Source organism: Parasteatoda tepidariorum, chromosome 8, assembly GCF_982258835.1.
Source record: "Parasteatoda tepidariorum strain Cologne lab strain chromosome 8, Ptep-v5.0, whole genome shotgun sequence".
Classification (NCBI taxonomy): domain Eukaryota; kingdom Metazoa; phylum Arthropoda; class Arachnida; order Araneae; family Theridiidae; genus Parasteatoda; species Parasteatoda tepidariorum.
Window position 1 is genome coordinate 52,132,034 of NC_141762.1, and position 144,179 is coordinate 52,276,212.

The following is a 144,179-nucleotide window of genomic DNA, read 5'->3' on the forward strand; positions in this document are numbered from 1 at the left end:
TCATCCGACCAATCAGTGACATTGATAAACTTTCATAGTGTCTACGAATCATCCAATTTCTTGGAGACATTCCTTCAAGTTCAAGAACTTAAACCGTGTAAACACAGGGCTAAAGAGAATAGAAGGGCTAGTTCACTCCGCTCTTAGAGCTGAAGCTACGATTTCCCTCCTCATGAGGTCACTGTGTCCACAGATCTCGGAAGATCTCACGCAAAGATATTATGATAACTTTGCATCTTTCTCTTTGTAAAAATAAGTTAGACTTTTTCTGGTTATTAGCTTTCAAACTTTACGTGATTAACACATTATTTCCATTCATAAACATAGTTTAAAAAAACTTTCTTGGCCATTATATTAAAAAAATACCATTTTAAACTTATAAAAATATTTTACTAGTTGGCGAAAATGACACTATAAATACTTTATTTTAAAAAGTTCAGTTTTAACTTCAATTATTAAGAAAAATGAGAGAATATATCGACACTTTTTTATCTACATATTCTTTTATAACAATAAGTTGAGTTCAATTTAGAATCCCCGATTTTAAAATATGCCGTTAATAGCAATTTGTTCATACTTAATCATTAGGAAACATCAACCTTAAACGCTAATTACTGAAACAAAATAATAATTTAGTTTCATAATGACATTAGTAATTTTACAATTGCTTATTGATATTTAAATTTAAGATATAATTTATAGATATTTAAATTCAAGAGAATATAATTTTTAAAAGAATCATAAATATTTAGAATAACTACATTAAAAAAATAAGTTATGAAATTAGGAGAATTTCAACTTTACACTATATATTTTCTTTATACTTTTTACTTACGTTTTAATTTTCCTTGACTTCATTCATTTTTTAATTTTTTTCACATGCCTTTCTTTTTGAAGTAATGAGGCGGTTTCTATTTAGATAACGAATTTTTATAAAAGTTCTTAACGATAGAAAAAACGTATTGCTGTTTTATACTAACTGTGTCATTTCGGAATGCATTATTTACATAGTTGTTCATTTACTTTAGGGAACACGCGGAAATATATTTTTTCCTTTTGTTTTTCTATCAGAATTTTTGCAAGTTGCAATCGCGCAAACTGGCATTTCGCTAATAGTTTTAAAATTTCGTAAATTCACGGCAAAAACTGAGGAAAGTCATTATAGTAAATAACAAATGTCTTAGAATATGTCACAAAAAGAAATGCTCCAATATTAGTTAGAGCTAGTAAGGCCAAACGCTCCGTTCTTGAAGTAAAAGTGCGAGCTTTGCGCCAAAGTGACATCACTAGAGAAAATCGGAGGATTGGCGCGGCGAGAGTTACTTCAAAGGAGTGAACCAGCCCTTCTATTCTCTTTAGCCCTGGTGTAAACAGGCCTTTATATTTATTGTAAAGTGATTTATAAACAAAGAGGAATACAGAATTGTTGCAAGCAAATGTAACAGCTGAGATAGTTTTGTGGATGTCACATTTGAAAATAAAGTCTCTTGTGCATTTTCCAAACATAAAAAAAGGATAGGTGACAGTGAAATTGACTTATCAACATTTGTCATAAACCTCCAATTGCTTTAAGATCAAATTGAAAAGCGCTTTGAACAATTTAATATCATCGAGATTTTGATCACCTTTTATGTAAATCCTTTTACTAACCAAATAAACGTAATCGTAATAGCAACAACATACATTTCAGAATTTCTTCAAGTAAGGTGAGAAGAAGTGGAGATAGACATTTTGGATCCGCAGAATGACATTGTCCTCAAAACTATTATATCAGATGAGGAATTCTGGAATATAGTTGGCAAAAATAAATTCCATTCTTAAAAAGAGCAGCATATAAAATAGTCGTTTTTTGGTTCACATACTTGTGTGAATCATTGCTTTCGGCAGTAAATATCATAAAATCAAAATGTAGATCCCGACTTACAGATGAACACCTTAATGATTGCTTGTGAGCAGGAATTTCATCATATTCTCCCAATTATGAAGCGCTGGCCAGTGAAATGCAATGCCAAAGATCACATTGACTATATCTAATATATATAATTCTCTTACGTGGCTCCCAAATTTTGGCTGCATTTCTTTTCCGCCGGTGGCAACAGTTTTCATTTTTAAAGAAGTACTTTGTACAACTAAATAAGATTCTTTTCACAACACTTAAATATTTACTTTATTTTCTTAATATATACAGAGAACAGTCGGCAAAGAATTCTGTTAGGTTAAAAAACATTTCGCTAAAAAAATAACGAATTCTAAAAGAAATAAAAATAAACATCTTAAAAAATAAAAATGCTGTTGCCAGCCATGGAATTTTTTGAAAGTTAACTTAGCAACATAAATCAAAATGACATTGTAGCGCAACTAGATCAAAATCATGATACTTGAGCGCTTGACGTAACAAATCCTTCAATTCTATAAGTGTTGTATCGCCAAATGCCCAGATAATATTGAAATGTACAGGTTTAGAATTTTCTACGGTGAAAAGTTATCGGAACTTCAGTATTCAAAAGCTAGACGTTAAGAACGTATCCAATGAACGAGCAAAGGGAGCATTGGATTGCGAAGCGATCCGAAATGAACTGCGAAAGCAGTTCCGGGGGTTGGCGAGCGCCAGCGAGCAGGGGGCGAAGCCTCCTAGTTTTATATATTTTATGAATAATTTTAATACTTCGCATGTTTTAAATAGTAGTAGTTTAATTATGTCGCACTAGAGCTGCACAATGGGCTATTGGTGACGGTCTGGGAAACATTCCTGAGTATGATCCGAAGACATGCCATCTCAATTTTGATCCTCTGCAGAGGGGATGGCGCCTCCGCTTCGGTAACCCGACGACCTGCACGCGAAGTCGAGCACTTTACAATGGAACAGTTTAACGAGGACCAATACCGCACACCCTCGGTCTCTACGCAGGCTGATCCAAGTGGTCACCCACCCGCACACTGACCGTAGCCAATGATGCTTGACTTCGGTGATCTACCGGGAACAGTGTCTTAACGATCAGTCCACTGCGGGACTCGTATGTTTTTAAAGCAATTTAGTGATCATTTATTTTACACAAGAATATTAATACTAATTATATTCCTATGTTAAATTAATTTTTAAAATTAAATTTTTTTGTGCATTATAAGTAGTGCGTATTATTACCTATGTCCATCAACTATGAATTTATGGTGAAGAAAATAAATGGTGCCAGCCATTCAACCGACATTCTGGTACATAATGAAGGTTATTGATCTGGAAGTAAAACTGACAGGCAATGCATCCGGCAATTTAGTTTAAATAGCTTTAAAGTTACAATTTGGAAAAATATTTGACTACAGAAGCAGAAATTGTTTCAATTAGATTTGAAATATAAAGTTACTTTATTTTGAAATCTACTTCCTTGCGGTTGAGAATGTATTCTAAGTGGCTAGCTGTCCTCAAATTTAAATTTAATTTAAAGGCAAAGTATATTTGCAAGATCAACATTTGATTCACAACGATACAGAATTTTGATAGACAGCTTTATAGTAAGTTTTCCTGTTTGAGTCATTCCAAAACTTCTTCGGCAAATTACGATGTCTATCACAAACCTAACTCAAGATTAGATCAAAGGTCAATTACAAAAATCAAATCAGCTGTAAGCAACCTATTGAACTTTAAATTTGTACTGAAGAACAGCAACAAAATTCAGAAGTAAACGAAACGCTGGACACTTTACCTAATTAATAAACTCCAGAGAAAAACAAATTAACTTTCATAAGACATCACTTCAATATAGATACTATTTCACTATGCTGTCTTTTATATCCAATTTATTTAGTTTTAAATTTTAGGAGCTTACTACATATCAAGAGTGAATATTTAATAGATTAGAAAAATAATTAATAGCCGGGTGAGTTTAATTTTTTTTTTATTTCTTATTTTTTACTTCATAGCGCATTCTGTGATCTCAAATCTTAAAAATAAAATAAAGGACTTATGCAAGGCAAAATTTCTCCCAAAAGAGGGTTTTAAGCTACAAATTGTTTTGAAATTATAAATTGTTTCAATGAATATCAAACTGTAAAGAAAGGGGAACTGTAAAGAAATAATGTGTTTGTTATGGAAACATGTAGGACATTGTGACATGGCAGAGTTAAAGTGCAACAGTCACCATTTACTAAACGGGAAATCTTCGGGTGGTGAGGATCGAACTCTCGAGCTCTTGGACATGGGCTCAACGACCTGCCAACGACCTATGTGCAGGTCTTAAAACAGCTACTCTTGGCCCCTGAAACCAATTCCTTTTCAGCCAACAGCCATCAAGATAAAAAGCGGAGAGATTGGAAACAGTTGGATTGGAATTGGCTATCCGTTGAATGGCTGAGAGGGATGTTCTTGCATCAAATTTCGCCTCATTAAATTATTACTTATTTGAGAAGATAGTAACGGAAAGACATTTCATTAATTAAAAAGGAAAAGGTTCATTTAGATATGATAAAATGGAATTTTAAGTGTTGTTTTATACCCAAAAAAACTGGATATTACGAAAAGAAAACCCTTTGAAAATATTTTATGAAAATAGTTGTTAGAGAAAATAATAAAAAGCTTCCATGTTCAATGGGAGGGAAGTGCTCGAATACGTCATTGCTGTTTACTAACAGTTGTATGCATAAGTCATTTTATGCCATTAACTTCTCTATTTCGTATGATCTCATCATCAAAACAATTTTTATGAGATGAATAAAAAAGCTAAACTTTTATAAAAATTATCCTGAAGCCTAAATGTAACGAAAACTTAATAAGAAGAGAAAAGAAACTTTATTTAAAATGGCAAAGAATAATTTTAAAATGACCTGCATTCATTTGTGTATTTGCGTCTGTTGTCTTAACAATATTTTTGGCATGAAATATTGAATTACTATCAACTCTTTTTAATCCAGAAATCAGGATTTTAGTTTTTTTTTTTTTTTTTTTTTGCTTTAACAGGTTTTGTTCAACTCTTTTATTGTAAGAAAATTATTAAAAATCTTGGTATATGAGGACATTTATTGTTCAATGGTGGTAGATATAAGGTATATATAAAAAGAAAATATTGTCACATCAATTGACAATTCTAAAAGCATTTCCTGTGAACTATTCTAGGGCCATAGTCATTATATTCTGCTCTTGTAATGCATATATCTTTGAAAGTTGAGAGCGATCCTAGGATTGAGCCTCCGAGCCACACGGCATACCTTCGATCGGCGGGAGCCCACACTTTCACTTTGCTGGAACACAATTCTTGCATTTCTCGGCGGAGGCGATTTGGCAAACCGGGAAACATTGTGTTGCCTCCAGACAATACGACATTCTTTAAAATATCCCTTCTAATGTCTACATCACATTTCATCACGGAATTGTACAATGAATCCTAAAGTTTGAAATTACAAAATTTTCAAATGGTTGAAATAAAATGTTAAGTTTACTGTTGTTGCAGTTGTTATAGTTCATTTACGTCGCACTAGAGCTGCACAATGGGCTACTGGGGACGGTCTGAGAAACATCCTTGAGGATGATCCGAATACATGCCATCACAATTTTGAACCTCTGCGGAGGGGATGGCACCCCTACTTCGGTAGCCCGACGACTTGCATGTAAAGTCGAGTACTTTACGGTAGAACTGTTTAACGAGGACCAATACAGCACACCTTCGGTCCCTACGCAGACTAATCCAAGTGGTCACCCACCCACACACTGACCGCAGCCAGTGATGATTGACTTCGATGATCTGCTGCAGTGTTTCCCAAACTTATGACTTTTGTGTACCCTTTCTAAATTTTTCGTAACGCTATGTACCACTAATAAAAAAAAATAATGTATTTTTTTTTTTGGTACAAAGTTTTGTTAATAAGTTCATTTGCATCAGTGAGAAGGATTATATTGTTTTTACTGTGATAACAGTTATAGGAATAAAAATTATATTTCATAAAAATAATCAAAATAAGTGGAATTTAGTACAAACCTTTACTATAAAAAATTTAACACATGTTAAAAATCACAACTGGTTGCTGACACCACTAATTATTAACTGTTAACTCTGCAAAAAAATAGAAAATAGAAAAATACGTAATCGTAAATTTTGATGGCTAGCTTTGTTTTTAAATAAAATTGCTTGAAAATTTTGTTTGTTGCAAGATATTTCGCATAAGAAAGCGTACCCCCGCTAAACTGTTCCCGTATCCATGGGGGTACGCGTACCATACTTTGGGAAACACTGATCTGCTGGGAACCATGTCTTAACGATCAGTCCACTGCGGGACGCGTATTGACAAAACATATCGTAGATTGTAAAAGGGTTGGCGAAAATTCTAGCGGTGTTGAAGGAGCGTCTCGCAAATCGCCAAACAGCTGTGTGCTTATGTTTTTGTTTTGTTTTTGGTATCAAGTATCTATCATTCACCAAGTTACATATGGGTGTGACATTTCAGAGTTTCAAATAAGCTGATCTTAATTAGATTCTACTGCATTAAATGAAATATAAAGCGTATTTTTTTGTTATAGCTCCGACATAATCGTTTGTATTTGTTAACATAATTGAGTTTATTAGCGTTTTTTAGAAGGTCGTAATAAAACTAAGATAAAAAAATTGTATATTATTACCACCATAGCCCCTTCTGTATTTTATAACTTTCATTAAATACATTTCGTGTAGTGAACTTCTTTACCTAGTCATCCACAAATTAATATTAATAATTTCATAATAACCTCTAATCCTTAATAATGAAATGATTATTACAATAAAGTTTGTTTACTTAAAAGATTAAAAAAAATTTATTGATCAGCAGGGACTTTGTTACTAATTCTATATTCATTAATTAAACTTAATGGTTCTGCTCGATAACCATTTACAATTTTTTTTAAATTTTATTTAATTTTCAGTTATTATGGAATTCCTTAAATATTTTTTCGACGTAGAGATTATTTAGCAATAATGCGAAAAGCTGAAATTTATAAATGTATAATATTTATAAATGTTTAAAAGAATTTTTAGCAGCTATTTTGTACTAATTATTTTTGTTGAAATGTTCATTATACACAGTTTTGTAAAAATAATTTTATAAAAAAAATGCATTTTGCTCCGGAAAAAAAATTACTTGAATTTGTCAATAGAAATTCCCTAATTGTTGCAGCAAGAACTTTTAAATTTCTAATCAAACTTTCCTTTATTATAATTTTGTGCAAATAATTATTATTATTAATAATATAAATGACTATTAAAAGGAATTAATTGAAAATGTTCAATTTTAATAAATTAACTGTTTTCGCAATCAGATTAATAACTTTTTTCATAATTTACAAATGGAAAAAAAGTTGACAGTTTAAAAGTGAAAAGAAAAATAAAGTTGAGATTAAATTTATAAAGTAAGCATAACTTGAAGGAGGTTGAAGTAAGGGCATTGAAATCAAAATTTCAAAAGAAAAAAAAAATCACGTTTTAGTGTACAGTGAGCAATAAACGAAAAATCTAAAACTAACTTTTGATCTAATGATCAGATGTTTACGTTCTAGGACTCAAAATTTAGATTTAGAATTTCCTTAATTCCCTACCACCATTGTAGATATTTACTTTTCACCTAACTTGTAAAATTATAAAGTTTAGAATTCCTTACAAAATCACTCAGGCGAAGTGATTGTGTTTTATTTAAATATTATTTAGAAAGAATTTTTCTAAAAGTATTTCTTTTAAAGTTTTTATCAAACTTTTGCTTTTTATTTATCTATAGTTATTGAAAGTTAAGTTGATGTTTTTTAAGTTGAAATGAATGCCGCCCTGCTCTGCATATTTCAAATATTATTTCTAAAGAGATGTATAACTTAACATTAAACACCCAGGACCTTACAATTGTAAATCAAACAATCACTACATTTATTTATTAAAAAACAATCTTATGACCTGATAATAAATTGATCTAAATCTTAAATGTGAGTTTTATAACATATAATTTATTTAAACTCAGCACATACATCTAACCTCTGTTGACGCCAATGTCTCAATTTTAAAATATAGTTTTTCTTTTATAAATTTTCTGATATTTTCATATGAAGGATAGTATTAAGTTCGAGAATTAAAAATTTGTGCCCAAAAAAGTTGTTAAAAATTATAACTATTATTAATATTTGACTACAGAAAGTTTTTAATTGAAGGTTGAAATTTTTTTTAATTATGTTATTTTTTTTAATTATGCTATTTTTTAATTATGTTATTTTTTAATTATGTTATTTTTTAATAATATTTTTAATTACCAAACTCATATAACAGTATTTAGGAATCAATAAATTTATGTTACGTATGATAGTTGCAGAATAACCTGCAAACAATATATGTAAATAAAATATATTTTTAAAATTGTGCATTTTCTATTACATAATTGCATTTATTATTCTTATATTGAAAAGGTATCAAGTTATCTATGACCTCCATAATGAATGAAGTATTTACCGACTTTTATATATATTAAGGAATTGAATCAATTTTTCAAGTTTAAGATCTCATCTCATTGCAAAAAAAAAAGTTATTTAATAAAATTATGCAAAAAAAAGTAATTTAATATATATTTTTTTTATAAAGAATGCTTCTAGTAATGAAACAAACTCTTTCAAACTTTATTTTAAAAATATTGATTATTTCGTTTACAAAAAACTATTACTTTAAAGCGTGATAACATTTTTGAATACTTAATTTTTTTTCTAGTAAATAATATGTCTTTGTTAATTTCTAAAAAAAGAATCTTTATAAAAAAGCTTACATTATTCTTTTATAGAGAATATTGATTTAATAGAAAATATCACTAAAATAAAACAGGTTATGTTTTCTTACAATAAAAGTTAAATAGAATTAATTCTTCAAAATAGCGTTTCAATAAAACATAGCATTAAAATGTTATGTTATTTTTTGTGATTGGTTCAGTAGTAGTAAATTATTTTTATTTCTTCGCAAACACAATTCTTGTAAAAAAATTGAATCTGTTATATCAAAAAACTAGATCGTTTTATAAAATATAAATTATAGCGTTTAATAAAATATGAATACAGTGTATTTGTAAAGTGATCCTGATAATAAAAAGGTTATTTTCTTTTTTAATTCTCTTTTAAAAAGAATTAATTAGTTATTTTTATTCATTATGGCTAGACGAGGAGGAGAAAAAGAATATCGAATTACACTGTTTAGGTTAATGTAATTTCGTTCTCCCACCACATTTACGCGTAATCCATCGCTAATTCCACCTGCAATCGCCGCGTTTACAATCTACGGTATGTTTTGTCAATACGCCTGCGGGACATGTTAAGTTTATACTTAGCGTTTTATTTCATCCACAAAATATAATACTTTTCATCCTGTCGCGGACGAAAAGTATTATATTTTGAGCCGCGATGGCTCAGGGATTTGTGCGTTTGACTTCCAATGAGGTAAACCGGGTTCGAATCCCAGCGATGGCTGGTCGATACAAATTTCGCATCCGGGTTGCACCGACCGCAGTGCTGACGTGAAACTTCCTAAGTGGTAGACGGAACTTGGATTAGAGTCCCATTGCCGTCAGGCAAACCGTGAAAGGTTCTCGTGATCTTCTTCTCCATGTAACGCAAATGCCGGTAAGTTCCATCGAAAAGTCCTCCACTAAGGCAAATTTCTCCCAATACTTGATCCAGGAGTTTCCTTGTCTTCTGGATTGGATTCAAAATTACAAGGAAACGGAGTTGAGCATTAGCAGTCGTAAACCAAAAAAAGGGGTCGGCTGTTTAACTACGGTTATAAAATAATCATAATAATACTACTACTACTAATAATAATAATGGAGGTGATTCATTGACAGCTATCGTCCTCTCTCTCTCTCTCTTTAGATGGGCATTGCCAGTAACAATATAAATTTTGTGATGTGATCATCAAAAATTTTGTACTGCATGTATTTCTCGTTTTGAAAAAAAAAAAATTTAATTACATATCTACATAATATTAGTAGCGTATTTATTTTTATACTATTAAAAGTAACCTAATTGCTTCTTTAACTTTATATTCAATCTATTTTTCATTTTAAAAAATTTAGCTAGTGATTACAATGTTACAAACAATATGTTTAAAAATCTTACATGGAAACCAGGATCCTCAAGATTGAGAAGCGAGGGCGTAAATAAAACTTCGGGACAACGAAATCTTTCAGATCCGATTCTCAGCACTTGACCATCTGGCAGTGTGTATCTCTTTTCAAAAGCAGACACATCTTTGGTACAAGATTTTTTATCTTCTATAAAGTCTTCACTTGCAAAGCATAAAGATTCTTTTATATCTCTTACTATTTCTGATTCGGCTACATAAAGAAGTATATTGAACTAATATAATTTATAAAGCATATACAGTGTGACAATTATTGAAATAAAGCTGTCATAACTTAGAGCGTTTTGCGTGATGAAGTTCAAACTCTTCGTATTTGGTCCCAGGGCATGATGCAACTTTTTGTTGTCGACCATTTGCAAGTGGAAATGTCACGGTAGAGTGTGCTTGAGCGTATATCGCTTGGAAGGGCCTATTATGTGAGGAATAACAACCAGTTTGCTGCTCGAAGGAAGTTTATGACCGAGTACAAGCTGATGAAAACCTTTCCACTAATCAGGAATTTGATTCGCAAGTTTGATAGAACTGGTAGTGCATGTGATGACAGTGCTAGCAAAGTCGGTCGAGAAACAAGCGGGAAAACATCGCGATGACACTCGCTGTGTTTCAAATCAGTCCAAGAAAATCGATCAGACGAGCTGCACAACAAGCGGGAAACGACCAGGAGACCTTGCGACATTGTTGCTAAAGACTTGCATGCCATCAGCCATTAAGCCCCATGGCGATGAAAGAGCGAATGTATTTCACCACAGCTATGGTCGAGAGAATTGACGAACAGAAATTTGATGTGAATATGTTTTGGTTTAGCGATGAAGCCCCCTTTCACTTGGATGGGTTGGTCAATAAGCAAAATTGGCTCATTTGGGGGACTGAGAATCCGTATTTCTCGATTAAAAAGTCTTTTCCCTTGACGGGTGACTGTATGGTGTGTAATGTCCAATCGTGAAATAATTAGGGTGATAATCGTTGACCGCATGGTAACTACTAAGCGATACGTGACGGTTTTATTAAATGATTTCATCCCCTTTACACCAAGTGCCCCCAATTTCGACAAGATGTAGTTCATGCAAGACTGAGTTCGACCCAATCGGACTAAGAGAGTGTTTGATATCCTGGGGGAGCACTTTGGGGTCCGCATTCTGACTCTGGTGTAACTAAAGACCACTGGAAAAAGATTCGCTTGGAGCCCTATTCTCCGGATCTGAACACATGAGACTTAGTTTTGAGGGGCTATATAAAAGATAATGTGTACTGAAATAACCCATAAGATCATATTGCTGAGCTGAAAACTGCCATTCAGGAGGTCGTCGACAGCATCGATGTTCCGACACTTCAGCGGGTCAGTCAGAATTTAGCCATTCGTCTGCGTTACATCAGCCAATGATGGCAAGCATATTAAACATGTCACAACTTAAATGCGAATATTTGTAGCTGAACCGTGGTGACTCAGGGGATAGAGCATTCGCCATCCAATGAGGTGAACCAGGTTCAAATCCCAACGATGGCTGGTCGATACGAATTCCTCTCCCGGCTCGCACCGACCACAGTGCTGATGTAAAATATCGTTAGTATTTTTCGGATCATTCGTTAGAGTCCCCTTGCCGTCAGAACATTTTTTGTGGTTTTCCTCTCCATAAAGCGCAAATGCGAGCTAGTTCCATCAAAACCACGAAGGTAAATTTCACCCAATACTTGATTTAGAAGTTCCCTTGTCTTCTGGATTGGGATTAAAATTACAAGGCTACGGAATTGAACATTAGTAATCGTAAACCCGAAAATTGGGCCGGCTGTTAAATGACGGTTATAAAATATATGTAGCAGCGTTTACATGTTGAATAAAGTTTGTGCACTCAGTAGTTTTTGAATAATTTACTTTTTATTTCGCATAGTTTAATAATTGTTGCCCTGTAGTTGTGTTTGAATATGGCCACTCATGCCTTTCAATTAAAAGAATTTTGAGAATATTAGGTTAATTTAAACAACTCTATACCATTCTATATTACTGTTTTTAAAAATGGGGTTTGGCTGTGTCTTCGACCTCATTTCTCTCAGTGCATAACAATCATAAGTTATATTTCAAATATAGCACCTACTTGGTGTGGTTCCTTCCCTCACCATTGTTTTGAATGTTTCATGCTCATTCACCGATAAAGTGCTCTTAAATCTGCCTATTATTGAACATTTTATTTTAGTATTATTATCATTGTTGTACCGCTGGGCTTGGCGAGTTGATGACGTAATGATTTTATGTATAGAAATAAAAGATTTGAGTGCTATCCCTGTATATTGTATACCTCTGAAGATAAAATCATTCTTTTTTTGGCAATTTTTTGAGAATGTATTAATTAATGGAGTAATTTTTTGTTTCTACAAAAAATGGAGCTGCAAAATAAAAAAAAATTTCAAAAATAATAAAACTAGTATTTTGCATGACATAAATTTTAAATATAGATTTCTAATTGTGTATATTTACAAAATAGGAATGAAAAAAATCAAAATATTGCTGAGAACTTTGTAAAAGAAGCATTAAATAGAAATACAGATGTATGTAATAATCGATGCATTAAGCAAAAGAAATGCATTGCGTTCCGTAAAAAAGAAAAAAAAACTTTATTCTCTCGCTCAAGCTTATGAACAGGCTTTTTTTTCGACTGGAGATTATTTGACGGAACGAAGAACCATTGGAGAAAATTGTAAAAATCTTTTTATATTAATTTTAAATAAATATTAATATTAGTGCCAGTTACGACTTTAGTACAGTAAGGTCTGAGAAGCCTAGGTCTGGGGCCCCCACATTCCTGGGTGCCGTCCAAAGTTTACAAATAATTAATTTTGTGTTTTTCCTTAAAAATTACCTATTACAGTTTTAAATTAACAAAAATTGAAAAAAATATATGCTGAAATTTACTAATACATCGTAATTTACTTCTGTTATAAATAATTTAAAAGCACTCTGTAATAAAATAACATGTAAATTTAGTATAAAGTAACGACCAAGGGGGCCCTAACAGTTTTGTGCCTAGAGCCTGCCTTGTGCTAGAATTTTAACAGGAAAGAGATGTTTGAATTTACTTTTTTCCATTCAGCTCTTTTTTATTAATTACACAAATAAATATTATGTGATCTAAAATATACCCCCAAATATTATGTGATCTAAGCTGATCTATAAAAAATTTTTATCTCTTTTTTTTTTTACCTGATGTTGTAAAATAGTATCCTCTTTCTGTTAATAGTTGGGCCAAATAATCGGTCAGTGTTCTACCAGCATATTCCATTCGAGAAACAGCATGATGGATTGCGTAACCTTCATAGATTGGTACAGCGTGGCTAATGCCATCTCCTGAATCAAGGACCACACCTGTAGTTTGCCCGCTCGTATATAGGGCTAAAACTGCTTGAATCGCTACGAAAACTCCACGACATTTAAATTTTTCAAACAGTATCTATAAATATAATACAATAAATCTGATATATGATACTAATACAGTATTTTTATGCAAAAAGAAAAAAATTTATATTTTGAAATGCTTATTTAACAATGCATTCAATTGAGTTATTCTGTTGCAAAATTCGTTAAACCCAAACTTATTTTACTGGAAGAGAAAATATCTTTTGTCATAGATTTGATTGAAAGACTTTATTAGCGAATATATTGAACAGCTAAGAGACAAATTCAAGTAATTTAGCAATCAAAATAAAGCAAAGTTAATCTAATTGAAGTACCAAAATAGTTTTTGTTATAGACTTGAGAGGCAAATCTTATTAGCGCTTAATGGCTTATGCAACTGAAAAACTCAAATAAAGAGCTGTGTAGATGAAGATTTTAAGTGACATTTTAGTAAATTTGAGTAAATTACATATAAAGTTTACAAAGGCATAAAATATCTTCTGTTATAGTTTTGAATGAAAGATCTGAATAGTGCTTAACGGCTTTTACAACTGAAAGACTCAAAGATCTGACTGGATGAAGGTTCTATGCATTTTAGTAAATTTGAGTAAATTAGCCTTAAAGTTTACTTTTGTTTTGACAATAGGAAATAAAGATTATAATTTGCATTTATCTGTCATCTGTAAGCTTCCACTTGACCCAAACGACAGAGTATTCCGATAACGGCAAATTCAGAGGGGTAATAAAAGACATCAAAAGGATCCAAAATTACCATAGAACGTGGGATCGCATATCCCATTGAAAGGTTCACAATCACGAAAGACGCACGCTAAAATCACGCTTCGGCACACACCATGACCACATCATTTTTAACGGGAATAATTTTTATGCCGTTATAGAATGTGCTTTGATGTCAGAGGGCACAACTTTAAATATATCTTGTAATAATTCATCAAATAAATATTTTAGCATCTTTTATGAATATATTTCAGTTTGATACCAGAACTGCATGGATTTTCCACGATATCCGCCCTCTCAATGTAGTTTAGGACCCCATGTGTAAGGATAAAATTTCATCTTCTTGAAAGTTTTATCACCCTCCGAATTTGTCAGCTAATTTTTGAAACATCCTGTATAATTCCCTAACATGTTAGTGTAAATTGCTCGTGTCATGGAGATTTTATTTGCTGTCAACAGTCTTTTTAATGTTAAGGCCTGGTTTCTTAGGACAGGACGCCGTTAGATGGAAATCAGCGCTAACCTCTGATTGGTCCATTTGTAAGTTTGATAGTATACGTCATCGAACGCTCATCTTGAACTACAATTGCCGTCCAACTCAACTGCAGTTGGATTACAACGTGACGTTAACCACAGAAGCAATGGCGGACAGCATCCAACAGCACATTGAAATCAGCCAAGATTTTGATTTTGACATTAAACATAGCTTCTTCATTAAACATAGCACTCTTCATTTAGCTCAGCTATAATATGTTTTTTCTTGGACAAAGTCATTATTTGTTCTCCAAAACACTGGTCGACAATAACAAAATCAATACAAATTCAAAATAAATATTTGTTTCCGTTATTAACGCATGCGCAATGAGAGATAATGTCTGCGTTGGACCGACTGCTCACGCTGAGCTAACAAAAAAGTATTTTTTTGGTGTCAGCTCTACATCAACTTTCCGCTGACGCTCAGATAAGGCGCTAGTTCTAAGAAACCAGGCCTTTACTCGTCAAGTATCAGTTGCATAATGTAATTGGAACATTCTTACATTTTGAAAGCTTTCGATAATCACCTAGTAACTTCATTCATCGAGATCTGTGAAATGTAAAGTCCCGCAGTGGACTGATCGTTAAGACACGGTTCCCCTCAGATCAGCGAAGTCAAGCATCACTGGCTGCGGTCAGTGTGTGCGTGGGTGACCACTTGGATCCGACTGTGCTTAGGGACCGAGGATGTGCGGTATTGGTCCTTGTTAAACTGTTCTACCGTAAAGTGCTCGACTTCGCGTGCAGGTCGTCGGGCTACCGAAGGTGTGCCATCCGTTCTGCTGAGGATCAAAATTGTGATGGCATGTCTTTGGATCATCCTCAGGGATGTTTTCCAGACCATCGCCAATAGCCCATTGTGCAGCTCTAGCGTGACGTAAATGAACTACAACAAGAACAAATGTAAGGACCATACGTCGTATAGTTAAATAAGGGCCATTTTCACCGCATGTAGTTCACGCGCCTCCAGTCACGGTGGAGGAAATATGAGAACCTGATTGGTGAAGTATATTTTCAGGCGAAAAACTCACCAATCAGGCTCTTTTTTTTCGCTGTACGGCAGTGTTTCTCAAACTTATGACTTTTGTGTACCCTTTCTAAATTTCTCATAACGCTTTGCACCACTAAAAAAATGAATGTATTTTTACTGTAAAATTTTTTTTACAAAAGTTAATTCACAACTAGCTGTTAACACCACTAATTATTAACTGTTAACTCTGAAAAAAAGAGCCAATAGAAAAATACGCAGTAGTAAATTTTCATGGCTAGCTTTGTTCTCAAATAAAAATTTTTGAAATTTTCGTTTGTTGCAAGATACTCCCATTAAACTATTTTAGTTTGGGGGTACGCTCACCACATTTTGGGAAACATTGCTCTACGGTAATTAGAGGCACGGCAGCTGCGGGTAATGAAAATGCTTCCTAGGATTTTTTTTCTTATGAATCAATGTTGTATAAATAGGACTAAAATCTTTCCCCGAGAAAAAATAATCTTATCCCGAGAATTATGTCTTTTCCAAAATTGTTCCATTGAATTCTTTTCAGCTAAACTTTTTGATAATCATTTTAAAAATTTTACCTCAAGCATTTTCTCTCGATTTCGAAGTGGATTCTTCGGTGCTTCTGATACAATGACAGCTTGTTCTTGAGGATCTGTTTCTAAAAGATGGTTAAAAGTGTGATCCCATATCGTCTCCAAATCCCTCCAACTGTGCACAATCCCCTGACGTATAGGATAGGATAAATGCAGCATACCTCTTCTTGCCTGTGCCGATCCTCCAATATACATGTTTCGATATTTCAGTCCTACCACCACTGGCTAGATGATAAAGAGAAAAGAAAAAAACTGACGTAAGACTATGATTGTAAATGTATTAAAATCAAGAAATATCCTGACAATACTTAAATTAACAAAATTTAATATCAAAAAGTCCATTTTAATTTAAAATCTTACTTATATTGCGCTATATTGTATTTTATATGTATTCATTGTAGCGTGATATGAGATGATTAACCTGCATAATGTTGCGAGAGATTATTTTCGTTCGAGTTTCAGACAAGAAATATCGAGGCAAATTTTTGACAAAAAAAACAAGCCATGCAATATTTTGCCCGCTCTTATTCATCCCATAATACTTTTTTTAATATCAGCTAAATTCTTTTACAACGTTTACATGTCATCTGTATCAAGTTACCAAATCTCGAAGTCATATTTTTTAAGTTAATTAATTTCATTTTTTTCCTCACTCATAATCATGACTTAATTACAAGAATTGTTTTCTTTTAATTTGGATTATTGGATTAGTGGATTGGTTAGTATGGATTAAAATACAGACAAGGTATGTTTTTTTTCATTTCTTGCTAATTAATATAAAGTTTAAAATTGTAAAGACGATAGCAAGATATTTTAGTTTTAAAACTTATTTTAACCACTTAATTATGAAGATCTTATTTTTTTCAAATAAAGTGGAAAAAATATTTTTATACTCTTTTTTTTGTGGAATAAAACTCTTAAGGCACAAAAATAACATAATTTTTCAAGTACAATAAATTTATGTTTCATAAAAAAAATTTTAAAAAATTTGAAAATTTAGAAAAAAATTATTAATAATAATTAAGAAAGTAAATAAGTTGATGAACTTTATCATCAAAAGAAAAAGAAATAAGTCTCTATAATATTCCCAAAAAACTTATTTAGGAAATAAAGAATAATTGAATATATTAGCTAGAATTTGCTTCCATGTTTACCCGAATAATTTATAGTGCCACTAACCTGACGAAAAGAGGTACATATGTTCACTTCTGTTCTCAACAGAATGTTTTCACCAAAAAAAGTAGTATTTATTATCGATCCAATAAAAGAACGAATTTACTTTTATCTAGGCATATTTGGTATCTTTGAAATATTTTAAAACCAAATAATCGAATAAAATGATAAAGCGACATTGGGTTAAAGCATAATTTTTCAAAAGTAATGCTTATTCATTAATAATTAGAACAAAGTTTATAAAATTAACTAAAAATTTGGAAAGTGATTTAAAGCAATTTTTGTGGATTCCTTACTATGTATTTTGGTCTTCCTACTACTGATGGAAACTCAACTGAGGGAGTCGATTCTCCTGCAAATCCAGCTTTGCAAAATCCGGTACCATTATCAATCACAACAACACTGAAAAGATTTTTTAAAAAGTGATTAGCAATTACTGAAAACTTAAACTAGTATCTACTTTTTACAAGAAATAAAACAGTCGTTTGTTTTAAATCACGCCAGATAAATTGAAACAAACTTATTTTAGCTTAAGGATACTCTAGTGACGAAAAAATGGTTATAATATGGTGTGTTTTTTTTCAGCAATCCATGCAATATATCAAAATTCTGAAAAAGATCCTTTATTAAAAAATTGATTAAGTAAAAAAGTAATTTTTTCCAAAGTGTTACAAATTAAAATGGCGACTGTATACTTTCTTATTGATTAAGTCAATAAAAATGTATGCAGTCTCCTTTCATTTTAAACATCAGCATCCGTTATTTTTAGGTTGAGCTGTGCCGGACTGTGTAGAGGTCAGGGAACTGGCCTTTCATCGGAAAGGTTCTGGATTCGAATCCCGGGCAAGACATTGATGTTCTTTCATTCTCTGTACTCTCTGTCCTTACTGTGGGAGCAACGTTGGCCCACTTAATAAGGTGCCCCTGAAGAAGTGGCCAACAAATCTGCCCTGTAAAATGCCTGAATTGACGAAATGTTAACGCAGGTGGGCAGTGTGGAATCGGAAGAAGAAAAAAAATTAGAATTAAAAGCAATTTTATTTGTATTGATTATAAATGCAAAGATAATGTAAGAATATTTTTATGTACTAATATGTGTAAAAATAACTCATGTCTTTAACAAAAAATGTTTTTAGGAAAAACGTCAGAAATTTGTTAATAAAAAAATTAAATAAAAATGTCCAATAAATGTTAATAATTCTGTATATTTTCTGTAAATAATGCGACTTTAAATACATTTAAAATTAAAAGTCGATCGATGAGAGTTTTTTCGAGTAATAAATCCGACCGAAATAAATATAGCTTCGATAAATACGTTTTTTAAGTTTTCTGAAAAAACGTTTCGTGAGATGCTGTGCAATAATTCAAAATTTGAGAGCTTCCAGCTCTGATTGAGTTTTTGTTGATCTTAAGATTTAGGATATTTGAAGAACAGAGAGAGAGAGAGAGAGAAAGAGATCATGATCTCTAGCCTGATCCCTTAAATCAGGGAAAATATCTAAACTTTTAAATTAAATGAAACAACTCACCTCATTATTGGAGCTAAACTCTGCAATCCCTGAATGCCTAAACTGTCTTCAGAAAATAAATTTTGATGAGTTAAAAAAAAATAGTTTTAATATAACTGAAGTGAAAACTGATTCTAGCTGTATTTATTACATCACTTTAATAAGAAATAATGCATATCTCAACAATACCATTTTGACGTCATTGTTCGAATTTATTTCAATAATATACTAATTAACTCATGTACTTCATTATATTTTAGTTTTTAATAGAGGGAAGGAGTTAATCTCGCGATTATTTCCAAAACATTGTTAAGTAAACGTTCATATTTTAAAAAAAATAAGTAAATAAAAAATAATGATAACAATAATTTTTATTTTATGTCTTTAGCAATAAATGAAATAGAATTTTTAAAAACTACGTTTTCAAGTAATCACAATTTTAAAAAGTTTGTTTTTGCAAGTTCTTGAAAAGGAAAAAAATAATTCTGTTTCTGTCAGACTTCTAGAACAGGAAATGTAGGGCTCAGCACTTTCGGAAGAAGTGGAAGGTATTTGCGGTGGTAAAAGTTTTTTTAAAAAAGTAGCGTTATAAAAAGAAAAACACTAATTTTTTGTGTTAAGTCTGACAAAAATTAAACTACTTTCTCCTCTTCAAATAGTGTACTTAAAAAAGGTCGTTTTTTTTAAAATTTATTTTATATATTTATTTTCTGCTTTTTAGTGTCCTGTCAGTAAATGGTGAAAGTTACGATATGCAATTAAATGGCAAGAAATTTTGTTGCCACATTTAAGAAATAATTGAAACTTAGAATGGCATTAGGTATCATCACATAGCTCCCGTTGATAATTAATATTCTAATTTGTCAGAAAGTGATGGAAATTTGAATTGATGACAAATTCCTTTGGTAATAATATGGTAATAACTTTGTTTAGCAGATTTCAGGAAACGATTGAATTTTTTACTGTCATCCAGTACAGTGCTCTAATTAAAATTTAAAGCTTCCAGATTTATTTAATTATAGATCAAACATGGCTATAATTATAGATTTAGCGAAATTTTGATTCCTTTTGACTGGAAATGATTAAGATTTTGATAAATCTATAATTATTCCCATTTATGGTATTAGGTCAATACATTCTGCTTTAAATAAAGAAAGGATAGAAACTTGTGTTGATTGAAACAGTGCTGCAGATAACTTTTAAATACTCTAGCTAATTAGACAATGGTCAAAATTTTGATTCACGATTAATTTCTTTCATTAATATCATGTTGAAACATTTTGCGTGTGGTGGTCAGGAAATGATTGAAATTGATATTGTCATTCATGTTTTTGTGAAATAGAAATTGCGACAGTTCTTGTATAGCCTTGTCAAATCAAGTAATAATATTAATAATTCAAATACGCTATTATTTTGATCTTGTTCTAGTTATGTACAATAAAAACCAGTTTTTGCAGAAAGTTCTACGAAAACAAAAAAGAAAAGAGCAGTTGTTTCATATAGAGCATTTAACTTTGCGACAAAAGCTAAAATATTTTATATTTAAGTGAAATAAAGACATGTATTTTCTATCAACTGTGGAATGAAAAGAAGAAAAAAATTACACCTCTGCTGTTATTCAAAGCTTTTATTCCCTGATACCACAAATAAGTTATATTCTTTCTAAAAAATATTATTCCTTTCTGCAAGCTGAAGAAAAGATTAATAATTGTCTTTTCGTTCCAGAAGAACAAAACTGCCTTGCAAACGAGAAAAAATTGATTTTTATTCTTTGTTATCTGATTTGCTTTTCGGTATAAAAATGTCATTATTTTCGATACAATGACATCCCCTCATTATTTGATGTATTACAAGCTATTCACGCCTCAAAAAGTCCTCACGGAATTTTTCGGGTCGAAATATTTATTTTGAGATGTCTCTATCAGAAATGTTAGTACTGATAGTCCTTCATCTTAGGTGGAAAAATGTTTTCATACTAAATAGTGACTATGATAGTAAGTAAAAAATTTAGATTAGATTCATTATAGATTAGATTAAATTAAGTAATAAATTTTATTTGTTGTATTTCAAGCTGTTCACACCTCAAATAGACTTCACGGAATCTTTTGGTTAGAAATATTAATTTTGATGTGTTTCTATCAGAATTGTTAATGCTAATAGTCCTTCATCTTAGGTAGAAAAACATTTTAATTATCAATGGCGATTGCAAGAGTAAATAATAAATTTAGATTTCTAAAATAAAATTTCGTTGACTTTATTAATAGTAGTTGTACAAGGCAAAATCATCGGTTACCACTGGCCACAGGTGCGAGTAAATATAACAAGTGAGAATTCAAAAACTATCTACGAGTCGCCACTCGATAACCACTTTTTTCGTCGCAAATGCTTCCTATTTGCAATTGATTATTACTTTTGACAAAAATGGAATTGCTATGAATATTTTATAATGACTTTATATGTATGTTTTATGATATATATATACATATATGATATATATATATATATATATATATATATATATATATATATATATATATATATATATATATATATATATATATATATATATATATATATATATATATATATATATTTTATATGACTAATAAGATTCAACTCCGTAGCCTTGTAATTTCGAACCCAATCTGGAGGGCAAAGGAACTTCTGGATCAAGTATTGAGAGAAATGTGCATTACCAGCATTTGTGTAACATGGAGAGGAAAATCACGAAAACATCCCACGGTTAGTTGACGGCAAAGAGACTCTAACCCATGATCCGTCAAACACTGAGGATATTTTATGTCAGCACTGTGGTCGGGGCGAGCCGGGAGCAGAATTCGTTGTAACCAACCATCGCTAAGGTTTGAACCCGGGAAAACTTATTGGGAGGTAACTGCTCTATCCCCCGTGCCACGACGGTTCCTCAATGAGCAATTGACGACGGTCTGGGAAACATCCTTAAGTTTGATCCAAAGACATAGCATATCAATTCTCATTCTCAGCAGAGGGAATGGCATCGGCGCATTGGTAGCTCAACGACCTTAGTGCGTACTAGTCGAGCACTTAACTGTAAAATAGTTTTAAAAAGCTGACATCGTGCACTCTCCATCCCTTCGCAGTCTGGTCAAAGTTGTCACCCAAACTGAGGAAAAATTAAATACTTGAAAGTTAAATTGAGAAAAGACTAAATACCTTCCGAAATTCAATGAATTCTTTTAAAGAAATGTAGAGTTGAAAATATTTAAAACCATAATAATTTACCGCAGAATTGCATAGGCGTTCTTACTAGGCTTATTTACCACTCATCTCGTCTCAGTTTTCTTAGACAATCAAGCAGGTTTTTAATCCAAAAGTAATTGGTCAGATTTTGACAATTTTTTTCCTTTCTTAATATTTTTATATGCTTTTTAAACAGATGTAAGCACTTAATCGTTTAAAATACACAGTACAATATTTTCATTAATAACTAACGATCATAAGATAATACGATTATTAAATATAAAACAATAAAAATTTTAAATTTCTGAGTGATGGCTTTTGATGTCCTATCAGAGGAGACGACGTAGTGCAAAAGGCTAAATATTAATCTGCGATATCTATTATTTTCCTTTTTATTCCCTTTCATTTTAACAAGGTTTCGAAAAATTCTACATTAAGGGCGATGATTATGGAACACCCTGTACATAAAAGTAGAAATTATGGACCCCCTGACTGTTTTTTTGTAAGCAGAAACGAAACTACTGTTAGTTTTTCCTTTACTTTAGTGCGTTGATGAGTAAAATGCAAAAAGTTTGTATGTAATTTTTTCGATGGCTGATCAAGTGCAAATGAGAGGAAAATAATTGTGAATTATTAAAACAAATTTTACCGCCTCTCCGTTTACAACGCATTTAAAGCCAAAAATGGCAATTCGTTATTAAATTCGGAATATGATTACGAAGATCAAATTTTTTATTTAATTATATTAAATTTTTTATCATTTGCATTTTGTGCGACTTAATCTTGAAACTTTATATGCAAATTTGAAAACTTTCGAAAGGCATTACTTTTCATGTGCTTGCCTCAAAAATCATTTTTAAAAATAAAAAAAAATTTAAAAAAATTTTAAATTTTTTTTTCTAACTTTGTCAATTTATACAATCTTTGTCACCAAATCTTTATTTATTTAGCTCAAATTCTAATTTGATTTCAAAAATTTTAAAAATTGTCAAACTTTTTAGACATTTATTTATGAAATTTTTTGTGCAATAATGCAAAAACATAAAATAACAATAATATAAAGAGAGAGGTTTGAATTACCAGGCCAGTATCAGAGAAAAGGTATATTTTGTATCATCCTGTAACAAAGCAAGTGCGAAGTAATTTAGAACCTGTGCAAGTTTTCTTATTATGCTCAATATCTACAGTTGAGTCAATTGTATAAAATAAAAATAAGCATACATATTTTCACGTGGAATTATCTTTAGATTCATAATTGTGTTCTAACAATTCTTAACAACAATTATAAGTTATTCCTCGTGATCTAGCCGGACCAAGTCCACGAACTCAAGAATTTCTGAAAAATCTCAAACGAGAAGAGGTCTAAAATTTATGTTATCCCTATCGAGACCTGCACAGCTCCGGAGATAGTCCGGAGAGGCCTTCACAGAGTTATAATTGTTATACATCGAAAAAATATTTTGCCCCTTATCAAATGAATGTCAATTAATGTGTCCACTTGCGCACCTATTAATGGTGAACTGGATGACTCTATCAGTCTTGATGATGATGGTACCAGAACTTGCTTGCCTGTTATATCAGAGGATGATGATGACTCTATCTGTCTTGGTAATGGCACTGAGTCTTGCTTTTTATACCAGATGATGTTGATGACTCTGTTAGCCTTGATGGTAAAGGAATTTCAGCTTGAATGTTATACCATATGATGACTCTTTCAGCCTTGATGGTAATGGCACTGGAGCTTGCCTCTTATACCAGATGTTAATGTTAATTCTTTGATGGATAGGGCTTTGGAGTTTGCTTGTTATACCAAATGTTGATGATGACTCAATCTACCTTGATAGTAAGGGATCTGAAGCTTGCCTTTATTCCAGATGATGATTCTATCAGTCTTGATGGTAAAGGCATGAGAGCTTGACTGTTATACGTAGGATGAATCAACGGAATTTTCCGTAATTGTCGGTCTGATAGCTTTATTTTATAACAGATATCAGAGTATTTAATTACGATGAAGCATCAGCGAAGCCTTTCTATGACAAGAGGTCAGCAATATCTTAACAATTCTTGATTCACGGTAATAGTTCCAAATCGACCACTCTTCATTCTAACCCATCCGAAACGTATTTCCTAAATTGCGGATTCCTTCCACACTTTGTTTCTTATCCTCGCACATTTCTATAAATTTTGTCACGTATATTTATGATAACCACGCATATTTCAACTTATATTATGTTTGCTCTTGTGCACAAATTTTTTTTATCCTAAATCTGCCCTGTAAAAGATGCAAGAAATGAAGAAATGTTTTTTATTTATACATGCTTTTTTATTTACTTTATTGAAAAATAACTGCTTCATTTTAACACCTGGATTTTAAAATATTTTTACTCCTTAGATGCCTAAATTTTTGCACATCTATCACTATTACTCAGTGTTATTTGACGTAATTTATCACTGAAACTTTCTATCGTCTTTTTAGAGAACAGAGCTATTAGTTTTTTTTTAATATAAACCATAAAAAATTATAATCATGATACATATTTTATTTAGCACTGAATAAAACTACCACCAAAAGTTTTTCAATGGCAATAGCATTGGAAAAACAATAAGGAAGTAAATATAGAAAGTGATCCATAATAAGTATCTATTCACCCAGGTCAGCTGAACAAAGGTGTCAATGTGTGTTAATTATACTTTTCAAAAAAGATCCGAAACGAATCACTTGACATTATTGACAGATAGAAAACAAAATTATCGTCATATGCGAAAACGCAAACTATGAATTATCCCAAGAACAGTGCAATCGATTGTAACCTGATGGCGAAACTTGAATTCTATTGTCCCCAATATAAAAAAAACACGAAAATGAAACACTTTTTAGCTTTTAATACGGATAATCGTGACTTTGTTTCATGAAAAACATCTTTAATCAATTGGTAAGTTTCACGCAAATAAGATGATTGTCACAGATTAGTATGGTATAAGTTTGCTGTATTGTCTTTCGAGAGTCTTTGAAATTTCAGAAGACACAATTAAACTTTGTTAAAAATATTAACTTTAAGTAAACTAATTTTAAGTTCATTTCGCTGTATTTGAATACTTGTGTTAGAAATATATCGCTCAAAAATTTGAATTGCAACAATAAACGTTCTAGGATAAAAATTCGAAGTAAATATCAAAATCATTTGAACATTTGCAATACGCCAATCCTATAAAACAGATAAAATCTTTTCAATTTATCATTAGCTTGATTATAATTTAATTAATATTGAGAGATTAGAATACTTTTTCGATTTGTAATGCCTAACTAACCTATTACAACAACTTCGTATAAAAACTTGTAAGTTTTTTTTCTCCCGAAAACGTAAAAACTGATAGTATAACTATTTTAAAGATTTTATCTTAGCACCCTTGTTTATTATGATGGATCTCTTTTCTCTATATATAAAAGCGAAAGTCTGTCGATGTAGTTTAAAGTTTAGTGCTAGTAAAGTTTAGTGCACCATAGTTCAAATGCTGAAGAGTTGGGAACAAATGTAAGTTATCAATGAATATTTGATGTGTAATGTAATGTAAGTTATCAAAATTTAAAGAAATACAATATTTAATCCAGACGTGCCAACTTTTAATTCCTTCCATTATCATTTTTCCCAGTGGTATTAAAATGGAATTAAAACTTCAATTTTAAGCAAACAAATACGTTGTATTTGAAAAAAATTAAGTTGACAACTATGATAGTAACGCATATTAATATATAAGCTTAATTTTTTTAAGAATAGTGGTGATAAAAATCATTTAAAAATTAAATTTATAAAAGAAAAAATAGTATATATTTACTACCACTTTAAATATGAAAATAAAATCTCCCGCAAAATGCGGGAGAGTTGGCAGGTATGTTTAATCGCAATAAATCATTAGCTTAAATATGCTTATTCGCATTTCTTCATTTGAAGTACTAGACGTTAAAAATTATTAAACTCTAGTACTAAAACTTTTCTCTTGTCAAATATTAAACAATACTCGAAATTCTTTTCTTTTTTTTTACATCTTTTTAAGAAAATTTTTTAATTCTCTAACTGTTTTTTAGTTCTCTAATCACAATCCTTTCGATGAAAAATAATCAAAATGTTACAAGTTTTTTGAGGTGGAATAAAATAATCCAAGTTTTTAATGAAGAAAAGATGGACACTTACAGTGACTATCTATATTAAACGTAAACTTATATGCTTTTCTACACTCATTTAAGGACTTAAACAGTTAAGTCTAAATGTTAAGAAAATTTTAACAGCAAGAAATATTTCATTTTAGCTTAAAAAAGTTAAATAAATTTGATTATCAGATCAAAAGTTCATTTTAATTTCCTCATAAAAGTGTCGTACGAATGTACAGAGAGATTTTAACTTTCAAATAGCTAAGCAAATACTCAAAAAAAGTGAAAACTATTCCAGTTCCTTCTTTCAAAGCAGTTTAATATAAAACGGTCCGTGTTCTTATGCACTCGAATCTCAACGTTAACGTGCACTTAGTACTTTTCCTTTCTAAAACTGATTTAAAAGGTGGAATTTAGCTACTGAGATATTGTAAGCAGTCTCATTAAATATGAAAATTCATGTTCAAAAATTTTCAGCTAAATAAGTGGAATTAATTATGAACGCATTATTGTTTTGAAATTATTCATTTACACGTTATTGATTCGACAACTGTTGTTCCTTTTATATTCTTTGTAATTGTGATTTTTTGTTCTTCAGTTACCGCATCTGTAGTGAAATCGTTAAATAGCAATGGAATACTTGTCATCAGTTTTGAAGTGGAAGAAATGGACACTTATCAATGGCCAGTAAGGTTTGGAGTAAATCCCCCTTTGGACGGCTTTATCGCCATAGTAGGATCACCAAATACTGCAAACTATACGTCACAAATAGTTCAATCATTGAAAGTAAGTAATCTCTGCAAAACAATGTTTGACTTAAAAAGCAATGTGCACGGTCAATTTTAAACCTTTAGATCTTCAAACTTAAGTAAAGTAAGTAAGATTTTTAAATTAAATAATCGAAATGCCAAATATTTTTAGAACTTTAGATTAATGAGTTTTTAAGTTGTACGCATGAACGAATAATTTTAAGAATGATACAAGGTGTTGCAACCCCAACGCATTTTTTTCTGGACAAGGGGAAGCTCTTTTGAAACACTCAACCCTTTAAGAGGCAGGAAAGCCACAATTTTAAGCAAGAAGAACTATAAATATTGTAGTCATTGTAAACACATCCAAAATGGAGCGACACGCTTTATTGTACGAAATACAATTTTTCTAAAAAATGCTTCTTCTTTTTACGTGTTCGCGCATTAGAGGGGAAACTCTATTTATAATTCTCTATATTTTTTATGCCTAAAAAGAAAGAGTTCAAGATAGATATGATTGAACGACCTTGCCTAATTATTCAGGGCTCTATCGTTTAACAGCCATAGTAAAAGCGCCGTTTAATTAAGTCACTCACAGTGGGCCAGCATCCAAGGTTTCGCGGCCAAAATTAGTATTTCGATAAAATTTGCTTCAAAATTTGGGGGTTTTTATGTGCAGGTAAATTGAATTCATAGTTGAAATTTTGAAATACACTAAAAATACCAAAAAACAAACAAAATGGCGGCTGAAATATGGCGAGCAAAAATAAAGTAAAAATAATATAGCACGTTTAAATAATTAAATATAGCAATGAAAATAGAATAATTTTCGTAATTTTATATTAAAGATGAAAAGCAAATTATATTTCCGAAGTAATATTACAAAATAGCGTTAATTAATTACAAAATAAAGCGAAAACATGAAAAAAAAACATAATTTTTGTTTTTCGGTATATTTAGTTCATCTTTGCAATATGGGCAAAATGGGGCAGGTTTTTTCGAAAGAAGAAACATCAAAGAAGACAACAAAAAAAAGTATAGCTAATTACCTCGTGGAACTTTTTGGAGATAAGTTTCGAAAGTGATTCAAACATTGTAAAATGTCAAATGATAAGATATAAACTATAAGTTTGTCAAGAGTATTACCTAATCCAACAAATTGAAAAATTGTACTGTAATTTCAGACTAATTACTCTGATAAAAATGCAACAGTAAGGTGAAATTCCTATACATATTTCCGAAATATAAATTTAAGAGTTACATTTAAAAAAAAATGTTTTTAACATATTTTTCACTACATTGTACTCTCGTTGGTACAAAAAGTAAATTATAATGTTTGGAATGATTATGAATACTTAATTTGGGCGATATTAGAACTGCCTAGACATATTTTAATTGAAAATTTAATTTTGACTTTTGGCCAAAGATCATGGTCTTCTGGCCCACTGTGCACTGGTCAGACAATGTAACAATGTCTGAGCTTGTATCCCACTCTCTCTCTCTCTCTAAACTTCCCCGTCAGACCAGCAGAAAACCCAGAAAACTTTCATCCCCGGAAAATTTGACATGCATCTTCCCATCTTTTATTTGATCTTCAAAGTCTTCGAATTTTGATTTGATCTTCAAAAAGAATATGAGTAAGTTATAATTAATTTTCATATTTTGAATTAATGTGTTTTTATCTTAACGATTGCATCATATAAAAAAAACTACCAAAGAACTTTAATGTATACCTTACCAGCTTACGTTCTTAAAGAGAATTTCAACAACACAAAAAATCATACATTAACATAATAATTAGTTATGTAATTAATTATTACAAATTAATTAATTATTATAAATTAATTAATTATCATGAATTAATTAATTGTTATAAATTAATTAATTACTATAAATTAATTAATTATTATATATTAATTAATTATTATATATTAACCAACATTAACACATGCTTTATATATTACCGCTATATTGAATCGATATTTTTATTTATCCCATTGCAAAGAATAAAATATTTACTACTCAGACTCTTACTGTAATTAATATTTGATTTTCCTGAAATCGAATATTAATTATAGTAAGAGTTGAGAGGTAATTATTTTTCCTTTTTGCAAGGAGAGAAATAGAAATATCGAGTCAATATGGCGTTAATATATAAAGCATGTCATTACTTCATCAACCTCAGTTACTTTAGTTGTAACCAAAATTGGCTCAGGATATAATCGCCAACCAAAAAATCACCACGAACATAAATTATTTAATTTTAATTTTGTTGAGGAAAATATTTCTTTTAATCTAAAATACTCATAATTGAATCTTTTAATTAAATCTTTTATAAGCTTTTAGATGTTATTACCAAAATTATCTTTTTCACCTAAGTTGTTGTATGTGCCTGCTCCATGACAAGAGCATGCGAAAAAAGACAAAGTTTAATTATTTTTCGGTGTAATTGTTAAACAAACTTTTTTAAAAATAAAAATGTGTTCGAGTCACCAAAAAGACTTAAACACTTGCCGTTTTTTTTTCTTTCTTTCAAGCGAATGTATTTTCATAGAAAGAAATGAAGGGACGACTGCTCCATAACATAGAGAGTTCTCTCTCCAAAGAACTAAGTTTTGCAAGAAAAGAAATGTTTTCTCAGTCATCAAATATTCAATTATTGTCAAAGTTAATCTTCCTTTCAAACGGTAAAGTTGTAAGCTTACTCTTAAATCTTCATTGCAGTTTAATTACCAAGTATTTCTGCATTCTTTTGAAAGAGCTGCAGAGAAATGTCAAAATAGCCATACTAAAAAATAGGCAATGTCACTTTAATCCGATAAATATATTTTTTAAATTATTTTTCAGAAGAAATCAATGGTCAACTCTTCACAGTTATGGATTTTTGGATTAAATGGTTTGGTAAATTTGGGGAATCTTCTAGATGATTTTGAAGAAGGAGATCAAGTTCTTATTGTCGGAAATAACATCTTCAACAGCTCTGAATTTTTACATCCTGATCTAAATGTGCTATCAGCTAGTATCAAATTTACTTTATATTTAGTTTTTCTAACTTTATAATTTTTTTCGAAGCTTTTATCGTCAAGAAAAATTAAATCATAATTTGAGTATAATTGGGTATAATACGAAAAAAAAACAACTACTTCGATTTAGTATTAGGAACAACATATGACGCAATGCTAAACGAATGGAATTTAGTTGTTGTTTATTTAGTTATTGTTATTAGTAGTTGCTGTTATTTGTTTTAGTTGTTGTTGTTTATTTAGTTGTATTTAGTTTCAATAACTTTTCTTTATAATGCAATAAAATCTGGCGAGCAGCTATTTAAACGATCAAACACTTCGTTTGTTTATTTGTGGATTGAAGTTAGGCTCGCAGAAAATGCCGTTCATGGGTTAAATTTAGTAGGAACAACACAACCTGTGACGTAGGCTATATTATACCCAATTGTCAAGAAAATTAAATATCGTCAAGAAAAATTAAATCATAGTTTGAGTATCTCAAGAAAAATTACAGAAAATTACAGAATTATACAGAAAAATTAAATATCGTCAAGAAAAATTAAACCATAGTTTGAGTATAATTGTCAAGAAAAATTAAATATCGTCAAGAAAAATTAAATCATAGTTTGAGTATAATCGTCAAGAAAAATTAAATATCGTCAAGAGAAATTAAAAAGTTTGACTAGAAGCAAATCTCTACTTTTAATATTACCACTTAAGTACGAAGGCCATTAATGTGAACATTATCTAACTATTATGCAGATTAATAAGAGTGATCCATTCGAATGCAATACTTCTATCATTAAAATGCTAGTTCCTCTCACTCTATCATTGAGAACAGTATTGTTGCTGTTGTTCCTGCAAGGATCTCATTTTCACTTTAAGGAGTATTTAGTAGATAATGTTCAAATTAACGAGTGTTTCATGAGTAATGTGCAAATTATCAAGGTAATTTGCTAAATAATTTCCTGCACTTTAACGAACCTAGTTAATCTGCACATTGCTTAGATAATCTGTAGAATATATAATTTCTAAACGACAGCGTTAACCTCTGTGCTGAATAGCTGTAAAGAATAGTCAAGATTTTAAAACGGGCAAATTATTGATTTTTTTTTTTCTTTTTTTTCTTTTTTTTTCTTTTTTTTGAATTAGCAAACATACTGGAAAAAAATCTCTATTTCGGTGATATTTCTCTGTTCCGTGTCTAAATAGTTTCCTGATTCTGTTCTTAATGTTAAATTGCTTGAAATCCTTTTCCATTCTTAATAAAAATCTATTCTTAATCTTAATTTCTGGAATTTGAATGGCAACTACTTTTCTATTATTAATCACGATTGAGTGGTCAAATTTAGTTCTGGGATATAATGACCAATCTCATTAAATACTTAATTTCGTGCTAAAAAATTTTCAGTGAAATAAGTGGAATTAATCATTAATATGCTATTGTTGTACAATTATTCATCAATACGTTATTGCATTTCTGTGCAATCATCGCATGTGTAAGTTTCATACTGCAGCAATGATAGTTTAATATCAAAAGGCTCGTATCTAAAAGTTTTCGTGACTTCTCGTTATATTCTCAGTGTTAGAGTTCTCGCAGTGCTTTTTCGTTCTTAATTATAACCAATTCTTAATCTTCATTTCTGGTGTCTGAATGGCAACTACTTTTCCATTCCACAATTATGATTCATATTATAATACAGCCATAGTTTTAATATTTATAGGCAGTAACCCAGAATTTAATATATATTGTACAACGGTGCATCATTTGTAATTTTAAATGAACACAAAATTAGTGAACTAGCATGCAATTCTATTTAAATTATCGTTCCCAGAATTCTAAAATGTAATATTGTACGAACTGTGCTTGATTGTAATTTTAAAAGTACACAGAATTGCCGAGACAGCTTAGAATATCTATTTAAATTATCTTTTAAGCATGAAACATCACATGATTTTTATTAAATATTGACATAGTTTTAAATAGTTGAATTTATATCTATTAAGCTTATATCTATAAATTTATAGTTGAATCTATTAAGTACTCATGCTTAAAGCATTATGTATTACTCATTTTTTTAGGTTTTGCAACTGTGGTCGTTACATTCTATAGGTAACGGAAACATAACGTTTCAACTGAAAATTTTAAATGAAAGTTTTGAAAACTGCACATTAGAGGAAGAACCACTATTTGATAAACCTTTTACGAATTTTGGTGGAAGAATTCTTAAAGTATCTGCCTTAGGAGTAAGATGATGATTAAATTTTAGCATTTCCTTCAATTGTATACTATAAAAATAAGCCTTTATTATTTGGTAGTTGAGCTACTAAGAGAAAATTTTGAATATGCTTTACAAACAACGTAAATTAATATAATATCGGTAATTTGTTTGCGTGTTTATAAAATAAATTGGGTAACAACAAAACGCATTTCAAGTGTTTTTTTCTTTCCAATTTCAAACTCTTTTTTAAAAAAGATTGTAAATGAACTGTTTAATGTTATTTTAAATGAAAAAGACATAGCTCGATGTTTTTTCATCTTTTTTTTATTCTCGCAAAATTTTAATACCTTTTTTGATGTTTTTTGAATGAAGTTTTTCAATTCAAGAGGAAACATATAATTTAAACTCTCTATAGTAGCCACGATTCAAGCAGGTACTTATCCATTTGGAGCTAAATATCGATTCATAAGGTTGATAAAGAAAAAAAAATAAGTTCAACTGGTTTTTTTATTTATTTAATTTTAAATAAAATAACAGAATTTAACTGCAACGGTGAAATTGATAAGTACCTTCAAAAATTTTTAATTCTGATTTAAAACTTAAGACTTGATGACACATTGAAATTCGGCAATGAAGAGTCTTTTGACAACATATCACAAAGACAGAATTGTTAAGGCACTAAGCTATCAGGAGTCCTATCCTTAGGGATAATTTGAAGACCACCCAATTTCAAATCTATTAGTACCATTTTACCTGCAAAGTAAAGGAAGCCGGTGCGCCATAATGACGTTGATCTCGAAATTGCGAGGCCTTGATTTCCATGTCCCTTCTAGCCCAATAACTGCTTGTTGAGGAAGTGCTCTGCTTTTTTTTCTTAAACAAAAAGCAAAAAATTGTGAGCATGAAGGATTTTACGAAGCTTTGGATCTTTTCTGAATTTATTTAAATTATTTATTTGTTATGGTCTGTAACATTTTTAATTCAACTTAAGCAAACTAACTCATGAATCTGAGATGTTACCAAAAGTGATTTTTGAAGCTTACGACTCTTCAGAAAGATACTCATTAATTGTTTCATAATCTTTTTACTCTATATTCTTCAAATGCATACTGTTGGAGATCTTAATTTTTATTTAACTCTTTCCCTTAAAAAATTGTGAATTACACAAAATGAATTCAAAATCAAAATTTAATTCAAAATTTTTGAATTTTTTAGAAATTGTTTCTTTATAAATATACTTAATATTTTTCATACAAATCTATCAAAATTTTTATTAAAAAAAAGCTGAATTAATTTTGAAAATAAAGCATTAGCCTTTAATGTACTAAAAAAAATTTAATAAACTACAAAAAATTACATGTAAAACAAATAAATCATGTTAATAAATGCTTCAAACTTTTTGAATTTCATCAAAGTACTTGGCACAAGTGCAATCCAAAATGTGAAACTACTGTAACCATATGAGTAAGTATTTCAGAATTGAAGGTGGTACAGAGGGTACACATAATATTTTTCATTAAAAAAGAAAAAAGAGAGAGTACTAGAGAGAATTGAAATTTTTTTCGAGAATTTAAAATTAAATAAAATAAATCAAACTTACATCGCTTTTCCCAGAGCATACAACGGTCTTCGGAGAGCATTTTTCAATAAAAAAAAAAAAATTCCTGACACATATTGCTAATTTGTTATTTAAAAAGTACGTACACGTCATGCCTTCAATCGGTAGTATATTTTAAAGAAGGTATTATAAAATCCTTATGTTTTATAACAAAAAATGACAAATTATTTAATGTCTGTAAATAATAACCTAAAAAGACAAAATACCTATCAATTGCTATTGAATAGCTTGGGACGATGCAGTGATGGGGCCACATTTTAAATAAAATTTTTCCTTAGTATTGTTTCCAAATAGAAGCAATCTACAAATATCCAGTAATCCACAAGTTTCCTGCTGCAGGATGTCAGCGCAATGGGCAAAATATTTAATTGTCAACGTGGAAAAATTAGTAATTTTTTCATCGAAAACACTTGTTTGAAAATATTTCTTAATTATATTGATCTAAGTCCTTCTATTGATGTAGGATCTACATAATGCTAGTACCAAATTTGCTTATGTTTCATATGTGCTTAGATATATTGTACCACATTGTTTTATGTTGTACCATAAATGTTTATGTTTCAGAGCCCTCCCATAAAAGAGCCACCATTACCTGGAAAAAGAAAATGGAGAGGATACATATTTAGAGTCATTAATATTCTTGGGGATATGTTCAATTTCACGTAAGATATTTAATACATGATAACTTTAAATTACCTATCTAATTTTGACCTGCATATTAAATTAATCAGATCAATTAAATTATGTTGCTTGTACCATGCGCAAGAAGAAGAAGAAAAGAACAAAAAAAAGCAGATCACCATGAATAACTTTTGATCTCATGATTGGATCTTCACGCTCCAGGACTCAATTTGATTGATTCAAGGAAGGACTTCATATATGCTAAATAATTAAAGCAGATGCTATTTTAAGTTACAAAATCAGGCACAAAAAGACACTTCGTGCCTGATGTCAGACCCCCAAAATATAGTAGGTAGCCGCAATCTAGGAAATGTGGTCACCATAATTTGGGCAGCAGAGCGTTCCAAAGTTTTGGACCTCTTAATGTTACTTTTTGCATATTTTGCTATATATTGAGAACTTTTTAAGTGAAGTTGAAAAAATTTGCTCGCAATTATAAAGTTCGTTTATCCAAAGATAATCCCATTCTAAAAATAGTTGGTAAATATTTACTTTTCTTTTATTATTTTTTCATTATATTCGGAAAGCTTTAGAATTGTACGGTATGCAATTTTCTACGTTATCTTAAAGGCAAAATGCAACATTTGAGCGAAATCGATCGAATAGTTCCTGAGAAAACGAATTTTAAAAAAAGTCGTAAGTTCAAACACCGAAGGTCACCCTTTCCGAACATTAAAATTGATTCCTTGTAAAAATACAACTGTTTTTCTTTTTTTGCGTATTGTACATGTAAGTTGAAGAGAAAAACATATTATACATAAAAAATGGTTAAAAAGTAATTGAAAATAATTGAGCGCCTGTGCGCACTTGCTAATTTTTAAATTTTGTTCTATTTTTATTCATTACTTCATTTACTTTTTTGCGTAGTTATGTAGTAAAGGAGGCTGATAATCGTGATTATGGTATGCAGCAAGAAGATGGTACATGGACTGGGATGATTAGAGAGCTTATTAGAAAGGTTGTGAAATTCATCCTGTTCATTCAAAAATATTTATATTTAATTTCCTCTTTTATACCGTTTATATTTAATTTCTTCCTTTACACTGCTTATATTTAAATTCTTCTTTTACACTGATGAAATATTAACACAATTTAAAAACTGAATAAAAATTAAATAAAAATAAAGCAGTGTCTTTATATTTAAAAAGAATCCTTTTTAAAGCATCTGAATCCACCAGTAGACAGTTTCAGAACACGGAAAGAAGTGAGACTACTGACGCTACAGCTCAGGTAGCTTTCGAATTTTGGAAACCTCGTCAGGGTCCCGAAGAGAAAAATTTGTAATTTTTTAAAACTAAATTTTTTATTAATTTAATAATATAATAATGTAATTTCAATTATATTCTCTTTAATTTCGTTTGTGATTCGTCAGGTTTTGATAGCGTTTTTTTTATCCCTTAGACATTAATTTGTGACCTCTACTGCAGCGGTTCCCAATTTAGCCTGACGGCACGGGGATTCTAACCAGTGATCCGTCTACCACTGAGAATATTTCTCGTCGGAATTGTGGCCGGTGCGAGCCGGATGCGGAATTCGTATCGACCAGCCATCGCTGAGATTCGAACCCAGTGCACCTCATTGGAAGGCGAACGCTCTATCCCCTGAGCCATCAAGGCTCAAAACACCCTATATGGGCAGTAAATTTTCAAAATTTAAAAATTTTGATTAAATATTGCTATACTCGTTGACGCAATCAAAATGTTTTTAAACGCACATTCATTTTTTAACAAATTAAATATGCTAAATATAAAAATGCAATATATTGTTTTTATGTACAGACAGTGGATATAGGAACAGGAGACATTTCCTGGACTCTACAGAGGAATCTAGCTGTCGATCTTACCCATCCAATATTTCCTGAAACCGTCAGTTTTATATACAGAGCACCTGCCTTCTACAGCAGAGCATGGATTCTTTTCCAAGACATAGATTTTAGAGTAAGTTAATTGAAAATATCGAATTGTAGGAAAATCAAAGAGCTTAATTGAAGAAAGTTCTAAATGATAAAAAAATATCTTAATCAGATTTGTTCTTAGGAAAAGATCTGAGTCTATCTCTTAGACTTCATTCAACATTGTTTTATTTTGCCAAGTCATTAAGTCTTGGAGATCCCGGTGAATGTTGTGGAAGAAGGTCCGAAGTGTATTTGGCAACAGATAAATTGACGGTAAATCTATAGGTAGCTTATTAAAACACTATGAGTACAACCGGTAAGGCCCGAACAGTTCAAATGAGTGTTAAGAATTCATAGATATTTCCAACTGGAAACTTCAGGACTAGAAATGAAAACAAGCCTTAATTTTAATTGGCCACAGTGCTGACGTAAAAATACACTCAATGATAGACGGACCATGGGTTAGAATCCCCTTGATATCTGGCTAACCATGGGAGATTTTAGCAGTTTTCCTCTCCTTGTAACACCAGATGTAAGTTAGTTCCAACAAAAAGTTATCTACGTTAATTGGTCCCAATGTTTTATTCAGAAGTTTTCTTGTCTTCTGTGTTGGGTTCAAAATACAAGGCTACAGTGTTGAACATTGATAGCCGTAAACTCAGAATTCCCTCAGCTGTTCAAAGCTGGTTATAAAAATCTATAAAACAGAGAGCTTCTGGATCAGGCATCGAGACAAACTACCATTGTGGAGGACTTTTTGATTTAACCAACCGGAATATCTGTTACTTGGAGAGGAAAACCACATAAACCTCACACGGTTAGGCTAACAGTAAGGAGAGTCTAACCCAAACTATATTTAACTATACTAACCCAGGATATTTTACGTCACTCTGTGGTGGGCAAACCGGGAGCAGAGTTCGTATCAACAAAGCATCGCTGAAATTCGAGATAGTGTCATCTCTTCGGTCGGCGACTTTTTTAGTGAAACTAATCACCATTTGCGCTACATAAAAAGAAAAATCTCCCACGGTTATCTCATTCAAAAGAGGTCCAAAATCTGTCTACCAAGGTGAGGTTATTTTATGAAAGCTATATCTCACGGCATTCACTAATTGCCTTTTCTATACAAATTCTAGCCTTGAACATTACATTTTATTCTGCATTTTCACATTCTCTAGACTGACTGAACAAAAAATGGATTCAAGGATATTTTTAAATTTTTTAAAAAAAAATTTAAAAAATTCATCTATCTTTTTATATGAAAAAAAAAGAGCCAAACAAATAAATCAACGTCTTAGTGAATATATAAGCTGAATGTTTTTATTTTCACCATAGGTCTGGATCAGCTTGTCCACAGTGATGATTGCAGGATCTTGTGCATACTGTTTCATACTTTATTTTGAGGCTACATACAAAAATAAGCAGAATCGATACCTAGATAAAAATGAAATATTCGTGAATGCAGCTATTCGTAGCATCAGCTCTTTGTACAGATCACTTCTTGGTCAAGGTAAGTATACGAGCACTTTTATCCAATCTTTAAACTTAGTTAATAGTTTTACTATCTAGCCAAAAAAAAAGAGTAATTTAAAACTTATATTTGATATTTCCTCGTCACGAATAACTATTTAGTTCAGAATATTAGTAATACAATCCTAAAAAGAGCATGGTGATTATTTTTTATTAACCACGCATAAGCTGCTAGTTCATAGACATGAAAACACTAATATAAAAACACAAACGAAGTAAAGAAAGAATAAAAAATAAGGAAAAAAGAATTTTAAAGAAAAGAAGAAATTATTAAGAAAATTAATTAAATTTGAAAATTGAGCAATGGAAATATATAATCTCGTCAGCAGCTCACACTATTATATCCGCAAAAATAGCGCTTTCTTATATTTTATTTATAACTGACATTGAACAGCCGACCTAATTTTGAGTTTACGATTACCAATGTTCATCTCCGTAGCCTTGTAATTTTGAACCCAATCCAGAAGGCAAGGAAACTCCTCGATCAAGTATTGAGAGAAAATTGTCTTCTTGGAAGACTTTTTGATGGAACTAACCCTCATTTGCGTTATATGGAGAGGAAAACCACGTCTTCCTTGTTTTTGAACTTCAATTTATTTGTATCTTTAGTACTTTCGATATACAAATGTATAAAATGTTTGTTTCTTAATTTTAGCTATAACGCGTATGCCTCAGACAACAGCAGCTAGAACTATTCTTGGGACGTGGCTTATGGGAGCGTTGATACTTAGTGCCCTCTATGGAGGAAGTTTAACTTCAAGATTAAGCTTGCATAAAAGTCCAAGTCCAGCAGACAACCTACTGTCTCTCGTTAAACGATATCCCAATGCCTTATTGGCGCTAAGAAATAATTCTCAGGTTCATTCATATTTTAAGGTAATTTATCATGACTAGAGCATATTTTTTACTGGATAAATAGTTTCATTAAAAGTACTCGAATTGAATCACATGTAGCAGCTCAGTTAATAGCAAATACGAATTTAAATATTAATAACGCTGGGGAACAATTTTGTTTTTCTATTGCATAAGAGTTTTTAACGGATCTTGGATATTTCCGTGTAGCATATTTTAAAACAGCAATAGGAGAGCATATCTTAAAGCATATTTTAAAACAACAATCTCTCCAAGCTACAGTTTTATTTAAATTACATTTTTAATAATTTTTCTTTTTTTTTGTTTGAAATATGCAAGGTTAAAAATGTTATATATAACAGGGAGTCGCATAAATATTACGACAAACTTCTAAGGCAGTTAGGGCTCATCATCAGTATTAAAATTGCATAGGAGCTCCATGACCGGAAATTTCCACATGCGCTACCAGGTATGCTTCCCTATTAGGAACTGTTTCCTTGTGTGCTTCTGAACAGGGCACAATAGAGAGGCTGTCCTGTCCGCGTACAATGATATTTGCAGACAGGAGTTCCTATGCAATTTCAATCCTGATGTTGAGCTTTAACTCACCTAGAATACACTATCTACCAATAACGATTTGGACACCTATGCAAATGACTATATCTGCGGTCCTGAGATATGTCACGTCCTCCGCCGGTTTATATCGTGTATGGAACATACATCGGCATTAGTCCCATGCAAGATGCCTACTGCACTATTTTGGATCACAATGTGCTTCCTACGTTGTGGCAGTCTTACGGGGTGGACCCCTGTTACTTCCAGGACCACAATGCCAGCTGTCATGTTGCGAGGGTCACCAAGGCTTGCCAATGGTGAGAATGGGGTTAATCGAATGGACTGGCCTACCCAGACCTGAGAGCCCAGACCTGAACCCTATCGAGAACCTCTGGGACGAGTTGGATTGCCGAATTAAGAAGTGTACTACCCGTCCAAAATCGGTGAAGGAGCTTACATGTCTTCTCCAAGCCGAGTGGAAAAAAATACCACTAGCCGTCACACAAGGACTTGTGGAAAGCATGCCCCGGAGGGTTCACGTTGTAATTGCCTCTCGTGGAGGCTCTACCAACTATTGATTATAAATAAAATTGGTTTTTCTTTTCAATCACACGTGTCCAAATACTTGTTGTTAGGGGACCCCTGTTATATATAAATATAACGTTTTCAAACTTGTATATTTCAACAAAAAATAGACAAAAAAATATCATTTTAAAAATTTATATAGCTTTAGGAGCAAAACTAATTTCAGATTATATTTGAAATTCCCGGTACTTGCATAAGACAATATCAATTATTTACATAAACGGAAGAACAAAGCATTTGTTACCTAGTGTTTTCAATTATAAAAAGCAAACCATTCTATAAGGGTAAAATGTAATAGACAGAAATGAGTGTAATAAATAGAAATGATTAATGATAAAAACAAAGACATATTATCTTACTTTAAACTTAGATTAAAAGAGACGATTAATTTTAAAAACGGTTAATATTATTACCAAACATTTTATAGTAGAAACAAAAACAATCAGGGGTTTATAAATTAGTTAAAATGTTTCTTTTTGATCTTAGTGGAGAAAAAAAAAACGAAATTTATTATTCTGATACGTTTTAATTCGTATTTTGGATTGTATTTACATCGTAGGTAAAAGACTCAATGTCACAAATGTTAAATTTTTAAAACGTACCAGTTGAATGATTTTTGTACATGCTTTTTAAAATTTTGCACTGGCTTAATTTCGTAAAAAGAAAAATGTACGCAATGGAATGATAATTGAAAAATAATTGAAAATCTGTGAATAATATAAATAATAATTTTTCATTAAAATTGCACAGGAAAATTAGAAAACATGTATCGGACTTGTAAAAAATATTGAAAAAATAGGTTTTAAAAAGTTTTCAATTGGATTTGAAACCGAATGCTGCAATAATGTGTATTTATGTAATAGGATGTTTTGTGTTTTTCGATAGGGATCCGATTATTGGCGTAAACTGTGGCTAAAAAATATGAAGGATAATGTTATCCCAGGAAAGTACCATATAGAAGATACTATGAAGAGAGTTCATGAACACGATGAAAGGACACCGATATATGCATGGATAGCAGACAGGTAAAAACTACTCTGAACAGCCAAAACATTACTCTATATCATGAGGTGACAACTTGCCTTAGGCAAGGATGCTACAGTTTTTTATAAAAATCTGGAGACCGTAAGTTGTACAAAATGTCTAAGCAGTGGTCGTATTTTTTTCCGACAGGAGGGTGTTTCTGAACTGCCCTTCTGTGACACCCCAAATGTGTCTTATTGGATTAAGATCCGATGATGCTTGGTCAAAAGAGGCACACAAGTGAGATGTCCTATATCCAACCACTGAACTGCGTGTCCCTTTTCTTTGATGACGCTTGGACGCTTAACATTTTAACTTCTACAGCTGATTTCATCGCCATTTATCCATTTTGCTTCATCTACGACGGCAGATCGTTAACAATTTACCAGTCGTGCAGTTTCAGAGATATCTGTACTGATAGTATTCGAGCCATTACGATCTGTTCTCAATCAAATTCGCTTGAATCAATAGGCTTTCTCACCACTCACAAAATAATTGTAAGAAAGATTCCTTAACTTCTCCAGTAGTAGTTAAATCACGTGCCCTCTACGTCACACAAACGCAGGGCCGTAACTACACCGGGGCAGCCGGGGCACCGCCCCGTGGCCCCAACGGTCAAGGGGGCCTCATATGAAGAGACCACATCATGTTTTTTTTTTTCAAAATAAAGCACTCTAATTATATATATGTAGGAAAGAAATTGTGTTAAGATAGTGTTGATGAAAATTTTCTTTTTTTGTAATTGCGTACCTACTATAACATAAAGGGAAGGGTAAAAAACGGTAAAACACCTTTTCACAAATTATTTCCCTTTCTTAAAAGAACAAACACGCTTTGCAGAGAAGGGGAAAGGCCACAGCTGCATGTAGTTGATTGCGTCAGACCCAGTGGCAGAGGGCCCCTCTAAAATTTAGATGATGGGGCAAACGATGCGTTTCACCCCTCCTGAAATTTAGACACTCACAAAAATAAAGTCAAGTAAAATCAGTAATTTAAAAAAAAAGATTTTTTTCAATTTTGAAGCTATTTTTGAAATAGAAAACTTTATATTCCTCTAACATTTATGTGCCTTGCCTCTTCTTATATTTAGTTATTCGCCAAGACGAAGTCTAGTAAAATAGGTAATTTTAGAGGGGAAAAAAAGCTATTCTTTTTCAGCTTTGAAGATTATACATCAAGTTATTCTGTTATGGGCGATTAATATGTTTTTTGACTTTTGAAAAAGTAAAGTAAAAGTAGAAAAAGTATTTTATTTCCAACTTTTACTCTATTTTCTACCGAAATAGTAATGAGGGGTCGAACATAGTTTTTCGCCCCTTCTGAAATTTCAATGTGCTCAAAAATAATAAAAATTGGTAACTAAAAAAAAATATGTCATCTTTGAATCTATTTTCCAAATAGAAAGCTTTATTTTCTTCTGAAATAAAGGTAAGGGGGCGAAAAATTTGCTTCTCATTTTCTGAAATTTAGACATAATAGAATAAAATCAAGTAAAGTTGAAAATTTTTGAAGAAAAAACTTGTTTTGTTTCATAACTTCGACGATATTTTCCAAATAAAAAACTTCATTTTCCTCTTAAATTATAGTAAGGGGATATAAAACTTTAATTTCTTCTGATATAAAGTAAGGGGGTCTAAAAAAAATTTTGTATTTTCAGAAATTTAGACATTTAAAATAATAAAGTCCAGTAAAATTGTTTTTTTTTTTTAAAAAAAAAACACTTTGAAGCTATTTTTCAAAAAGAAAATTTTATTTCCTTCTTAAAGTGAGGGGGTGAAGAATATACTTCACCCCTTCTGAATTTCAGACATTCGCAAGAATAAAGTCGAGTGAAATTTATATTTAACTCTTATTTTCGACTTTAAAGCTATTTTCCAAATCGAAAACTTTAGCCTCCCCTTCTGAAAATTTGACATTCGCTATAATAAAGTAAAACAGAATTGAGAATTTCAGAAAAAGAAATTACTTTTTTTCCCAATTTGATAGCTATTTTTCAAATTGAAATAGAAATCCCCCCCCCCCAAGAAAAATGCTTCGGTTTTGTTTCAATTTTTTTCTACATATTACAACTTTTAATTTATTAAAAAAATTTAAAACAAAAGCACGAAAAGAGAAGAGGAGCACATCATAAAAAAACATAACAAGTGTTTAGAAAACTAAAATAAGCACCACTGTTTTGCATCCTGAAAAATGCATTCTACACTGAGACTAATAGATATATTTGAAAGCATCTTTTGACTGTGGGTGGTATGAAGGTGTTTAAACCTTCATACCCCCCCCCCCCACAGAGTTGACCCACAGTTATTTGACTCCTCAAAAAATAGCCATCTCCTTTTACACCATGGGAAAATGACCTTTTCCGTCTTAAAATTGCCTTAATCATTTTTATGACCCTGGGCTCTTTTGTGCTTTTATAAAATGTCATATATTTACAGTACCATCTATATGTCCCTTAAGTTGTCTTAAACTAGAAATTATCTAGATGTTCTAGGAAAACGGATGTAAGCTTTTAAGGGATCCAAGGGGATGACTCTTGTTAACATTTACTTAGGTCATTTTGTCAAGAGATTTTTTCTGAGACAAACGTAAAACGTTGCAGTTAAATTCCAGTTTTTAACTCATTTAATTGCGTCATTTAAATTAACCATTTTTAATTGAGATATAAATTTTCTGTTACCTTTTGTTTTGTTCAATTTTTGAAATTAAAATTTAACTTTAATTAAGAGTTTTTAAAATTATTTGCAACTTCATTTTTTCAAACATAAATCGTGATATCAATAATTCCCATTCTTAATAAAAAATTTCTTTGGAAAACAAGAAAACCAAATGTAAATTTATTTATAAGGAGGTAAGTAGTAAATGTTTGCATTAACTCATTTAATACATTTAAATTTTATATTTATATACTGTTAGAATTATTTTATAAGAATGGTAACATAAAAATTGCTTTTTTTTATGTTCGTATATAAAATTTAATTTGTATAGTACTTTAATTGATAATTTTACTGTTTATTGTGTGCATGGATTTTGTTCTGATTTTATATTTTTTGAATTATTAAGACCTTTAAATTTTTTAAATTGGAACTTCGAATTTTTAGGGTGTTTAACAACTTTGTTTTCATTAAAAAATGAAATGCCATCTTTATTTTACATAAAAAAAAAATCATATTTAATTTAATAAAAAAGCTATGAACATCAGCTTAGAAATCCGTAGCAATTAAAATTCATTGCCATGACAAACCATTAAAAAGAATTTTTTTTTAATTAGCAAATATGCTTTGATTTTTTATCATTTTTCTTTCATTAAAAAAAAAAAAAAAAAAAAAAAAAAGCTATTACTCTCTGTCATAATTTTGCCACATATCGTTGGTTCAAAACTAAAACGACACTTCTGCACGATCTTCTCATGTTATTTGAATGAGAAGTGAGTGCAGAAATGTCGTTTTAGTTTTGAACCATCGATATGATTACAAGGCGTCATGAATACATAGGCCAAATATTCAAGAACGAATTCTTTTCAAAATATAGCTATATTTTCTAGGGACCTGTCCATATTGGAGTAAAGCAACTTTGTTTTTTGTTAATCGATGAATATAGAGAAAAAATTTCTGTTTATTTTTTCAATTAGGACTTTCTAAAATGTGGATATATGTGCCGATAGTAAAAAAAGTCTATAATTTCCTTCAGTTTCCATAACAAGATCAAAAACTTTTAGATTTGAAATTAAATAATTTTAATTATTATAATGATTTTGTCTTGAAAAGACCTTCCTAACGGTATAGTAACCGGATTCATCTGGTTTATAAAATTGGTATTTTATGATTAGCATTATCTTGCTACTGTGGGCATGGGGGACAAGAGGAGACAACATGAATAGTCTTTTTCCCCCCTAGTCATTTCCTCGGTGAGATGCCGTAAATTGGTAACATTTACGTGCAGTGAACCAAAAACGTATCATCCTGAATAACTTTTAATTTAATGATCGGATCTTCACGTTCTAGGACTCCATCTTAATAATTCGAGGGTGTGACTTCAAATATGCAAATTAATTAGTGCATGATATTTTATTTTAAGTTACGCAATCAGACACAAAAACATACTTTCCCTGAATAAACATTACTTTTGCTCAACAGATTCGATTTTCTAACCCCCGTAATATAGGTAGCTGTAATCTGGGAAATATGGTCCCAATAGTTGGGTCGGGTGAGCTATCCAAAGTTTGGACCCCCAAATGTTAAGGGAATTGAAAAATTTTTGCTCACTATTAGAAAATTCTTTTATCTAAAGATAATTCCATGCAAAAAATAACTTTTAGTAAATATTTAGTATTTTTTTATTTAATAATAGTCTGATGTTGTTGATCATTTACGTTGCACTAGTGCTACACAACAGGCTATTGGCGACGGTCTGGGAAACATCCCTTGAGGTTTGATCCTCTGCAGAGGGGTTTGGCACCCCCGCTTCGGTAGCCTGGTGACCTGCACGCGAAGTCGAGCATTTTATGGTAGAACAGTTTAACGAGGACCAATACCGCACACCCTCGGTCCCTACGCAGACTGATCCAAGTGGTCACACACCCGCACACTGACCGCAGCCAGTGAGGTTTGACTTCGGTGATCTACTGGGAACCGTGTCTTAACGATCAGTCCACTACGGGACAATAACAGTCTGAAAACTTTTGAATCGCAAAGCATATATATATATATATATATATATATATATATATATATATATATATATATATATATATATATATATATATATATATATATATATATATATATATATATATATATATATATTTTAATCATTTTAAAGTATCTAATTCCACATGGAAAATACAAAATTAGAGCGAAATTGGTTGATTAGTTCTTGAGAAATTGAGTTTTATAAGTACGACTTTTTTAAAATTTAATTTCCCAGGATCAATCGATTTCGCTGAAATTTTGTATTTTGCCATGTGGAAAACTTAAAATGTTTTGTTATCCAATTTATATGCGAACAAATAACTTGTTTTCATAAACATATTCGTTAACATAATACATAAATAGCTAAAATGACGATTAGAGATGGAGTAGTGAAAGTTTTTGAAAGGGCCTCCGCCAAAAATTTTTGCCCCAGGGCCCCGAGAGGTGAAATTACGGCACTGCACAAACGACTTCATTGAAAAATGCTGAGTAACTAATAATGGTTTGGCTCATCAGTGTATAAACTAATACTGCAACTTCAAGTCATTTACGTATGTCACTTAATTTTGTAAGCGAAGAAAATGAACCACCTTGAATTACTTTTGGTCTAGCCAGTTACCAATGCAGAACAACAGGATTTTTCTACTTAATAAGCTCCTCCGAGGTAAACTAATTCTTAAATTATCTATATTATATAAAACGCTAATGCGTACGTATGTATGTATCAATAAAACCGATGATATTTCTTTTCTCGCGCTGGCAACAGTTTTAATTTTTAATTGATATGCTTCGGCGCGCAAGAGCACGTAGTGAGCAACCAGATAACAATAACCAGAGTGAGCATTATCAGGTTGTTCAATTCAGATTCATGCACTAAAAACATGACAATATTTAATTTAAACTCAATTAGGAATTAATTAATTGAAGTGAGAATGCTTTAAAAGGCCGCTGTTTAATTGATATTTTTCTACTGGGAGCTACCTAAACGTCTAAAAAACGTTTAAGTGTTTGTATTGAATGCACTGAATTTTTTTATATTTCGCGTTTATTTATGCATTGAATTTTCACGCTTTAAAATGCAGAATATTAGTGAAGCAATATTTGATAATTTATTTTGCTAATATGTTTCTTATTTAGCTAATGTTTTGATTTTTTCACCATGTACGATCTAAATAGCTAATATACTTTTTTAAAAGCCAATAAGAACATTGGTAGAATTCTTCTACATAAGTACAATACTATGTCTTTGATGATAAAATACTATGTCTTTGATGATAAAATACTATGTCTTTGATGATAATATATTATGTCTTTGTGCTGGAACATTGTGTTCATTGGCGAGCGAGCGCAGCGAGCCATGGTTCACGGCGTGAACAACATAGGATTGCGTAGCAATTCTCGGGGGTTGGCGAGCTTTAGCGAGCAGGGGGCGGAGCCTCCTAGTTTTAATTAAACTGCGTAATTTACTATTTAATTCGGATACGGTTACGAATTAGCAAGCAGCTTACTTTTTTTAAAGCACTTGAATTTGGGAATTCCTTAAATGTATTCCTATAATGTTAAGCATTTTTAAATGGTTTAATACATCGCTATGTGTTTTAATCATTATGCACGATACAGTAATGAATTGATTAATGTAGTGTTACGGCATAGTAATATGTATAAGCCACAGCAGTGCAATAAAATGTTCACCTTCTGTTAGGTCTGACAAATTCTAGGCTGCTCAAATATTACGGAAGTACATAAGGTGGAGAGGAATCTCTTCTCACGTTAGTATCCCGTATGTAGATCTGCGTAAGTCGCTTTGAGAACTAAGGTTATTTAATGGTAACAATGAAGCGCAGAGCTTGCTTGCGGAATTGCTTAATAAATCTCTCGATTAAAAGTTATTAGAAAAAAAATCTCTTGTGAACGAAAAAACATTTTGGAAATAAAATTCCTTTAAAATAACTTCTAAAGAAAAACAAAAGTATAACGAGACTTTTATTCAACGTAAATTCAACAGATATTCCATTGCAGATCTATGTTGGTGAAACAAATGCATAAGTACTCGGATGATAGCGTCATATGCGATTTGTACGTTGCAAAAGATGGGATAGTCCGATCTGACTGGTCCATTGCTCTGGTTAAAAACAGTCCCTTTTTAAGGCAATTTAATGACAAGTAAGTCTGGCTTAATATATTACTAAATTATGCAAAATGATTAATATAGCAGATTTTCAAAAGGAGAAAGTTAACTAAAGATTCTGTATTCGAGAAAAAATTTCGGTGTTAATGCAATGTGAAACTCTTCTTAACTATCATTAACACCCTAAAGCTAAATTCCAATTCTCTATTTGCTCGGACTAAAGAAGTTTTAATTAATCGAAAATGATATTCATTTTAAATAGACACCTCAAAAGAAGTGTTGATTCAATCGAAATCAGATTAAATGTCGAAACAGAATAATACTACTTGTATAGTCCAAACATAAAAGCCATCATAAATGGTGGTTTTTCTTTCTTCCCACTAAATTCAGTAGGAGTACCAAACTACAGTTCAGCAGCATCACACCAATCCGACCCGTTGTAGTAAGTCTATCATGTCAGGTGTCTGACCCATACAGTTTTGATTATATTTCAAAATTTTTAACTTTGGTAAATATTGCAAAATAATAATCATTCGAGACACACAATAACTTATATGCGTAAAGAAACTGAATATTTTAATTGTAATAAATGATATAAGACTTTTCCTAAAATTTGATAATTAACTTTACGAAAATTTGACAGTAATAAAGATTTCGAACTTTTAATTTTGATAATTTAGATTCATTTTTAATCAGTTTGTTATTTCATTACAATATTTTCTTGTTAGTAATCTATAATTTATTTTTTTAAAATTATTTCAATATTATAACTGTAAAATTTTCTTTTTATTTTCATAAAAGTTACACTCACTAAAATCTCATTGAAAATACTTACTTTTTCTATTTCGTGCACCATTTTCAGTACTTGGTCTAGCACTCAACTAGGACTGGGCCATATAAGAAATTTTATATCGTGATGCATCGTCAGTTTTGCATCGCGATATAGTATTTCTTGTAAGGCGCAGAAAGTCGGATTTCTATCAAAACTTCATACTCAGATTGATTTTAATCAATTTATGAATTTGAGGTATATATTTTGCTTAAGAAAGATATTAATGTTATATTTTCTAAAAATGATCGCGCAAATAGCGAAAGATTTCTTAGTTTAAAAATAAACAATAAAAAAAAAAAATTGAAATTTATCAATATAAAAAGAAAATTTAAAAAATAAGTTCGTTAAAAATTATTTGTATGCTTAAAACAAAGTGCTAAATAAATTAAACAAAAAAAACGTTTAAAACACTATTTTTTATTATTATTATTTCACATAAATAATAAAGTTAAATTGAATAATTACCGAATTCTGAAAGAAAAAACAAAGTAAGGTTTAATTTCTTAAAAATAAAAACAAAAGAATTATGATATTCGATAATATATTCAACTGACAATATTGAAAGAAAATTAAAAAACACGATTATACTCTTTAATAAAACGAAGTGCTAAATGATTTTAAAAAAAGAAGTCGCAATCGCAAACATTACTAATTTTTTTGAATAAACAAAGTTGATTGACTTATGCCCAAATCCAAAAGAGGAAAAATCAGTTTTGTTATAATTTAATTTATAAAAATGAAAACAACTAAAGATTTATAAATTTAAAATCAGTAATAAAAACCCATTAAATTATTATTTTATCCAAAAAGTTTTTAATAAATTAAAATAAACGAAAAAAAAACCTAACAAATTTAATTGCTTTTTAATTTAATTCTTTATGGGCACCTTAAATTAGATTTCCGTTCGTAATAAATTCAATAATGTAAAATAATACTTAAACAAATAATATCAAAATTAATTTTCACATTTAAAAATAAAAAAAGAAAGTTTTGTTTCAAAAAAAAATTATTTACCTAATTAATTAATTGGTTTTATTGAAATTACATACATTTGCTGACTTGTGTGCTCAATATAGGCTTATAAGTCATTGTCAAGTAGAAAATACAGATAGAACAATTCAGAGAAAGACATCACAAAGAATACATCCAGGGTTACGGCGGGATTCGAACCCGCTACCTCCACGCTTAACAGAGCGTTTGGACCGGCGATACCGCTCGGCCAGGGAGGCCCCCTAATTAATTAAGAAACACTTCTTTATATATTCTTTTCAATAATAGATTACGTTCAGTACAAGGTAACGACGGCGATCACAAAGTCAGTCCCACTGAAAATAATCTACAAGAAACGATATCAAGTCGCGACAAAGGAGAAAAAAAAACTAAGAGGTGCGGAAGCGAACATGCGAGATCACGATACTTCTCAAAACTGATTCTGATTCTACCGCTCACCAATCAAGACCGTTTCAATATAACGATACGTACATCGTCTTCCCAGCGCGAGTTGGGAGAGATCCTTGCGAGTAATATTTCGCAGGTTCTTTTTCAGATTTTTCAATGTGAAATGATTTCACCATAAACCTTTCTTGGCATAAACGATTTTATTTAGATGCATTCTTATGCCACGGCACAAACATGAAGTATATAGAAAATAATAGTAATTAATCACATAATCAATGAAACTTCGCGCTCCATCATAGAACATTCCAGTCTTCTCACACCAAGCTAGAGAACAGCCTCCCGCTTCTTCTTTTTCCTTAAGTTTTTGTCCGTATCTCGCAGCGCCATCTATTGTCGACGATTCTTATAAGTCCCCCCAAAGGAAGCACATTCGTCACCTTAGAGACAATGCTGCTGAGAGAGAGAGAGAAAACCTGAAAAATACAATAAACAAGAAAACAGCAACACAGCTTCTATTCAGGTGATGAAATTCAAGTGAGAGCTCCAAAATATGCAGCTCCCAAAAATCATAAATATATATATATATATATATAAGTATATAAAAAAAAACTATATTCCTTATGATAAATAAAAACATAAATATAAACAATTCAAAATATTACAAAAAAAATTATTTATTTTTTTTCCTTTTACACGTTATCAATGTAAAAAAAAACACTTTTTTTTCTTCTTTTAAACAACCCTGACATTTAAATTTTGTTCCGAGTTTAAGACAAATATATATATATGATTTCTTTAGGAATTAACTGTTAACCTTGATAATGCGTCGGCATTTCCATGTGAACTGCCCTTACGGTATGTTAAAGTCATATTGTAGCGTTGTAATGCTAAGGCCCACCGAGAGAGTTTAGCCCCATGAAGGGTACTTCGGGTCAGGTAAGTAAGGGGATTATGGTCTGATACAATTTGTACCTTGGCACCGAAAATCCAAGTATCAAACTTTTTCAACGCTTCGATGACACAAAACGCTTCCCTCTCAATGGTTGACCATCGTTGTTGGCAAGGATTTAGTTTTTTGCTAAAAAATGCGATGGGCATCTCTTTTCCTTGTTCATTATTTTGAGCTAAACATGCTCCAATTGCAAACGCAGACGCATCAGTATAGAGTTGAAAGGGTTTATCGATGTCTGGAGTATGTAGTGATGGCATTTTAATCAGCTCTTCTTTAAGTTTGTTGAAGGATGCTTCTGCTTTCGAGTCCCATGAAATATTATTCGGAACATTCTTTTTAGTAAGGTTCGTTAAAGGTAGAACTATTTCAGAAAAATTTTGGATATATTCTCTATAATAGCTCACCAGCCCTAATAGACTTCTAACTTCCTTTTTGGTGGTAGGCTTAGACAAATTTTGGATGACTTCTACTTTTTCAGGATCTGGAGAGTGAGTGCCAGAACCTATTATATGGCCTAAGAACTTCACGTGACTCTTTCCGAAATCACACTTTTCTAGATTTGCGGTTAGACCAATACTTCGCAGAGTTTGAACCACCTGGTCGATGTGGTAGAGATGTTCATCCCAGGATCTAGAAAATATCGCCACATCATCAATATATGAGCGACAGTAGCGTCTATGGCGAGCTAGTACTTTATCCATGGATTTCTGAAAGGTACTTCCAGCATTCTTTAAACCGAACGGAAGGACCTTCCACTGGTAATGGCCAGCATGAGTGACAAATGCTGTATATGATTTGGCGCTTTCCTTCATCGGGATTTGCCAGTACCCTTTCGTTAAATCGATTACTGTTATAAAGTGGGCTTTGCCTATTTCAAAAAGTAGGTCTTTTGCGATCTTCATTGGATATGCGTCAGGAACTGTGAAGCTATTCAGAAGTCTAAAGTCAATGCACAGTCTAACGCTACCATCCTTTTTTGCAACGCATACCACAGGATGTGCCCATTCACTGTCACTGGGCTCTATTAGATCCCATTCTAGTAATTCTTTAACTTGGCGATCAACTTCGTCTTGTAGCGAAATGGGGACACGATAGGGTTTTAATCTCTTCGGACTGCAGTCTGCTGTAACTTTTATGTCATGACCATCGACATGGGCTTGACCTGGTTTGCTACTAAAAACATCGGTGTATGATTTTAACACATTGAATAGTTCCTTTCGCTGGTAATATTTTAGGTCACCTTTCATATTTTGCAAGTGGGTCCATAAGTCTTCAGTAGATTTGTCCATAAGATCCGCTGGTGCATAGTGGATATCTCCAAAGTCTTCATCTTGGTCGAAAATGATACCAATATGATCCACTCGAACAATGTAAGGCCTTAATTTATTTATGTGGAGTTCCTTTATACTCCCGTTTTCCATTTCGACTTTGGCAGAGTGAGGTCTGGTAAGTTCGATTACAGTAGCTGGTCCTTGCCAAGTACTGAGCAATTTGTGAGATGACGATGGGATTAGCACGAGGACTTTGTCCCCAACATTCAAAGTCTTATCCTTAGACCGTAAGTTGTATCTTGATGTGTATCCGTCTTGAGAGATTTTGGAGTTTTCAGCTGCAATGTCATGAGCTTTTCTTATTTTTCCGATAAGATCATGTAGGTAAGTTTCAATTGAGCGGGATGCAGTGACTGGAACGCTACGTTCGCCTGTACAGATCTCTTTCAATAAGGATAAAGGTCCCGGTGGCAGTCTTCCATACACCATCTGGAAGGGAGACAAACCAGTGGTGCTATGTGGCACTTCCCTGTAGGCAAACAGAAGATAGGGAAGGTGTAGGTCCCAATTTCTTCCATGTTCCTGGATATTTTTATTCATCATTTCTTTTAAAGTCCTATTCCATCGTTCGACAGCACCCATACTCTCGGGGTGTCCGAGAGTGGAAAATCTGGGACATACGCCAAGTAAGTCTTCAAAAGATCGGGTGAGTTTGGCTGTGAAATTAGTTCCCTGATCGGAACAAATCATTTTCGGAAATCCGGTTTGAGAAAAAATCTTCATCAGGACGTTGCATGTGGTCTTTGCACTTATTTCTCTAACAGGGATGGCTTCTGCCCATCTAGTGCATAAATCAATTGCACATATCACAAACCGATGACCTCTTCTGGATGGTGGTTCTAACGGTCCAATGCAATCAACACTCCATACTTCAAAGGGTGTTTCTGGTCTGACGATAGGTTGGATTGGAATTCTATCTTTATATGTGATTGTTCGCTTCAATTGACATTCCTTGCAGCTTTCACAGAACTTCTTAACGTCTTGTTTGATAGTAGGCCAGAAGAATGAATATTTAATTCGTTGAGTTGTCTTTTTCTCACCGAGGTGACCAGCAAGAGGAATTTCATGAGCCATTCTCAGAACTTCTGTTCTTCTCTCTAAGGGTAACACAACTTGTTTGATGTTTTCGCCACAAATATTCTCCGAGTGAAGTAGAATTTCGTTTTGAACTGTATAAGCATTTTTGTTCCTTTTCGCCCATTCAAAGCATTTTTCTAGACTCTCATCTTGTTCTTGAAGAGTCTTAAAATCCAATTTAGTGTCATTTTCCATTCTTGCATTCTTAATGTCTTTTTGTGAAATTTGGGTAATGACAGCACAATTTGAAGTATTTTCTTTCGATGGTGATGGTTCGTCGCTAGAGTCTTCCCCCTCTGAAAAGGTATTCCATTGAAGATTACTGTGACAAAGCTCAATATTTTCACACAGTATCTCATAAGCTGAAGAACTTAGCAGCAAATCGGTTACCAGCTTCTTTGAAACAGCACAGGTGATAGGTACACTACCATGAAGTTCGTCATTTATTTTCATTTGGAAAATTTTCAGTGGAGTGACTTCGCTTTCTCCGAAAGCAGAAGATATCTCTATTTTACTTTCTCCTTCACAAGGTATGTCGGCGACTAACTTCTCGCGGACTACCGATATCTGGGCTCCTGTGTCTACAATGCCATTTAGAACCACGTTTCCGCATTTAACTCTGACGAGTTTTAAATCATCTATGTTTCCAGATATATCCACGGATTTTGAGACAGGAATAGAAATCTTGGCAGTTAGCACTTCTGGTTTTTCTTTTTCTTAAGGGAGTGGTGACGATTGGATTAAATTGTTTTGGGCAGTTGTAGGAGTGTTTCTAGGTTGCCGATTTTTAAGGCAAAATCTGGATGTATGGCCTTCTCTTCCACAAGTATAACAAGATAGTTTGGAAAACGACCTCTGTAGTTCATCACTCTTACGGGGTGTATATGTGCTTGATGGGCCCTGTTTGTAGAATGATTTGTTTCTTGAATTTCTTTCTGAAGGTGGAGAACGAGGTCGCCACTTTTCATTAGTTTTGTCTTTTGAGGGAATTCCGGTTGTTTTCCTCGAATCATTACGTACACTGTCATATTCGTCAAGCTTATCCGCTAATTTGGTTGGAGAAACGAAATTTGCCCACTCATCAAGAAGGTGGTCTCTTACTTCATGAGGTATCTTTTTCTTAAGTTGATCAGTGATAATGAGATTTTTTAAACTAGCAAAGTCTTTTATTTCAAGTCCATCAATCCACTCTTCGAAATAATTCGTGATTTCATAACAAAAATCCCTCCACGATTTTTCAGTGCTTTTCTGGTGCATCACAAACTTTTTTCTAAAACTTTCAGGATTCAATTTAAATCTCTTTAATAAGATGGTCTTAATGTATTCGTAGTCTTCAAATTTTTCTTCAGATTCTCTACCAATTAGTTGAATGATTTCAGAAGGCAATAAAGTTAATAAACATGACACCCAGTCTTTAGAATCAATCCCTGTTCTTTTAGCCTGTCTTTCAAATAAAGATAAATAAATCACGATATCATCATCCCTTAACTTGAATTTAGGAATGAGCTTAATTAAGTCAACGCTATGTTGTCCGTTTCCATTGGGCGATGAAGTTTGAGTTAGTTGAGTACGGGATTCAATTTCAAGTTTTTTCAACTCAAATTCCATTTGTTCTCTTTTCTGCTGAGCTTCGATTTCGTCCTTCCTTCGCTGTTCCTCAATTTCTTCCTTCCTTCGCTGTTCCTCAATTTCTTCCTTCCTTTTCCTCTCTTCCACAATTGAGAAAAACATTTCTCTGGCAAACGCTTCATCATATGTGTTATTTTGTTTTTTAGTGTTATAATTTTCATACTTGGATCCACATCAATTTCTAATTCGGTGGCCAACGTTATCAAATCCTCCTTTTTACCCTTTCCCAAAAATGCCATGGCTTAAATTTAATAATTCTCAATCATAAAAAAAAAAAATTTAACGGAAAAAATTGACTACTTCCTAATTAATATTCCAATAATTTCTTAAAAGAAACACATAAATGAACATCATTCACAAATCTATAGAAAATGTCTATTTTTGACAACCTCACAACGAAATTAACAACCTCAAAATACTGAGAATACTTTGTAATATTCAGTTATCGATTTGTTATATAATAAACCTTATATAACAAACCTTAACACTTATGAACATTTTAAATCAATACTTTGTGTACACTAGATATAATATATACTTTCCTACAAGTTCACAAATTCAAAACATAAAAATTATTTTAACCAAAATAATTATTCTTAGAACAAAAATCAAATTCTACGTGAGAATGAAAACTTTAACTGAATATTTTAAATCATTAAATGCGATAAGAAATTTATAAATAACTTTCGTATAAATTTCTCATTAAAATGTACGAAAACAAAATATATCATACGTATAAAAAAAATTCAACAATGATACAATTCAATATCAAAATAATCAAATAGAATAAAACAAACTCAGTTTTGTATTTTTTTTCTTATTAAAAGACACTTGCCTCTTCTTTCAGAAATAAAAAAAACATTTTATGCAAAAATAAAAGAATCAAAACAATGGTTTTAGAATGAGACTTCCAAGGTTGGTTGACGCCAAATTATATTCCGTTATTTGATACAACCTATGCTTTTTTTTTGTTTGGTTTAATAAATCTTATTTGATATAAATAATAGATCATTCAGCATTCTTTATTTTTCGAAATACGATTGCAACATTATATTTTATGCTGCTTCCAATAATTTCCCAAACAGAATTTAAAAACCACAATAAATTCAATTTTATCAAATAAAATTTTCAATTACGATACCACGCTATACGTTATGCACTGGCGTGCTTCCAACAATTTCCAAAACAGAACTTAAAAATCACAATAAAATCAATATAATGAAATAAAATTTTCAATTATTTGGGACGAAAATCAAAACAACAAGAACAACCAAATTCTTTTTAGAAATATGCTATCTGCGTACTCTGGCGAGTAAAAGAATTCACTTTAGAACACTGGCGTGTTCGTACTCTGACGAGTAAACTAAATTAATGTTCCATGTCGGAACACAAACATTTAATTTCCATTTTGTATAATTTTCGCCCAAATAATTATAATTACTTATTTATGGGAGCATACATTTACAAATATAAAGTGAGCTCTCACCTGGTTTTTGGTTCTGCATCATCTTCGGCGGCTGCGCCAGTAATATTTCGCAGGTTCTTTTTCAGATTTTTCAATGTGAAATGATTTCACCATAAACCTTTCTTGGCATAAACGATTTTATTTAGATGCATTCTTATGCCACGGCACAAACATGAAGTATATAGAAAATAATAGTAATTAATCACATAATCAATGAAACTTCGCGCTCCATCATAGAACATTCCAGTCTTCTCACACCAAGCTAGAGAACAGCCTCCCGCTTCTTTTTTTTCCTTAAGTTTTTGTCCGTATCTCGCAGCGCCATCTATTGTCGACGATTCTTATATTGCGTGTCTTGTATCGCTATATCGTTCGTCTTCTTTACTCGACGGCTTAAATCAGATTTCTGATGCATTGCCTGGAACGAAAGTCGCTGTATCGGCCTGCCGATACAGGCGTTAGATCGATATGACGCGATATATCGATTTATAGCCCAGTCCTACTCAAGACTTACCCCTTTATTATTGTAAATAGGTACTTTCTCTAGCTGAATTCCATTTTTTTATTCGCGCAGGTTCCCTCAAGATTTCTTTTGATTGGAAAAAGCGTTATGCCATTTTATTTGTGTCATGTAGAAGCAGTCTATTTCAGAATTCTTTTTAACATTGTATAACAGCCTACCCTATTTCACATTATAAGCACCCTACAAACGAAAATAATTTTCAATTCCTTTATTTTAGAATTATTCGAATGGAGCGATTTGGATTACTGCAAAAATGGTATAAAGACCATTGGGAATCTGCACAAGGAGATTGTCGTCCCAGCGATGGACTGAATCCTACAGGACTCAATTCTATTTCTCTCACTGACACTCAATCTAACTTCGTTGTTCTTGCACTCGGGTGGTGTACAAGTTTCCTGCTCCTTCTTATAGAGCGAATCGTCTACCAATGGGAAAATCATATCACAAGGAACGTTTTGCCCGTCATAAGATTCTAGGACTTAGTCACAGTATTATCAATATGAAATGCTATTATTAGCTAAACCAGCCGATTAGTGGATTATAATTAACCAGTTTTAAACTTATTGCATTATTAAAAAAAATTTAAAAAATGATGAGTATGAAATAAACAAATAAGTTAAAGAAATCTAATTTAAAGGAAACTCTTTTTGAGCATGCAAGTGACGATTATGTAATATAGTCAAATACTAAGTGTCATTGATTCTAGATTCTATGTCACCGTCTTGTTTTGTACTGTCATCATAGCTACGTCTAAGGGCGGATGAGAGAAAAATTAGGACACATATCGCAAAGGCTTCAAGAACACGAATACATTCAAACAAAATTAGTTTCACTTACAGTTTCAGAATGCACAGCTAACTATTACCAAGTAACATTTTTTTTTAAAAAAGAAACAAATAACTATGCTTGAATAAATAAATAACATAAATAAATAACATAAATAAATAAAAGAAATAAATAACTAAGCTTGCTATCGGAAAATTACTTGTTTTATGTGGGAATATGGTTTAAATTTATTATATGCAGCAGAAACACTGTAATCTTAAGTAAATATGCTGTTTAAAATATTTCTCTAACACATAGGATTGCAGTAAGTGGTTTAAAAAGGCGCTGAACCCTCTTCTACGGAATCGACCCCGTCGACGAAATGATCTTGCGAATAAATTGATCCTGTTGAAGAAATAACCATGCCGATGAAAACACCCTGCCAACGAATCGATCCTTCAGACGAAATGACCATCTCGTCGACGAAATGACTTATCATCAAAATGATCGGTCGACGAAGCAACCATGTCGAGGAAATGGCTTGTCGACGAAAGGACAGAAGAATAATGCAGGGATATTGATTTTATGAATGCATTAAATTTATTTTATGGCAAAAAATGACGCTACAAAAAATAAATAGAATTTTAAAACAAAATATCTTTTGTCGTCGACTGCCGTAGGTTAGGATTTTAAACTTTTATTAACAAACACAATTTTTTCAAAAATGTCAGAACTGATATTAGTGCACCTTTCACCAAAGAAACAACTTTTCGTCGGTGACCTTTTTATGCTGGACATAGCTCGAAATGCGTGTTTAAGAAAATATACTTATTAGCCATGCAATTTTCTTAAAAATGCATTTTGAACTGGAGTCCAATTTCAAAAACACGCATTTTAGGCGAGTCCACTTTACTTAACTATTCACTTCGTCCAGCATGTCCAGAATAAGAAAACTCACCGAAGTTTTATATATATATATATAAATATAATACCCAGATTGGGATTGCTCTCGCGTCATCCAGGTTAGGACGGACTGAAATTCACTTATAATTACTTTTTCCGGCCGTCATAGTACTGATTGACACATCGAAGTGCCATTCAAGGGGTTTTGTGAAGTAAATTTTGAAAAAAAGTTTTTGGGTTAACCAGTTCATTAAATTAAATGTCAAAACTAGTTAAATCGCGATATGGAAGAAATTGAAGATGAACTGACTCGTATGACTCAAGCGGACGACGTCACTCGCTTACTTAATACAGATTGTTACAATAATCACAATATTTAACTGTCCAAAATAGTATCTTACGGATCTGCACTATTATTTCTACAGAAAACGGATTAAACTAGGTATTTTAGACTTATTTATTGTTGTAAATAATCTGCTGTCTTACAATCACAATGAAAAACTTATTATCGCGTTAATTCATTTAATAAGAAAAGAATATTCCATAAGCACCTAGCTCTCGCCATTTGAGAAGAGGTGAAATAATAGTTTGATCAAATTCACTTGCCTATTTGCGATCAATCTTTTCAAATTGGCACTTAGTATGTGAAAATTCGATTATCAAAACAATAAATTTTCTGATCGATTTTTTTCTTCTTCTTCTTTGGATACATATGTTAACATACATAGTCATTTCAGTTTATAGTCACAGTTACAACTAAGATATATTTATGAAACTATCATAATATATAACATAATTATGTTATTTAAAAAATGAAAAAAAAAATGGTCATCACAATGGAAAAGGAATTTAAAAAAATAATAATCTAAATGATTAAACACATGACAAAAACCTAAAAAATTGCATTGCATAAATGCAGGTTGAGCAGTTTAACTTATTAAGCAGTTTCTGTATGCCAACAACTGAGTATATTATTTTTTATTGCAAGAAACTTCCTTGAGTAACACCAATAAAACAGAAATTTCTGTCACTGACTCAGTTAAGACATTATTGGTCACCAGTTAGCCACAGGTAAACAATTTAACAAGCAAAAATGCTAATTTTCAAAAAATTACTAATTTGTATGGGTGGGACTCAAATAACTTAATCATTTACTTACAAAATAAATAAGTAAGGCAATGCAAAACCAGGACAATAGATTTAAATTTCTTAAACTAAGATTTATTTGTATATGTTAAAATATGCAACAATTATCAAAAACATTTCTTGAATAATAAAAGATACAACAGCAGGGCACTTAGGAATACCAAGGCACATAATATTTGTAATTTACACAAATATTTTAACTAAATAATGAACCCTTTTTTTTCAATAGTATTTAAGCATCAAACGAAATAATCATATCTTAAGTTAATAAATTTGGACTTAAAACTTTTTCTTTACTTTAAATTTTTTTTTTTCAAATACAAGAAATTGCACATAATACAGAAAAGTAGAATATGGTAATATTTAAGTAAATAGCAGTTCATCTGTAATTAGAGTAAATAAAATACACCTGCTAACAGAAAAGGGTGAGTCAAACATACTTAGAAAAATATGAAAGAAAATTAAAATGTTAAGTGTATTATCAACAAGCATAACCATATAAATACAATACACTCACAAAAAACTTAACTATTTAAGTTAATAATATCTAAATTATTATTTAAATTTAAAATCTTATTGACATATGTTTTATATAAAATCTTATTAACACATATTTCATAGTTTGATCACATTTTGTTTTGATTTTCAAACATAGCAAACAACACATAGCAAATGATTTTCAACACATAGCAAATATTTTCTGTATTTTTAAAGCAGCAATACAATTGATTGTTTTTAATTTAAAAAAAAATTAATATTTTCAAAATAAGTGTGTTTAAAAATAAATTTTGTTTATCCTCAAAATAATGATAAATAAGTCTGAACAATTCCTGCAGTTACAAAAATATTTGCAAGGATTAATTAATAGCATTATTTTGGAAGTGTAAAATGATATTTAAAGGATTAAATACTAATGCTATCATAAATGAATGTTTATAATGCAAAATAAAATTTACTGAGAAAAGTATGATATATTCATCTCATTACAAAACATTTAGTATTATTTTTCCAAAAGGCAATTATTATTTTCAAAACAGGCACTTCATATTAATTTTTATCAATAAAATTGAGATAAGCTCACCATTAAAAGTCAAATATTGCATATAAATTATTTAATTTCAACATTAATAATCATCATAACTGATTGTGCAAATTTAATCCCTTGATACCCAGTTTACTTAATACTTTAAATTATCTACAGCTTTAATTATTTTGGTAAAAATGATTGTGTGTATGCCATCAGAAGTCTAAATACCACAATAATTTTATTACTAGTAACTTAAAAAACTATTAAACATAATAGAATTTTTTTTTTAAATAATTCCTGTTAAAATTTAAAATAAAATAAAATTGAGTACTGATGAAGAAATAATAATAATAAATTCATTTATTTTAAAATAAATGAAATCATTTTTAAATTTTAGAATTACTTCTGAAAACTGAATGCTGGAATAAATGGTATTGTAAGTCAAAAAGGATGCAAGAATTGCATGAGGAAAGTATTCCAGATGAAAGAGAATACTATTAGTTTTTTTTTTAAAAAAAAACATAAATAAAAAGGTTAAAAATGGGGAAAAAATTAACAAGTAACAAAGTTTGACTTTTTCACGTTTAGGTGCTACAGACTTTTTTATATTTAAGCAAAATTTTATTGCTTCAACTTTAAGCTAATATTTCAACCTAGTAACCAAAAAATTTTTGATTTCAAAGTATAAAAATGTAACAAATGCCCAAAATTTAGTAAAATCAGAAACCCCTTTGCAAGGCTCGCAGTAATCGTCACATTTAAGGTTTGATCTGGAAGTTTCCTAAACTTCATTTATAAAATTTTACCTAACTCTTACAGTCTCATTTAAACTAAACCCAAAAAATAAACCAAAGTCCAGATTTCCTAGAAACTGACCAAGCAGCTATTTAACATTCCATTTCTTTTAATCCACTGAAGTACATAAAATTTTATCACGATTATTAGTTTTTAATTATTATTATGACAATTAAAAGATATTATCAATAAATCTACATCAAAATTATAGTTTAAAAAAAAAACATTGTGAAGTTCTATTAATATATTTACGCTTCTAAGTGCAAAAATAGTTTAATTGAACTACATATTTTAACGAATAAAATATATTTTAACTGTCAAAATTTTATTTCCCAAGATCAGATTGGTTTCTGAAATCAGAAACATTTCACTAGACTAGTGACTTATCATTTACCAAGATAATCTAATACAATCTCCGAAACAAACAATACAATATAGTAAACAACTGTAAAAAGCATTTTGAGGAATATTCACTGCACAATCTAAAGGAACATGCACTTTTTCCTCCCAATATGCTATGATGCCTCCCAATATGAATACAAGAAAATGTGAAAGTCTGTTAGAGAAAATAATGAAGATTAAGAAGCCAGTTAGCTTTTAGGAATTAGTCTGCAAACACACAATCAGTAGTTAACAAAGTTAAAATAAAATAATTCCAGTATTAGTTTACTAAAGTGACATAAAAACATTAGAGGCAACTTAAAACATATTGATTAACATGAAATATAAATATCTTTTACAACAATTTATATCACATATATATCAACACACTTAGCAAATTACTTAATTAAGCCTTTCTCTCTCTCTCTCTCAATATATATATATTCATTTCTATATTTAAAGTGGTAGTAAAAATGTATGCTTTCTATATATTCCTTGCATTTATAAACTTTTAGACCACCACATTCAGAGTATGTTTCTGCCTAAAATTGTAAATTAAACCATTGGGGAAAATCATCCTCGAAAGAATTAAAAGTTGGCAGGTATATATATATATATATATATATATATATATATATATATATATATATATATATATATATATATATATATATATATATATATATATATATATATATATATATATATATATTACTGATATCAACACTTTCCTTTGATCACTTGTCATTAAGTGTACAACAGTACCGGGATGAGTTTACCATAACTCTCCAGATATTTGATTCGTTAACAAGAGACTCTTTAACAAAGAAGTAAAAATGTTTAAACAACTATTGACTTGATATATTTGCTAAACTGATAAAATCAAAATTACAACTTAAACCAAAATTACAGTTATTTTTTCCAAATAATATATAATATAAAAAAACAATGATATCATTTTATAAGTTATAAGGATAGTTTTCTTTCTTATATAGAAATCTCTGAACTATAACCTTCAAGTTTATTCTAACTTTAATATTATTTCTATTATTTATGTTTTTTAAGTTTCTCATGTGTCATTTCATTGGTCACCAAAATTTGGCAACCATTTTCACAAAGGTAAAGAAATTTTTCTACTATCACCATTATTGGAAATCAATATTATTGCACGTTAATTTAAAGGTTTATTAATGGTTTAAGGCAATTGATTCGGTTATACATGCACAGAAAGAGACAAATCACTCTTTAAAAAACCATCTTAGACTGATGTTTAAGACAATTACGCAACTGACTTAAAAACCTTTTTCATCAAGAAATGCAATTAGGTAAATTAATTCCTTTTAAATAGTATAATTATTTTTACATAGATTAATTCATATTCAGACAACACATTTTCTTTACATTTCGAATTTTTAAAACTTTTTGATTTACTCTTGATATTCTACGTGTAAGAGTAGTAAACAAAATTAACTAACTGAATGAATGTTTTAACTTGTTTGTTAAAAAATTCCTTCCAACAACTTTGCAAAAGATAAACATTGTAAGATTTTGAATATAAAATGGTAAAATAGTATTACAAAAACTAACCAACAATTAATCAATAAACCATTAAGATACAACTTAATATTATTCAATATAAGCTCTTGCATAAAATTCAATTACTTTTATTAACAAAACATAACAGATCATTAATGCATATTTTTTATAATTTTTTTTTAAATAGAAACATTCTATGCGGAATGTTTCCGCTTCATGTGCCTTTTTAAAGCTGAATTTCTGCAGAAATGAATGCCACATTGTTCACAGGAGTAAGGCTTTTCACCAGTATGTGAATAATAGTGTTCCTTAAGTTCACCAGATTGTGTAAATCGTCTATTGCATATCTCACACTCAAATGGCTTATCGCCAGTATGTATTCGAATATGAGTGGTTAAATTACTTTTACGCTTAAATCCTTTATTACAAACCTTACAGTAAAAGGATTTTTCTTCCGAATGCACAAGCAAATGTTCTTGCAATCCCCAGCTTCGGGAAAAGCTCTTGTCACATAATGTGCATGTGTAAGGTTTCTTTCCAGTGTGCATAAATGAATGACGTTGTAACAACTCTTTTGAGTGGAAATTTTTATTGCACAATTCACAAATGTAAGGTTTAACATTAGAATGAGTGTAGGAGTGTTCTTTAAGACCACTTCTTTGTCCAAATCTTCGATTACAGACAGGGCAAATGAAAGGTTTTTCTCCAGTATGAGTACGATAATGATCTTTTAAGACACTACTTCTCTTAAACCCTTTATTACACATTTCACAGAAGTAAAGCAAATCTTCAGTGTGTAACAATGTATGTCTTCTTAAGTAAATCTGTAGTCTGAAACTTTTAGAGCACAATTCACATTTGTATGGTTTAGCTGAGTCATGAATACTTACATGTCTCCTAAGGTTAGATTGGTGTTTAAATCCTGAATCACAAATCTTGCAAATATAAGGTCTCACTTCAGCATGTACACGACAATGCCTAACAAACTCACTTTTGCGAACAAACGTTTTATGACAAATTTCACATGAAAATCTTTGCTGCAGCTTATTTTCTATATTTGTTTTACTTTCAATAATTACTTTTTTATCAGTGTGTGATTTGGCATGCAATTTTAGATGATGTTTTAAGCGAAAGTTCTTATTGCAAATTTTGCAACGGAACGGATACTTTTCTGCGTGAATTGCGATGTGACATCTTAGATTGCTTTTGTCCTTAAATTCTTTATTACACACTTCACAACTGTAAATACTCTTATTATCCTCATTGTGTAATAAATAATGCCTGGTAAATGCATTTTTCTTTTCAAAATTTTTATGGCATATATCACAGTTAAATAATTTTTTCATTGAATCAATAGTTATTTCAGATTTATCACACTTTGCTAAGTTAGAATGATCATTAGTCATTGATATAAAATCATATACTTTATTTTCCATACCACAAATGGTTTTTACATGATTTACAGGAGTTTTTAAAATAGATGTAACTTCAGAGTTATAAAAAATATCATCTTTCTCAAGTTTGACCATATCAAAAGATGAACCAAAACTATTTTGTTCATAAAAAGGAGAAAAAGACGGAGCAATGATCAATTGTTTATTAGAATCGGTATGGATGGAATCTGAACTGGAACCGATAATAGCGGCCATAATTAAATTATCTGAATGATATATTTAGGAAAAGATGTATGTGATAATCGAATAGTGTACTTTAAATTTCAAAAATAAACTAGAAAAATATTTCTGTCTCAAAGTTTAAGAGTTAAAAAACAAAATATTTGCGGTATAAATAAGAGAATAAGAAGAATCGCAGCACCGTGTATTAAACAGAAAGATAATTATAGCCATTTTTATAAAAATATTTGGCAGTACAACAAATTTTTATGGGATAAAAATATTACAGGATGATTAAAAAACATTCTTAAAGTGAAAAAAAATTAATAGTAATAATGAAACTAAATAAAAAGTTAAAACACAGAACTATTTCTGAGTAGGAAATAATTGTTTGTTTATATTTTACACCAACAGGGTCACTACAAAAACCCTGTTGCCAAACATTAACAACTAAAAGGTCGATGGAAAAATAGGATTTAGAAGGTCTCGAATCTTTGATATGAGAATTATTGACTAGTCAGTTAAGTAACATACCATTCAAGGCTAGGATTTATTTTGTGTTCATTTTATTTTTAGAACTCTCCATTCTTAAGAAATTGAATAAACTTTTCCAACGTTTTCCATGGTAATATACGTTTATTAGAACAAATTTACGATCAAAACAGAACAAACTTTTGCGACTGAATATTCAATTGTATCATTTTGTACTCTCACTAACAAACGTGGCTCTTCGTTGTATTCGTAAACGTAAATATTTGTGTTCTTATGTCGTTTGGAATTTAATATTTTTACTAGGTGAAAAACTAAATATTTTTATTGCCTTAAATAATCAGTCTCACAATTCTGTATCTCTTAGTCTTCTGAATCTGTAATTATATGGTTGTTTTTAATAATAAAAAGAAACAATCTAGTTATTCGCTTATAAGAATTTAGTTTCGTTATTAGAATATGCTAATCTGAAAGTTATACTAAAATAATTTCCTTTGCATCTTTAAGTTATATATTTTTTATTTCAAAAAATGCATTGTTATTTATTTCATTGTATAGTACTTGAAAATAAATTATATGATTGTTAATTATTATTGACGTAAGAAAAAACTTTAAGAAAAAACTCATTGATTTAAAACAGCGAACATAATTTGTAATGCATACATAGATTTGAAACATAAATGGGTAAAACTGCCATATTAATGTGTGTACTACATTTCATTACATGACAGTAGTAGTCATCAAAACTTTTTTGAGAGTCATACTTTAGTAGAGAATTGTGACTGAATACTGTGCTAACATTTTCTTGTAATCATAAATGTTCCATGAGCACACCTTTAAGTGGAAATTTATGTTTAGAGGATATTTCAGTATCGTGATCTGTTGCTCCAACTACAATCGTCAAGGTGCCTAATAAATTTTGAACTTGCAAATTTTTATAAAAGAAGCATGTAGATGTTTGCCTGGGAGTGGCTAGGAGTCGTACCTTTCGAGTTGATTCCTTTCTGTGATGATTTTTTTTTTAGTTTCTCATGGGCCACTGCTCGGAAGTTGCAAAGGCTTGGCGATTGTTATGCAACGGATCAAGATACGGAATTCTCCCCCCTATTTCTAAGAAACTTATTCTGGTGCACTTTATGCCAAGGCGGCTCCTTTATAATTGCCCAATAAGCATGTTTTTTCTGCAATTTTACAAAGTAAAAGCATATTTTCCACTCTACATCTGAAAAGACTTAACATCAGGTGCTTATTAAAAAAGAAGGCATCCAGAAAACTGCTACTATGATGTTATGTTATCTTGACAGGGGAGTTTCTAATCGCTCATTTAAATTATCACTTTTTGCTACAATTTTGTGCCCATTTCATTGTAAATCCAAATTATTTTTCTAGTGTTTTTTCGGCAGTCTGCTCCATGCATTTTAACGAGATATTTTAAATCCGATATTTCAGTGCAATATAATTGCAACATGAGAAATTTGAAAAATGGAAGGAATCATGAAATTTTTAGCTGCTCATTGTTTGTAATCTAGTTTTAATTTTTTTGTAATATAGGTGATTTTTTTAGAAAAAAAAGAAAGCATTGTAATTAAAATTCATAAAACTTTTAGTAATTCAAGAAATAGAAAGAATATCTGAAGTATAATACTAAATAAATATTAAATCTTATTTTGTACTATAATGCTTTTATTTTAATTTTGGGTTTTTGTTTAAACCCTATGAATTTTCTTCAAAATATTTCATTTTAACATTCTGTAAGCATAACAGTTTTGTTTTCTTTTTTTGTTAGGATTTATTTTAAAAGGAACTTTTGTATTACGTTAGATGTTAGAAAAAAAGAACATTTATCACCCTAATATTTATATGTGTATTTTTTACATACAGTACAGAACCCGTTATCCGGAAAACCAAAAAACCGGAACGATATTCGATAAATTTTCCCGCCATTTTTTTAAAAAAAAATTATTTTTTTTTACTCATAAGATTTTAGGATTTTTCATTCATTTTTTGAAAGAGGTTTACCATACCATCATTTTGGAAATAATCATTAGTGTACTACTTCATCGTTTTTTCTTCTTTTTAAGATTATTTCTAAATATTTTTTTTTAGTTGGGTTTAACAGTAAAAAAACGGCTTTTTGTAGCGATTCAGAAAACCGGAAAAATCAGTTATCCGGAATAGCGATGGTCCTGGTCATTCCGGATAATCAGTTCCTACTGTATATATAAATTTTTGATAAAAAGGAAGAAAAAAATTTTTAAAAAGTATCAGTTTTTTCATTTTGAAATTAATTTTACTAATTAAGAGTATTTATTTTTCTGTAAATAAATTAAAATTAATTGATGAAAAAATATTTAATGCTTAGAACACTAATGTTTACATAAAAATTATCATATTTACCGTCAATATGTCTTAATACGCGTGTGGCCTTTCGTTACTCTACTTGCTGTGCAGGGTTGGCAAGTTTTTGACACATGACAATTTTTACCGGTTTATACCATGGTTTTTACTGTCATGTCAAAAACCCATAGTTTTGGTAAAACTGTATTTTTATTTGAGTTTAACTGCTTATAATTTAAATTAATCCATTTTTGGGCAATAAAATTAGAAAAAAAATTAGAATTATAAGATATTTAAGAACAGATTCTTGCATTTTCCTAACATGATTATATCAAAACATACTATTTGAAGTAAAATATTAGGATACTAAACAAAATTTCAAACATTTCCAAGCATCATTTTGTTTGGCATATTACATTACTGAAGAATGTCAAGTCATTCTTGACTTAGAGTTTGTTACAAGTTTTGAAAGTTTTGTTTAGCTTATTTCTAATATTTAGGAAATGCCAAATTAGCAAAGCAAAATTCTTTTTAGTTCTTGAATTTATTAATAGTTTCAAGCTTTTTTGTTTGTTTATTTCTAACAATTAAGAAGTGCAAAATTTTGAATCCTTTGCAAATCAAACTATAATGATAAAAGTAAAGTATCACTATTTTCAATAAGTATATTACAGTAGGGAACCGATTATCCGGAATGATCGGGACCATCGCTATTCCGGATAACTGATATTTCCGGTTTTCTGAATCGCTACAAAAAGCCGTTTTTTTAGTGTTGAACCCAACAAAAAAAAAAAATTTTCGGAAATAATCTTAAAAAGAAGAAAAAACGATGAAGGAATACACTAATGATTATTTCCAAAATGATGGTAAGGTAAACATCTTTCAAAAAAGAAAGAAAAATCCTAAAATCTTATGAGGAAAAAAACATTTTTTTTAAAAATGGCAGGAAAATTTATCGAATTTCGTTCCGGTTTACTGATTTCCGGATAATGGGTTCTGTACCGTACAATATTTCTATATGAATGTATATCCTTCTATAAGAATACATGTATATAGTTGCAAAATCAATAATAATCATTTACAACATTCATTTATAAAGGCAATTTTGTGAAAATAATATATTGTCCGCTATATGCCATAAATTAAAGAAAACAGTAGGTTTTTGACGGTTTTTACCACTGTCATGTCAAAAACCAGTTTTTAACCACAAAAACCCAACCCTGCTGCTGTGTAAATGGCTTTTCACTCAAAAAGGTTGTGCGTCCCTGATCTTATCATGAAAAACTTATAGGATTTCATCTAAAAATTATTACATATAAAGACAATGTGTGGGAATGAAGCACTTTCTGATTTATAATGCTATTGAAAGTAAAAACATAACACAAATTTCTTATATAGCATTAGTTCTACAACTGCCAAAGAGATCGAAGGTTTTAAAATAGCAAATAATCTTGCAAAATCATAATATTTTTTACCAGAAATATGTTCAGTTGGGATAAACTTATAGTAGTGATAATAAAAAAAAATTTTTTCGAAAAACAAGGAATATTTTTAAAATATGAATTTAGAGTGCTTCAAATGTAAGTTTCGAAATACTTGACTGTTCTAATTATAACAAATGAATAAAGAAAACTTCAATTTTTAGGTTTCAAATTCCTCTTTTGTTTACATTTTGATTATCATTTTATTCTCATCATATTCTATCATATCATATATATATAATTTTGAGGTTAACTGAACGAAAATGTTTCGATTTTCTTTGTCATGGATGAAATCACCCATGGACATGTCTAACAGATGCCTTGTCTTAAATTATTAGTGATAAGATCAGATCCATTTTAAGATAAAATTAAAGTAAACATTGAGCCAAAATGTCTGTTCTTTTTTTTTTTTTTTCCTCTTCATTTTTAAATTTCATATTTCTGTTATCATTAAGTTGCATGATTTTTCTATTAAAGAAACTAATATTAGTTTGCTATTGTAGCATTATGATGGAAGAATTAGGAGATGACACTAATGGAGATTCTACATTTGAATTCTTGGGAGGCAAAAATGATGAAAATCTTTTGAAAGAAGCTCAAGTTCCAGGTATGATCACAATTGCATTCTTTCCATTTATTTTCCATTTTATTCAATTAATATATGTTTGTATAACTAATATTATTTTATGTAAAATGATATCATTTTCATATAAAAAGATACAAGTTGTGATAATATTTAATGTTTTATTAAATTAAATATTTTGAAAAGTGAATTTATAACATAGTATTAAAATATACTGATATAGAAATTAATATTTGTGATGTTTTTACCATCCCTATATTGCTTTTTCACATTATTTTTGTTTAGACCACATGAATCTTTTTTTAGAAAGATTGTTCTTTTTAGAATAAAAGGATAAAAAGTTCAAATTTTTCTATGATTACTAAATAGAATCATAATAATTAATTAGAAAAAGTTCTGTGTTGTAGGGGTGCACAACCTGCAGCCTACCGATAGTTGATGTGTGGCCTGCAAAAGCATCCAAACACGAAGTTTTTTTTTTTTTTTTTTTTTTTCAAATCTCAAAAAATCGCACATTTTAGTCATGATGCGTTCATTTTGCTCAGATTTTAATGTAAATCAATGTTGTTTATCGATTGCTTTTTCAGTTATTGCTACGAAAATCCGCATGGTCTTAAGAAACCCAGTATTTTTAATATGATAATACATTGTATGAATTATGAGTTTCAATAATAACTTTTCTACTTTATTTTTGCCAATTTCATCATAAATCCAAGTGACATTTTGAATTTTTTTGGCATTTATAGCTATTTATTACCATGCGGTTCTTAAAATCCTGATAAATTTTATTACAATATTACAACTTGTGAGCTATAAATCACACATTTAATGTATCACTTTTTGACATGCTTTGTTTGCGTGAATTTAATCGTAAATCAGAAATTATTTTTTTAAAGGTAGTTATTGCTGCGCTTTTCCACGTGATTTTGAAGATCTCGTATTTTTACTACAATATTTTTACGATTTGCTCGTTTCGAATTGATATTTAAATAATCACTATTCGACGAGCTTTGTTTTTGCCAATTTTATCATAACTCAAGTTATTTTTCATTAATTTGTTAGCAGTTTTTGTGATGCATTCCCTTGTGGTTTTGAAAAGGCTGATTTTTTTATGACATGTGAATTTTAAATCAAGCGTTTAAATATTGACTTATTTATGTACTTTATTCAAGCTAATTTCATCGTAAATGTAAGATTTTTCTTTTTTAAATTATTGCGATACTTTTCCATGTGATTTTGACAATTCCGTTATTTTAACTATAATCTTATTTACAAAACGCTAATTTTTTATTAATCCTTTTTTAATAATCGCTTTTTTGTACTATTTGTTTGTGCATATTTTGTCGTAAATGTACGTTATTTTTACATCGCTTTTTTGGCAGTTAATGCCATGCATTTGTACGTGGTATTTAGAATACCAATGTTTTTGCAACCTGAAAAATTTAAAAACTAGAGGAAGAAAAGTGCGAATTTTTTAACTGCTCACTGTACGTAATTCATTTTTAATAGCTCAGGTTATTTTTTTAAAGAAAAAAACAAAAAAGAAAACGTTACCTATTTAAAATTTATAAAACCTCTAATTACTCAAGAAATGTAAATAGTATTGGAAATATAATATCAAATAAATTTTGAATCTTATTTAGTAATATAATGGTTCAGTTTTAATTTTTGTTTTTTTTTCAAACCCAATAAAAAAAAAATTTAATTAAAATATGTATGTATTTTTTTTACACTTTCACTCTATGAAGATTACAGTTTTTTTTTTTTTTAATATAATTTATATTTTTCCCCAAATATAAATATATATATATGAATGTATGTATATATATGTGTGTTTATATACATGTATATATACACACATACACCTACATGTATAACGTCTCATACAAGTGTTTCAATATTAATTCGTAGATAAAAAATATATTTTCTTAATAATTTTAAGACATAGAAATCGTTCTTTTCCAAAGATCCCTAAAAATCATTTAATCTTCAAATCGGCTTAGAACACTAATGTTTGTATAAAAAATATCATACTTGCCACAAACATGACTGAATATGCCTGTGGCCCTTTGTTAGTCAACCTGCTGTGCAAGTGGACCTTCACTTTAAAAGGTTGTGCAGCCCTATATATGGAATAATCTTTTGATAAATGAGTTTTATGATTATGTGTGGTTAACTCAGGTGTATGATTATGTGTCGTAACTTAATATAGTAGTCACAACTTAAACATCATCTGTACTAATTATTTTGCATATTTAGGGTTAGATTATTATCTTTAAATTTGAGTTTTATTACACGAAAATATGATCATTTGATCAAAACTAACTCAGGGAGTTCACTATTTTATTTTATACATAGTACATACTTGTTTAAATTTTGAATTTATTAATACTGTGACTTTTTGATATAAATGTCACTTTTTTCTCATTGGGGAGAAAAATTCCTTTTATTTTCTGCCAGTTGATCCAGTTCTCATCCCTACTTTTATACAAGTGTTGACCAAACGAAAAACTTTGCACTTAATATTCATTTTTTTATTTGATATTATTGGAGAGCTCATATCCTCTAAAGAAATCTTTTAATAGAATCAAAGAAATCTTTATATAGTGTATTTTTTATTTTAAATTATTGAAATGAAAATGTTATCATATTTATTATTATAGTATGAAAGTTTATAAGTATCACACACATATACATATAAAGATCATCGTGCTCATTAATTCAAATAGATAATATTCAAATCGATAATAACTAAGCAGTTACTAAATATATTTAATATTAAAAGCAAAAAAGGTAAATAAATCACAAAGCAATAGAATTCTATTTTTAATCTAGTATTTATAAGTTTCTTGGGTGAAAAAAAAATGCCTACTTCCTTCATCTTTAAAAGGTCTTTTTCTTGCCATCTCAAACAATAAATCACAAATGAAAACACTATATCAGCTTTGATAAAATGGTATTTACTTGGAGTATGTTTATCTCCTCTGGTAAATTTATTAAATACGTTACTTTAAAATGTATTAAAAGCTTCTTATTTTTTAAGAGGTCAACAAAGAAATTACTGTTGCTACTCCTCTGACACCAGTTTCTGTACCTTCACCACCTCCAAGTACACCATACCAATCATCTGCTTCAGCTCCAGACCAGTCTAAGATACATTTTTATAATCCAACCAGCTCCCCTGAATATTTCTCAACTATACCTACTAACTCTTTGGCTCAGTCATCTGTACCATTAGCAGGCCCATTTGTAGAAACTCAAAATTGGTAATACTTTTATTGTTTATTTTTGCTCATAATCACTTAAATCTTTTTATTATCAGTATGATATTTGTTTACGTAAATTTATTTAATAATACGTATGAAAACTATTTACTGCCCCAATTTTAACTTTTAATACGAGTTAAAGAATTATGTATCTAAAAAGAAGAAGGCTAATACAGTAGGGAACCGATTATCCGGAACGATCGGGACCATCGCTATTCCGGATAACTGATCTTTCCGGTTTTCTGATTGGCTACAAAAAGCCGTTTTTTTATTGTTAAATCCAACAGGAAAAAAAATTTTTTTTGGAAATAATCTTAAAAAGAAGAAAAAACGATGGAGTAATACACTAATGATTATTTCCAAAATGATGGTAAAGTAAACATCTTTCAAAAAAGAAGGAAAAATCCTAAAATCTTATGAGGAAAAAAAAATTTTTTTTTTTAAATGGCGGGAAAATTTATCGAATTTCGTTCCGGTTTTTTGGTTTTCCGGTTTTCTGATTTCCGGATAACGGGTTCTGTACTGTAATTATGTATTGTAAAAAAAAAAAAGATTTGATATGTATGAAGATATTTCATTCAAATAAAGTAACAAAAGTGCAAAATTTAACCCAATGCAAATTAACACACGTTTTCCTTATCAGTCTTGCACTTCAAAAAAAGAAGTTCATTTTTTCCTGCACCTTTAGTTCATCAGGTAGCTGCAGTAAATTATTAATTAAGAACTCAACTTTAAAATTGCACCAAGAGGATTTAAAAAGTGTTTTCTTTTTCTTTTTTTTTTTTGAATTATCCAAAAATGTAAAGATTTAGTAAAAGAAATAGAAAAGTTTATGTTGATAATAAAAGTATTAAAATAAAGCAGTAAAGGAAAACCAAATTAATTGTACAACATCATTCATTTAATGCAAATACCAGATTTCCAGTTTTTTAATATTGCAAATTGATCAAAATGTTTAGTATGACTAAACTGTATTGAACTAAAATTAAAATCATAGTTTGAGTAATCGTTATTTGAAATTACTTAAACTGACTTGAAAATTCTGAAACTTTTTTAACATTGAGTAATGGGACTTTAAAGTTATAGAATTTTTATAACTTGAAAAAAAAATGGACACTTTGCTGTAATTGAAGTTTAAGTAGCATAATATGATATGTTACCTGCTCATCAGCTGGAGATGAATAGACTTTTTATGATTAGGTATACCTTTTTTAGTTTATTGTTTGCTCATTTTAAAAGTAGTCTGATGTATGTTTACCGTTCCAAAAAATTCTCCTTGTTTTTTTTTTTCCGTCATTTTTTTTAAAAGCATTTTCTTGATTTTTTCTTTGATGTATTACAAAGTATGCACTTTTAAATGTGACATTTTTAATCCCATGCTGAATTGTATGCGGTTATTATTTCATTTCCATTTACCAAATATGTATTTTTTCTGTCACAGGAACCAATATGCTGCAGCTGCAATTCCCCAACCCCCAATAAGTGTCTTAAATCCTAACTTATCACAATGTTCTATAGTATTACCAGGAGCAGAACAGGTTCCAAACACATTTGTTCCTGAAAGTCCTGGTGAAGCTAGCGCTGGCATGTGGGGTTGGATTAAAGGAAATCAACTACTAAATAGAGTTGCAGAAAAAGCTAAAGTAATCTTTTATTATCCTTTATTATTTTTAAAATTTTTATAAATCTTTCTTTTAAAAAAAAACTTTGAATTCAAAAGTATGTTTCCGCACTTATAGGAATTTCACACACTTATTGGAATCACAACTACTACAGATTTTCTGTAGTTTCTACTAATTTTAACTGTAGCTATGGAACTTTTAGAAATCTTATGATTCTTATTCTTTTTGTATGATTTTATTTTTTTTATGATTTCTATTTTTTTTATGATTTCTATTTTATTTTTTTTTATGTGAATCTTTATATTTTGTCACATCATTTTAAAATAATTTTTTATTACTTTATTGGTGCATGTTAGGGAGAAAATAAATTGATAATGATTTTATTAACTGTTAAAAAAAATTTTAATTTGTTTCCCTCACTATTATTTAATCATTGTATATGCATTTACAAAATAAACCAAACTTTTTTTGTTCGTTGATTAACTAGAATATATCATATAAAATAACAATATATTTTGTTATTGTGTTTCATTGTTCATCTGTAAACTGTCTGTAGTTTTAGTTAAAACATAATGGAAAATATAGAACAATCTAAAAAGATTTGCCTTATTGCTTAATTTCATAAAACTGTTCTACATTTTTGTGAAAAAACCAATAATTTCATCAAAAATTTAATTTTACTGTAAAAGTTGGAAAATGAAGAAAATATTCAACGAAAATTAGATTTTTAAATTTTAAATAAAAAAACTTAAACTTATCAGTATATTTAATGGGTTACAAATTATTTCATAACAGTAGTGAAAAGTTAGTTAATAAATTACTACCCATTTCTCTTCAAAAATATAAGATATTTTAGAAATAGGTTATTCTAAGTACATAAAGTTTTTTTTTATAAAGAACTACTGATTAAATTGAAATTGAACTTCTTATTAAATTGAAATTTAAGGATTCCAATTTTTCTGACTATTCATTTTTATTATTTTAGTGTAAATGCCAATAATTGATGTTAAAATTGGTTTATATTTGCATCTGAAAACATTTTATAACAATACTCACCAAGAAGTATTCTAATAAAAAAAAGTTTTAGGGATGAACATTGTCTTCGGCTTTTTTTTTAATCATTTGACTGTATTTTAATTTTATTTAATATGTAATGAAAAATATATATTTTAAGTATATTTAATAGCAAGAAGGTACTATTCCAATAGTACTTAGAGATAATGATTGTTTTTCAATTATCATTTCTGTCATAATCAATTAATTCTAGGATTCATGTAAAAGATATTTTATGTTTTAATGGATTCGTTTGGCTTCATTTTGTTTTTTTATTTTTATTTTAATAAGCTTTCTTTAAGGTTCTATGTTTCTAACTAAACTATTCCAATAAGTACTTAAAGATAGTTATTATTTTCCCTATATCATTTAACTGTTTTAATCAATTAATTTTAAGATTCATATAAAACATGTTTCTTATGGACTTGTTTGGTTTAAGTTTTTTAGTTAAAAATTGATTTGTAAAGCTAATTGTATCAGCTCCAAAACTTCGAATATTTAATGTAAATTATATTGTCAATGCTAGAATCATAATAAGTTATAAATAATTGCTTTGAGATACAATAATTGTTTCTCAAAGCTGATTGTTTTTAATGTCCTCTTATTTTTTTTAAATACATTTTTCTTTACAATTTATACACATTATTAATTTGATGTAGTTATTTTTTTTCCATAGTTTGAAAGGTTAGATTAAATTTCATATGCAAACTTAAGCAATAAATTATAAATGTATGTATTCTTTTTTTTTATGTTATTCCGATTTTCAAACAAAAATCTTAAAACGTACTCCGTACAAGTATTGCTTTTCAATTATATACTGCTATTTTACATAAATATATTTTATTAATTTTGTATTATTTTTATATTTAATATTATTTGCACAGTTCTTGTTTATTATATTTAAATAAACTAATTTCTTCTTCATTATTTAATCTGAAGCAATATTTGTGCCATTAATCTTTATGCAAATATAGTGAAGCTTGTATTACCATTTGAATTTAAAGAATGTCAATATAAATTATTCATCTTTAAAGTATATTTCAATATTACTGTGGAAAGAATTACAAAAAAAAATATTTTCATAGGATGGTTGTGGTAAAATAGGTTAGCAATAACGAAAGAGTACCAATGCATGTTGGCATCAATTCTCTCTGTGGAAGTGGTAGGATATGTTGTTATAAATGCAGTTTAGTTTGTTATGTTACACTTTATATCATTACAACTTAATAATCTTAACATGATATTAATTACATAATTGTAATTTTGATTAAAATTTACATATATTCTGATAAATTCAACTTTTTGTCAGTTAAATGTCCATATTTATCTAAATGTGTTTTGTTATATTTTTTTATCTTAGTTGAAGTAAATATAAAAACTCAATATTTTAACTAAAAAATTTTTGTTCTTTACTCATTATAAATCTCTGACACACCTATATTTAAACCACTGTCACTTGAATAAGTTGGATCTGATCAGGACCGCCTCGAAAGGAGGGGTTATTAGTTCAGGGAGCCTTGGGCACTCGTTTTGTGATATCACATATCACGATTCGTCTACATTTCTTCTTTTTATCTTTAGATTTTAGTAGTTTGAGTATTGTTGTACAGAGATTGCTTCATCATTGAATTATTATTGTGAAGGAGTTCAGAGAAATTCAGGAATTAACTTTTTATCTATCTGCATATTTATAATTCAAAATCTGGATCTTAAGCAGAGTAATAAAAATTAAATCTTAGTACGTTTAAATATTTCGAGGATAAAAAAATCAGATTTTTAAGCAAAACAAGTAACTTAATTTCTTTTTAAATATAAACATCAGTTAACCTCATAACTTGACTTGAAACAAATTATCAGTTTTTTATTTTTTTTAATTTTTCTTCTTCCTAAATTACTTAAGAAGTTTGAAGCTATTTTCTAACTGCAGTATTAGATTATACAAATTATAGTTTAGCATTAAATGTACCAGAATTTAATTCTAATTAAACATAATATAAATTTTATATATTTTCTTCAGTTTCATTTGCATATTTAAATACCAAATATATAACCTCATAAAAATTAGTGCTAATGAAATTTTCATCCATAAAAAAAATTTTAAAGATCTGAATGTATAAAGAACTGGCAAGTTTATTTGATAAATGTTAATTTTAAAAACTTTCTTTTTTTGATTAATTAATTATGGTAAATATTTCTTCTACCCTTTATCTTTAATCTGAAAAAATGAAATTGTGATTTAGCTGAAATGTTGCATATCAGTAATTTAATTTCAAATTGTAGATTTAGTGCATACAAGTTAAACAACCTACTACACTTTTATGATTCAACTAAATCTTTATCGAATATATTGTTATTCACTAATGAAGTTATGAACCATTACAATACTTTCAGATAGGAAACTAGTCATGGAAATAATTTATCTTAGTTCTTTGCAATTTAATGTGAATTAATTTTTATAACTGATTGAAATTGTAAAAATATTTTGTGTTGTGCATTTAACAAAACAAAACTATAGCTTATCAATATTTTTATAAGATACAACCTCACCAAAAGCTTGAAAATTATTGGTGCAAATATTAAAATGCGCGCACATGCACACATGATGTGTGTTAGTTGTTACGCTTTAAGTTTAACAACCAAAATATAATTTGTTTTTCATTACCACTTATAAAATAAAATACATTTTAAGTGAATTTCAGATGAAATTGCTTAGCATTTTTTAGGAAAATTTCTAAATTCTGAAACTAGAACTCTTATCCTCATTATCCAAGATAATACAAATTAACAAAGCCACCATTGTTTTATTATGCAATATTTCTTTTTTACAAATCAATATTAGAAATTCATTTTTTAAAAAAAAAAACATATGAATGGAAATTATTTAAAATAAGAATGTACATTCTTTATCTCCCAGGTCATGAAGTAAAGTGACTTTTGACTGTTTTATATATAATTATGATCAGAGCTGCAGATCATCAATACCGAGGCCCCTTCTTCAACTATCAACTCCTCCTTTGGAGGCAGCCCTGTTCTAATCCAATTTTAAAATATTTTACTAATTTTTAGTAAATACTTTTTCAAATGTAGTCAAATATTATTTTTTTAATTGTATGATGTTTATGGTTTAATGTATCTTTCTAGAGTTCTGTGGATTCAGTTATCACTACTCTTGATCCTGGAATGAAAGAAATTATAAGTATGTCCTCTTTTTTTCTCATTCAGGAAACAAAATTCTCTAAATTTTTTTAATATATATATATAATCTGTGATCTTAAATCTAATTTCTTTAAACAATACTTTTGTTCCTTAGATTCTGGTGGTGACATAAATGTAATTGTTGCATCTGGTAATGAAGCTAAAATATCTGCTGTGAGGGAAGCATTCCAGCAAGTGTTTGGAAAAGCTACTGTGCAAGGTATTGCTGTACAATCCAGTAGTATTGCACCTCAACCAGTAGGATTTTCAGCTGGACTGAAAGCTGCTGAAGAAAGAATTAATAACATAAGACAACAAGGTTATTCAGATGGTAATAATGTTCTATTAGCGATTGAAAATTTCATTGTGGAGTTTACACCAGAAAAGTGAGTTACATTATTGTTATTTGGTTACACGATCAAACCCAGCGGTTTCAGGATTTACTGAACTTTTTAGTGGTCCCGTCCATACCCCCGTTTAGATAATGTTATTACAAAAGCTTATAGTGAACATCTGAGAAATCGGTAATTCGGTTATAGGACATTCAAAGTTTATTTCACCTAATTTTTTTATCGGTCCTCCAACTTTGAACTTGCTTATGTTGGTACTGCAAATTATAGCATTCCTCTACATTGTGTCTTATTTTACTCCTTTATGCTAATCGCCTTACCTTGAACAAGTTGTTAAATAGCACATTAAACGCATAGACTAATAAACTCTAAAGTTACAAAATAAATCTCTAAGTATATCTTGAAAAATTTAAAAAACTGAAAGTATCTCTTCTAGTGAATATCTGAAGTAATATCAGCAGTAACTATGCAGAATATGTTTTTTTTTTTTTTTTTTGTACAAAAAGTATGAATAAGAAAATTGATGAATTCTACTTAAAATCAAATTGTGTTCAATCAGAAATCATAATTTCTTTCATAAAATGTAAAATTAAAACCAATTTTTAACTAAGTAAGTAATAGTATTTTTCTCTTTAATTTTTGCTTTATTGTCTATTTAATTATTTAATATTTTTTAAATAAATCGCAATCTCTCTTTTCAATAATTCAACTATTATATGCTTAAAAATATTTTTCAAGAAATTTGGATTAAAGGAATCACACACATTGTTTATAGTGGGCATATTACTGGGCCCGCTGAAGGTTCACTACAGCTGCGTTTGACTGTAATTTATTTTAATCCTTTAACTACCAAACACTGTTTCTCTTTTGGAGAACATGAGAAAATTGTTTTTTTTATGCAAGAAAGCAAACAGGTTGTAAATATAACTAATGAGTTAGCTTTATGAGGATTAATTTATTTATAATAGAGGGGAATATCATATATAAAACAACTTAGCCAAAATATGACATTTTGGAGTGAGCAAAATAAAAATTTATACATAGGCATGATAATCTATTTGCTTGAATGAAGTAATAAACAATTGCATAGCTCTCACTGTTACAGTGAAAAATATTGAAATTTCTAAATGACAACACCCACATTTTTGATCTGAGTGTTGTGCTTACCTTGAAAACTTAAAATGGAGTTCGAACGATATTTTTCACACAGAAAATTACAACAATAGGCCTTTTTTAAGTAGCGCCATTTTTTGTGTCCTCTGACAAGAATAGAGTTTGATTGAAAATTGAGAACTTAATGTTTTATTTTTAAATAAGGAGCTAAGTGTTATGTATTAAGTAATACAGTCGGTTGTTGATAATAATTAAGTTGCAATGTAGCCAGTGATCTGATAATTATTATATTACTGCATTATTTAATATATAACATTATCATTAATAATAAATATGACATAAGTGATATAATTCTCATTGGAAATAATTTTATAATATTGAAGAAGTTATAAATGTGTACTATTTATACACTGATTTTATAGCTTGTAGCATTTCTATAATATTTTATTTCTTCATTAATTTTTTTTGTAAAACAAAGGTTATTAATGAAACCAATTTTAAAAAAAGTATGATTCACTACAAAATAAAGAAAATTGTGATTGCCGCAAAGCGATCACAGGTTACCCATTGGAAAAAGATTGTTGTCTAATTATTTTTTTTTGGAAAGGAAACTTTTACTAATAATCCTGACATCTTTAACTGTTTATCCTGAACTGCTCGGTACACAATTTTGCAGACATATTTAAATGCAGCTCGGACACATTGTGTGTAAATTCTTTTGATGACTGAATAGACATTGAACAGCCAATGGAGATCAATATTGACATTTTCTGATTGGTGCAATGGTGTTTGATGGAGAGTGTAACCTGCATCATACACCTGTTTCGTATTCACGTTCATTCATGAAATATGATTTGAAAGCTAGGCTTTTTTTCAATTTTATATGAATAGTGAATGAATCATTTATATTGCCTGGAAGACAGTCTACGGTCTTGTGCAAATTAATGGGTAAGTTGACAATGGATCCTTTTATCCCTAACTGGTGATCAACACCCAGTTCTTGTATTTGCATGAAAGGGGTTTCGAGAGTCACCATTCGCTCTTAGGTAGGATTCAATTCTCTCAACCACTTTGGTACTTTTGTGAGGGATGGGCATCATGCTTGCGTTTGCGAACGGAGTCCTTTCATTTTTTCGTTTACGTGTAACGCTTAAGGTATTCCCATCTACGTTTTTTTGGCTTTTTTTGCCTCAGTAAGTTTAGGCCTTGGCATAATTTTTTTCTTACTTGAACACTAACTTTTGGGACTGTGTCAATCAGTTTGGACCCTCTTTATTTGTGATTTTTAAGTAAAACAATAAAGGCAAAAATATCATTTAAATGATGAAATTCTCTTTTATTCACAACTCAAGAAGCATTTATGGGATTTCTCTAGTCTCATATCTCAAAAATAAACTCACCAACTTAATGCATAACAAAATTAAAAGTGAAAAAAAGAATTATTAAAAAATTATCAAGCAACAGCGATCGCAATAGCAACGACACTGTTTACTATTACTCTTGATTATTGTAGTTGAAAAGTGAGGACGCCATGAAATCCAAGCCAAGGCCCATTTTGCCAGTGGGTAAAAGTATTTGCTTTTTTACCAATTGATTTGTTAAAAATAAAATAAGAGTAATTTTTTTTAAAAAAAGAAACTAGAAAATTGTATTAAAAGTGTAAATAAATAATTTAATTGTTAGAGGCAAAAAAATAAGTGAAAAGTTGCATAATGCTTTGTTTTTTCTTTGATTAAATATTTTAAAAAGTGTTACATTATCTTCATTATCAACATCTTAAATTTTTTTCTGGCTGTGTAAAGAATGGTAGTTGTGGGATAGTTCTTTCACATTGCAATATGTATTTATTTTGAAGCAATGTATGTCACATAATTTGCTTACGACTATCATTAAATATTTAAACTATATATACAGTAGGGAACCGATTATCCGGAACGATCGGGACCATCGCTATTCCGGATAACTGATTTTTCCAGTTTTCTGAATCGCTACAAAAAGACGTTTTTTTTATTGTTAAACCCAACTAAAAAAAAAACATTTGGTAATAATCTTAAAAAGAAGAAAAAACGTTGAAGTAATACACTAATGATTATTTCCAAAATGATTGTAAGGTCTAACAACATCTAACAAAAAAGCAAACATCTAAGCATCTAACATAAACATCTTTCAAAAAAGAAAGAAAAATCCTAAAATTTTATGAGGAAAAAAACAATTTTTTTTTAATGGCCGAAAAATGTATCGAATTTCGTTCCGGTTTTTTGGTTTTCTGGTTTTCTGAATTCCGGATAACGGGTTCCGTACTGTACCATCTTAATACACGCCCATGTCTTAATTCCATCTAGAACTCCTTAAAGATCATTACCTATGGTGAGTTATAAATAAAGATAATGTAGTTTGGACATTTATGTCACCTCATGATGCTTAGCTTAAGGTAGATTTAATGTGGCACAAAAATTTTTATGAACTTAATGCAACAATTTTCACACAAAAATTAATAAGGATATTACTCTAAAATTCATATGTTTTTTTTTTGTTTGTAAATTAAAATGATTCATAATCTGAAACAGAATTCAAAATTAAATTTCTTTGCAGGGAAATTTTTTTTTAATTTTATTCCTCACACCAATGTTATTCCTCAAACAAATCAGATGTCAGTGTGATAGATTTTGAGATATTGTCAAAAAACTTCTTTAACCCTAAACTGCTGAAAATGTTTTGGACTGTTTCGATACTAATTCAAATGTTTATAAAATTGGTGAGATAATATATTCTGCAACTGTGTAGTCAACACTACAAACTTTTTAAATATGTATTTATTATGTAATTTTCATGATATATTTTTTCAGTAAAAGCTATTTATTTACAGCTATTTGTAAGGTGTTCTTACATTGTTTGAACTCAATTTTCCAAACATTTTCTCAAAGCTTTGCAAAATTGTTTATTTCAGTTGAAAATGTTTAGCTTTAAGTTAGTAAAGAATATTTATTTAAAAGTGCTCTTCATTAACACTAAATAAAATTTGAATTATATTATATAACAAAGGAAACTTAGGCAGCAAACTCTGTGTTAGTGGAAAAGAAAAGAACCATTGTAGGGATTTATCTTATAATAAATGGTATGCAATGGGTATTTATTTCTTGTTTTATTTTTGAGAACTATATATATATATATATATATATATATAAAAATATTGTTTACATTTTAAGCGAAAAAATGTAAACAGCACAACATGGTAAAAATAAAAATGTGTCATGATGAAGGTTTGACTTCAAATAGTAAATTAAACAAATAAAAATTAATGGGTAAAACTATTGATTTTAGCAAAGTATGTATTGAATAAAAAAAATAATAAGTATAGTATTTTTAAGGATAAAAGTTAAAGGAAATGTGTAGCTTTAACTGATTACACTTAAAACATAGTAATTATTTATTTGCACAAGTGATAAAGAACTCAATTTCCAGATAGATTATAATAATTTTCCAATTAACCTACAAAACATCAAATAATTCAGTTTAGCCTGGTCTGAGAGTTATACATGTCTAGATTAAGTTTAAATAAAAATTAGTTAAAAATTTTGAAAAAAACTTATTTTTACTATCATTTGTTAAATTGATGATCTTGAAGATAAAATGTAATAACCCACTTAAAGAAATTTCTCTTCCCTTACCATAATCAATTGTATCAACAAGAACTTTCAATGTGCTCAAGTAATTCAAGTCTCTATCAGGTTATGTAATACAATATTGGTTCATTTTCCTAAAAAGTTTAACATTTTTCATGTATGTGTGAGAACATAATGTATTAACCCGTAAACAAAACAAAAAAATGTGGCTTATAATATTTTACCATTGCAATCTTTAATGATAACTAGGTTATGGTAATACAATACTGGTTCATTTTCCTAAAAAGCCTTACACCTTTGTAGTATCTGTGGCAGGAAAATGTATTTGCCTGTAAACAGCAAAAATGCAGAAATCTTTAATGATAAAGTAATTTAATGAAATTAATCATAGCGTAAAAAAAGCATAATTGTAACTGAATTCAGTGTATATTTTCCATGTAGAAATAATTGATTTAATTTACTTTCTTAGTTGGTTTGATATGGGTTGCCTGCTTTTACAAGATTCTAATTCTGGCATATCATTGCAAGTTTATACTGAAGCAATACCAATATCTAGTCTTTATGTTAATCAAGCAAAGGATCAAACACCTGCAGACTATCCCCTTGGTTGGTCAGGACATGCAATCACTGTTGGACAAATTATTGGTTCAGCTTTAGGAGTGCATCACTCTGAATGGCATGAAGCATTGACAGGTGTTTCTCGAAGAGAAATTCTTCTCCTAGCTGCAAAAAGTATAGCTGGCCTTTATAGAAAGCAACTCAGGAGATAACAAAATTTACAAAAAAAAATTTCAATTAATTCTGGTGTTTTAAATGTATCAAAACATATGTATGTTTACTTGTACCAATTTTTTTTTCTTTGGTTTTATGATTAGGTTTTATTTTATGGTTCAAAGACAATATGTCTCATATTTTTAGATTTGTAGTTTGTATAATATGAAAGCTATTCAGCTGCTTTTTTTTTTTTTTTATTCAAATGCGTATTTTCGCACACAAAATTGTTTTATTGCAATACTAGTGTAGTTATAAAGTATTTTTACTTGTTTTAAATTCTTGTTGTTGAATTTTATGCAGTATGATTGTATAATTAATATCTTACGAGGTATTGGAAAAATGTTGCATCTATTTGGAAGACACTTGTTTCAAAACTTATTCTGCAGTTTTGTACTAAATATAATTTCTGATAGATTTTCGCTATACAGATACTATTTGTATCTTTATTTTCTCGCTCTCTTTTTCCTAGTTTTGCTTTTTTTTTCTTTGTTTTTTATATGTAAATAAAATTTTAAGAAAATAAAATGTTTTAAAATTTAATAAATTCTGTTTTTTCTTTTGTGCATTAATAGGTGCTGAAGAAAACCATCAATGATAATTGTTAATAATTTTAGTAAAAGGTGTTAAGACAATAATAGTCCAATATTAATGATTGATAAAATACGTATTGTAATTGGGATTGGTAATTGGAAAAAGAAAACTCCAGAAGCAGAATTTATGGAGTGAGTCTACAGTACTATTTTTCCTTATTCCAAATTTTCTTGCGCTTTCAGCATAAGCTAACAAATATTATTATTGTATAAATTCAGCTTAATCTAACATAAATGTAGTAAAATTTGCAAATGTAAACTCTTAAAAAAATTATAGATAGAGACTAACTTGAATTTTACGCTATGTTACAAAACAAACTAAAAAACAGGACCAATCCCTATAAAGTTAAGCTTGTAATCAAGTAGCAGGGGAAAAGAAATTCTTCACTTTTTGTCTTTTGCCATATTCCTTTAATTCAGCTTTTTAATTTTAATTAGGTAAAATTTAGATTGTTTTAAAAAGGAATCTCAGCAATTTCCCCCATTTATTTGCTTTTTTAAAATGAAAAAGAAAATTCAGATGCTATAATACTCTGCAATGCCAGCTGCTGTAGAGATTGGTTTCTGCTGCCAGGGTTAAAACATTTAATTTTTGATGAAATATTATAAACCAGGTGAATAATTCAGTTTTGATTTGGTTTACAAAATCAGCTTTTCACTTGTTATTTATCAAAAAAATGAAGGAAAAACCAAATGTAAATAGCCTTCTTTAATCCAATCTAATTTTTAACTTAATCCACTTTAATCCAATTTTTAACATTGCTAGATTTAACTACTTGGAAAAATTGAAGCATCGAGTTTTACATGCTGTATAGTTTTCATATATAGTGGATGGAATTCTTATAACCTTTTTGAAAGCATGTCATATTACATTTAATTCAATCAAGCTAATTAAGTTAAATGAAAAACCCTGATTTGAAGCTGAGAGCTCAGAAAAGTTTTGTTGCATGGAAGCTATGTACAGTTCACAAAAGAAAGGACCACCCTGAATAACTTTGGATCTAATGATAGGATTTTCACTTTTTAGGACTCAATCTTGATGTCTTGAGGGTGTGACCTCAAATATGCGAATTAATAAGTGCAGAAGCTATTTTAAGTTAGAAAAATCAGACACAAAAAAAAATACTTTTTCTGAATAAACATACCTTTTTTTCGACGAATTGATTTCTGACCTCCAAAATATAGAGGGTAGTCGCAATCAGGGAGATGCAGTTCCAAGTTTGGACTCATTAATGTTTATGTTACTTTTTGTGTATTTCAATATATCTCGAGAACTTTTTAAGCTAATTAAAAAAAATTTACACTCAATTATAGAATTTGTTTATCCAAAGGTAAATCTATGCGAAAAATAACTTTTAGTGAATATTTATCATTTTATTTAAGAATGGTCGAATAAACTTTGAATTGTAAGGTAAATAATTTTTTGCATCATTTCAAAGAATGTAATTTTACATGGTAAAATGCAAGATGTGAGCGAAATCGGTTGAATAGCTCTTGATAAATCGAATTTTATTTCTCAGAAACTTTTTGACCGGTTTCACTCAAATATTGTATTTTACCATATGGTTTTTTTTAGTTTCAAGTGCAGAAACAACTTTTAAATTTCTTGAAACTTCATTGATATTTAAGATATTCAAATCGGACTTTTTTCATTAACTGCTAAATATCATTCACTACAAAATTAGGAAGGAAAAAAAATTTTCTACGCATGCGCAGTATGAACGAACTACTTTAATTACTCATATATTGCAAAGTTTTCAACAAATTTTTTTTCAAAAATAAAAACAATTTAATTAATTTTAAATTTTTTACATTTTATTGAATATTTTTAACAAAAAAGAAGTTTTAGCAAAGAAATATAAGACAAAAAAAAATTATAAAAATTTTCATATCTCCGTAAAAATTAATCTAGACTTATGAAATTTTATGCAATTATTGCATTTAATAACAAAAATAATTTCTGCAAGCTACAAATTTATTGCTACATTTTTTGGCGTTGGGTGTTCAAAAACACTATTTCACTCAAAGCTTAAAACGTCATTGATTGTTGTTAATTTACGTCGCACTAGAGCTGCACAATGGGCTATTGGCGACGGTCTGGGAAACATCCCGGAGGATGATCCGAAGACATGCCATCACAATTTTGATCCTCTGCAGAGGGGGTGGCGCCTCAACTTCGGTAGCCCGACGACCTGCACGCGAAGTTGAGCACTTTACGGTAGCACAGTTTAACGAGGACCAATACCGCACACCCTCGTTCCCTACGCAGACTGATCCAAGTGGTCACCCACCCGCACTCTGACCGTAGCCAGTGATGCTTGACTTCGGTGATCTGCTGGGAACCGTGTCTTAACGATCAGTCCACTGCGGGACAAAACGTCATTGATAAATACGAGAAATTACATGATCTAAATATTTCTGAAGTCATTAAATTTTTCTTTGAGAATTATGAAAAAATTTTATTAGTATTCGCGATCGCAACGCTCGAGTACGCCGTCTAGCGGGAGCCTGTAAATATCGGACATTAATTTATCACGTTTTCATTTAGTTCCATCAAAGTCATTGACTGAATCAGACGCCATTTTTTAGCAGCAAATAAGAAACAAAATTTCCCTAAGGAAAAGGCCGAAGAACTTGAAAAAAATCTCCAGAATATTAGTAAATCTTTCAGGAACAGAACACGCCAAACATTTGAAGAAAAATTCCGCTATAATTTTTTATTTCTATTATCAACAAACTTGCAACTGATGACTTCCGATTTCGGATACTGTTACAGATGTGTGTATTAAGGTAAAATGCATTTCTTCTGTCTTCAATTCATTACGAATTAAAGTGAAGTCAACATTGCTTTCATCATTCCAGTGAATAAATATGAATTCAGAACATACAGAATTGTAATAGTTATAGCATATTCTTCTTCGTTATAGAATAGTATATATTTCTGTATCCATATAATTCGGAAAACAACAATAAAAAATTATCCAAGTTACTTGAAATAGTGCCATTTGTGCTGATTCTTAATTAATTTAAATCGTTTTCTTGGTAAGTTTTTTTTAATTTTGAAAGAATAAGTTCAACTAGAATTCAGCTATTCTGTTTTTAGCTGCATATTCAAATTGATATCAATTATAAAATTTTGCTGTGTAGTATGCTATCTAAAAGTAATGAAGGTATAAACTATGTATCTATTATTTGAGAATAAAGTTTTCAAACAAGGAACTTATCATTTTGGAATTCTCCGGGAATCATAAATCAGGTAAGTGCAATGATTTTTACAATAAAAAATTTGCTTGTAAATATTTTTTTTTTCATTTGATGATGGTTCTCTACAGAATGGTTTTTTACGTCTGATTAAGAACTATAAGAATAATAAAAAAAGAAACAATATGAAAGTTTTTATTTCAATGTTAAGAATTCTTAAAATCGTTTTTTTTATCCTAAGAATTCTTTATTTTCCGGTTTTTAGTTTATAATTTTTTGATAAAAATTGTTCTCAAAATACTTTTGAAAAATTAAATGGTAAAACATTATGTGTTTATGTATACTTCTTGTATATTCCAATGTTTGAAATAATATGATTCAGAAAAGTATGGAATAAAAATTCGGTACTTAAATATTAACGCCACCGCCGCTACAGATCCCATATAGCACTCATCTTCCGAAACCTTTCCCTAGGACCTCCCAAATGCATCCCTTTCTTCCGAGGGAAGATGCGGATAAATAGGGGAAAGCCGAGGGAAATTCCATTCTAACATTCCTACGGATAACGATACGTAGGAAGTCCTTCGGAAACATCGCCTACGGATATTCCTCCACCGGTCATCCGTTAGAAATCAATCCAATGGATTTTTCTCCCTGGTTATTCCGTAGGAGCATCATAATTACTTATGTGCGTGCAACCGGCTGAGCAATTGCGCATGCGCTAGATGTGCTTGACTAGAATTTAATTCTCCCCAAAGAATTTTTGAAAAGAAATTGCGCGGAGGTATACATAGTTTGTTGCTTACAGGTGTAATCAAGTGTAGCTATGTTGACTGTTCTAATTTTGAGTTCTTCATTTATGATTCAGTAAATAAAGTAAGTTAATCGTTTTGAATAATTTTTTTCAGTTTATAACATTGAATCTATGTATTTTAAACGTTTACCACATTTTATAATTATCTGTGTTAAAGTAGTTAATGATTTCCACGTTACTGAGTTAGGCCTAGTAACATACTTGTTCTCCGATTTTATCTTTGATATAATAAGAAATGTCTGTTAATAAAAAGAGTATTATTTTAAAGATACGATAGTTTATTATTTTGTACATAAAAACTATAATCAATAAAAAAATTTCTAAACTGTTTTATTCTTTTATGTGTGTAGAAAAGGTAAAATATAATAAAAGGTAGGTGTCAATGAACCATCATTTACAATTAAAAGGTTTTCAATTGTAAATGATGGTACATTGACATTGATAATTACTTTTCTTTAAAATTATATAACCGTATGTCGTAATGTGGTAATTGTAGACTTGTATATCACATTGAATGAAACTTAAGTTAATATAAAATAGCACTGTAATAAATCTATCAAATGTTATCTGATACATTTATTGTTTCATTAATGGTGTAGTTTTTAGTAAATGATGTATTTAGCGACATATTTTCAACTGAATCTACTTGTGCAAAGTGCCAGTAAAGTTAAGATTATTTTAAAATTATTTATATTTTTCATCAATAATTGATGAAATACCAGAATGCATATAAGTACAGTAAGATTTCCTAAGCAGAGGTTGTGCAAGCATTACCTTTAACTATGGAGAAGTGATCAAGTTTAGCGATAATATCTGATGCAGGATGGCTCAGTGGGGCTTTAGTGAGGGAACTTGTTTATTATTTTGATATCAAGTCTTTCCTTCTATTGCCCCTTCTAAGCCGCATCGTTTGATTTCCACAAACAACTTGGAGTTTTTGGGAATCTAATAATGTAGATGTATTAGTAAGTATAATTATGTGTATTAGTAGCCTAAGGGAAAGCCATAAGATTCAAATCTACCTCAGCACTTCCTAAAGAGAGTACCCGAGGAAAGTATGCGACCTTGAAACTTCCTCAGTTCTTCCTCAGGAGACTGCCCGGGGAAAGCCATCGGAAAGTATGAGACCTTGAAACTTCCTCATCATTCTTCCTCGGCTCCTATGGAGTGACTTTCGGGAAGCCCGCCGGAGAAACTGAGGAATTGAAAGGTGCGGACATTTTGCATTACTGAGGAGCTCCGCGGGAGTAATTCGGGAAAAGTCGGGAGCTCCGGGGGAGGTTGAGCGATTCCTCCGTGGGAGCTACTACGGAAGAATTTTTGCTATATGGGATTTGGCGGTTTTTAAGTGCCGCCAATCTACACTTAAAATTTTTGCGACAGTTCATAAAATAAAACACTTTATTTAAAATCAAAATAGTTAATCGGATTTCGGTGGAAAATGAGCCTATATAGAGTTTAGCATAGATTCAAAACAATCATATCGCCATATGAACTCTGATGAATAAGATTCCAAATGAAATAACATTTCCAAAACGTACGTTTACCAAGATAAAGTTTTATGTTGTGGGAATTGGTGCATTTTCGTTATTTCGGTAAAATATTTCCCTCCTGAAAAAATAAAATTGCATCTTGTTTTGTTTTTGGCAAATCCCAAAGACGAATATTCGTAGCACTAAAAATGGCGACAAAAAAGAATTGTTTTTTTTTTTTTTTTTTGTTTCGTCAGCATTCTTTATTTTATGTTTCTTAGTTTCTAAATAATGATTTTTATTAAAACTTGAAATTTTTTGATAAAAATTGTTGTCAAAAAACGTTGTTTACAAAATTAAATTTCATAAAATTATGAGGCTTATGTATACTTTTTGTTCATTTTAATTTTTGAACTAATATGATTCTTAAAACTATAGAATGTAAAGTTTAAATGGGCCTTTCATGTTATATCATTAAATTTAGTAATACTATTTCTCGGGCATTAGGTTTTAACTCTTATAAGAATATACATATTTTTTTCTGTTAATGTACAAATATTTTTCCGATGTGTTTTGGATGTTCCTTCTCTAATAAAAAGAGATACCATTTTGTTTTCGGTTGTACAAAAAAGAAGATCAAGCATTTTTCTTTTTTAAATTTAATAAGCCACATTAAAGAAGGAACGTTGCAATGCTACAAGCTACATTAACGACGTCTCCAGAGTAACTGAATGACGGTTCATATAGAAATCGCAGGTATGCGTCTCATACAACAACGCCCCCTATAGTTCGTTGCGATCGCGATATTTTGTCCACCCCCTGTAAATGTGTTTTTTTGCCTAATATTTTGAAAAAATTTAATTCTGCTGGGACCAATAGCGTCATCCGGCAACTGAAATGCAATCGCTAGTGTGATATACGCGCGAGTGAGCATTCTTTCAAAGCTGAACTAGATCCGTTACTTAAACCACGGTTCCTCAAATAAAAAAATTTTTCAAATCATTCAAATGTCGGGCAAAAATAAACAAATGTAATCGTTCTCAAGTAAACAAATATCTCGCCGCACTTAACTATACTCAATACTAAACAAATATCATCGCTAAGTGTTCATAGTCGATCTTTCAGGCTAAAGGTTTTCAATATATTATACACTTTCAGCAGTATGGCTTCTCTTCGTATCTTTATGAGAAAAGAAATCAGATTTCATAATATTTGGTGCCCAATAATGTCGAACGTTCGAAGTGTACTATATCCTTCTACTCATCTCGATCCCATTCCTAATCGTGAGTATTTAGATCAGCTGGAAGAGGAAGGTAAGTTGGATGCCCTGAAAGTTATGCCTGTTAAGCCAGCTCCATCAACTATGACCAATTCATTGTATGATGATCCAGAATTCAACTACTTTACAAGTCTACTTATGAAGTGGAGTCAAAGATCTCTCGCTCGGAACTTGATGTACGAAGTTTTTGCCAGAATTAAACGCATACAACTGGGGAAATATCATGCCGCTACCGAGGAAGAAAGATCTAGCATTGAGTTAGATCCAAAGAAAATATTTTATTCCGCTATTCACAATTGCAAGCCAGTTTTAACAGTTACACCAGTAAAAAAGGGTGGTATTACTTATCAAGTACCTGTCCCTGTGTCTACCAAACATTCTAAATATATGGCAATGAAATGGCTTATAGCGGCAGGTAGAGACAAAGAAGGACCAACTCATTTTGTGGAACAAATGACTAAAGAGCTTCTAGATGCTTTTTATAATGAGGGCAGAGTTGTTAAAAGAAAACATGATTTGCACAAACTTTGTGAGAATAACAAGGCTTATGCTCATTATCGGTGGTCATAAATTTTGATTAATCCACATCTATGTTAGCTACTCTCAAATCAAAAGAAAATTGTTATGCATTGAATAGGTGGTATTAAAATGGTATCCATTTTAAAATTGTAGTGTTAACAATAAATTTTGTATTGTAAAATAAGTTCAGTTTTTTGCATTTAAAAATATTCATCTCTCAGACTAAGAAAACTATATTTTTTATTTCTGAGTTTAAAATAATTGTTATATAAGATTTTAAAAAAGGCATAAAATTGAGACAATAATGTTAGAAACTAGTGAGCAAATATTTCATTATTATAAAATTCACTTTTCATGTCAAATGAAAATGCCCAGTTTTTGCTTTTGGACTAAATTATAAATATATAATGGCTTAGATGGAGGTTGGTGACCTTTTCTATATTGGCAATCGCAACACTTGAATACACCATCTGGGGAGAGACCGATTTCATGCCTTTGGCCCTTCCCTCTCATAGGGATCGTAAATATCATGATATTTTCAAAAATATCCAATATTTTGATATATATTCAAATTTTAGTTTTATATTTAGTATCTTCAATAGAAATTAACTTTTTTGTTGAGAATTGTTTTTCAGACATTATATACAAATTTAAAACATAAAATAATGCATTTTATATAAATTCTAAATTCCTAATGTTAATTGTAATTAATAAATTTATAATTTTTATAAAATAAAACGTTAGAAATTTTTTTTAAAATGAGAAAGGTTCTCTGAAACAAAATCTTTTGCCATCACCAAAATACAAGACATTTTTATTTTACTTTTACTAAGTTTTGAAACGCATTTTTTCTTTATTTCTTGTTAAAATATTTGAACATAAAAGTAAGTTTTTTTGCCTTTTCAGTCCCTAATCTATTCTGCAACTTGGACTGAATAAATCCAAAGCTAGAGAATATTCTCTCTAACCCAGCTGTGGAAGGAGAGGCAGTTAGTAGTTGTTCAAGAAGATTTGTTATTCTGACTTTTAATGGTTCCTCTAACTTGATAGTTTCCCACCAAACTGTGGGTTCCACATTGAGAAAGTCATCTTCGAACTTGAAGCCTGAAAAAGGGCTCTTTTTGGCCAAAAAATTCATAGCCATAGGTAAAATATCTTTGTCAACAGAGCGTAGGAAATTAAAAGCTCTTTGCGTTTGCTCGTCATTTAGTTTTTTTCCACAATATCTGTGGTCTAACATATTAGCAGCTAAATGAGCAGGGGTTAAAGCCATTACTTCTCTTTCTGAGAACTTTTTCATCATGTCTTTTTTTCCGCATGCTTCTAATTTCTCCTTTAGTTTGCACCAAATTTCAACACATTGTGCTATTGTGCATTTATTTGCTTGAACTGCATCTAAAGGCCTGTTTAGATGATCCAATTTCTTGGACAGAGATTGATTGATATTGATGGAAACTTGTTTTGCTTTGAGCTTGAATCGTGTAAACAAACATCCAAGAACTTGGTCCAACTTCTTGGACGATAGTAGAGCATGTTCTACTTTCCATCCAAGTTTTTTCTCCCTTAACCAATCAGCGTCTTAGGTTTTATGACGTCAACAAGCTGGCAGCAAATTATGTCATTTTGTTGTGGGTTTTCATAGATTTTAGTCCAAATAAATTGATCTGTTGAGGTTTATTTGTGTTATTATGATTTTATTTGAATTTATTTAGTAATTTTAAACTTATGTAAGTATTATTTTATAATGTTGAATATTGTTGGGAAAAGGTAAACAAATAGAAATGTAAACAGTATTTTCCTCTTGGCTGTGTTACTTCCTGTGGTAAGTTGGGTCACTTCCTAGGGGAAGTTGGGTCACTTCCTGTTATCTCAGCTAGAAGGAAGTGGGTGTTTCTGTTTTAGTTAGTTATATCTTTGCTTTGGTTAGAGGATGTTTCTTCTCTTATGTTATGTTTAGAAAGAGCTATGTGATGTTAAAGAGTTATGTTTAGTTTATTTGAATGTAGTTTTTCTTGCTTTATATTTAAAGATTTATATTCAATAAATATAGTTGTACCTTTTCCATGAAGTGAATTTTTGAGTAGTAATAGATGTCTTCAATATATTATACTTAGTAAGCTGGCTCCTATTTTTCAACATTGGTTATGGGCCCAGGACATTTTAGAAGGGGGCCGTGAACAATTTGTATTGATATTTAGAAATATATTCTGAAGAACTTTTATAGAGAATGGCTTTGCTACCAGAAGGCTTTAACTTATTAAGTTATGATAATTGGGACAGGTGGAAAACAGACATTAAAATTTTGTTATTAGATAAAGGCTGCTGGAAATTTATTGATGGAAAAGAAGAAGAGTTGGAAGATTCAGCTACAAGAAGAGAAAAACAGGAATTTGAATTGAGAAGAGATAGATCATTTTCTACATTGTATTATGCAGTTCAGCCAGAATTCAGACCGCTTATTCAAGATTGTTTAGATGGTAAAAAGGCTTGGGAGAAATTGGTTCAGCATTTTGAGCCAAAAACAAGAGCCAGACTCATTCAGATACTCGATGAGTTTTTTAGCATTAAGTATCAAGCTAATGAAAGTATAGGCCTTTTTATTGCTAGACTTAAAACAGCAGTGAAGAAGCTTAGGGAAGCAGGTCATGAATTAAGTCAGTTATTTCAAGGCTTCCAAGCAATAAGGCATCTACCACCTGAGTTCTCCGGTATAGTTCAGTTAATTTATCGTTGGAAGGATGAAGATTTTACGATTGATAAAATTGCCGAAGAACTGATAAGAGAAGAAAGCAGACTTACACAAGTGAAAGCTGATATTCGTCCAGAGGTTAGTGCATTTAACATTTCTTCTATAAGTAAAGATGAAGAAAGATATGGAGACAGAAAAAAATCTCAAAGTAAATTTGTAGAAACTAATAGAAAAGTCATTGGTCCATGTCATCACTGCCACAAGTATGGACATTTAGTTGCAAATTGTAGAGATAGATATGCCAGAAATGTAAAGTCAAAGTGGGGTAAACAGAAAAGGAATTTCAATGATCAGTCAGCTGCTTTAGTTGAGACTTATTCAACACACTCTGTGGAAGTTGGTGAAACCATGATTGAAAATGATGATAAAATATGGGTTTTGGATTCCGCTGCAACTACACATTTCTGTAAAAATAAAATTTTAATGTCAAGTTATGAAGAAACAAATAATGTAAGCATGGCTTTGGCTGTTGGGGATACTTCTAGTAAGGTACTAGGAAAAGGAACTGTTGAATTTTCAGTTAAAGTAGGAGGAGAAATGAGTAATATAACTTTAACAAATGTTTTATACAACCCAAGTATTCGAAGAAACCTAATATCTATTTCACGATTAGAAGCTGCAGGAGCTAATTTTGTTGGAACGAAGGGAAAATTATGGATTTATTCAAATGATTGGTTGAAGTTATTTTATGCCACTAGAAAAGACGGATTGTACTACCTGAAGCCATACAAATATAAAACTGGAACTCCAAAAGCTGAAAATAGTGGATTTAATGTTGGCACTTGTAAATCAGGAACAGATATAGCTACATTGTGGCATAGGAGATATTGTCATATTAATTTTGACTACCTTAAGGAAACTAGCAAGAACCAGAGTGTAAGGGGATTACCTAATATAGAAAAACCAGATGAAAATTGTGACACTTGCCTCCTTGCCAAGTCCAATAGAATCTCATTTAAATCAATTCCAAGTCGTACTTCTCAACCACTTGAAGTAGTATATATGGATGTCTGTGGTCCTATGCCGAAAACTTCAAAAGAAGGAAATAGGTATTTTTTGGCAATTATAGATGATTACAGTCGTGCAGTAGTTTTATACCTTATGAGGAATAAAAGTGAAGCATTTAGGAAATTTAAGAATTATCATGCAAAGATGGAACGCTTGACTGAAAGAAAATTAAAGTGTATCAGGAGTGACAATGGCGGTGAGTTCTGCAACAACCAATTTGAACAATACTTAGAAGAGCATGGAATTTGTGCTGAGCGAACCAATTACTATACGCCAGAAGAAAATGGTGTATGTGAAAGATTTAATAGAACTGCTCTGGATGCCATTAAATCTATGTTGAAGGATAGTAACATGAATGAAGAATGGTGGGATGAAGCAGTATGTTGTTTTGTTCATACATGGAACAGAATTTCAAGAAAAGGAAAGAAAACACCATATGAGATGTTGTATGGAAAGAAACCACCAGTAATGTATTTTAAAGTGTTTGGATGTAAGGCTTATGTTGGTGTACCTAAACAAAAGAGAAATAAATTCCAAATGCGTGCCAAAGAAGGTATAATGTTAGGTTATGCTTTTTCAACCAAGGGTTACCGTATCTACTTACCTGAAGATCGTAAAGTGATAGAAACAAAAAATGTTAAATTCAATGAAAATGAATTTTCAGTGGAAGTCATCCTGGACCCAAGTAGAAAACCACCAAGAAGAACAAAATGGAATGAAAAAGAAGAATCAAGTGATGAAGATATTATTCATAGGCCAGAATTTGACTCAAGTTGTAGTCATGAAAGCATCAAGAAGGTATCAGATTTAAACTGGTTAAGAAAAGCAACTAAGCGATCAGATGGATCTAGAAATGATATTTATTATTTCATAGAAGGGTCTAAAAACCGATTTAGGTCATCAAATGACATTGAGAAATATTGTGATAGTCATGGAATTAAATTTGAAAAAGATATATTTGATTTTAGTGGTAGGAATGAATATTCTGGTAAAGTAACCAGAAATGAAGTCAGCATAGTACAAGAAGATGAAGCAAATTTAATTGAGTATAATATTCCAAAAAGCTACAAAGAAGCAGTTGAGTCAAGAAATTGTGAAAAATGGAAGAATGCAATGGAAGAGGAAATTGAAATGATGAAGAAAAGAGAAGTGTGGTCATTGGTAGAGAAACCGAAGGATACTAAAGTTATAGGTAGTAGATGGGTGTACAACCTAAAAACCGATGAATCGAATAAAATTGTGAGACATAAAGCCAGACTTGTTGCACAAGGATTCAAGCAACAACAGGGTATTGACTATTACGAAGTGTATAGTCCTGTGGTTAATTTTTCTCTCATAAGACTATGTTTTGCTATTTTTGTAGGTTTGATGAACTGGGTTCACTGTCAAGTCGATGTAAAAAGTGCATATTTATATGCAGACTTAACAGAAGAAATTTATATGGCACAACCTGAAGGTTTTATAGTGGATCCATCAAAAGTGTGTAGATTAAAAAAGGCAATATATGGATTACATCAATCAGGACGTGAGTGGTACACTGAAGTAACTAGTGTGTTATATGAATTAAAGCTTGAAAAATTAGATTGGTGCAATGGAGTATTCACAGGAGATAATGTGTTGCTATTGTTATATGTAGATGATATTGTTATAATGGGAAAAAGTCAAAAGAACATAGATCTAATTTTAAAAGAGTTGAATCAAAATTTTGAATTAAAGGTTTTGGGAGAAACAAGGAAACTTTTAGGTATAGAATTTGAGAAAATTAATGGTCATTTAGTAATCCACCAGAAAGAATATATAGAGAATACAGTGAAGCATTTTAGCAAGTGGTACAACATACCCATAGTTTCATTGCCAATAGCTAAAGGATTAAATTTGTCAATGCAGGATTGCCCACAAACAGAAATGGAGAAAGCAGAAATGGAAAATATTCCATACCGAAGTGTTCTTGGATGTGTGTCCTTTATAGCAAGTAGGACAAGACCTGAAATATCTTATGCTGTTAATATTTTATCGCAGTATCAAGAAAATCCTGGTATCAAACATTGGCAAGCTTTACTGAAATTATTAGGGTATCTGCAATATACAAAGGAAAATATGCTTGATTTGTCGAAAATCTTAGATTTGTCAATAAAGTGCTACACGGATGCAGACCATGCATCAAACAGAGATGACAGAGTGTCAATAGGAGGAACTATTGTATATGTAGGTGATATCCCTATCTTGTGGAAAACCTTTAAACAGAAAAGTGTTTCAATTTCTACCATGGAGGCTGAGTATATCTCTTTATCGGAGTCAGCCAAGGAGTTAGTGTGGTTAAAAAATGTGCTAACTGATAAGAAACTCAAATTGAACGTACCAAGCTGTGAATTGTTTTGTGATAACAGGGCTGCTATTGATTTTTCTAAATCTGAGGTTGAGAACTCTCGCAGCAAACACATTGATGTTCGTTACCATTTTGTGAGACAATATGTGAATGACAAATTCTTTGAATTAAGATATGTTAGAACTTTGAACAATACAGCGGACTTGTTAACAAAGCCTGCGGTTAAAGAACGAATGAGATCCTTCTGTAATAAAATATATTTTAGGACTTAACTCAAGGTTGCAAATAAGTGTTTAACTTTTTAGCACAGCAAAAGGAAAAGGGGGCCGAATGTTGGGAAAAGGTAAACAAATAGAAATGTAAACAGTATTTTCCTCTTGGCTGTGTTACTTCCTGTGGTAAGTTGGGTCACTTCCTAGGGGAAGTTGGGTCACTTCCTGTTATCTCAGCTAGAAGGAAGTGGGTGTTTCTGTTTTAGTTAGTTATATCTTTGCTTTGGTTAGAGGATGTTTCTTCTCTTATGTTATGTTTAGAAAGAGCTATGTGATGTTAAAGAGTTATGTTTAGTTTATTTGAATGTAGTTTTTCTTGCTTTATATTTAAAGATTTATATTCAATAAATATAGTTGTACCTTTTCCATGAAGTGAATTTTTGAGTAGTAATAGATGTCTTCAATATATTATACTTAGTAAGCTGGCTCCTATTTTTCAACAAATATGAACAATGCGCATGCGCAAGTTTTTCTTTCAACGAATCAGCGACATTCAAGAACTTGGATAGTGTCAACGAATCATCCAATTTCTTGGACAGAGAAATCCGTCCAATTTCTCAGATTCAAGAAATTGGATCGTCTAAACAGGCCTTAAAGCATTTGCAATCGGTTCTAAAATGCTTATATAATCCGAGCAATTTACCATTAAATTTACATCATTTACTAAATTGAAGATGTTTTTATCAATTTTAAGTTTGTTGTCTTGGCAAACTTGCACCAATTTTCCTCTGTTTTCTAAAAAGGTCTTTAAAGAATCGAACATAGTGTTCCACCTGACTGCCTGAGGAACAACTAGCATTTTCCCTCCATTTTTTTTATACCAAGCATTTGGCAAATGAGTGTACTTAAAATATTTTATCACTTTAATAACATTTTTCGTAACACCAGGAAAATTTATATCTTTGGCTAAAAGATTTAAGATATGAGTGGAACAACCATAATATATAATATCATAATTCTCAGTTTTATCTAGCTCTTCTCTCATTTTTTTCATGTTACTAGCACTGTCTGTCACAAAGCTTCGTATGTTTACGTTGAACTTTTCTTTGCAATCAGAGATGGCTTGTTTTGCTAGAGTGCGAAGATAATCTGCAGTGTGAGACTGCTCTGACGTGTCGTTAAGGAATTCCTTGCATTTCTTTTTGGCACACCTTACAAACTGCCCATTTGCTGCTATTTCCATCTTTTGTTTTGCACAAAAAGTGGTTTCACATAGAATCTTTTATCCTTGGCATGATTCTTTTTTAAATCTTCTTTAGTTCAAAAATTTATGACGAAATTATTTAAAGAAAGTTACAAGAAAAGGTTGAATAATATCTAAAATATACCTTTGCACACAGTAAAATTCCCCAAATACTGGCAACTACAACTCTACACTTAACTAATAAGATTGGTTAGATCCAGTTTGACAACTTGCTTATCTACCTTGACCACTTACTCATCATAGGAGGGGTTTATTTCCTTCTTTAAAAGTGGGGGAATGAGAACAGGTTCAGTCTAAGAATGAATTTTTCTAGGTAGGTAGAGGGTAAGTGAAAACAGGTGCAATCTAAAACAAGATTTTTGTAGGAAGTAAAGATAGTGTGAATGGTAGCATGAGGTTGAGTAGTTATTAAGAGAAATCTTGAAATAATGTGGGAGATATTTGTAGAAATTTTGCTGAAAATATCATATTTATTTCAAAATAAATATCGGATATATATCAACGAACCCTGCCCTCTCCTCCTCTTTGCAGTTGTATAGGAATGTACTGTGATATTTTCCCTTTTTATGTAATAAAAAATTATTTTTTTTAAAATTTCCATACTTTCCTTTAGAACTATGTTTAATGTAGTTTTCAGTTCCATATAGTTTTCCAACTTAAAAGATTTTAATCTATATGAAAATCAAGAGAGAAACTAATGTACTTCCTTCCTCTATGACTCTCCACACGCTAATGGGGAAAGCATGTGAAGTGTTGCCATAGGTAGAGAATTCTGCTTTACGCCATCTGCAGCCCATTTCGACCGCCAATACTAATTTTTTTCTTGTGTGCCTCAACTGGGCTATAGTCAAAATTTTGTTATTTTGAGTTAGTTTCAGAAATCTTCCTGCTTATCAATTACAAGAAATTAGCTTATTTTTTTAGAATTAAAACTAACTTCTTTTTAACCTTTCAGCATGCAGGCTCAGAAATTTTACAGATTGTGCATGTCATATTTTTTATGACAGCTATTATTTTACTGTTTTGACACAGAAAATGGCAGATAGGAAGATATTATTAATAAAATTGCTAAGCGATAAAAAATTAACCTTATTGTTTCAAATTATAAATGATGTCACACTTAAATGGAAGAAAATTATTTTCAAATGCTTATAGTCAGGGAGAAAAGCAACCCTGTATTTTATTATCGATGATTTAAAATTTATTAGTTAATAACTATGTTTTAAAATTATAAAGTCAGAAAAACAATTCTAGCAGAAAACAAAAATTATAAAAATTTAAGATGTGTGTTGGCAGGACAGCACTTCATCAGGGGACACACTGCGTGCTAACACACATGAGCCTTTCTGTTGTCAGTGTTGAAACCAAAAACTGACAGTGCCCCGAGGCCCCATAATGGAAAATCAAATAAGAAAAGGCAATTAGAAAAATTGAAATTTAAATGCGAAGAAAAATAATGAATGCATAATAAAATATTAAGAAACCTAAAAACTAACCATTACGGGAACAGGATCAAAAACTCCATAAAATATCCATATCATGAATTAAATAAAATTATACAATCATTTTCAGAATGAAACTAATTTACAAATTGCTATGAAATTCTGTATGGTTTTAAAAATCCCAATATTTTTAATATGCACAAATTTCAAATTAGAGTAATAATTTTTGCCGATTTTATTATAATATATTACTAGAGTTTTTTTTTGACAACTACCTATTTCCTTGTTGTTTTTAAAATCCCGATATATTTATTACAATATTACGAATCACAAGCTATAAAAAGTTTTTTTTTTTTTTTGACAACTACCAATTTCCTTGTTGTTTTTAAAATCCCGATATATTTATTACAATATTACGAATCACAAGCTATAAAATGCGCATTTAATTAATCACTTTTTGACGTGCTTTATTTTTGCAAGCGATTTTGAAATTCTTGTATTTTCACAATGATTTTGTTAAGGCTCACTAGTTTAAAATCCCACATTTAAATAATCACTTTCTGAAGTGCTTTGTCTTTGCCGATTTAATCGTAAATCCACTCAATTTTTCATAGCTTTTGTAGTGCATTCCCACATGGTTTTAAAATTGGATTTTATTATTAGGAATTTTAAATTACGCATTTAGATAATTATTTAAGGAAGCACCTTAATAATTGTAAATGTAAGCAATTTTTTCCCGTTGTTTTAACTGTTATTATGAAATCAGAGTTTTTAATTGCACAATTAAATTGCACTTTTGATATTATTTATTTTTGCATATTATTCCATTGTTTTTTGGCTGTTAGCACCATGTATTTGTACGTAGTATTAGTTATTTTAATACCATGTTATTGTAACATGAAAAACAAAAACACGCATCTACATATCTAATAATTCAAGAAAAAGTAATAAGATATATAATACCAAATAAATATTGAATCTTAATATGTACTACCTATAATATTGTTTTAACTTTTGGGTTTTTGCTTAAACCCTATGAATTTTCTTTAATTAAAATATTTAGTTCAAATTTATATTACTCATTAAAGTATATAGTAATTTTTTTTTTAATCTCTTTTCCCAATATATATATTAATAAATCAATAAAATGGCTAAAAAAATCAGTTTTTTAACTTTTTTGAATGAATTCTTATAATTAAAAGTATTTCATTTTCTGAAAATAAGTTACTAAAAAAAATATTTAGCGTTTAGCAATTTTAAGATAAAAATTATCATATTTGCCATCAACATGAATAAATATGCATGCGGCCCTTTGTCAATCAACCAGCTGTGCAAGTGGCCCTTCTTCTAAAAAGGTTGTGCACCCCTATTCTACTAGGAATTTTACTTTTATGAAACAAGTCAAAAAAAATAAATGACCAATTACAAAAACTAACTCTAAGTTTAATTATTTTACTTATTTCTAAAAATTAGAAATAAGAGAAAATAATAAAATTGTAAAATAAGAAAATAGAAATATTTCTCTATTTTTGAAGTTCACTTCGCAAATAATTTCTGTGATTAAATAATGTTTGCATGTGTATCTAAGACTGGTCTAGCATTCCATAGATGCTGAGAATTTTTTTTTCAGACACACAAACTGCATATTCCAAGTTTGGATTAGGATTGCTCTGGCACTTTATCATTAGGAGAAGCATAATTTCTACTTAGATGTTTAAATTTTGGAAGATAATGTTTGGATTTTGGAATGGGAATGAAGAGGCTCTTTCATAGGACCAAATGATAAATTCTATAGGAAGATATTTCGGCATCATGCTTTGTTAGCTGGCTTCGCATGTGCAAAACTTATATATCTTCTGATACACTTTAATTCAGCGACATTAGCTTAAATATGTCTTTAGAAAAAAATTGTGTTATCATTCATATGAAAAAATTTATAATTGAAAAGATAGTTAAATACAACTAATATAAAATGATTTTATTATTTTAAAACAGGAACACATATTCAATACAGAAAATAACTTAAAAAATTAGTGATAGATATAAACATAAAGATGCAATATTAAAAAAGGTACATAAATTATATGGATTTTAAAATACATTGTTACACTTAGAACTGTAACACTTGCTCTCTGTTATACCTATATGCACAATATGCATAGGTAGTACACTACAAAAAACTAATAAATTCTTATTTCATAATAAATGCAATAGTTTAGAGATGATTTTAAAGTTCGATCGTAATCCATAAAAATCAGAAGAGAAGGAAAAAAAAGAAAAGTTATTTTTGATGTTTACTTCTAAGGTTTTTCAAAATAGTTTTAATATTTTCTGGAGCTTGAAGTAGTTTGGCTTTGATACGAGCTACATGTTCTGATATGTTTGGTTCTTCATAGCAGGCTGGTATATTCAAAAGTTCATCAAAAAGAGGAGACCATATATCATGTGCCTGATACCTTTTAAATCTTTTTTCTATGCACCATCTCCCACTTTCATTTTTCTTTACTTTCATATAATCTTGAAACACTAAAGTATGAATGCAATCTAGTATGCCACACCAATCGAGTTGAAAAACCCATGGTTTGTTTTCAAGAATCTCATAGCATCTATTCCTCACAGGAGAAGTGAAACATACGCCACTTTCAAAAAAAGTTAGATCAATGCTGCGACCAAAATCTATGAATTGAAGAAGACTTGTTCCTTTATCAATGCTTTCCAATTCAAAATTGTCAGAAATACTGCGAACTAGAATATTATCTGGCTTGATATCAGTGTGAACAATTTTGCATTCATGGATTTTAAGCATAATTAGTAGCAATTCCAATGTTAAATATAGAGCCAAGGGTTCTGGGACTAACTTATTATCTTTCTTGAAGGAATTTACTAAATCTAATAAAGTTCCTTGAGGAAAGTATTCAGTCACCAAAATCATACCATCACTGAACTTCTTTGCAGCAAGAATATCCATAGCTGAAAGTCTGACATCAGGAATCAAATTCATGTGAAGTAATCTTTCCTGCAATATGAAACAAATGTACAATTCCCATTCATTACTATGCTTACAAGCCTTAAGTGCTACTTTAGAGGGAAATGAATGATAAAAACCATGCAGTGAAGGTTCTTTGTCTGCAACAAAGACTTTACCATATGCACCTTCAGCAACCATGCTTTCAACTGTGAATTTTTCTTGTTTTACTTCAAATACATCACCTACTTTCAAGAATTTGAACTTTTTTTCAGAAATATCCACTATTCTATGATAATTAGGTGGTTGCTTTAAAGATTGCAATAGCTTTTCTGTTAATTGATTATCAAAAGGATCGTCGACATTTTCATACAATGCTAATTTCAGTTTTTCAACGTTAGCTTCAGAAACTTGAACTGACTTTTTAATATTTGTAATACTATGTTCACTAGTCACAGGTTTAGGTTCCTTAAATGTATCTACCCTGGAGTACTCTTTATGGGTGATGTTGCTTTTTTCATAGCTATGACACTGATCAAACTGACTTAACCTTGTAGCACTGGCTGAGCTGCCAGACGAAGCAGAAGATTTATAACTTTCCTTACTCGATTCCATAATCATACTCAAGTTGTTGATTGGTCTGGTCACAACATTTATTTTTTCAGGACGATAAAATTGTTTTTCAGTAGCAGGATCTACCACACCTTGAGAAGCAGACGCAAGATGTTCTTCCTTAGTATTGCTTATAAGGCACCTATAGTTGTAGGTGTCTTCTGAAATTTGTACTTTAGGTTTTTTATTGTTTTTAGCTGACGTGAAAGGAGTTGATGATATAAATGGTGCTGAAATAAATTGTTCAGTATTACAAGGAGGAAATAAAGTTTCATTCTGCAGTGAACATTTATTAAGTTGAATATCTGCTGGATCTAAGTCAATCTCCTGAATATCTTCTGGATCTATGTCTATCTCCTCAGTCTCTTGAAGCTCCAGCGGAATAAACGTTACATTTTGAGCAGGTGTTAGTATTCCACTCTTTTCCCTTTCTGTTGAGTTTTGAATATAATCTTTAGGAGGTATATTTTCAGCATTTTCATCATTCATCATCTCAGATTCAATTTCAGGAACTGGATTTTTCAAAATGTTCTCTATAGGATCTTCATAAAAGATAAAAGGTAGATTCGATTTAATGGGCAAATTTTCCTTTAATACTTCCATATTATCATTGTTTTGCATGAAATTACCATCTACCTGAAAGAACTTCAAAGGTGATTTTCCTTCATTTGCATTCATTTTAGGATTAGAATCCACCAGGTTAACATTTTGTGCAAAATTATTTTCAGTAGGGTCCTGAAATAATGTAAAAGGTAACTTCATTTGATTTGTACCAGTATTTAGTTGATTGCAATTAATGGAAGAATTGTTGGCTTCAGTGGCCAAAAGATATTCATTCTTTAAAATAGCATCAATAGGGTTAGCAATTGTTCCATTATAAAGTTCTTCAAGCATGTTTGCAGCTTCACGATAACTCGTTGAGTTAGAGCATTTTCCTTGCAAATTTTCTGTGAGATTTTGTATTGAGAGACCTTCTGATGGCATCTTTTCAAACTGTTTATTCATGCTATCATATTGACTATGAATAGTTTTTAAATTTGAATTATTAAGTGAATCAGGGCAGGAAAAATCAAGTTCACTTTTAACTTTTACATTTTGATTTTCAAAGTTAAAGATGTTTTGAGTGTTCTGCTGAAACTGGGATGAAAGCAAGTTGCTATTCAGGAATTCTTTGTTTTCAGTTACTTCTTTAGATTCAGAGTATATTGAAGATGAAGGATTTTTAGAATTATTGAACAAATTATGATTCTGACATTCACTTTCATCAGCTTTGTTCAGACATGTACTTTGTTGAAAATTTTTTTGTTCCTCTTGATTTTTTTCAATCAGTTTATTATTAGATGTAAACCATGCATTTGCTTTAATTTCTTCAAAAGATAACTCTTCCTTACCTTTATAAAATATATCTCGATCATAAATGGGACGTTTCATGGTATTTACCGGAGAAAACAAAACTCTTTCAGGACTTTCAACTTGATTGATTTGTTTTCCTGAAGGAGTCGCTTGCTTATTTTCATCAGAATAAATAGCAAATCCCAAATCCTTTTTAACTGCAGAGTCATGAGAGTTTTTAGCTGAATTACAACAGTTTCCTTCTGATTCAAATAAATTGTGCTTTTTTAACCAGGCAGCAGCTCTAATTTCCTCCAGTGAAAACTCCTCTGCTCCGCCATACACTTTATTTCTATCATACATAGGCTGTTTCATTGGATCTAGAGGTTCAAACAAAGCCATTTGAGGACTTTTAGAATGATGGTGCGAACGCAAGACATTTGAAACTTTTGGTACTGGTCTAGGTGTGCTAATGGGTTGAGGTGCTTCATCATGATGAAAATCAAAATTTAAATTTTTGCTTGAAGATGACTGGGTAATAGGCACTGTCTGCTTAACTTTAACTTTATTCCATTTACTAGGCTTTAGTTCATTTTCTTTTGCAGAATTTACATGAAAAATAAAAGGCATACTACCTATTTTTTGGACAGGAAGAGAAGGAGCAGGTGCTTCGTTGCTAAAAATTTTGAATGGCATCTTTGAGCAAGACTCCCACTCATTTTTTGGTGCCGGTTGAGAATGGCCAATGGTCATGGCAGATCGGATTGGTGGCATTACTGTTTCTCCTGTTCTCTGAATAGGAGCAGCTTTTTTATGAGTTTTCAAAATGCTAAAAGCTGAACGGTGATTTTCAGCACCAGGACTTTGTCTAGTTGTTAAATGTTCTGAAATACTTCGTGAAACTCTTATTTCAAAATCAGACAAATATGATTTTAGCTTTTCTATAGGATCAGCATTTCTGTTTACACCTTCACATAATACTTGATTAGCTTTTTTAATATTATCTTGCTGTTCTAGTTTCCAGGACCAAGCAATATAAAAGCTTGCTGTATAGCAGCCAATATTATGACTGAACATGTAATTAAACACTTCAAAAGGTTTGCCAGAGACATTAGCAAACTTTAACCATACAGCAATGAAGCGCTTATCATCACAGTATCTTTTATCATCTTTGAACATAGTTACACATTTTTTAACAAGATCTTCATAATGTCCATCTCTACCACCTTTTAAAAAGTTTTGCTCAATCCAGTTGATATATTCAAACCATACAGAGAGAGGATCATCACCAGAATAGGTACGCAGTTCATTTTCAAAGGCTTGTTGTTGCTGTTGTATGGGATCGTCAGGATGTTCACGCAAAGCAAGTTTTAAAATATCAGGTTTACGTCCATGTTGCAAAGGTTGAATATTTTCTTTGGAAAATTCCCATTCTTCATCCGTGTTGGCGGTAACACTAAGAAAGAAGAAGAAAAAAAAGACAATTATAAAACTCATTCTTAGCTCTAAAACAGTCTACAACACTTATTTTAGAGAGAGAGTTTTTAAGATATTATTTAGCAAATATAGAAAACAAGAATATTTAGGCAAACCAGTGACTAAAAAATAGTAAATTAATTTTATAAAAATATTTTTTCAGTAAAAAAAAGTGAAAAATTGAGGAGTACAGAAATGAAGAAAAGGAGCAATAAGGAACTTATTAGTAAAAAATGCACACAAAAAAAGAAACTTATTAATAGAAAAAAATTATTAACAAAAAGTTGCTCCATAACAATAAAAAATAAAGACTTTAAAATGAAAAATATTATTGATTTTAATCTTTTTCAGCAGTTACTTAAAAAATAAATCAACACTGAAAATAACATTTAAAAAAAAAAATCAGCTAAACACTGTGTAAACTGAAGAAAAATAAATAAATAAATAATAAGTTTAAGACATTCTAACAAAATAAATTCTTATATCAAACGGCATCTAAAAATTAAAAAAAAAATTAATAATAATAAACTGAAGAAAAACGGAAGTGAAGTAGAAATTTTCTGGAATGAAAAAAAACAAAAAGGATCTTTGATGTTGAACAGAGGATAAAAAAAAATCCTAATACCTTATTCACTTCTTAATATGCATATTCACAACTATTCCAACTGTCTACTGAACGATAAGACATGAAGATATACAAAATAATAACGGAACTATTTTAACAATCTATGCATACTTGCCAACTTAAAAAAACTGCCATCAGTAAAACTTTTTTGACGAAAAATTTAAGACCATTCGAATTATTTAATAAGTAACAATACACCACAAATGAATAATAAATATTTTAATTATAGAATCTATCACATGATTGAATGTTGATGAAGGGAGAACCAAATTTTCAGTAAATTTTTTAATTGCACTTGTTAGAAAATGTAACGAAATATCTAATCAACCAATCATTTATCATCTCAAATTCTATTACAATTATTTCAAATTCTATTACAATGATGCTACTTTTTAAAAAAATGTTATATGCAAAATAAAATAGTTCTTTAAGGGTTTTCCTCTAAATCAACAGCAAAAGAGGATGCTGAATTTAAAGAAGCTGAAGTAGCCTTCTTTGCTCTAATTAAAAAATCTTTTTCAAACACTTGTTCGTGACAGATTTTAGAAAATTTGGTTTTTAATATAAGCAGGCTTTCTAAAGTTTTATTAGACATAATTGTTCGCGATTCAGTACGGTTCTTTCTAACCAAACTAAAAATTCTCTCACATTCTGAATTTGAATGTGGTATGAGAAGAATTGACAATACAATGTTTCCAAATTTTTCATACTTATAAATGCCATCAGCACCTTTCATTTGACTTATCATTGACCACTGCACATCAATTGATCTATCTGAAACAGTTATTTCACTCAAATCTTCCAACTGAAGTTGGCAAAACTGTTTCTGCAGTTCATCCATTGCTGTAAGCTTGGTTTCATTACTTTTTGTTTTTAAAAGGAAGGGAAACAAATTTACAAAATATCTCACGCTTTCAAAACTGGAGTTTTCAATTTTATTTAAGTCAGCAACTTCAGCATGTTTGAGTACTTGATCATTTAAAGGGAATTTCTTAATAATATATTCACAGGCAGTTATGAAATATTTGATAACAGCTGAATAAAACAATGATTTTTCTTCTTCCGAAGAATTTGAAATTAAGTCCATTGCTGTGTTGCCTATAACTAAATCTTGCTAATCTTTATGGTTGAAAGAAGAATGAAAATTGACGCATGTTAACTCTTTTCCTTTAACCCCAGAAGGTTTAATAAACTTGGAAAAAAGTTCTTTTAACAGATCCAAAAGAAGAGCTCTTAATCGATGAATTTGTGGGGAAGATGACTGTGGGGAAGATGACTTTAGCTTTTCAAATGTAGGGATAACATTTAAAAGAAATAAACTAAAGCACTTATTTAAATCTGAAGATAAATACATAAAAATTTTCTCTTCTTTGGATAAAGTTGAAGAATCTTTTTTAGCTTTATGTCTTTTAACCATATTCACACTTTCTTGTTGTGAACTTTTCCTTTTTTTTATCATTAGTTGGGTCCTGTTTATGTGTCATAGGCTGTTTTATTATAGCACAAGTCTTAGTTTCCACTTTAGGCTTATCCTTCAATTTATCTACTGTCTTGCTTTCTGTATCAACTACTTTTGGTATTTTGAAAAATGACAAAGTAGATGATACAGACACACTGGAAGTAGAAACTTCAGCTCTAAAATAGCTCATAAGTGGATCCCACTGATTAACCAAGCGTGTAAGACTTCTCCCTAACGATAACCAGCGAGTTGACACATGTTTAAGCACTTTTTGTGCTTCTTTACCATACATTTCCTGAAATTTCTTAAGAGAGTCCTTACGATTAACGCTCCTTTTTAAGTGGTAAAAAATATCTACCAAAACTTCATCTATCCTAACGGGAAAAGTTGCAGCAGCTTTTTCAGAGGCAAGATGTATTAAATGGCAGCAGCATCAAATTGATATTATGTGCTCATTTTCCTTCTCTAAAAATGAAATCACACCATTTTTCTTTCCCTGCATAACAGAAGCATTATCTGCACTGAATGCTATACAATTTCTAAAAGGAATGTCATATTTAGCAAACACATTTAAAAGAAGGGAGCTTATATTTTCACCTGCGGAGTTTCCTTACAAATTTGGGATTGCCAATAAAGTACTTTCAATGCGTTGAAGATCCACGTTAAAAAAACTCACCACAGCTGGGTTCAACTTATAATCAGCTTCGTGACTACCATCACATGCTGCAGTAAATGCTTGTTCTTGCAAATATTTAATAACTTCTGAAGTTCGATCCATAGCCATTTCATGGACAAGGGATGCAGTTTTGGTTTTAGCACATCCGTAACGTTTCGCAATTTCACTTTTCGGAAGCATCTTTCGAAAAAGCGGACCCACATGGCTGGCGGCATTTAGCGGAACATTATGCTCAACTAAAAAAAGAGGTAAACAATAACTCAGCACTTTACAAATGGTTTTACTCTAGCTCCGTAGCAGCTGATAATCGCGGAATTTTGCTGATGCGCTAATCGTGCAACGCTAAAAACGGGGGATCCGTATAAATTTCAGGTTAATCCGTAGGCCTGTAAAATTAGACGTAAATCCGTACATTTTACGGATAATCCGTAAAAGTTGGCAAGTATGTCTATGCTTTAAATTATGACCAAGCAAACACTTGCATCAAGGGAAAGCAATAGTTTACTGAACTTTTTTCTTGATACAACAGTGTCCTGTTGCTTATTGAAATCATATGCATTCTGAGGATATTTAAATCTATTAACCAATATATCTACAGTTACAAAAAATAAGGTTCAAAACTTCAACTTTGAAATTACAATAGCTAAATTAGTTGGTGCAAATTAAAATTTTTTTAAACATTTAAATTACATTAGTTTTGATTAAATAAGAGCTACATTTTTTAATTTACAGTAGGGCCTTGAAATATTAGTGTTTAATTACTGTTCTCCCCTATGATTTTTCAAATTACAGTATATTTAACATTATGACACGCAAATTGTGAGTTTGTGACAGTCACTTTTTTTAAGTGTCTAATTCGTGACTATTTGTAATGTATTTCTAAGTCATTTCATGATACCGATAATATTAATATGATGTCACAACTACATATAAATCTGAATCATCATTTTTTGACTTGTTGAATTCATACCATCATAACTTCAAAGTTGTAGATGATAATTTATTTATCATTTTTTTCTGCCTTTTCCAAATGGTTTTTCATATTCTGATATTTTTAACACAATGCAGACAACACACGAATTTTAAATTTGGATTATCACCTCTTCACCCATTCGTTTCATAGAGATTGTCATAAATCCAGGCATGTATTTAAAATTTAAGGTGTTGCTTTTTGACAAGCTCCATTCATGAAACTTTTTTGGCTGTAATTTCTAGTTTTATCGCAGTTTCCGTTTGTTTTTGTTTTTCAATTTCGATAATTTTAACAAGCTTTATAGCTAATGAATTTCGTATTTTAATAAAAAAATAAATACTTTTTGATGAACTCGATTTGCAACATTCATCGTAAATTCACTTTGTTTTCAGTTATCTTCTTTAGCTGTCATTACATTTACATCCAATTTTTAAATAAATTATTAAACTGTTACTCTTTCAGAATAAGATTTTTTAATGTTATAATTAAGATGAAGTTAAATTAGTGTCGCTTTAAAGCCCTGCAGATTTTGTGCACACAATGCCCTTTTTCGAAAGGTTGCTGGACTTGAATTAAGCCAATTGTTTTTTTTCCCCCTTACTATTTTTGGTTTAAACTACTAAAGTAACCTGGCATTTATCAAAACAAATTATTTTTCTAAAACTGTGATAATGACAGAATCATAACGTTGTTAATTACAGTGGTATGATTGGATATTAGAATCAATATCAGACAGCAATTTGAATTTTTAAAACTTACAAACAAAAGTTTTAAACTCTGGAATTATAACCGATTTTTCAACTTTTACAGCAGGATATATTTTTATCATTACTTAGTACTATTCTTAATTCTATGGAAAATTCCAAGGAAACAGAAAGTTTTGCATAATTTTCGAAAAAGAATTTATTTTAAAGCCAGTTAAAGCACAGCTGGGATGTTTTGAAATATGACTAATATGTTTTGGATGATTTGGGGCTAGTTCCATATGAAATAAGGTGAATTGAAAAGCTATAAATAATAACAATTTAGCTGTTTTGTAATAAGTTCCATTATAAAATAAAAGTAAAAAATAGACTTTAACATTAAAAAAATATAAATAAATAAACAAAATTCAGTAGAAAAATATCCTTATATCAAAGTAAAATTGTACTGCAAAAATTTAACTTAGTATAAATAAATTTACTTTAAATGTTAAGAATCATAAAAAAATATATAAATACAAATTGAAAAATAATATATTACTAATCTAATAATATCACTTGATAAATGTGATGATAGTATATCAAAATGATATACTATATCAAATTTAACAAACGTTTTTATAAATTTGTTTTAAATTTTGTTTCAAGCTAAAACAAAATACGTAAAAAAATATATATCAATATGAATTACAGAAGTTGAGGTTAATGATTAAATAAATGGAAGAAGTTTTTTATGTTTACTTTGCATATTAAACATTAAGGAAGGTTTCAGTTTACATCTTTCTGCCTTCTGTATTAAAGGATCAGTATACAGGGGTCTGCCCAGGCCTAGTTTACTACTGTTTAGCGGTACCTTCACTAATTCAACTTTACGAAAAACAATAGTTTCACAAAATAGGTACCTCTCATAAAAACCTAGACAGACGCCTGGTATAGTAAACAGCTTAATAGTGTAGTATAATTTCTTTTTTGTAGTAAACGACATATGGAAATGAAAACATAATTGTCTGAAAAGCAAGTTTTACTCTAAAAAATCAAGTCAAACTTCTGTAAGTTAAGACATGAAAATATCTTTCAAATCATAGTGTCATTATTAACTTGTAGTAGGTTGTAATTTTTTGTTTTTGTCATATCAGCTGAAGTTCTTATAATTTTGCTCTTTGTTGCAGCATTAGACATCTGATGTATCAATTTTAGCTACATTTTTACTTAATAGCTAATGAATACTTTATAACTAAATCAGGGTTGGGGTTTTGGACGTCCTAAACTGGTTTTGGACAGGACACGTGAGTTTTACTGTCTTAAGCTGGGTTTTACTGTCCTAAACTGGGTAAAACTGTCCTAAACTGGGTAATACTGTCCTAAACTGTCTTAAAGTGTCCAAAACCTTGAACTTTGGTAAAAGGTAAAAATTCTATAGGTGTAACCATTGTGCACACAATAATTACATGTATCAATAAATATTTGATATTTTTTATACAATTTACAATAACTTATTAAAAGAAAATAATATAATATAATAGGAAAAGGTTTAAAATTTTTGAAGCTCCACAATTCATTGAACAACAAAAGTGAATACCTAATCCTTTAAATATAAATATGCTTTTAATACTGATAAATAATATTTTTGCATAAGGATAAATATGGCAGTATTAAAAAATAATAATTTTTCTTTAAAAAAATACTAAATTTGTTCAAAAATTAACCTTATATTTCTCACAATATTTTTTTCAAAAAATTTTATAATTTCTGCAACACAGAATGATAATAAATACATCTATTTTTTAAAAAATTGTTTTTAAATATAAATATATTAGTTTAAATTTAAAATACAAAATAACTGTAAAATGTATTAATAGTTTTGAAGGGCATAACATCAGTTTCAGTTACTGACACTGGTGATGTATCACCCCTATGCTAAAAGAATTGAACATGAATGAAATAAAAGTATTATTGAATGGTACTATAGATAAATAAACCTGTTTATGACAAACCAAGCACTTAGTCCCTAATATTTTAACCTGTATGGCAAGGCCAAACTTCAGTTATGTACTATTGAATGAGAGGACCAATTGAACTTGATTACTGATTAATCTTCCTTTGTTTAAATTGAAGAGTCAAACAATATTAATAAAAACCAGGGTTGGCAAGATTTTGCCACAGGTGGAAAAAACCATGGTAAATACCAGTAAAAACCGTCCTGGCAAAAACAGGTTTTTGCCAAGCAAATTGGCAAAAAGTGGCAAAAACTTATATTGAAGATGAGAGGACAAAAACACATTTTTGATACAAAATTATTCCTAAAATTAAAATATATACTATAAATATAAATAATTACAAAAAAATTAACAAAATTATTATTCCATAATTAAATGATAATGTAATAATATATCATTTTAGTAGTTTAAAACATTATTGATTGGAAAATTTGTGATTATTCTTTTTTTTCCGGTGAAATGAACTTATTTTAAATTAATATAACTATAATTTAAAATATAAAATATCTATCAATATGTGTAGTTAATTATTGTACAAATAATTTTTTATAATAAATAATAATATTATGCAAATAATATTTATTTATTTGTAAAAAAACATTTATTTTAGGATTCTAAAATGAAAAGAGATCACAAACTTTCAATCTTTTAAAAATTATTACCATTATATTAATTATTAATATGTTAAAAATAATTTTTTCATGTAATGTATCAAAATTATTATTCCTTATGATTGATTTAAATTTGTTTCAAGTATTTTGTAATAATATTTAATCAGCAATTTAGATAATTTGGTTTTTGCCGGTTTTTACCAGTTTTTGCCGGTTTTTACCAGGTTTTTGCCACTGTCCTGGCAAAAACCCCTTTTTGCCGGCAAAAACTCCAACCCTGATAAAAACATTATACTTTTAAAAACAAATATTCTCTAATATATTTAATTATCAATATGTTATTAGTACTATGTTTATTTTACCTCTTAAATATTGTTCAGATAAAATTATGACATAATTTGAGTAAAAGGGTTTTGGACAGGATGGTTTAAACCGTGGATTAATCCATTCTGTCCTAAACCTTGCCAACCCTGAACTAAATTACCATTTAATAAGTTCTATGTATTCAGTAGCATTTTCGACAGCTTTAAGTTCATCTGTGTGAGAGATTTTTATATGTGGATTTTTATCGTCACTGTCTTCATCATCCTCGCTAGGTTCATTTTCATCATTGACGATCATTTCATGGGATCAAGTTGTTAGATTTTGTTGTCCCGAGTGTTTGGAAGATAAAATTCAGATTTATTCTTCGGTGGTATTTTTAAAAATAAAAAATAAACTAGAACAAAAAAAATCCTTAAAATATTCGATGGCTCGGTTAAAGCGGAAACTCGGATGACCGGGGCTCGGATTATCGGGACTCAACTGTATAGATAAAAAATATCATTAGAAGGAAACAGCATTTTTATCATTTTAAAATTAATGTAAAATAGGGAATATTTTTTTATCATCTGCAGCAGAATAATTACACAAGTCTTGGCAACTTCCGGGTAGCGGTCCTTTGTTGCTTCTACGAATTCGTGTAAAACATTTTTAGAACTCACGTCATATTTTCTGTCAGTCACTATAAAATTATTCTTAGTGATTGCATGAAAACACAGAGAGGGACCAACTTGAAGGGTATAACTAGTAGCCACGGCGGGACAACCTCTTTATATTTCTTTAAAAAAAAGATTAGCAACATAGAGGACAAATAAAATCCCACATTTTTGACATGCACTTTTATATGTGAAATATTCTGTAATTTAGGCCACCCTAAACATTATTTGTACACTTTTTTTAATTTAAACTATTCACACTTTAATTTAAAAAATAATTTAAGACTTTTAAATTGCAAACTAATTTTTATTAAGTTCAAATATTACAATGTAACAGACGGGTCATCTTACAAATGTGACAAATAGTTTCAGGGAAATCTCATTATTGAAAGTGACTCTTTGATTGTTTAAAGTTGGAGTTGTTGAAATTAGCATTGCTGTAATATCTTACATCTGAACCTATGCTACATCATTGTAGTAATATTAAAAGTTTTCAATCCACTAAGACCCTGTTAGAAAAACAACCCACAAATTGTCTATTTCTTTCTCAATTTCAGTTATTTGGGCAATAAATTAACTACCCTATTTTTTCCTTGAACTTTCACACTTGCATAACTAAAAATTGCAACATCAACAGGGGAAGAACCTAGAATTTCTGTTGATTCATTCATAGTGATATCTTTGAAGATAAATTTTCTTCTTTCTAGATACAGATTTATAATGAATTAAACAATTTCTTTGAACACTTACAAATGCATGTCATATATTTAGTATATCTTTTATACTTAACATTCTTCAAATGCAGAGCCTTCCTTTTCAATATCCTCTTTTGATAGATTACTTCCACCCCATTGCAAATGGATTTCGCACATTTAACAAATGATTTGACATCATTTTGTAAGCAAGTCTAATTTTTATGTTACTATTCCTTTGCATGCAACCATTTTTATGGTACCCCTTGCATCAACTGCATATGTTTCGTGACTTGTAGCAAAAAAACGCCAATTGTTCTCAATGGCAGAAAAAGTAATGCTGCACTTCTATTTGAATTGGGATTATGACCCATCACTAAAAATGTTCATTTCGTAGCCATTTCTTTTTTAAGTTTATCAAATAGGGTTTCATTGAAAGTATGGATTTTGCATATACTGTCACTGGCTATGACATAATTTACAATTACTTTTTCTTCCATACAGTCTATTTAAAGTCAAGCAACAGTAGTATATAAAGAGCACTGCCCATGAGTCCAATCATAGCCACCGGTGGCTATGGTCCAATGGGCTGACTGCACTTCATTTTGAGTAAGGAAGGTAAAATTTTCACTAAAGTCTACTTGTAAAACACACTTAGTGGGATTCCGCCTAAGCTGCTGAAAATACTTGGATTATGTTTATTTTTCTAATTCGCCCTCAAGCTCATCAATTACATCAGACAGTGTGCCTTCGTTCAAAAATCGAACACATTTTGTCATACTATAATTTTTGATCCACTAATACCACTTATTTTGTTCCACTGAATTGATAGGACATTTAGTTTTTTCTCACTGCTACATCCCCTTTGTTATAAGAGAAACTTTAAAATGTTTACATTCTTTTTAAAAAATACAAACATTTCTTTGTATTTTTCCTGATTATTTTTTCAGAAAAATATATTCTTTTTTATTTCAGGGAAACCTAGAAGAAGTTATGCTCATTTGCCAGAATATTATAAGTTTGTGAAATGCTCTCGAGGTGGTAAATTCAAACAACAAAACAAAAATACAAGACTCAGGAATAATTTATATTGCACAATACGAAATTATCCCCATATTTATTAATGATATTTTTTTTAAATGGTGCTTTTTAGCTATTTGACCAAATTACCATTCCTTACATCCCGAATGGCCTCTATCATAAATTTTACTATAATAATGCATAACTTCTAAAAATAACTTCTGGATCATTCATTACTACAAATTGCCTTTAAAATTATACCAAATATAGGGATACTACTTAAGCTTCAAAAAACTGAATACAAGTTGACATGAAATTCAATTACATAATATTACTTGAAATTCCAAATAAAAATAAAAATTCATCATTTAAAAATCATACAGTATTAATAATCACAGTATTACTGCAAATAATATATACAATTTTCAAATTATTATTATCATAAATTTTACAGAAAACTTAAGAGTATACGTTTTTAGCCTAAGTTACATTTGTAACGTTTTATCGAAAATATTAAAAATTATATATATTACCTCATAATGGAAAACTTTAAAGCAAGCTTCAGAGATAAGCTTCATTCAAAAATCAAAAGTGTTAAAAAATAATAATTGATAAATAATGAAAAATACCAATACAAACAACTTAAATGCTTGACTTTTAAAGTTAGTTAATTCAAACTTAAAATCTGGTCGCGGGAATATCAAAGTACAACGTATAGCGATATAACGATTATCGATTAAAAAAGAAAAACTTAAGGGCCATTCTTCTTTAATGCGGTTTACGCATCTTCGATCACCATTACGGGAATGCGTGAATTTTGAAAGATAAAATATGATTGGTCAATTTTCCGCGAAACTGATTAGAAGTGTAAAGTGAGAATGCTCCTTGATTTATCATAAAGTTTCAAAGATGACAAGTAAGCTACAAGTCTGGCAGATTAAGAAAAACATATCTGTTTTTGCAATCTCATCACAAAACAATTGCAAAACAGAATACAAAACTAAACTGGGAGTGTTCAAAATAATTTTAATTAAGATTATTTAATTAACGTCTGTTAAAAACATTAAATGATGGCCACTCAAGCTTCCTCTGTGCTCATCAAATTAATGTCTGCCTCTGTTACAGTTGCTAATCAAGCAGGAAAAATAATTCGTGAAATAATGAAGAAAGGAAACTTAGGAATTGTAGATAAGGTCGAATATTGTGTATTATTTTTAAAATGAAATCATTTTTCAATTAAAAACTAATGAAATGTTATAGTTGAATCACAAATTAAATTATATGATTGAGGAATATTAAATAAATTTATTATATTTTACTGATTTATTATCAGGGATCTGTCTAAGCCAAATTTACTACAGTTTAGCGATACCATCACAAATTCAACTTTAGGAAAAACGGTAGTTTCACAAAATACTTTTTCTTAAAACTTTATTTTTGTGCCTCGTAAGAAACGATAAATCCATATTGTGTTAATTTTTTAATATGATTTTTAATTTTCACAAAATAAGTACCTCTCAGAAAAACCGAGACAGACCCCTGATTATATAAGCCAATGTATTTATTTTATAAATATGTAATTATCTATGATTTTATTTTACTTGATAATCGATGTTTATGAACCTTGGTGTAAAATATGTTACCATATGCTTCAAAATTTCATAAATGTTAACAATTGTTTTATTTTGATTATTTTTTGAAAATATTTGTCATACCATTTTATTTAATTGATTTCTTCTTTGCTTGCTTTTAATTGTGAATTATAATTTCACTTAGCAAGGATGGCAAAGAGGCCTGCACCAAAAAGTCATCAAATTTCGGAGACAACATGACATTGATTTTTACGAGAAACCTAAACATCGTTTTATTAAGATTTTATTTTTTGGGGTTCATTTTCACAAAAAATAGAAATAACTTTTGTAAAGATTTCATAATTAATGAAAAGCTAATAATTTGGCTGCTAAAAATTCTATTAATTTTATAAAATTATTAAAAAAGTCTTTTTTTTAAGTATTTTCTATAATGCCTTATGAAAAAAATTAAATTTTATTCCTTGTGAGATCATATTGTCAAACTAATATTTAGAGATAAATAGTTGTCTACAGTATTACATATATGTTCAGTTCCCCCCCCCCCCCCCCAAAAAAGGACTTCCCTGAATTACTTTAGATCTAATAATCAGATTTTCACATTTTAGGATTCAATCTTAATGGTTCGAGAGGATGATCTCAAATATGCTAATTAATAATTGCACGCCAGTTACGCCATCAGACGCAAGAACATACTTTGTCTGAATAAACATAGTGTGTTTTAAACGAATTCGGATTTTTGACTCCCAAAATATAGGGGGTAGCCGTAATTTGCGGAATATGGTCTCCATACTTTGGTCAGGAGAGCTGTCTAAAGCTTGGATCCTTTAATGTTAATTTTTCGTTTTGTGTATTTCACCATATCTCGAGAAATTTTTAAGCTAATTAAAAAAATCTATGCATGATTGTAAAATTCATTTATCCAAAAATAATTCCACCCTAAAAATAATTTTTAGTAAATATTTATTATTTCATTTAAGAATGATTGAAAAAATTTTAAATTGTAAGGTATACAATTTTTTACATCATTTTAAAAAATTTAATTTTATCTAGCAAAATATAAAGAGCAAAAGCAGTCTAATAGTTCATTACAAATCGAATTACAAAAAATCAAATACTTAAAATTGGATACTGATTTTCCCCAAATTTTGTATTTTGCTATGTAAGATTACATTCTTTAAAATAATGTAAAAAATTTCATACCTTACAATAAAAAAAATTTCGAACATTCTTAAATAAAATTATAAAAATTAATAAATATTTACTAAAAATTATTATTTGTTTGGAATTATCTTAGGATAAACGAATTTTATAATTTGTGTGTAAAAAATTTTCAATTTGCTTAAAAAGTTCTCGAGATACGCAAAGAGTAAAATTAATATTAAGGAGTTCAAACTTTGGAGCGCTCTTCTGACCAAACTATTGGTACCATATTTTCCAGATTGCAGCTTCTCGTTGTATTTTAGGGGTTAAATAGTTATGATTATAGAGAGAAAGTACTTTTTATATCTGCCTTCGTAACTTAAAATGTCGTTTGCACTTATTTTTTGTCATATTCGAGAGCATCCCCTCGAACCATTAAGAATGAATCCTAGAACGTGAAAATTCGATCAAAAGTTATTCAGGGTTGTCCTTCTTTTATTTGATGCACTATACATGAAAAAAAAAAAATCAAAATTAACTGAGCACTAAAGAAAAAAGTGAACACTGTCCGACTTCGCATTTGTACTTAATTTTACTTTATTAAGCTTTTCCTTGATGAATCACAATCAAAAACAAGCATTTACATGTTGAGAAGTACACCTGAATTTCATTATGAACTCATGTTATTAACTGAGTTTCAGTATTAAATGTCTACAATTACAATTATTTGAGAGATAGAAGACTAATTTTTAAATTTGTCTCAATACATGTCATGCCATTTTATTTTTAAATCATGCTAATTTGAATGAAATTTGAAAAGATAATGGTTTGAATTTTTTTTTTCTTCCTTGAAGCATCAGATGTCACTGTTACAAACTTCTCAGATATTGATAAGAAGTTACCACAGCCATAAACAACTGGCAGAACTTTTTGTGCTGATGCAACTATGTCATTTAATATCAATTTTGATAGATATAAATTTTACTTAATCATAATATATATTACTTACTTTTCCATTTTGCTTATTTTATGCCATGCAGATTACTTTCTTATTGTTCCAATGTTTGGTAAATAAAAGAAGTTGATTCTCATTTTTTCATAGAATTTGATTTATAGTGGCACATTTAAAATCTTCAATGGCCCATTCTACCCTATGATTGTGGTTTAATTAGCCAAATTGCTATTTATCGTTTTACTATTATCATTCGTTATAAGTATTTTTGTAATCCAATTTCTAATACTTTTTCATGTAACAAAATAAGTAAAGTAAACATAATAAAATTTTGAACTAAACCTATTAGAAAAAAAAAAGTCCTTTCCATTTTTTACATACAAAATAGAGTTTAATACAATTTCTAAAAAAATGGGCAATAAAGCAATTTTTCCTAATCAAAAGATTAAATAGCGCTGTGGCTGCGGGGAGTGGAATATTTGGAATTATGATTTAAATATATATACTACAAATACAACTTGCAGCAGTATAAATTAAGAATATTTAGTCCTTGATCCAAAGAAAGAATAGCTAAAAGATTTCACTTTTCCGTAAAAGAATTCACCTGTCCATTTTCATTTGTCCATTCACATGTCCCTTATAGAGTCCTTTAAGTATTTTTTTTTTTAAAAATACTTACAAATTTAAGAAACAAAACAAATTTAACAAATACAATCTTAAAAATTTTTTAAATTAGCTTTATACAAATCAACATTTTCTCACTATGCTTTGATTGATGTTTAATGTTACACATTTATTATAAGTAGAGCATTATATTGAATATATAAAATAAGTGATAAAGTTAATTTTCTTAATTTGAATGATAAAATTAATTTTGATATAAAAAGTTTGATTCAATACATAATATCCTAAACTATGGTGACAAAACAATAATTTCATAAAAGCTTGTGCTTGCTTTTTTTTTTTTTTTTTTTTTTTTGTATATTTTCTTTTATTGATAAATATTTACAATTTAAGGGAATAAATGACATACAAACTGAAGCTGATAGATCTGCCCAAAGATGTATTGTGAATTCTCTGTCAAAGCATTTCCCTAAAGTAACAATCATTGGAGAAGAAGTAAGGCTATTTCATTTTTATGTCTATTTTTTTCTTCTTTTGCTCTTATGGTATGAGGGTTATGGTTATTCTTCTAACTTAGCTTTCTGCCTCATAAGCATGAGCGTAGCATGACGAAAAATTTTAAGGGACACAAGAATTTATTTTTAAAGTATTCTTTTTTTTAAAAGAAAAGCTGACATTAATAGGTCACCTCTTGATTTTCATGGCATTTTTATTTAAAATGATAAATTTATAATAAAAAAAATTCAAAAACAAAATAAAGTTTGAAAATTTTCTTTTTTTTTATTGAAATTTTATTATGAATTAAATAATGAATCATGAAATATAATAATTAAGCAAATATTCCTCACATCCTAATTTTTTAGTGAAGGTTTTTTTAAATAACGGTAATTATATTATTACACTTATTATACTCACTCGAAATAAATAACAGCATTTCAAAAAATATTTATGAAATCAAATGAAAAAAAATTATGTAAATGTATATTTTTGAACTTTTAGAACAAAACTATTTCTTATTGTAAAGTTCATTAAAAAAAGGAAGAAAAGAAACTACTAAAAATGCCTTATAACTTAACTGAAAGTAACAACTGAAACTGTAGTCAAAATGTGAACACAATTGTTTACACTGAACATGAAATGTATAAAATTCCCAAGCATGTTAAAATGCGAACCATTTTAAAGTATGTAAAAAAGGAAATAAAGGGAGTTATTTCAGTTCATATTCTAGTTCATATTTTAGTGAAGGTTTTTTTAAATAACGGTAATTATATTATTACACTTATTATACTCACTCGAAATAAATAACAGCATTTCAAAAAATATTTATGAAATCAAATGAAAAAAAATTATGTAAATGTATATTTTTGAACTTTTAGAACAAAACTATTTCTTATTGTAAAGTTCATCAAAAAAAGGAAGAAAAGAAACTACTAAAAATGCCTTATAACTTAACTGAAAGTAACAACTGAAACTGTAGTCAAAATGTGAACACAATTGTTTACACTGAACATGAAATGTATAAAATTCCCAAGCATGTTAAAATGCGAACCATTTTAAAGTATGTAAAAAAGGAAATAAAGGGAGTTATTTCAGTTCATATTCGAAGAAAAGTGTGAAACTTTTTAAAGTAATTATAAAGCCAATTTTGCTTATATTAAATGCTAATCATACATTTATAATACTCACTCAAAGGAAATGACAGCATTTTAAAACATATTTACAAAATCAAATAAAAAACATTTAATATAAATAAATACTTATTGAACTTTTAAAGCAAAACTATTTCTTACTGCAAAATTCATTAAAAAAGAGAAATTTCTAAAAATGTCTTATAACTTTGATGAAAGTAACAACTGAAACTGAAATGTATGAACAATATGTGAGCACAATTATTTTACACTGAAACCAAAACGCACAAAATTGTATTTACACATTTACTAAATTGTACACAGAATTTACCACCTCGACAGCATTTCACAAACTTTTAATATCCCAGCAAAAGTGCTTAACTTCTTCTAAGTTTCATTGAATTAGAAAAGAATATATTTTTCTGAAAAAATGAAATGAACCCTTTTTTAAGACTATTTCTGAAGTCATATTTTGTTGTAATAAAAATCGAAAGTAAGTTAAATAAAATATACTAGCAAAAAATAGATTTAAGAGCACAGTTGTTGCATATTATATGGAAATAATGGACTCTCATAGTTTCGAAAAGAAGAAAACTTTATTTTTGATATTTTATCATTTTTAAGGATAACAAAATACATAAAAACATATACTTTTCATGGACACTACTTTATTTTTGATATTTTATCATTTTTAAGGATAACAAAATACATAAAAACATATACTTTTCATGGACACTAGATAGTGAATGAACTAAAGAGACATTAAGTCATACAAAACTATAAAATATTCTAAATCAAGATGAAAGGCATTTTAAAACCAAAGTATTCATTTATAAATAAATATAAAAACAAGACAATTGTTTACTCATTTTTAAACAATTATGACAACTGATATTTCTGTGCGTAAAAATCAAGTTATTCAAAAAATTGTCAAATACTTTAACACAAGGGACTAAATGTGTGCATTTGAATTTTGTATCTATAAACTTCTTTTAAACAAAATTAAGCATTACTAGAGAAATTAAAAATTATAAAACTTAGTTTAATAAATTCTTATTTAGAAAATTAAATTCAATAATATTTAGGTCTTATAAAATATAATCGATTTTATTTTATTTCCTTTGGTGCGCCCTTGATTTGCAGCTTCCAAGGAGTTTTTCAAAATTTGAGCGGAGCTTAATCAGTATTTTACAATGTTGCTGAATATTTACTTGCTTGACCGGGTATATAAAACTGAAAAATGCTGTGCTTGTAACTGTATTTCCTAAACACAGTTTTAATTTTGCAGTTTCATATTTAAGATGTTCACTACATTAATAAATATAAACTTTAAAAGATAAAAAAATAAGCAACCTAAGGGGGAAAAATTTAATGAACAAAACCCTTATCACTAAAAAGAAAGAAGTTCAAATTGAAATTATGAGGAACACTAAGACATTTTTCACTCCATTCTTAATTTTAATTCAAACATTTAGCTAGATTAGTGACAGTTTAGATTGAATTATGAATATCCATATACCCTTTTATTTATCCCTTACATATCACTGATTATATGGTAATGATTTTCTCTCATAATAGCCTGAACTTTTAAAGAGTTAAATATAAATAATTCTTATGGCGATATTTATTATATTGAAAGGTAAGGATTTAATTTCTTCCCTAACATCTTCATGGTTCTTCTTTCTGCAATTATTATTATTATTCATGCTATGTTTTATTTTGATTCAGCTACTGAATTCAAAACATCTATTAACTAATGTTTAATCCAGATAAAATTAGTAAGTATACCAGTAAAAATGGCTAATTAGAAATAGTAACTATAAATTTGTAAAATATAATTATGTTTTATTACTAGAGATTAGTGAAGTTAATAAAATTTAAATAAATAAATTTTCTGTATTCTTAAAATAAAAATATTTTACTTACCTTAAGAGAAATGCATTTTTTTTAAAAATTGGAAAAGAGCAAATTTTTAATGGGACTTTTTTTTTCCCTTACGGCTGTTAGAATTCAAATTTTAAATTAAACAAACGATCTTGTTTTGAAAAACCAAACTCATGGACAAGTACATTGCAGAAAATGGGTGCATTGCCCTAGTCTTATTTAGTAACCTGCTTTTGCAAACAGCTGCTTTTACCAGCATCCTCAAGTTAGTACATGGAACAAAATACCCAAACAGCTTCTTGAAGCATACGATTATTAAGTCAATAATTGAAAGATGTGAATAGAAAAAATGGGATAGTTGGTGCAATAATTTGAATTTTTTCCAGTTATTAAAGAAAAAAAAAGTTTTTTTTTATTATGCAATCAAATCAGGAAAAATTTGCATTTTGACAAAATGTCATAGGGGTATATGCCCCCTTCCTTATGCTACACCTATGCTCATAAGAGCAGCTAGAAAATTGTATCAAAGAATGAAACATTACCGTGACAATTTGGAAAGTTAATTGCTATTTTCATGTATATAAGTAACAATCATGTATAAAAGTAACAATAAATCAACTAGTAATTTACCTTTATATTTATTAATAACATAAGTGCTGATTAATTATAATTAATCAGCACAGTTATCAATAAATGGGGTAATTAAACAGCTTTAAACCAGTGTTCTTTCCTTAATCATATAGTTCTAGATTGGTGCAACTTGCCGCCCTTTCATGAAGACAAATGCTGTTTAATAAAAATTACTTTTCACTAGTTCAAAATAATGCATTTTTAAATACAATTGTATTTTAGTTTTATTTTAAGTTAATATAATAAAAGCTCAAAAATCTGACCTTCTGAAATCTAGACATTTCTTTCAGCTCAATCCAATTTAAAATTCAAGGTAAAATTTTGAAATTCTTGTATTGTAAGTTCATATTAAAAAAATTAAATTAAAAAAATATGTAGAAATTCATAGTAATAACTTCCATAGAAGTAATAAAAAAATAATTAAGTGTATTTACAATGAAATCAAAATGAATCAAGCCTATTAAAAAATGTTAACTCAAATGTGTGTGTCATAATACTATTGTATTAGGTATTAAAAACATTGGAATTTAAAAAAATCAGTTGATCTTTTGAAATGATGCGCAATAATATTTCATGAATTTATTTCTTGAAATTAATTTTTAGTCAAACTAATAATTATTAAAAATTTAGAAACAATTATAGTAGTTGTTATTAAATTAGATAAAAATTAATAAACAGTGCCATTCTAATCTTTTTTTTTTCTGAGGAACAGTAATACTTATTATTAAAAATACAACATAAAATTGAGAAAAAATTTAGTATAGTTCTTAAACTCTGGAAGTATATAATTTTAGTCTTTTATATACAATTACATTTCAAAGATGTAGTATTATAATTTTTTTTTTTTTTTTACTTACACTATTTATTTATTATCTTATTGAGTAATCTATTAAAAAATTTGTTTTGTTCTATTGTTTCACAATGTTGATAACAAAAACAAAGATTGTAAACAGCAGACCCCATACATTTATATTTGCTAAATGATTTTAAAACCACATATTAATTTATTTTAGACACTTGAAAAGATAGAAAATGAAGATGGTTTGCTTATTAACTTAAATAACTGTGAGTCAATTGCTGCTTCATGTCCTGACGATTTGCAGTCTGTAAAAGAAGAAGATGTAAGATTTATATTTTGTCCTGATTTTCTTGTAATATTTATTGATTTGAAAGTTTATTTCTGTACACATTAAACCTATACATTGATTCTATATATATATATATATATATTTATATATATATATATATATATAACGTCGTTGCCGAGTGGAAGGATTAAAACAGGTCATAGGTCGGGAAGGAGGGTACAAAATTTATTTATTAATTATTAGACAAGAGCAGTCATGAGAATGAGTGAAAGTGCCCATGAAAAGTTGCGCTCCTTGGTTATATGTTAGGGAAAATCTTGCAAAGTAAAATCAGTAAAATGTCTTAATTTAGGGAAAGAGGGAACTCTTAGTAGTTGCTATTGGTTTATGAAATAGATCGAACGTTTCCCACGCAAGAGCAAAGGGAAAAATGTCCTGCTCTTAATTAAATGCATACTTGAGCCAAAAATAGATTTAAGAACAGGATGTGGCTTTTAAAAGTGTGAGAAAGTATTTCGTTTAGAATAATAATTAGGATGAAGTTTTATAAAAGAAACTAACATAAAAAGATTAATTGAAGCTTTTTATGTTAAATCCCCCCTCGCCAAAAATGTTTAGTTACAATCCAAAAATTTTAAAAATTATCCATTTGCAAAATCTTCCCTTTGGTTGAAGCACAATTAAAATAATCAAATTTGTAATGTTGACAATATATAAAAGTAATATAAATTATAAAACATTTACATATGTTCTCATTGTAAAAATTTTAACACAATTAAAAACCTGTAGTAGCTTTTTCAGCTAATTTAAAATTTTCATTTTCAACAGTTTTTTTTTTTTTTCTGAATTAACAGCTTTTTCTATTTCAAAAGTACTTTGTTTAAAGATCACAACACAGCTTTTTCACTATAAGAATTCTTCATAAAAACACTATTTACGTTAACTCTTCAATCATGATAAAAAAATTTATAAACATTTTAAAAAATGCGCAAGTTAAAATGTAAAACACAAAATGCAAAAAACAGTTTTACAGGAAAGATTTCAATCTGGAATTAGACTTGAGTATTGTTTACCTTGTTTGAAAACAAAATAAAAAAATGACACAGTGTTTGTTATTGTCAAGTCCAAGATTTCAGTATTGTCTTTATTTCACTTTATTTATTATTTACCTGACATATTTATCACTAGCAAAATATCCGGAATTTTTTTTTTTCTCTATGTCCAAAATTTGCCTTCTATAACATTTTTTCTTTTCTTTTTCTCTCTTATTTTTCTTTCGACCTTCTTTTATTTTTCTTTCTACTTTCTTTATATTTATTTATTTGTACTTTTATTTTCTTTCTTGGTATTTTTATTGCAATTATTAACCCGGATTTCAGGAAATGTGTAAAGACAAATGCTTTTATAATCAGAAAAGATGATCAGTCTTCTCAGATTTTACATTACAACCCGTTTAACACAATTTATCGCTAATTGAAATCCAAAACAAAGCTTTCAAATTTAATATGGTATTAAGGTAAATCAGTTTTTAATTTTTGACTGATCTAGCTATTTTCCTTATTTTTAATCTGATCTGCAAGTTTGGTTAATTTGCAAATTACCTTTTTTTTTTCATTTATATCTTTCATTCTTTCCTTTTGGACATAATTTTTTTTTTCTTTCAAAAATTCTAGTGCGGATATTTTTTAAAGTAATTTTTGTGCAGAGATCTTAATTGATAATTTAATTTGTCACAATTGCTAGGGAATTCAAATATTTTCATTTCTTTTTTAAACGTGTTTTTGAAGTGAATTTGGTTACTAATACTTTTCAATTTTTGTTTGATCATTTTCCTATCTTTATGTTGTTTGTCTATGTCTGAGCTGGAACTGAGCTATGAACTAATTACCAACATTGGACTTACGCATTAATGTCTGGTCGTACTTCAATTTAAATTCTAGCAACAAGTATTTTATTCATTTTTCCAAACTATTTGTATTAGTTTTAACATTTCTTGATTTAATTTTTGCCACACCGTAATTGCATTCATATATTAAAATTAAATTTCAATAATTATTGCAGTTGCATTACGAAGAGAAAAAAATTTAAATGGCATTTTCATTTAAACCCTAATCACTGCAAAACAAAAATATAATTTCTACTATTCAAAAAAAATCATAGAAGCTGTAACACATAAAACAATATGAAAATAATTTCTTGAAACACTTTTCAATCAAATAAATCAATTAACTGAAAATAAAAATTTCAGTAAATACTATCAATATATAAAAAGTAGTTTCACTTTGAAACATCAAACATGGGAAAAATTAAAATCATACTCATTTAAGAGATTGTTTTATGAGAAATGTAAAAAAAAAATAAGCACAAAAGGATACATGAAAAAGTTCGAATTAGTCCAAGATATTTTGAAAATCACAACATTAGCGATGAAAGTGCGTTGAAATTCCGTGAACTCAATTCCAAAACCAAAGACGTGAGCTGCTAGGGAAAAAATTTGTTTCTTCGTTAAGATGAATAGTAAATTAACATTGAATGGAGAAATTGAAGCTTATTTTTCTTTGAGTTCTGAGTAGGTGGGAGAGGAATGTCAAACATCTAAGGAGACCAACGTAAACCATTCCGGGGTGTGAAAACAAATTCATCGACGATAAAATCCAGCTCAGCACTAAGAGTGGCAAAATCAACGCTTTCTCAAAGGGATAGGATTTCAATAAAAACATTTTAATTATCAGGGGTTCGATGCAGTTTTTCTTTTTAGTCCAAGGAAGGAAATTGAAGCTCAGCTTTCTAGTAGTCTCAGGAACGTAGACAAAATATGCAGCGTAGACATGGAAAACGGATGATCGTTTTGTTCCACTGTGCGTAGGTATCATTTATAATAAACAAAAAGTTTTGAAGAGTTTATTTTTTTGATGAAGATACTGGGTGAATTAATTATTGCCATAAGTTGAAGAAGAATTTGACTGCTTATTTACCAAATGTCTATTTGAAAAAATGATTTGAAGTTATTCCATATTTTTGATGTACCCTCTTCCGAAGTTGATTTATTTAATTTCAAATGAGATATTAAATATCTTTAATGTACCGTACGAACTGTACCCCTTCCCGACCGTTCAATCCTGTCGACTTATAACGTCGTTGCCGAGTGGAAGGATTAAAACAGGTCATAGGTCGGGAAGGAGGGTACAAAATTTATTTATTAATTATTAGACAAGAGCAGTCATGAGAATGAGTGAAAGTGCCCATGAAAAGTTGCGCTCCTTGGTTATATGTTAGGGAAAATCTTGCAAAGTAAAATCCGTAAAATGTCTTAATTTAGGGAAAGAGGGAACTCTTAGTAGTTGCTATTGGTTTATGAAATAGATCGAACGTTTCCCACGCAAGAGCAAAGGGAAAAATGTCCTGCTCTTAAATGCATACTTGAGCCAAAAATAGATTTAAGAACAGGATGTGGCTTTTAAAAGTGTGAGAAAGTATTTCGTTTAGAATAATAATTAGGATGAAGTTTTATAAAAGAAACTAACATAAAAAGATTAATTGAAGCTTTTTATGTTACATATATATATATATATATATATATATATATATATATATATATATATATATATATATATATATATATATATATATAGATAGATGTATATATACATCTAGCCAGTGGTAATCCGTTGGTTCACATACATACACTCGCTACTTTGCTTTTCCACATTGTCCTTTATCTGCATAAACTCATTGTTTTGTGCTTCCATACTTGATCCTGCAGCATTGCTCTTAGTCCTCAGCAAAAGTATTTTAAGTGCACATTGGAGGGTTAGAAATCTTTCTAGGACTCTTTTGCAAGGCTAGTTGGTTCTACCAAACTCACCGCTTCTTGATTCCACATAATCATCAAGCAGCATAAATTTCTTTCTCCATGGTTTAAAAGCATAAGACGGGGAATCATTTATTCTGCTCTAAAACATGGTGGTAATTTGTGGTAACATATTATTTACCAAAAATACTGAAATTTAGATTTTTTGTTTGTCTCATAAAAATTACCACTTGGTCTAAATTTGAGACTTTGTGAAAACAATATCTAATATCTGCCAATTTTAGGCTATCTATCCTTTATTTACTGCATTAATTACAACTATATATATATATATATATATATATATATATATATATATATATATATATATATATATATATATATATACTGATACATATATATTAAAAAGAAATATATATTGAATCTGATCCATAAATAGAGCTTATTTCTAACACTCAATCAGTTTAAATCCAGCCAGCAAAAAAATTAATCATAGTAATATATGTAATCATAGTAAGTAATCATAAAAATAGTAATTTATGTAATTATCTAAGAAACTCATATGATGTGATCTTTAGCAGTATGGGAAACTTATTAGTTTATTATCACTAATATCTATTAATATTTAACTATATTGTCCAAAAAGTTATTAAAGCCCTGTGTAACGTCAAATCCTTCTTAATCTGGCTGCCGTCATGTAGACACCTCCTTGTTGTGGGCTTGGCCCCCTTTTTAAGTCGGCAGTAATCATTTGATCGCACACATAGTAGTGTAAGTTCATATTAATTTCAATATTTTTTAAACTATATGTGTAATCATATCTGAACAGCAGAAATTCAAAGTTTAATACTCAATGAAGACTGTTGCTATATTACTGCTTATTTTATGAAATTAATGTTTTCAACAAATTTTATTCAGTCATGTAGTCATCTCCTCTATAATTAATTCTCTTGGTCGGTATGACTCAGTATCAGCCTTGAATTGAAATATTTGTATTGTGATGTAAGATTAACTCTTCTCTCTAATTCATCTACATTAAGAAAAAAAGAACAGAGTGAGTTTTGTAATTAAAAATAATTTTTCTGTTTCTCCTCTCTCCATAATAAATTTCTTCTTCTTAATCATCATGTAGACACCTCATTATTACTGGCCTGGTAATCCTTATTATTGAATGAAATAACTTTATTTTCTTGTTTCGGTATTTTTAAACTACCACTTTGGATTCACGACTACTTCCTAACTTTAAAATAAATTAAAATTGTAACACATTAATGCATATATATATTCTACTTTCCAACTGTGTGTAGCCACATAATTGGTTTTTAGAATTTAGAAAAGTTAAATAATTCACTGATGCGTTTTTGATTTTAGTTCATACACTTAAATTTTTCTTTTTCAAATTTACCATGTCTATAAATTTTTTAATAATTATAAACCGTTTTTTTTTCTTACAGGTTGTTATATGGGTTGATCCCTTAGATGGGACAGCAGAATACACTCAAGGTAATATCTTTATATGTGATTACATAGTATTAGAATAATGTGTAGATAATTATGTGTGTATAAATTATTGAATTTTGTTTTCATTTAGTTAAGTTTTTAATATAGATTGCATGTCTCTGGGTTGATTGTATTCCAGATTTTTTGTATCATCCCTCCTGGCTTAGAAACTAGGAACAGGGTATGTGATTTTTTTCGCGGATCTCAAGACCATAGATTTGCGAAAGTCAGTGAATCAAAACCTATAATCAAACGAAATTTTCACTGCAATCTAAAGTTTAAAGTTTGAAACCTTCGCTAAATCACGTTTACGAGACGTTTTCATAATGACGACTCTTCCTGAAAAAAAGAGTTTTTTTTTTTCTTCCTCTGTCGGATTTTTGTTGTTTTTAATATTTGAAACAATGCTGCAATCCTTTAATATCGCCATTCATATTCACGCAATTATCATAACAAACATCGATTTTCGTATTTAACTGATTTAAAAGTTATGAATTTTGAATCGTATTCACGTTATTTAAAAATCGTACGTCACAATTCATATTCACGTTTTTTTAAAATGCAAGATCGCGATTCGTATTCACGCGAATTTAAATATCAATGTCGCTATTCATATTCACCGGATCTAAAAATCTTGCATTGCAATTTGTATTTACGCGATTCAAATTCCAATATTGCAATTGGTATTTTCTCGTCCTTAAATCCAATATCGCGATTCATATTCACACAGTTTTAAAATCCAATATTGCGATTTTTATTTTCGCTTTCTTAAAATACAATATCTCAATTTTTTTTCTCACATTATTAAAATCCAATATCTCAATTTTTTTTTCACATTCTTAGAATACAATATCTCAATTTTTATTTTCACATTCTTAAAATACAATATCTCAATTTTTATTTTCACATTTTTATTTTCACATTCTCAATTTTTTTTCTCACATTATTAAAATCCAATATCTCAATTTTTTTTTCACATTCTTAGAATACAATATCTCAATTTTTATTTTCACATTCTTAAAATACAATATCTCAATTTTTATTTTCACATTCTTAAAATACAATATCGCGATTCTAGTAAGAACTTAGATTTTTCTTAAATTAGTTACTATAAAAGTGTGATATACTTTATTGGTCGGTAGTTTAATTTGTAAATCTCAGTTCAAAAAATTATATTGAATATGAATGGAATTTAAATTGATATCTTGTTATCGAGTTTTTGCATATGAAATTTTCAGGATTTTTCACTTTGTGCCGCAATCACTTCTAATGTCTTCATGTATTTCACAACAGTTCGAATTTTTCAATCTGTTGCAGCAGTTTTATTGAAAACAATGTAAAATAATTTTTTAGTATTTTTTTATCAGGATTATTAGACCATGTGACTGTTTTGATTGGTCTTGCTGTCAAAGGAAAGGCTGTTGGTGGAGTCATTCATCAGCCGTATTACAATTATAAAGTACGTATCAAATGTGACAATCATTTTTTAAAAATCAACTAATTTTTTTGCCACTTTTACAAAAAATTTTATTATTTCTAGAATGAAAAAGATTGGTCAAAATTAGGAAGAACAATGTGGGGTATTGTTGGGGTTGGAGGGGGTGGTATTCTTTACAAAGCTCCCCCCGAGGATAAAAGAATCATCACTACTACTCGATCACATTCCAATCCTGTTATTAATTCAACAATTGAAGCTCTAAAACCAGATGAAGTTTTGAGAGTTGGAGGTGCTGGGCACAAAGTGAGTTTTGATTACTATTTATAAGTAGTCTCAAATTGTTGATGATTTCATTTATTAATATAATATATTTTATGAAAGGAAAAATACTTGTGATTTCTAAATATTCTGTGAATTAAATCATTTATATTTTGTAGTAACGCATTGACCGTATTTATTTATCCACTTTAATAAGGCTTTTTCTTGGTACAGATGAAGAATAGCGCTTCCCTATCAGAGTAATCTAAAGTTAGAATCTGTTGCTACCTGTGCCTGAAGAAGTGTAACGTAAATGTTATTTCAGCGTATTTTTGCAGTTATTTGAAAAAAGAGTATCAATATTGTTTACTTTCCTCTGGTAATTTAATTGTCAGGCTGTTAGTAAAAAGGCCTGAATGTGTACATGAGAGAAATAAATTTTCTACAAATTGCGATTATAGCTAATAAAATAATGCTGTACAAAATAAAATTTTAGCACTAAGTCTACTGATGGTGATTACACTGGTATGTTGAAAATTATTTTATTTAATGTTGATCTATTAATATCCGAACTTAGATGAAATTAATAATTATTAATATTACAGCTTTGCTTTATTTTTAATATTTTTTTACTTCTAATTATTATTTGCATGAAATAAATTTAAATGGTATGTATTATCATTTTATTATTTCTTGAAGTTTTGCAGTTGCAAAATTAGTTAATGAATTCAGCCCATTTTTAAGTCTATTTTTCAATATTTTCAAGCAGCAATAAGAAAGCTCATTGCTGCTTAAATATAGTTTCACATTGCTAAGTGTTTTCTTTCCTTATTGTCATAACACATCACTAAGAAGATTTGTTTTACATCCCACAGTACTATTAACTATTAATGACCAATATATAACCAATTTATCACAAAGTCATTAAGATACAAAAAATATAAATCATATTCGAGTTAACACACATTTATTTGCTAAATAAATTTTCTTACTGATAATTATTTTGTGTATTAATGATTCATGATTTGATGCTATATGTCTGAAAATATCTTTGAAAGAGAAACATAAAGCAAACCAATGACAAAATTGAGCTTACTTTTGTTTCTTTGTAACTATTTTTTTTTTCAAGTTAATAATGTTGCATGAAATAAAAGCATCTTCTGTGGTGATAAAAATGCCTGCCAAAATGATCCCTCCTTTTGTGTGCATCAATTTCTTATTATATATTTTAAAAATAATTGTGAAAGCTATATTTCCAGCAGGAAAATAATTTTAGTTTGATGGATATAGTGTTAAATCGTGTTTCTTTTTACATTCATTTATTTATTTTGTGTTTAAAAAGCTTTCTTTCTCAACACTTAAAGTAACTAATAAATGGGATTGATAGCTGCTAATATAAGGAAGTGCAAATAAGCATTACAAGAAAAAGAGTTATTGCTTTTTTTCCAAGCTATTTAATAGTACAGTTCAATTTCAAGCTCACTTAATATCATAGGAAAATTTCAATATGTATGAGAAAAAATTTAGATAGCAACAGTAATTACTACTATAAGAATATTTTAAACAGGCAGTTAGAGTTGTAGGAAGAAATAAAATTCTAATTTAAGGTTAACAGAGTTTCAAAATGCCATTCAATACTTATGGTAATTTATTTGTGGGATTTGGAACAAAGCAGCCATATGGCGAGATTTTTTTGATAATCTCATTTAAACTTCATATTCATTCTTCCCTTTTTCTAATTCAAAGTATTAAATTAGATAGATATTTTTTTTAATTTGCAATGACATTTATATTAGTTTATGCTGTACTAAATTGTTAGCTGTATATTTTATTTTAAAACTTACAAATTTCAATAGTTTTAAAACAACTTGATTTTGTCGCTTTATATTCTGGTTCTCTTATTCCACATTGACATCGATATGCAAAAACTTTATCCATAGTCTTTTAAATGTTGCAGAATAATGTTGTCACAAGTATATGTACAAGGTGATTCATGAAATTTCGATTTAAGGTATTAAATATTACTTGCAACAGAATTGTATGGGATTTTTTTAAAGTTTTGCTAGAGACAGTCACAAATGTTCTATTTGTGACCCTTTCTCACACAACACTCATCTAGCCGGTAATCCGTTCCTGCCAAACCTGTGTTAAGGTATCTGAATCAAGTCCATAAATAGAGGCTGTGATACACTGTTTCAACTCCGCTGGAAGAGGAAGGTAAAGAGGTCATGAGTACCTTGTTCTTTACATGCCCTGCAGAAAGAAACCACAAGGTGTTAGATCGGGAGTTCTGGGTGGTCGTTGGGTGAGTAACATGTTGTAGTCCACTGTTCTTCCTATCCAATCGGTGAGGAAGTTATTCATTCAGGTAATTTTGCACATAGGCCATCCAGTGTGGTGATGCATCATCCAATTGGAGAGCATCCTGCAACTGTGGCACCAACCAAAGAGTTAATATATCCCAAAAGTGGCACACTTGAAAAAAAATGGCAAAACACTTCCTGTCTAGACACTTCATAGAACACATTATTCTTAGGGGTATCTTGCACGAGATGCTCTGTAAATTTAGACACAAAATCTAAAATTAAAATCAAAATATGTTCCTCGCAAAAATAATATTTTATTAGTTTACCTTCCCACTGACATGGAATGTTGGTTCATCGGTGAAAACCAAGCGATGAGTAAAATTGTCATTTTCAACCATGTTTGAGAGGAAATAGATTGCTGGTTTGATGTGTGTTATATGACTAAGGGGTTACACATTGAACATTTGTGACTATCTAACATTTAAAATGATTCTGTACTATTCTGTTGCAAGTAACTTATAATATCTTTAGTTATTCTTGATTTATAATACATTGAAACTATATACTTTTTGAATCGACCTTTATATTATATTGATGATTATATTACAAAGTAAGATTTTAGCCACATATTAAGTTAGTATCTAACGATTAGAGCTGCCTTATCTCTGAAGTCAGGGTTGCTAGTGAGCAATGCAGACCACATTGCCATCATCACGTGATGAGCCATATGTCATTATAATCTCCATGACCAATTGGATTACAACTGTTGCAAGTGTGCTTTATTTATTCATTTATTTTTTACGGTTAGATTTAATAATTACACTATTCTATTTCGTTATCTTATTATTTAAGAGTTATTTTACATACAATTGGGGCCATAACCCTGTGCATAGCAATTTAACTGTTTTAAAATTAATACAATGCTTTGCTTGTTTCGTTTAAACTTATCTAGTTTTTAAACTGATATGATTCATCCAAGATCGGATTTTAATGATAACAAATATACATCTTTTTCATAAGAGACCTATAAAAATGAATATTTATGCCTACTCTTATTTTTCAGGTTTTATTATTGATAGAAGGAGCAGCTCATGCATATGTATTTCCCAGCAAAGGATGCAAAAAATGGGATACTTGTGCACCTGAAGCAATTTTACTCGCTTTTGGAGGAAAATTGACTGATATTTCTGGACGACCAATTCAATACCATGCTGAAGTTGAGCATCTTAATTGGGGTGGAGTTTTGGCTACGCACGCTGAATCACTCCACGGGTGGTATATTTCAAATATACCTGACGATGTGAAGGCATCTCTTCAATCTAAAATATAATAAAAACCATTCCTTATTAAGAGCTTTAAAATAATTTTATCAAAAATTTTAATTTTCAAATAAATTGTGATATAACCATTTATGTAAACACTTATGTGATTTTTGAATCAAATTTATCCCTTCTGTTGATTGTAAAAATAATATTATTAAGATTTCCACAAATATGTCATACAAAAAATTGTTTTTATTTTTTTTATTATTATTATTAATTTGTGTCATAATATTCTACTTAATCAGCTGTATAAAAAGTAATTTTTCATTTTCTGATTTTGTTTTTAATTTCATAAAACACTTAAATTTATGACACTTACAAATCAAAGATTCTATTAAAATTAGTTTATAGATCAAAATTTGAAATATTGTTGGAATTGATTTTTCTGAATTGATTTTATTTTACTGGTTTGATTTTTTGTATTCTGTTTTAATAGCACTAATAATGTAGTTAATCACTATTTTTGTCTCTTCTTATATTAGTTTAGAATTGTTGTGATTTTTCATGTTATGTTTGAAATGTTTATCCGGAATCCTTTTTGTTTTTTGATCAATTCATAAGAGAAATTCACATCAAACTTTTGTTAATTGTTAAATTTTTCCATTAAAATGTATACACTGCTGCTGGAAGGCTAAGAGTCAAGGGTTCAATTCTGGCAGTCAACTAAATAACTGACATGTATGCTTAGTTAGGGGCAAATTTAGTTTGTTGTGACGTAAGTCCTCTTATTTGTGTGGTAAAGAAGTTTGGAGATATGTATAGCATCTCGAATGTCATCGTTATCTGACTGAGATCAATATTACATGATGTTACTACCATGACAAATATAACAACTTTGAAAAAAAAAAATTCTTTTTTTTTTCAATATTTGTGGCAGAAATTTGTATTTTTTGATTGAATTTGTATCAAAATTGGTCCCAAAACATGCGTTTCCTTAATCATTTTAAAACTTTTAACCAAAGACAACATCTACTTAAAACTTATGTTTGAAACTTTGTTTTTACCAAAGACTGTCATTGCTAATTGTATGACATTATTTATTATTATTTTGACAAAGTGAGATTAAAAAGTTTTGCTGATATGACGGACTTTAAATTAAGAAAAAACGATTTCAATATATATTTTATTTAGTAAAAATGATATTTTTATTTGTGGAAACTCATGAGAGTTTTTAATATTTTTTATTTTTTTAACATAAAACTTTTTACAGGGTGCGTAGCAAATTTAAAAAGTGCTTAAAGGTGCTTATTTTCGCTTTTTAAAAAAGCCCTTAAAAGTGCTTTCTTAATTGAGTGCTTTTAAAAAGTGTTTAATTTTCCAAAATTAGATATTTTATCTTTACCTTTGCGATTTTCACCACAAATAATGTGAAATGCGTAGTTTTCACATTGTTCCATTCTGCGCTTTCACAATTAGTTCAACCACATTTCATTTCGACTTACCGTTGGCCCGTAGAGTATAAAAGTGTCTATCATTTTGCACATTTGATAAAATACTTGCAGATCTTTTCGAATTAATTTTTCTCCTTATTAAATAAAGTAGTTATTAGCCACTTGATAAGAAATATATTTAAAATTGTGTATAATTTTTTTTGTGATAAATATAATTAAGGAAAGAGTTCTTTGTTAGAAACTAATAATTTTATCATGATCACATTAATTCTTTGAGAAAAGTGCTTAAAAGGTGCTTATTTTTTGTTTAAAAAATTTGGTTACGCACCCTGTTTTTAAATTAAACAATGTTTTGCTGCATGAAAAAAAAACACATACTTATTTGTTCTTGCAATTTTTTTTATGAACAATTTCAAGATACTATTATCTTTTGTATTGAAATGAAATACATAAATCAATGAAAAAAAATAGTTATTTAAAAGCTATCATGTAGCTTTTATTAAATGTAAACTTTAATTCAAATGAAATTACTCTGTTTCAAATTGAAAACATTGTTAGACGTTAATTTAATTTTGTCACTATTTTTCCAAGCCACAGTCTATTACCCAAATTTATCTTAATTTTTAATTTTCTTTATAGAAATAATTAATAATTTTTCTTTATAGAAATACTAATACAGAATAATTAATTAATAAGTGCAGCATAAGAAAATTACAGGGAAAGAAAAGTTTCACTTGTTTGTGATAGTAATTGCATTCGCACTATTTTTTTATTAATTTTTTCTTTATTACATTTATAGACCTGTGTTTATTCAGTAGAAACGCACTATATTAAATAATGTACTCTACATTATATATTTGTTACAAAAATGTATAAATATTTCGGTGCATTTTTATAATATTTTAAGTATTTTTGCATATTTTTATACTATACTTCTAAGGATCAATTTTTATGGGAAATAAATATTTTTTTTTACTCTCAGAGTTTTTCATTTATTTGTCTGACTTCTTTGCTTTTTTAAAAAAAATTTCTAGTTGTAATTTAACTACTGAGGTAACATATTTAAGAAAAATTATTTTTCAACCAACACAATGACAAAAATTATTTTTCTAAAGGATGAAAAATATCGTATTTAAAACATCTTAAATTATTTTACTTAAATTCAATTATATTGCATGTGTTATGAAATATCACTTGTGATATTAATTTATAATTATAAATTATTTATTTAATCATTTTTAAAAATCCAAATTTCACATTTTTCAAAAAACTTGTTAAATAAATTGTTTTCTTTAAGATAATGAGAAATGTTTTAATATATTTTTATATTGTTTCGAAATCATTATTTCTTTTTTACTCCCTGACAAAACACTACTATTAATCAGAAGCAATTTTATTACTGGCGTTGATCTGCCAACCCAATTTTTGAGTATGCAACTACTAATCTTCAACTCCGTAGCCTTGTAATTTTTAACTCAATCCTGAAGACGAGGAAACTCCTGGATCAAGTATTGGGAAAAATTCGCCTTCATGAGGAACTTTTTGATGGAACTAACTCGCATTTGCGTTATATGGAGAGGAAAACCTCCCAATGTTAGCTTGGCGACAAGGGGACTCTAACCCATGATCTGTCTATGACTGAGGATATTTTACGTCAGCACTGTGATCAGTGCAAGCCGGATGCGGAATTCGCATCAACCAGTCATTGCTGGGTCTCGAACCCGGTTCACCTCATTGGAAAGCAAACGCTCTTTCCCCTGAGCCATCACGGCTTAATCAGAAACAATTTTATTCTATAACCGTCGTTGAATAGCCGACCCAATTTTTATGGGTTTACGACTACTAATGTTCAACTCCGTAGCCATGTAATTTTGAACCCAATCCAAAAGACAAGGGAGCTCCTGGATCAAGTATTGGGAGAAAATTGCCTTCGTGGAGGAATTTTTTGATGGAGCTAACCCGCATTTGCGTTACATGGAGAGGAAGACCACGAGAACCACCCACGATTAGCCTGACGGCAAGCGGACTCTAACCTATGATCCATCTACCACTGAGGATATTTCACGTCAGCACTGTGGTCTGTGCAAGCCGGAAGCAGAATTCGCATCCACCAGCCATCGCCGGGATCGAACCCCGGTTCACCTCATTGGAAAGCAAACGCTCTTTCCCCTGAGCCATCACGGCTTAATCAGAAGCAATTGTACCATTTTAAGGACTGGAATATAAGTTTACTTTTTCATAAATCCTAACAATTTTTATAGTTTTAATAATTCTGGGAAAATTCGCCTTCTTTAAGGGACCAAGTTTGGCAATTTAAGTAATCTTTTAAATAACTCGGGCTACATAGAAGAGATGTCAGTGATTCAATTGTTCCTAGACAAATACTATTTATCTTCTTGAATTGTCAAAGAAACATTCATTCTACCTTTCACCAAATCCAACACAATAAAGTTTTTAACTGATTTTGAAAACTTTTTTAGTTTGCGAGCAATATTGAAAAACTATTAGCATTACTGAAACTTACTTATGTTACAGAATAAATATTTGTTAATCATTTTCGTAGGGTTGTTTCGATTTTTCTGCAGTTTGCTTCAAAAGTTTAGAGGATTCTGTATTTTTTCAACCTCATGTGAAACAGCACACAAGTTACTGTTGCAGAATAGAACTTTGTTAGAGAAGTTGCATAATTGTCTCATGTTTTTTAAGGAAAAAATGTGTAAAATAATTATTTTAACCAAAACATTTTTGTTTTTACGATTATGTTCTTCAGATAATGTGCTGTAAAAATTTTACGCCTTTCCCTAAGTAAAAATAACGTATCAACTGTTATTATACCTTTGTAATATTGATGTTAAAAGACTAAACTTTTTATTTTGAATGTTAACCAAACATTTTATAGTCTATTCAAGAATTATCTAATCATAATATCTGTATTGAAATTATATGTTCTTGATTTAACATAGCGAGAGCTTTTGCTGAACCAGTAGCAAAATTTCATTTACATAGAATCAAAAGAATTTGGCAACCATCTGTGCCTTTTAGACAAGAATAAATTTCATGTTAATATTTAAATTAAGAAGAAATTATACTGATAAAAAGCAGGTGTATTAAGGATTTTTTTCTGATAACTCATATATATTAAATGAGATTTCTTCCTACAATTGTTTTTGTCAAAATAAATTTTTAGTGATTGCATAAGTAAACAATGTTGGAATAAAATTGCCTTTAAAATATCCTCCAAAATAGTGCAGAAAATTTCTTCTGGAGAGAGTGGCAAACATTATATCATTTGTGTTGCATGCTGTTATTAATTATACACTACCCTACAATAATTGAAAAGACACTTTCATTTTCGCAGTATTAGTACAAAACAATCTGTAGTAAATAACATTCTTGTTATAATAAAAAAGTATCTGTCTTGAATTTTAAACTGTACACTTAAAGAAAATTTTAAGATCCTTTTTTAAGTATTATGCTATTATATATGAATATTCACATGAGTCAAATTATACTGATAGCCAAATAGATGCGTGTCACTCTATTGGAGTATATCATATGAAAGTTTTTATTGAAGATAAATGACATTTTCCAGCTCCTTTCAGGAATAAATTTCGTTTTTTGCTTGTTCATTGCACGGCTGTCAGCTTATTAGGACTTGAATAAGAAATTTAGAGGTTGTTAACATAAAAGGAGGACAAAATTTACATCTTAATGAGTGTGAATGATATATAAGAGATGATTATATTAAGCTTATGTTTATATCATTTTTTTTAACTCATAGTTCTAGTTGACAATTCTTCAGAGGTATCAACAAAAACATTATTTTTGACGATAAATGTAAAATTTAAGAGGTGTGTCGAAATTTGGGGGCTTGGGTCTCACTGGGCTAATAATGAATAGGCACTTTAGCTCATAGAGAAATCCCGCAGTGGCAGTTTGTAAGGGTAATAAGCTCAAGTATGCTCACCACATACACACAAATATGGTGCTGTTCGTTTGTATAAATATATTACGACGGGCAGCTAGATATGGTGTTAGTGAGAGCATAGCAAAGAGACCTGAGCATTCCTTCTGCATTTGTAGACTTTTTCGTAGAAAAATGGTTCAGATTCATGAGGGTAGGAATATATATATTAACAAAGTTTATTAATTTTTAGGAAGCTCTGCTTGAGAAATTTAATCGTCACACTAATATTCACAACATTTGTCATATTAAAATTATTTGATTTTGTACAGAAATCTTTATTTTCTTAAATAACGTTTGAAACTTTTTTGCTATTTTTCATCAGGTACTGCATCTTATTGAAGGAAAAGCACATGCTTATGTTTCAGCCAGCAAACGGAATAAGAAATGGGATACATGTGCACCAGATGCTGTGTTACACGCTTTTGGAGGTAAAATGACCGACATCTCTGGAAAGCAAATCC

The 144,179-nt window shown here is 29.7% G+C and overlaps 7 protein-coding genes across 11 annotated transcripts in view; 4 read left to right on the forward strand and 3 right to left on the reverse strand.

Annotated features, from left to right (window-relative positions):
• Positions 1-4,995: 4,995 nt before the first annotated feature.
• LOC107450244 (actin-6) lies at positions 4,996-19,191 on the reverse strand. The gene is made up of 6 exons (XM_016066003.4): positions 19,065-19,191; positions 17,832-17,937; positions 16,348-16,587; positions 13,306-13,552; positions 10,088-10,305; positions 4,996-5,372 (listed from the first exon to the last, which is right to left on the reverse strand). The coding sequence occupies exons 1-6, from the start codon at positions 19,067-19,069 to the stop codon at positions 5,076-5,078; spliced, it is 1,113 nt and encodes a 370-aa protein (XP_015921489.2). The 5' UTR covers positions 19,070-19,191; the 3' UTR covers positions 4,996-5,075.
• Positions 19,192-20,897: 1,706 nt separating this feature from the next.
• On the forward strand, positions 20,898-58,040 carry LOC107450220 (ionotropic receptor coreceptor Ir25a). The gene is made up of 12 exons (XM_071181393.2): positions 20,898-21,037; positions 27,008-27,195; positions 30,006-30,173; positions 32,243-32,407; positions 34,565-34,662; positions 35,549-35,639; positions 36,460-36,618; positions 37,911-38,085; positions 38,761-38,981; positions 40,983-41,122; positions 47,828-47,971; positions 57,361-58,040. Exons 1-12 carry the CDS (start codon positions 20,956-20,958, stop codon positions 57,617-57,619), a joined length of 1,890 nt encoding a protein of 629 aa, XP_071037494.2. The 5' UTR covers positions 20,898-20,955; the 3' UTR covers positions 57,620-58,040.
• A 5,529-nt stretch (positions 58,041-63,569) lies between these two features.
• Positions 63,570-65,724, reverse strand: LOC107450246 (uncharacterized). Its single transcript, XM_016066006.4, has one exon. The coding sequence runs from the start codon at positions 65,343-65,345 to the stop codon at positions 63,891-63,893; it is 1,455 nt and encodes a 484-aa protein (XP_015921492.4). The 5' UTR covers positions 65,346-65,724; the 3' UTR covers positions 63,570-63,890.
• A 45-nt stretch (positions 65,725-65,769) lies between these two features.
• On the forward strand, positions 65,770-85,739 carry LOC107450245 (protein PRRC1). Of its 4 annotated transcripts, none has more exons than XM_087150311.1 (7): positions 65,770-65,934; positions 70,120-70,223; positions 73,243-73,465; positions 74,907-75,108; positions 79,282-79,336; positions 79,451-79,721; positions 84,891-85,739. In XM_087150311.1, the coding sequence occupies exons 2-7, from the start codon at positions 70,124-70,126 to the stop codon at positions 85,189-85,191; spliced, it is 1,152 nt and encodes a 383-aa protein (XP_087006437.1). In that variant the 5' UTR covers positions 65,770-65,934; positions 70,120-70,123; the 3' UTR covers positions 85,192-85,739. The 4 variants fall into 4 exon arrangements, with proteins under 4 accessions (XP_087006437.1, XP_087006435.1, XP_087006436.1 ...); XM_087150309.1 differs by lacking the exon at positions 65,770-65,934 and adding an exon at positions 65,942-66,104; XM_087150310.1 differs by lacking the exon at positions 65,770-65,934 and adding an exon at positions 66,027-66,056.
• Positions 85,740-92,209: 6,470 nt separating this feature from the next.
• mRpS7 (mitochondrial ribosomal protein S7) lies at positions 92,210-93,254 on the forward strand. Its single transcript, XM_016066009.2, has one exon. The coding sequence runs from the start codon at positions 92,435-92,437 to the stop codon at positions 93,119-93,121; it is 687 nt and encodes a 228-aa protein (XP_015921495.1). The 5' UTR covers positions 92,210-92,434; the 3' UTR covers positions 93,122-93,254.
• Positions 93,255-104,028: 10,774 nt separating this feature from the next.
• LOC107450241 (mitotic checkpoint serine/threonine-protein kinase BUB1) lies at positions 104,029-118,903 on the reverse strand. Its single transcript, XM_016065996.4, has 2 exons — positions 118,721-118,903; positions 104,029-108,436 (listed from the first exon to the last, which is right to left on the reverse strand). The coding sequence occupies exons 1-2, from the start codon at positions 118,723-118,725 to the stop codon at positions 104,353-104,355; spliced, it is 4,089 nt and encodes a 1,362-aa protein (XP_015921482.3). The 5' UTR covers positions 118,726-118,903; the 3' UTR covers positions 104,029-104,352.
• A 195-nt stretch (positions 118,904-119,098) lies between these two features.
• The window catches only part of LOC107450240 (3'(2'),5'-bisphosphate nucleotidase 1), a 26,002-nt gene continuing 921 nt past the window's right edge, over positions 119,099-144,179 (forward strand). Inside the window, exons 1-7 of one of the 2 annotated variants that reach the window (XM_016065995.4) lie at positions 119,099-119,380; positions 122,889-122,990; positions 127,651-127,758; positions 132,991-133,039; positions 134,404-134,495; positions 134,577-134,777; positions 144,041-144,179. The exon at positions 144,041-144,179 is cut by the window's right edge and continues 921 nt beyond it. In XM_016065995.4, the coding sequence (XP_015921481.1) occupies positions 119,255-119,380; positions 122,889-122,990; positions 127,651-127,758; positions 132,991-133,039; positions 134,404-134,495; positions 134,577-134,777; positions 144,041-144,179 (817 nt within the window). In that variant the 5' untranslated portion in view covers positions 119,099-119,254. Of the gene's footprint in view, positions 119,381-122,888; positions 122,991-127,650; positions 127,759-132,990; positions 133,040-134,403; positions 134,496-134,576; positions 134,778-138,101; positions 140,733-144,040 lie in introns of those variants that run through there. The other variant, XM_016065994.4, reaches the window with a different exon arrangement.

Bases quoted from the DNA above. Each gene is read 5' to 3' on its own strand.
- LOC107450244 (XM_016066003.4), bottom strand. The intron at 16,588-17,831 runs GTAAGGAATCCA...TTTATCATCTAG, and splicing joins TAGGAAGACCAAAATACATA to CCAGTGGTGGTAGGACTGAA. The intron at 5,373-10,087 runs GTAAGATTTTTA...TTCAAACTTTAG, and splicing joins TTGAGGATCCTGGTTTCCAT to GATTCATTGTACAATTCCGT.
- LOC107450220 (XM_071181393.2), top strand. From the start codon at position 20,956: ATGTCTCTATCAGAAATGTTAGTACTGATAGTCCTTCATCTTAGGTGG. The intron at 21,038-27,007 runs GTAAGTAAAAAA...TTTGTTCTTCAG, and splicing joins ACTAAATAGTGACTATGATA to TTACCGCATCTGTAGTGAAA. The intron at 41,123-47,827 runs GTAAAAACTACT...ATTCCATTGCAG, and splicing joins TATGCATGGATAGCAGACAG to ATCTATGTTGGTGAAACAAA.
- LOC107450246 (XM_016066006.4), bottom strand. From the start codon at position 65,345: ATGGCCGCTATTATCGGTTCCAGTTCAGATTCCATCCATACCGATTCT.
- LOC107450245 (XM_087150311.1), top strand. From the start codon at position 70,124: ATGATGGAAGAATTAGGAGATGACACTAATGGAGATTCTACATTTGAA. The intron at 70,224-73,242 runs GTATGATCACAA...TTATTTTTTAAG, and splicing joins GAAAGAAGCTCAAGTTCCAG to AGGTCAACAAAGAAATTACT. The intron at 79,337-79,450 runs GTATGTCCTCTT...TTTGTTCCTTAG, and splicing joins TGGAATGAAAGAAATTATAA to ATTCTGGTGGTGACATAAAT.
- mRpS7 (XM_016066009.2), top strand. From the start codon at position 92,435: ATGGCTTCTCTTCGTATCTTTATGAGAAAAGAAATCAGATTTCATAAT.